The sequence below is a fragment of the Filicampus tigris genome, chromosome 7 (assembly GCF_054856515.1).
Source record: "Filicampus tigris isolate MCC_2025a chromosome 7, RoL_Ftig_1.0, whole genome shotgun sequence".
Taxonomy (NCBI): Eukaryota; Metazoa; Chordata; class Actinopteri; order Syngnathiformes; family Syngnathidae; genus Filicampus; species Filicampus tigris.
The window spans coordinates 8897797-9011326 of NC_141223.1; the positions used below are offsets into that span (position 1 = coordinate 8897797).

General features: G+C 40.6%; 5 protein-coding genes across 10 annotated transcripts; 2 read left to right on the forward strand and 3 right to left on the reverse strand.

The window, feature by feature from the left end:
• Positions 1–1633: 1633 nt before the first annotated feature.
• On the reverse strand, positions 1634–41454 carry a2m1 (alpha-2-macroglobulin 1). The gene is made up of 37 exons (XM_086036469.1): positions 41293–41454; positions 38520–39117; positions 21777–21957; positions 21371–21527; positions 20792–20844; positions 20520–20540; positions 19863–20031; positions 19696–19780; positions 19336–19453; positions 19134–19248; positions 18937–19046; positions 18577–18732; positions 17789–18025; positions 17594–17657; positions 17141–17286; positions 16595–16744; positions 15413–15601; positions 14241–14322; positions 13687–13840; positions 13326–13551; positions 13060–13186; positions 12510–12631; positions 12180–12231; positions 11643–11726; positions 11374–11550; positions 10023–10104; positions 8136–8292; positions 7877–7951; positions 7057–7219; positions 6576–6772; positions 6277–6492; positions 6024–6142; positions 4890–4980; positions 4724–4792; positions 3176–3281; positions 2938–2979; positions 1634–2151 (listed from the first exon to the last, which is right to left on the reverse strand). Exons 4-37 carry the CDS (start codon positions 21459–21461, stop codon positions 2129–2131), a joined length of 4068 nt encoding a protein of 1355 aa, XP_085892595.1. The 5' UTR covers positions 21462–21527; positions 21777–21957; positions 38520–39117; positions 41293–41454; the 3' UTR covers positions 1634–2128.
• Positions 41455–44531: 3077 nt separating this feature from the next.
• Positions 44532–76280, forward strand: LOC147144681 (alpha-2-macroglobulin-like protein 1). 2 transcript variants are annotated; one of them, XM_086036467.1, is made up of 36 exons: positions 44532–44721; positions 45484–45664; positions 47979–48135; positions 50372–50424; positions 52435–52455; positions 52832–53000; positions 53082–53166; positions 53371–53488; positions 53570–53684; positions 53748–53857; positions 54543–54698; positions 55608–55844; positions 55988–56051; positions 56584–56729; positions 56880–57029; positions 57423–57620; positions 58344–58428; positions 58822–58963; positions 59099–59324; positions 59757–59883; positions 61117–61238; positions 61644–61695; positions 62136–62219; positions 62308–62484; positions 64930–65011; positions 67264–67420; positions 68533–68607; positions 70451–70613; positions 70897–71093; positions 71177–71392; positions 72253–72371; positions 73198–73288; positions 73381–73449; positions 74841–74946; positions 75149–75190; positions 75777–76280. In XM_086036467.1, the coding sequence occupies exons 1-36, from the start codon at positions 44630–44632 to the stop codon at positions 75797–75799; spliced, it is 4407 nt and encodes a 1468-aa protein (XP_085892593.1). In that variant the 5' UTR covers positions 44532–44629; the 3' UTR covers positions 75800–76280. The 2 variants fall into 2 exon arrangements, with proteins under 2 accessions (XP_085892593.1, XP_085892594.1); XM_086036468.1 differs by having other exon boundaries at positions 58825–58963.
• Positions 76281–76722: 442 nt separating this feature from the next.
• LOC147144682 (pleckstrin homology-like domain family B member 1) lies at positions 76723–82333 on the reverse strand. Its single transcript, XM_086036043.1, has 6 exons — positions 82330–82333; positions 82206–82250; positions 81321–81654; positions 80212–80302; positions 79726–79872; positions 76723–76808 (listed from the first exon to the last, which is right to left on the reverse strand). The coding sequence occupies exons 1-6, from the start codon at positions 82331–82333 to the stop codon at positions 76788–76790; spliced, it is 642 nt and encodes a 213-aa protein (XP_085892169.1). The 3' UTR covers positions 76723–76787.
• An 8432-nt stretch (positions 82334–90765) lies between these two features.
• On the forward strand, positions 90766–94862 carry atf5b (activating transcription factor 5b). 4 transcript variants are annotated; one of them, XM_086036850.1, is made up of 5 exons: positions 90766–91004; positions 91555–91776; positions 92128–92385; positions 92473–93307; positions 93582–94862. In XM_086036850.1, exons 2-5 carry the CDS (start codon positions 91638–91640, stop codon positions 93766–93768), a joined length of 1419 nt encoding a protein of 472 aa, XP_085892976.1. In that variant the 5' UTR covers positions 90766–91004; positions 91555–91637; the 3' UTR covers positions 93769–94862. The 4 variants fall into 4 exon arrangements, with proteins under 4 accessions (XP_085892976.1, XP_085892977.1, XP_085892975.1 ...); XM_086036851.1 differs by having other exon boundaries at positions 90767–91004; positions 92128–92370; XM_086036849.1 differs by having other exon boundaries at positions 90767–91004; positions 92128–93307.
• A 5515-nt stretch (positions 94863–100377) lies between these two features.
• Positions 100378–113194, reverse strand: LOC147144684 (uncharacterized). 2 transcript variants are annotated; one of them, XM_086035886.1, is made up of 11 exons: positions 112929–113194; positions 112648–112769; positions 111723–111747; positions 111579–111625; positions 111330–111480; positions 110954–111221; positions 110340–110445; positions 109740–109886; positions 107838–107898; positions 105118–105281; positions 100378–102780 (listed from the first exon to the last, which is right to left on the reverse strand). In XM_086035886.1, exons 1-11 carry the CDS (start codon positions 113092–113094, stop codon positions 102757–102759), a joined length of 1281 nt encoding a protein of 426 aa, XP_085892012.1. In that variant the 5' UTR covers positions 113095–113194; the 3' UTR covers positions 100378–102756. The 2 variants fall into 2 exon arrangements, with proteins under 2 accessions (XP_085892012.1, XP_085892011.1); XM_086035885.1 differs by having other exon boundaries at positions 110954–111227.
• Positions 113195–113530: the final 336 nt, after the last annotated feature.

Sequence of the window (113530 nt, forward strand, 5' to 3'; positions counted from 1 at the left end):
CTGTCATTCGACTCTCGCACTAGTAATGAAAGTATTTTGATGTATTTAGATGAGTGTTTCACAATGCCAAGGTGATGACATCATTTTGAAATTTAAGGTACGCGTATTTTGTTTCTGGATTCTTGTAGGTTGGTTAGCTTAGCATTATTGACGCATAAAAGAGGGACCTAGTAGCACTTCTAAAGATCGCTAGCTATTAAGTTCATATAGTGTATCAACTTCAACCCAAAGACACCTTTCAGTCCCAGCAGGTAGTCACTGAAAGTGTTTTGCCAACATTTACCTACTTCCTGAATGCTTAACCTGACAAAGCTAATAGCATTAGCATCACACATAACAGCTTTAGTTTAATTTCACTGTGATAATATTAAAACGAGTAGTGGCCTGTTTCACTTAAAATGAAGTCTGCTTAATTATTTATTACACCTCCCCCTCTCAGGGGCATGTGCTTGCGGTAAATAAAATGTGTTTTCAGATACAAGCACGTCTCAGATCAGCTTTGGTCAAACAGTACAACCCCGAGTGGACTCATGAATAGGAATGTGCAGCTGTACAGTTTCATCATGTTGCCATCAAGTTTTCATTTTTTAAATTTTCTATTTTTTTTTAAATATTTCCTTGCAAAACTTTAGCTAACTTAACACCAGTTCTGGTAAGCTATCAGTCTCACTAGGCCTAAAGCAAAGCATGTCACAGATCCCAGAGATAGGTAATACCAAACAAATCAAATCAACAAAAAAATGTTATTTCTATCAATATTTTTTCTTAGAAAATGTAAACTATGAATACATTACTAAAATTGTTTTAAAAAAAAGAAAACACTGGACAAAAATAAATTGCCAGTGTGCTCATTTTAATTCTATCAATACTGTACTGACACCAATTGAGTAACGTCCACGGGTATGCTACCTAAGTCTACTATACTATACTGACATATAATTCAAGAGTGTGCTTTTGTCAAACAACCACATCAGTATGAACATACACTATATAGGCACAAGTGAAAATAAATGAAGTTATAATAGTTTACTACACTTAATGGTCTCCACTTTGACAAACTTTGTTTCACGGCAGGCTTTCATGTAGTGTAAATGACAAATATATAATACTCTCCTAAAGCTATAGGTCGATGTACTCTTAACCAACCCAACCCTCAAATTAAATGAGCTATATTTTTGAATTATAATTGAACACATCCGTCATCTCCCACTCAGCAGCACAATGCATTGCAATATTATTGCGACTGTAAAATTCTCACTGTGATTGTGAGGCTGTGTGTCGTCAGATCTGTCATGAATGTTGCGGTTTGTAACAAGCATGGGAGGAGGATCTGGAACTGTGTAGTTCGAGTAGGTTGGTCATAATTTAAGGATGTTGTGCCTCAGATATATAGTGACGTTTACCTCCTACAAATATTCTAAAGACCTTAATATATTATGTCTTCCTTGCCTTTACTCTTCCTGCACACTTGGTGTGTGCAAAGCAAATTTGACGATGGCAAGGCTGTGAAATTCTGTCTGTTGATATATGCTGATGTTATCTATATTGAAAAGAAAGTTAAAATATACTGTATAAAAGAAGGTGCCTGATGGACGAATACTGTTAAAATGAAACACTACAATACCATTTTTTTTTTTGATTTTTGACCATTTTATTTCATTTCATTTCTGTTACATTTCAAATTGTATGGTACTACAGTGATAAAATGTTATCTTTAGAAAAGGTACACACACACCCCTACCCCCACACACATAGCACTCTTTTTTTTTCCAACAAGTTGTGTTTTTACACGGTTATTGGTATCTTGTATGTATCATCCTCCACTTGGAGTTAAAATCATGGATTTCTCAACCATATTAAAACTGTTACAGAGCACAGTTTGATTTTCTTTGTTCCAGTGGGTTAGAAATGTAAAAAGAATGCCAGCGTTTAGGCGAGCCAGCAATAAGTAGTAATTTGAATTCACATTTTTAAAAGAATGCAACGCAGAGAGAGAAAGAACGTCATTGCAATCACAGGGATTCCCTTAAAATCAAAACACCAAAAGGAAAGAAAAAGACACGTCAACAAGTCGGATGAACATCTGGTCTTCCGGATATGAATCTTGAGTAGTCTCCACTCTGTTCATTTAAAACTCGTTGATAACGTCACCTGCAAAGCAAACACCATTTTTTTTATTTCTACATCTGAATATATACTGTGTGGTCACCCAGTACGTAAGCATAAACAAAATCACAGATCCCCCTTTTAACCCATATTACTGTGTGTTGTTTGATTGGTTTGAAATTCAATTTTAAATTAAAGTGGAACCTTTGAGGTCAACCAGATCTTCACCATGGCACTCGAACATTTCCAATTTCTTCAGCTTTTCGAATGGTATTTCCTAGAACAGTGTTTTTCAAACTGTGTGAGATATTGTCAGGTGTGCCGTGGGAAATTATCAAATTTGTGTTCCTGTGCGGTCTAGCGCCTGGCACGTAATCATGTAGTTACTACATTGTAGTACTCTTTCATACCAGCAGGTGGCAGCAGCAGGTAGCCAATTGTCTTTGTTTAGAGACAAGCAAATTAGTGACGCATATTTATCCAAACAGGCCCATGTTTCACACTGAGTAAGTATCAATATGAAACACTATAAAATACGTTTTTCTTTGTGTTTATTCAATTCCTATTCAAGACGTTATAATATTACGTCGTTCTTCATTGTTAAAAAATGTTTATATAAACAATATAACACTTATCTTGTTAAAATAAGCTTTTTTTTCACAATTTCAGCTGCTGGTGTGCTGCGAGATTTTTTTCAATGAAATAAATGTGCCTTGACTCAAAAAAAGTTTGAAAAACATTGTCCTAGAAGACGCAATACAGATTAATGTTAATCGGTTAAACTGTCGCCATAAAAATGGATTAACTGTACAGATTATTTAGGTGACTTACTCTTTGCACAGGGGGATGTGTACTCTGTCACGGCCACATCGCCTGCAAATAAGATAAGATCATTCTCAAGTGATCCCAAGAGGGGAAATTCAAGTTTTACAGCAGAACAAGGTGAAGCCGCACACACAAAATAAAAGGAATAAAAATGTGTACTATAAACTGTGGTACTCAAGGACGGTCGAGTTACATTAGAAAATATGGCAGACATGGACATGATTGCAAGCGATGAGGAGCTTACTTGTCTGGTAGTAGTCGTACACTTTGACCACAGCGGCTTTCAGGTTCGAGACAGGCATGTCCTGCTCCAGTGTCATGCCGTAAACCATCGTCTCATCTTTCTTCAGCTGCAAAAACAAACCACACGCCACTGAAGGGGCTTGCACTTCTATTGAGGGGTGTGTGACATGAATAGTGTGGCATCATAGCCCTGCGCAGTAAATTGAAGAAAATCATGGAGGACAGCCACCATTTTGTATTACTTCTTCAGATTTCTGAAATAGTGGCCTTCACTTTAATAGTAACCCAGGGTGAATCTCATTTAATTATTTGCAAGCTCCTCAGTCGATGATCAAGGATATCCATTAATAACTTGGGGAGGGAGAACGGTCCGCTGAAATAAGACGTTTTCTCTTCGATACAATTTCACGGACCTTCATAGACTTGTCTTTATTAAACTCAAAGATTAACAGCGTTGTGTTTCTGTTAAATCTGATCAATAAAACACAGTTACTCTGCATACAATAACTTTACATGTTTCCGGCAACGTTATTATAGTTAACGATGAATAACGAAATAACTACAACTAAAAAAACATTTTCGTTAATGAAACACTGCAAAATAAAAACGACAGTGCTTTTGAAAAAATGAAAACGAATTGAAACTACATTTTACGTTTATAAAATGAACAAAGTTCTTGCGAAATGTCCTTCCTTTTCATCTTATTGGGCATTATGCCCTGCAGTGTGAACGTAGTTTAAAAACAAATTGAAACTAACTTCATTCAAAAATAAAAATAATGAAATTAAAAAAAACAACGATAATAAAAAAAATCTAAAAGTATTATAACTTGGTTACCGGTTAGAGCAAAGAGGATCATTACTAGGCTTTTAACAGAAGTAATTTTAGAATACATAAATTCAAAAATACTGCCAAAAACACTACTTAGCAAAACTTATGGAAATCTGGTAACATTTCTGTATGAACCTAAAATGCGCTATAACCTTTACAGGTGAACTTAATTTGACCCATTTTTAACTTTTGAATGCGCATGTCTGACAGTTCAATCGCAAAATTCATGTGATCCATAAATAGACCAATGCATTTCCTGGTTCAATTAAAATTAAACAAATAGTATTGAAATATTTGACGTGTATTTCACAAGTTCCCTCATTGGAATTTAAATGGAAATAAAATGGAATAAAATTGAGTTTTCCTAAAATTTCACCCGCATGCCCCAAGATTTGTGAGGTCTCAAGGCTCAAAATAACTTTTTTTTTTTTTTTTTTTTTTTTTTTTTTTGAGGTCCAGTTTTGATAATCAGTGACCTCATTTGTGGAGCAACTTTCTAATTTTGGAATACTTTAGTATTCGAATATCCGACTAAAAAATTCTATCGAATAAATGAGTGTGCTGACAAAGTATGATATATTTTAGCTTGATTAAAAAGCCATTTATACATATACATCAAGCAACAACAACCAAAGAAGTCATATTTAATTTGCGAAGTCCCACTCTGCTTTCAATCCGGTACATTTTAATCGATGGAGAAGAATAATAAAGTTCATACCCCGTCCAAGTAGATGTTGATATAACCTTCATCCACTTCCACGCGCTTGACTGAGCGGTCCTTCCTTAACTAGAGGAACACATAGTAAACTGTGATCAGCGTAGTTCAATGTGTACAATTTGTGATAACCGGTGACAAAATATTTGAGGGTAGAATACGAAATTACCGCTTCCAGAGAGCTTTTAGTCAAAATGTGTCCAGACAGGAGTTTGATGTTAACGATGACCATGTTGGTCTCCTCTCTCCTGCCCTGGTACCTGCAAACACAAAAAGGTTTCTTTGTGACTCCTGTCAATAAACATATTCATGTTAACGCATGTACGTTGACATGACGCCAAGTGGCAAAGTTCCACAAATTTCCCTGGACGCTAAGAGACGGAAAGTATGGGCAGTCCGTCGCCAGGATGGTTGGAAACCTACCTACCTCCTTTCTTTGTGATGTAACTTTATTCTGCCTTATTCTCTTTGATGTCGGTAAGAAAAAATAAATAGAAATCAATTGACAAGGCATAGGGGTTTGTTTAGCTACGACATTTGTTCGATTGTCCCTCGGGCACCACATAAACCCCTCGTGGGATGCTTTGCAGCAGTCTTTTTATGGTCGTCCACCTATCAAGGAAGCGACTATTACTTCGGCCATTTCATAAAGGATGTGTTATGATTCTTATAGGCTCAAGTTTTGTGCCATTCTTGAATGCTCATTTTATGCGAGAGCCCTTCGCACTGGAAAAAAAGTATCTGGTTATTTTGTTGTTTGTTTCAACCCCTTTGTTGTTGGGTTATCGTAGTGGATCTTTTATACATGCAATGAAAAATGTATTATCAAAAAAAGAACTATATTAGGCAGTATGCATGTATTTTGTCCTCATTTAAAATAGCATTTCTGTCACACGTTTGGTTAGGAAGTGTGTGGTCAAGTGCCCCCCCCAAAGAAAAATTGTGGCTTCCTCCAGCATGAATTTACCCATCCTTGATCTTGGTCTGTTGGCCCGCATGCGCAACTACACTCTGATCAAGAATAAGATCCTCGTTCAACTAATTAAAAAAAAAAAAAAGAAAACACAAGTATTTCTGATTATTTAAACTCAAAAGTATATTTTTTTAAACAGTATTATTATACATTAAAGCGATTGTATTATGATAGTACGAAATGGGACTCGGCATAAATTAGTTACAGATAACTGGGCTGAAAATTCTTTCAAGGATATTTTATGTACGCAAATCATATGATTATAAGGCAAAATGTTCAATGAGTAATCTGTGGAGGTTGAGACAGAGACACACACACACACACACTCACTTGACATGGACAGAGAGGATGATCTGTGTCTTGCTGGGGTTGCACTTGGAAATGGTGTTGGCGGAGATTTCGAAGGCAGAAAAGTCGGGAGGAGGGGGGATATTGTAATCCATGGCGATCTGGAAGGGGACAGGAACAAGACGTGCTCTTACGCTATACTTTCATCTCAATAATGCATGATGTTTAAACTCAACAATCAAAATCAGTTTATGTCCTGTCAAAAACGCTGATATGTTGCCAAGTAAGATAGTACCTGTGTCAGAACACAGCTCTGTCCCTCGGCTTTAATGGTGTATTCTCCAGGGATCTCGCTCAGCTTCTCCTCCTGGTACAGGAGCCGATTGCTCTGGTCCACTATGAACTCCTTTTTCAGACCTCCTAATGACGTCACTGTCACGACAGTCCTGCCCCCGGGATTATAAATGGCAGCACCGTATTTCGTCAGCGCCTGGAGGGCCACCACCGTGTCCTGAGGAGCACAAGAGCACACAGTCATTTCGTCTGCCCGGATGGTAGACCCTTCCCCAAACTCCTGCTCGCAGCTTTGCCTACCTGGGTGGAAGAGAAGCCTCCGTACTGATTTTGTTGCTGCGTGAGCCAGCGCACGATGCCGGCGCTATAGCCCAGGCCAAAATCTGGCAGGGCGGGTCCGGAGAGCAGTGCCAGCAGCACATAGGAGGTGATCTCCACCTCCAGAGAATCCACCCCTTTCTCGGAGGAGCCATCTCGGGTCCAGTGGCGGGTTCCCCCTGCCACGGGAACATCAGCAATCAAAATGACACTGTTCAACATTGAGGTAAAGTAATGAAGCTACACGACAGAAAAGAGTAGCGCAAAAAATTGTGATACTATAAAACTCTGCCTTGCTTGATACTGTCAGAGCTAAATTCAAGTTTGCAATTATTGTGCTCGTAGATTTCAAGCGGAGTATGGCTTGCACTGCGCATACTCACAGCTGTTTCCATTCAACAAAAACGAAATGAGACTTGATAGTGATTCCACTTTGTGCGTTGTGACTAATGTTGTGATGTACCCATCGTAGTGGACTGCTGGTGCAAGTAGGCGATGAGTTTCTTCCTCATCACTTCGTCCCTAGCCAGGGTGAAGGTGTAGGACATCAGCGCTACGGTGTACAAGTTGTCCCGCTGGCCGGCTGCCTCTTTCAGACAACCCAGACACCTCTGGATCACAGGGTCCTGCCACAAAAGAAACATAAAAATAGAAGGGATCCAATAGTCTCGACGGTGAACGACCAAAGTTTGAACGGTTTGCTTCCAAACATTTTCAGACATGGGCAGCTCACAAAAGAGAAATACATGACACACATTTGAGACAAAAGGCTGATTTTTTTCCAATAAGAATAATGCAGGCGTTCCTGTATAAGCTTTTGCTGTCTTTCTGGGGAGTGTGGACACGGGGGTTCACTTGCGCTTGACAGTTCCCTCCCACTTTTTTTACACCGTGGGCTCAACAAGTCATCGTAGCAAAAGACGACATGGAATTGCCCCCGTGATAGAAAGGGCGTGGTGAGCAGTGGCTTATTTGCATGAGAAAGCGCTACCGCATTAGAAGAGAGTGATTTTAACCAGCTTGGCAAATCTGCTGTTAAGTGAGCTTTAAAATTTGACACCGACTACCATAAGCATCTTGTGTTATTCAGTATAAATAAAATCTGAAGAAGAGCGTTGACAATGGCGGCCAGAAGGGTGTAAACAACGAGCAGCTAAAAACACAGCAGGCAAGGTGGCAACAATTTCCACATATAGTCACACTTTGAAAATGAAGATCCAGCAAAACATTACACTCGAGGGGGTCGGCGGTCAAATGCAACATGGGAGTGACGTCTGACTCACCTTGATGTCGGAGTCCAGTTCCAACAGGGCGGCAACGACATAAGCCGTCAGGGACACGTCGTCGCTCACTCCTCCCTGATGGGACATAAAAGCATGCAATTCATATGTCATTCCATACTTTTTATTTTGGTCCTGTAACACTAAAGTAGCAGACAGGACCAATCTAATCGAAGTAAACGCGCACATGCTAATACTCCAATAGATCTTAGATTGTACGAGTGGTGTGCAAGCAGGTCAACGACCGTATTGGAGTCATCACCTTCATGCCATTGTGGAAGAGTTTCCCCACGGATCTGATGCAGCCGTCACGCCCCTGCTTTGAGTACAACCACTTCTTGGCATCCATAATGTGCTTGGGATCTACAAAGATGTAAGGCTTCGCTCCACCAAATGACTTCATCACAAAGGTGGTCAGCCTAGAGCGAGAGAGACACACGCACACACTTTTGAAAACAAATCAAAACACAGAGCGCCTCTGTCGGTAACCCCAAAATGAACCCAGCCATAGAATATTATTACATAACGATCTTGTGTGTGATATGAAGCCTCTGGGCTACAAGAGAGTTCAGCTGAATCTGACAGAGGGGCAGCAACGTTTTGGAGCGCAAACTCAAATATTCACAAAATCAATGAAATATCATAATGTGACACTCCAGGATGTCACTGCAATATTGTTATGATTGCAAATATTCAACCAGAATTGAACAGTCAGAAATGCTAAACTCGGTTTTGGGTTTAAGGGTACAAGCGTTTTTGCACACAGCAAATCAAATTGCACAGCAAATTGTCTATAATTGTAGAGGGAAGCCAAGAGACAAAAAATAAATATTAAATCCTCCTCCCTCTTCCTGTGACTTTAAGTTTTAAGCATCCTTGGGTCCCTTGAAAGGTGTTGTATTAAAACTGAACTATTATTGTTATTACTTGTTCACATATCCGCCCTTGTTTCCATAAAAAGCCACCCCCCATACATGCTCACCAAGTGCCAAACTGCCCAACATCCTTTCAGGAACAAAAATAAATAAATAAGCGTTTGTTCAATCCCCCCCCCCCAGGCGATGTGCTTTAAGCCCATTAAACGCAAATATTAATATTTTCTGGCAGCAGCCTCATAAAGTAAATGTCTAGCATATTTTCTGGTGCCAAAAACAGAAAGATGTGTACGCCTGCCTCGGCTGCCATTTTCAGTCTCGTATCAAATTAAGTGTGAACTTCAAGCTGAATAAAGTCACCGTATAACAAAGCACTTCTTCAAAATGTTCTTTAACAACTGATGCAACTGCACTATATTGTGTGTTACGTCATTTATTCTGCTATTTTTTGGTCATTTCAGATCATCATCAAGGTTTAATGTGACATCAGTGCTAGCCTTAAATACAATATAAATGTTTTTGTGCCAGTAAATTAAAAGTGTAATACTGGCAGATGAATTAATCCAAATTTTCCAGATAGCCATAACGTAACAACAGTGATCTCTTGACACTTTGAATTAAAAATAAGTCTACGGCCATTTCGTAGAGACATTCAGCAAGTGCACTTAACTGCCGGGGTGTACACAAACCTTCAGACACGGTGGAATCGCAAAAGTGGAACGTGATGTCTAAGTCGCAATAAAACTCTGCCGTGATATCACTCATAGCTTCACGTGAGACATTCGTAGGTCTTGCGACACTCATTTGAGTGAAAGGGATGCTGTATGGTTGTGCTTCTTTTTCTTTGAATGATAGCACCACAAGGGCGATGGCAGAGAGGAAAAATGTTGGTATTATTGGTGTTTTCCTGATGATGTTGATGTTTTTTACCTTTCCCCAAAATATCCATCTACATGATCTTGTGTATGAATCATGCTTATTTGGTTGATTCTAACAATGGTTAATTTCTTTTTCCACTTGTATGACAGTTTCGTCTGTTCAATTGCTCAACACTTTCTCTACAGTTTTAAGATGGCGACAGATTGACCCTGGAATGGATTTTTCATCATTTTCTAGGTCAATGGGCTTTCGCTGTATTGCGTTTTATAGCTTCAAGGTACTCAAAATTCTTTCCACAACAGAGCAATGTTTGATATTTTTCCCTACCCAAATGCCAATCATTTAATTTTTTTTTTATACAAAGCACCATCATTGATGAACTCTTTCCTACTGACCAGGTGTTGCCAGACTCGTCGCTCTTGCCAAATGCGCTGTAGGAGCCATCGTCATGCTTGTAGGTCAGCTCCCTTTGGTAGCCTATAGAACACACACACACACGCACAAATACACCCGTCACGTTCTCTATTGCGACCACAAGCACATGTAGGAAATATGCCCTCATGGTGCCTCCTTCACTAATTGTGCGTTCGCACAAATTTGTATAGTGAAATAGGGGCGGGGTTTGGGTAAATTGGAGCAAATTGGCGGGTGCGCACGTGTTATGAATCCGATGGAGATTTTGAGTATATGTTCAACTTTTGTTCAGCGAAAGAACATTTGTACGTGTTTATTAGTGAATGAGACCCGTTGTGTTTCACTCGCACAAAATACTACCTCTCGTGTGGATTGAAAATAATAGTTGCCCTTGTTAAAAATGCCTACAATTGTACAGTATGTCAATTGAGTGGTGCTCCATCTTTTTGAAGAGTTCATCAAAAATAAGAAAGAGGTATTCACTGTTATTGTAAGCTATCCTGACGCGGTCACATATATATTGTAGTTTGCACATTAAAATTGCATAGAAATATTGGTGACATTTTAACTTAAGTGTTGGTTCGATTAAAATGAGAGTCAAATAAAATCTTACTCAAGACCAAATTCAAAGCTATTGTATGCAAAAGTTGTGATTAATGAATTGTGCAGTGATTCTTTTGGTTACCACTACAGTGAGCAGACATTGAGAATCGCTGCCATATTGTATGCAGGTCATCGTGTGTCGTAATGAATTATGCCACATGTATTCGTAATTACTGGAGCTACTAAGTGGTAAGCAAAAACAATATTTACACACATTTATTATCAGGTAGGTTTTAAAGTGTAAGTCAACCCAAGCATATTTTTTTTTTCAAGAATATTTTCCCAGCAGGCCTACTAGTTGAAACACGGCATTGTGATTAATTTTGCGTTTGTGGAATATAAGATAAGCAGAAAAATGCACACGTTTTTAGCCATCTCCGGGGGCAGCCATTTTGTCTTCTGTCGACTGAAAATGACATCACAACTGCTCACAACGACCAATCACGGCTGAGCTGTTTTTTGAATCTGAGCCGTGATTGGTTGTTGTGAGCAGTTGATGTCATTTTCAGTCGACAGAAGACAAAATGGCCGCCCCCGAAGATGGCTAAAAACGAGTGGATTAACACTTACTCCACAAGCGCAATATTAATCAGAATGCCCTGTTTCAACTACTGGGCTTGCATAAACATATTCTTGAAAAAAGTTTGCATTTTACTATCCCATATGTTGATCCATTTTTGATCGTGTTGTTTTGTGAGCCTTTCTTCCATGTTGGGAATGATGACTCACCGCTCTCGAGGAAGCGTGTTGCCCTGTCCAGAATCTCAGCAGTCAGCTGACCTGTGCTTTTCAGGTAGATGAGAATGAAGATGTTGGGAGCAAAGAGCAACATGTTCTGCTCGCCACAGCCATATGGCATTGCCAAGAGTTGGTCCAGGTTCTTAATGGCTCGGCCCATCAGGTCACCTTCAGGAAAAAAAAAATCATTAGGGGGGGGTTCTATTTAGAGGAGTTATATGAAAACGCGGTCCGAAAACATAAACACGAGGCATTTTTACCAAGTACAGAGACAGTGGCTCTGGCAGATCCCACAACAAACAGTTCTGGCAACACAAGAGAGACTTGCTTTTCCACTGGTCCTTCTGTCGACAAAAAGTAGGGAAAAAGAGTGAGTGAATAATACCTACAATTTTGTCTCATAGGACCTGAAACAATGTCAGAACTCGGAGCATTTAACATTTCCACTTTCAAAATACTACATTGGTTCTGTTTCTTTGCATTGTGCATGACACAAAAAACAATGTTCAGCGGAGTAAAAGTGATTTCAATTACAAGGGTAAAGAATAATGATGACTTTAAAAAAGACGTTCTACAATCCAAGTTTTGGATAGGACGTAAAGTTATATCAGGATCTAAAATTTCCTCTGGATCCAAAAAGACTGGATGAAAAATTACAAAATGTTCAGACAAACTTTCTTTTTTGGGATTTTGTGGGGGAAATAAATGACAGCAAGAAAACGTATCCATCAAACTCTCGTGTGAGTAAAAGAGCTCCAGCAAGACTTTCCGAACGCGTTCTAGTTGTAAAAACATACCTGCAGGACAGAGGAGCGCGTTGTGACTGACTGACTGAGGCGTTCCTTCAGCCTACAAGAGAAACCAACACGGAAACTCTTTAACTGGAATGAATTACACAACACAACAAGAGAGCCCCCCCAATTCACATTAGACACGGTTATGGTGCATGGTTCTTCAAAAGGCTGATAAACCTCCTGTGACCTTGTTTGGAGTCCATCTGTGTTTAATAGAAATAGAAAATGCTATCTTCTTACAGTGTTTGAAAAGACAATCACATCTGCTGATGTTCTGTCAACATCAACATCCAGCTGCCATGTACAGTCATGTTGCATGTGACAGGTACTGACCTCCACCAGCAGGCTGCGGACCACAGTGTCGATACGGCCCACGTCAGGGACGGAAGCCACCTCATTGCCACACCGCACCCTTGTCCTCACTGCCTCGGCGCTCACCTTCAGATCCACCTTGCCTGTGTGCAAACAAACAGTCTTAATCAGAGGTCGCATGCAGTCAGGCGTCTTCAGTCCAGCCTTCAACAATTTTAGAGTCAACAGCTTTTCGGACTCATTTATTTTTAGGGTTAATCCCCGCCCACCTCCTCTGGATTTTGCTTTGTCGCCCAGATTCCAGTCTTACTCACTGTCATTAATTTAAGATGTGATCACTCTTATATAGCAGAGTGTTAATGGAATTTCCGCTCGAGGGATTACCACACACATAACTTAACATTAAAAAAAAAAAAATCTATTTGGAATGCCAAAATACTCAGTCAAGATCAAGACGCGAAATAATATACCTGTACGTTTGAATAGCAAATGACTGATTTACTGGAAAATCACAGTATTGAAAATGAGGAGCGGAAGGCACGATAATTTGAAGTGATGTAGTCATTCTTACCAAGTGCAGTTGGTGTGACAATCCAAGTGAAGGTTCTGCTCTCCTCACTGCACAGACACATGCTGTACTGGCAGCCGTCACAATTTCTGAAGGTATACGTGTCAGACGGAGCCAGTGTAACTTTCACCTGAAGACACAGACATATTTGCCAGGATCAATAAGAAAATTATGACAGTAGGATGTGATCTCTCCTTGCATGCGGGAGGGGAAAAGAAGAACATTTTAGATGAATGATTATTTTTAACATTCGAGTCATTGATATTTACCATGATGCATTTGGAGAGATAGTTGAAGACCGTGGCTTTTAGAGTAAACACTTCCCCGCGGATGACAGAGTAGGGCAGCGTCAGACTGACGAAGAAGGGCTGGAAGACAGTCAGCGCAGTGGTGGGCGCCACACCGAAGCCCACAGAGGAGACGCAGAAAGCGCCAGCGGCCCACTTGGTGATGGTGTCCGGGACCATCTTCTCCACATTCGCTGTCCCCGTGTCTCTATACACACGCACGCATGCAGGCACGCCAGGCGAATGAATAACAGGCTGCTTTGAGCTCAAACAACGCAAAGGAAATGAATATTGCAAAATATTTCAATAAAGTTTTGACGAACTGCCTTCTGAACATATTTACCCAACAGAAACTAGGTCCCAGATCCATGTTTCTGGGAAGAATGTCCGAATGGTCTCCGTCTTCTCCTCCTCATCGTCATCTTCCTGTCCATTAGCAGATGGCGGCACATCATTTAAGATCACGGAAACCGGAACACCTGCACCACCTTCGACCCCTAAAGAAAAAAAAAAAAATCACTTTAATAGGAGTCAACTTTAATCAGCTGCCAGAACACAGTCACTGCTACTACATTTGGATCAACAGATGACAATATCAGTGATACATCTAAAGATTGTCATGCTTCATTATCTGCAGGGGACAATTTGCACTTTTTCTCCTGGAAAATGGTGGCTGTTCATTTCCGCAGTTGAAGGTATAGAATTTTGTGCCCTTGCACGGAAAAGCAACGCATTTCCAGTTCTTCACAATAATACAAATCATGAAAAACAATACATGCTACAGTGGTGGAATTTGTGAACAAAACTCAACGTGTTCAAATGAGAAATCAGCAAGCAGCGAGTGCTGCAAAGTCACAATACAATGAGGGATTAAAGAATACACGGTGGCAAACCTACCTTCCCTGAAATACGCATATTTATATAGGCAGTCGTAGGGTTTCTTCACATCAGAATTTGTCACAAGCTTGACTCCAATCTCCTGAAATAGAGAATGACATTTATCTCATCAAAACACGCCTTTATGGAAATGGTGCGATAGGAGAGCGTCATGCGGGAACACAAATGCACACTTGTGCGCATTTATGCACAGCTCGAGCCACGCGTACACACAAAACTTTGCGGTAGAGCAGTGAAAGTACATTTGAACGGCGAGACATCGTAGCCACAGATCAATCCAACCGCCTTTATTGAAAGCACCATCTCACAACAAATTCTGAGAACACGAAATGATTTCATTCGAGCAATGCACAAGCAAATCTGTGATCTACATAACCTGGCGGAATTAACGCACAATTCATTTTTCGTTGCCGGTTCCTCTCTTTGGAATGTCCTCTCACCAAACGGTAGACAAGCCCCCCTCTCTGTCCATTTTTAAATCTCGTCTTAAAACACATTTGTATTCTGTGACTTTTGAGTTAGTATGAGACTCTTTTTTTTTTTTTTAGTTGAATTCAGTGAGGTCACATGTCCCATCTTGCAATACGGGTTTCTTCCTGCTTGTCCTACTTCCCCCACTTAATTACGGATCATTCTCACCTGTTGGCTGTGACTTGTTTTGCCATGTTTTTGGATGTCTTAAATTGATTGCTGCTACTACATATGGTCAATTGGAGGCGTGTCACAAGGCAAATATAGGCCAGCTGTGCGCGAGTGTGGCAGTTTAGAAAAGGCGGGATTTATTTATTAACATTCATTACTGGTGATAAATACAGATTTTACTTTTTTTTTTTTTTTTTTACAGTAGATCTTCCATCAATGAGAATAAGAATGATGCGAACAAAAGTGAACAAGTTGTCGCTTTTGGACACACTGGTTTGCTCATGCTCACTTGAACCACTCAAACAAACACACATGCCAATACAGAAACGCAAAGGCACCATAGCATTCATTACAGCTAAGGCTCACACATTGTTGACATTTTGTTTTGACTTTATAATTGGCTTGCGATGGCAAGTATAGAGTCTATACTATAATGCCATACTCGATAGGCACAGGCCCTCAAAAATGAAGCAGGTCAGTGTCAGTCGTTCTTAGTGTAGCCAACTTAATAGTCAAGTCCAAAGCCTTACTTTAAAGATGCTGAAAACATCATCCTTCTGAGTGATGGGTCCAGGGTAAAGCGAGCGCTTGCCCCGCCGTCCCGGCAACATCTCATCTTCAAGGAATGGTATGGGCCCGGGAAAACAGGGATACGGCTCAAAGTCTTCAATTTCATACGAGTATCCCGTCAGCCTCTGCAGAGGCAGCTGACTGTAAACCTGCACAGAGTTAAACACAATATTCAATCAAGACTCAGATTTATTTATTTTTTTTTTCTTTGTGGAGTAGTTTCGCAAATCAGCAACTTCATATGGGGAGCAATTTTCTAGCTTTGAGGAGCATTTTTTTTTGCAGGTTAATCCCAGGGAGGGCAGCACGGTGGGTGACTGGTTAGCACATCTGCCTCCGGTTTGGTCCCCCATTCCAAAAATATGCATGGCATGTTGATTTAACACTCGAAATTGTGACTGTGAGTGTAAATGGTAGTTCGTCTATGTGTCTTGTGATTGGCTGGCGACCAGTTCAGGGTCAGTGCAACAAACAAACAAACAACAAACAAATCTTTTCAACAGGGCAATTTCAAACAAAAATATACATTTCAGTTTAAATGTTTTTTTTCTGAATGGATCGTATGGCTAAATTGTTTTTAAAAACATAATGTAGAGTCATTTTGACATTTATTGTGCAGACCTCAAAAGTCCAAATCAAAACTCAAAACTCTCTTGTGAAAAGAATATTTGTTATACTATATTCATGTACTTTTAAGCTTATAGGCCACGCCTCTTGGCTGACGTGCATCGTAGCAGACTTGATTCATTTCACCTTCATTCCAAAATGCCTAACAGTAATTTGTCTAGTATTTTCTCTCGGCTTCATCACAGTGGGGGGAAAGTAGGTGTTTTTAAAAATGAGGGGGAGAGAGCCTTGATTTGCGACAAAGTTTTCATCACTACGGTGGCTGTGAAACCTGAGTATGTTGTATTTTGATAAATTGCTTTTTGGACAGCCCAACAAGACCCTCCAAAGGCAAAGCAAAGCATGCAAATGTCATACAGAACGTCCGCAGTGAACAGATTCCAACCCTGAACCTTCTTTTTTTTGAGGCAACTTGTTCAACTGCGCCACCTTGAATAAAATCCAAGTGTTTTACTCGTATTTTAAGAAATGACCCGGTTGATGCACGTTTTGGTATAAAGTTGAAGTTATCTTACGTAGTCAACATTGAGTTCCTCCTCTGCCTGCAGCAATAGGATGCTCTGGTCAATGGCTCTAACAGAGCACAAAGAGCCAGGCTGAGCCTGCAGTTTCAATGTGGTTTTCTCTGCTGGAAGCTCCTGGAGGGACGAGAACTTGAGAGAAACCTGCACAGAAGACAACAAGGGATCAATGCAGTTTTCAAATGGTCTTTTCTTTTACACCACTGACCACATTAATTCCATGAAAACACAAGTATATATAATTTGTGTATTGTGTATTATACAATACAATACAATTTTATGTAAATAGCGCATTTCATAACAGCTAGTGCTGTAACAAAGCACTTTACAAACAATTACAATACATAGAACAAAAACAATAAAAGGATGTGATACATGTATCAATAAATATAGACATAATTAATATATAAATATAAATAAAATATAAATAATGAAGCCAATAAATTGACATAAAAGACTACATACAATTGACACCGGGAAAGAGCCGAAAATTTCAGGTCTGATCAAAAGACTTTTTATTAGAAAATCACCAGGTCTAACCTTGTTTTTGAGACAGAGCTCGATGGGGAAGTCCTGGCTGTCTGCCACAGCCTCGCCACCAGGCAACACAGTGTAAACCACAACCTGTGCAAAGGGTGCCAGGTCGATCACTTGACGGAGGGAGATGGACAACTCCCCTTTGTTCACTGACAAAGGTAAGAACAAGATGTCACATGTTATCGGATGAAACTATGTGTCAAGCAGGAAATACCCTTAATGGTTTTGACTTCATGAAATTACATTAGAAAGTATGTTTGACTGACAATTAAACATATCAAGCAGTCAAAAAAAACAACAAAGAACAATATAGGTATCAATGTTTAAAAATGTAATATTTGGACACTGTAGATTGAATCTTTGATCAAACTACCACACGTCTTTTGGATGTAGCAGGAAACCAGCGTGACAACCCACGCAAGCATAATCGAACAAATTCAAATGAAATTACATTACCTGTACCCACTCTAACAGAAACCGGGAGACGGCCATGCTGCACAATTACTCCTTTGGACATCACCTAAGAAGTACACATTGAATCAAAGTCAAATGTGACGTTACCCACAAAGACATTTCAAATGTGTGCTATTTACAGTGTTAGAATTTCTAGTACAGACTGAAGTTGGCAATATTGAGAACAACTGGACTCACCAAGTAGAAAAAGTCTAAGGTCCTCTGTCTGATGTTGAGCTCCTCTCCCTGGATGATGTACTGAGCTCGTACCGTGGCATCTTTATCACAGGAAATCTTCCCGCTGACCTGCATGAGCTTCAAAAAACTACTACTCTTGGAGTAGAAGGCAGAAACACCATGGTAGGCTGCCCTGTACTCCGGTTTCCGTATATCTGGAATGTACACCTCATTTTTATCCTCCAGTTTGGACATGGCCTGTTAAAGCAAAAACAAGACAACGGTTACATCCGAGGCCAGTGAATTTAGGATCAATAGAGTCTTGTTGGCAGTTGTGCGATGTGGCAACGTCGTAAATTATAGCCAATCAAAATGCACAGAAGTTTTCACAAAGACAAAAAAAAATCAATTTCCAGTTTTTACAGTTTGAATTAGAATGGGCATTTTTTGGTGCCTGTCCAATATGTAATCTTAAGGTATACAAGTCACACCTGAGTATACGTCAGAGGAGCCGAACTATGAAAAAAAAGTAACTTATAGACCGAAAAATACGGTAATTGCAGGGCTACATTGGTGGTCTCTGGACAAGCCTTTTGTGCTGTTAGCAACTAACATCTGCTAATGTGATTAGCTTCAGAAACTATTTCTGCTTACATAGTGAATATTTCAATACTTTTGATGATAATAAAAGTGATTTTGTTAGTGTTTATCATGGCATATTTAGACTCTGACCATGTAGGTTAAAAAAAGGGACTTTATTCCTCTAGTATGCACCACAGTGGCCCAAAAACAACACACGAGTCACAAACCTTAAGGTTCACATAGTCCTTCCAGTTGCTGGTGTCCAATGAAAACGAGGCCACGCCTTCTTTGTTTGTGATGAGTTTTAAAGTGAATGAGTCCGGAGCAAATAGGTACACGGGCTCATTGGCAACAGGTTTATTGTCTGGACCAATCAATTTGACCTGCAAACAAAATGAAATGTGAAAATAGTCGCTTAAATAGCCTATAAAATGAAACATGTCCACATCAAATATTATTGGTACGGTCCACATATCTCTCTGCATTTGACTGTACTTCAACGGCTTTTGAGTGCAATTTGTCCTTTGGCTCATTGGTTGGACAAGGTTTAATATTGGCTTTTACAACACTTAAAAAAGAAGGAGTACCTTTCCCTGAAATGCGATGCCAGGCTTGTACGCCGAAGGTACATTTTCAAAAGTGATTCTCCTGATGACGGCACTGAAGGTTGCCCGCCCTGTGCCTTCCAGGATCACCCCTCAATGGGAAATATGATGATTAATCACAACCAGTTATCAAGTTGTATATGTATAGTGATGGTGAGTCAAACATTTCACCAGCTTACCTGTGCCATGCTCTTCCAGTTCGGCGTTCACCACAAAACTATCGTCATACCTATAGTTGTTGAGGGCAAACTCTGCCATGCTCACCGTTTGTGTAGCACAGCCGCTGCGATCGGTCTGCAAGAGTGGCACTTTTAGACTCAAGCCGTTCATGGAGTTACACGAAGGGACTGACAATAGTAGTTGATAGTGTCAGCTACTCACTCTCAGTTTGAATGTCCGGCAGATGTTTGTCTCCAGCGGAGAACGCCAGAAAAAGCGAAAAGCATTCCTACAAAACACCGCCTTGACTGAGCCAACAACTGGTTTTCCATAAGTATATCTGCATGGAGAAGCAAAAGTTTAGTTCGTTAAAGTTCTTTATTTTTTCTAACTAGCATCAAATGGTGATTGCCAGTCAGAAATTACGGGTATTACATTGAATTAGCATGAGTTGCAGACTATTTACAAGACATTTTATGTAAAACATTATTTTTCATTGCTTGAGTTTAAAGATCTTTGTGTACTTTTTTTTTTCTTTTTATAAAAAAGGAGGAAGTGGAAATGAAGTCCGACTGCACTTACTTTCCACAAACTTTAAATGTGACCTGCTTGTCCAAGATTGAAATCACACTCGGGAGTTGAACAGTTACCTCAAATTTGGGCAAAACTAAATAAAGAAAAACAAATACTCATTAAGAAACAAGGATAGGTTAAGCAAGCGCAACAATTGCGTAGCAACTATAGCCGACCATATTCCTTGATGTCAAAGCTGTGCGAGATTTTCTCTCCTTTGTCCGTGGTGGCGGTAATTATGTAGGTTCCTTCTGCTGCCTCTGGGATCATGTGATGGGAAAGATCGAGGATTCCAGCGGTAACAAATTTATCCAACCACTGAGCAATTCGATTGGAATTGGGATCCTACAATAACAGACAGACAGAAGACAGAAGTGTGCTTGTTGACTCTGTGGTAGTGTCGTTGCAAGTGACCATCACCGACGACTTGAACAGGGACAACACTACTTTTTACTTTCTGGGGCACATGATCAGTGAGAATTACAGCTTTGACCATTGAGTAATTTAAACTGTAAAAAAACACAACTTGTATTTTTTGGGGCTAAAACAATAAATTAGGTTGGAATCATTTTAATATATGAATTATTGACATTTCTGGCAATAATGTTAGTAACACAAAGCAAGAAGGTTTTTGCTCCAAAACTGTTTGCTGAGTTCTTTTTACTTCTATCCTCAATTTGGGTGACAATACAAGGTACAATTACTTTTGTAAACTAATATTTCCTTATAGTATATCAAATAAATATGACAGAGGGATGGATGCACGCTGTTATCATATTTATGAATAAGATGATATCCACTACACACATCAGCAGAAAAAATGGGATTCTTACCTCAAGCTCCACTACTGTGTACTGAAAAAGAACAAATAGACAAGTCAAACTCATGTCCGGTAGTTGCATGTCAATATTTCATGTGTCAATAATTTATCAGCATAACAATAGCAGTTAAAAACCACGAAAAAGTATGGTGGTAATGACATCAGAGCAATCTTATTGGACACTTACATTACATTGGTCCTGCTCATTCTGTCTCACTTGCTTTCTTGCTTTTTTCTTTCAGTTTGGGACAAACATTGTATCATCAAAACTAAATGAAAACTTACCAGTCGGTCCACAGGGATGAAACCGGAATCCATGGAAACAATTCGGAACTGCACTGTAAAGGAATGTAGGCAATTAATGAAAAGCAGTTTTGAGCACAGCTTTAAATTAGTAGTGGTGTGTTTAATATCAAAGATAAAAGTTAATGGGGCAAAAAGTACATCATTTGGTTTGCTTTATAGTACAGTGATTCACTTATTTGCACACTTGCATGAGCACTCAGGTTTAAAAAAAACAAAACAATTTAAGAGGTTGATTTGCTTTGCCAAACCTGTTAGTTTGCTGTGCCTGTTACACGTCAACGGGTAAGTTATGTTTTGCTTTATTTAGTCTTCTCATAAAGCTGATGCTTAAAGGGTGAGTTTGCAATTATAATTTTTTCCCAAAAGTTTTGTTTTGTTATATTTAAAATTGTCAGAATGCCCTGACATGCCTAGTAGTGAGTAAAATCATCTGAGAAAAAAAATCTGCATTCTCTGGCCCCATCTTGTGCTTCAATAGTTTGATTTGCAAGGGGCCCCAAAGCAGTCTCACAACTCTCAATACAGTATTCAGATTGTGTTATGTGTGGTGATACTTACCGGTCTGTCCAGGTTTGTAGACAGGTTTATCAGTCTGGACGATGTGGATGAAATCATGGGGCACAATGAGGATTTTGGTCTTTTTGTACATGGTTTCACTCTCCCCTTTCACAGTGACATTTATGGTTGCCACAGTACGAGTGCGCACTGCGGGGACCTTCGGTGCCGGTAAACACAACACACAAAGAAGACAACAGATTGGAAATGGTGAGAAACAGATGACGGGCTCCTTGAACAAATATGATGATCGCCTTAGTTGCAATAGCAAGGGACCATGTGCATGTGTGTGTGTGTTGATGGACTAAAGGTCAGGGGTAGAGAATGTTTTTCCAGAGGAATGGCCTTTATTAAGCTACAAGGTCAAGAAATAGACTGATGGTTATACTTAGGTCGATGACAAACGAACCTGGAAGTTCAGGCACTGGTAAAAGTCCTGTTTGACATCCTTCTTCAGGATGAGGGTGCTGCGAGATTTCGTGTTCAGGGTGATACTCAACACAACGGGCTCAGTGGACTCCTGGATGAGGGCACACAGCGTTTCCTGCGACCCTCCTCTCAACTGAGAGCTCACGGTCACGGCAAAGATGCTGCACGCATGGAGAGAACACAAACATTGATGTAATGCCCAATCTCTATCCTAAATTCCACAACCGATGATAATAATAATAATAATAATAATAATAATATGAAGTATGCATCAAAATTAAAATTAACCAATGAAACCGTTTCAACCGTCATCTGTCTTTCCATTTTGTTTGCAATAAGCTTGATATTTTATAGATTTTTTTTCAAACCATTGTACATTCAATGATCTGTGTCTCAGTTTAAACTCCCAAAACACACCTAAAACACCAAGAATGGCTCAGAGCGTCTTATAGGGCTATTCTAAAGAGGCCTTTAATGAGCCCTGAGCTAAATCCTATTGAACATTTGTGGAAGGAGCTGAAAAATGCCGTCTGGAGAAAGCATTCTTCAAACCTGAGACAACTGGTTTGCTCACGAAGAGTGGGCTAACATACCTGATAAGAGGTGCAGAAGTCTCACTGAAAGTTACTCAAAATGCTTTGCAGTAATTTCCACCAAAGTTTGTGCAATAAAATAGGAAGTTTAGGGTACCATTAATTTTGTCCAGGCCTGTCTCATCAGTTTGTTATTTCAGATAATTCGGTTGAACCACAATTCGAAACCATTGACTATAGGCTATGTCTAATGGTTAATTTTCATTCAAGTTGTAATCGTTCTTCTTCTTATGATGATTATTTCACTAAGATAACACATAAAGCCTCAAAATTACTTGTGCCCTCTGAGCTATTTCTTCTACCATGCTTTCCGACAGTTGGCATGTGTAATGACGGCATAAGTAGGCGTCACGCTCTCGCCATCTTCTGGTCAGTATAAAAAATACAGTCAGTGACAACTGCAAAACCAAAAAATATGGACCATTTTTTTTCTTCATTCTATTTTCATTTTAGAAATAAAAATGGAAAATTAACCAGTTTTAGTTTTAAATCCTTATTAATTCAAGTAAAGAAACAGTAAAATCAGGCTGTATTCCAATTATGGCGTTAACATTTCAAAACGAAAATCAAATAACCAGTTGTGTGTCTATTTTTAACATCTGTTTCTAAAAGTACTATCCATTGACCAAATGAGGATTAAATCTCTAGATTTAGGGAGACTTAGTCTCTCAAGCATCTCCTGGGTCATCCCAGGGCCTCCTCTCAGTGGGATGTGCCCGGAACACCTCACCAGGGAGGCATAAAGGAGGCAATTTGATCAGATGCCCGAGCCACCTCGTCTGACTCCTCTCAATGTGGAGGATCAGCGCTTCTACTCTGAGGCCCTCCCGGATGACAGAGCTTCTCACCCTATCTCTAAGGGAGAGGCAGAGGAAAACTAATTTCGGCCGCTTTTATTTCACGGTTGGAACATCAATCAACCAGTAAATCAAGAACCCCATTTCACGCTGCACCGATCTACCTGTCAATCTCCTGCTTCCATTCTTCAGTAGCTCCTGAACAAGACCCTGTCTTACTTGAATTCCTTCACTCTCAACCAAAATTTCATCGAAGCCGTCCGGAAGTCGTTTTCCGTGGCCTCAACCAATGCCAAACACAGACACTCTCATATTACACAACTAAATGGAGGTTGAAGAGGCCACGATAGAAAGATGAACATTGTTACCAAATTTGGAATCCTAATACAGCAGGACCTGTCCTGAGTTACTGCAAACATCATATGCGGACAGCAACCTTGTCATATATGACTCTCGATCAATCAGGTCAAGATTGGCTCTACTTACGTGTCATTAAGGTGAGCCGATGACGCACTTGGCAGAATGACAGATGCGAGTATGACCGCCACGGTGTAGAGAGCACGTGCCATCTTTGCGCAGCACACACGGCGCATAGAATCTACGGGACTGTGACTTTCTGCACCAGTGCACTCGGACACTGATGCAAACCTTTTGGACTTTGCGTTTTTTATACTCTACCGATCCACCGCAACCCCCAGCTTTCACGAACACTCCCCCCTTTTTTCTTTACAGTCTCCACCCTGCTACCAAACAAGTTTTTCTCCCCAAAAATTCAAACCGGACCATCCTGCTGCCAGTGGTCGACGAATTATGAGGAATTTGAGAGATGTGTGTGTGTGTGGGAGGGGGGGAGGCCAAGATGGGCCTTAGATCAGAGCTGTGCCTGTCAGCTTGCACTCAGAATGACAACTACGTCTTCATTCTATTTGATGTTTTCATGAAACTTGATTGTTTTTATTGTGTTTGATTGTGTCTGGGATTGGCTGGCAACCAATTCAGGGTGTCCCCCGCCTACTGCCCGAAGACAGCTGGGATAGGCTCCAGCACGCCCGCGACCCTTGTGAGGATAAGTGGTATGGATAATGGATGGATGGATGTTTGATTGTGTCACATTGTTGCATAACAAATTACCCGCTGTGGACAATAAAGATCTTTTTCTTCCTCTTCATTATTAATTTGGCTGCGGACAAAATTTGGAGCATGTTTTCGAAAAGTTGAAAATGAAAGATCATGTACGTCGTTATCATTACTGAGGTATTTAATTATAAATTAGAAATTGTTATTCACTACTGACTTTGCTCAGTATGTTAGCGCAAACATCTTCATAGGAATGCTGACCAACTTGTGAACCACCCCGCTTAAGCAGTGCTGGTTCTTCATGGGGAGTGGGTGGCTGAGGGTTAACAGGGGCTGATGCCGAGTCTTCCTCTAAACAAATATTATACCCAAATAAGATGATACAAGTTATGTATACTACTACTGTGTACTATCACATTAAAATTGTGATAAAGTGCTGACGCTAAGAGCGGAACTTTGTGTTGCTCACCTTCTTGCAGGATTTGTCTGATTTTGTACAAAGGGTTTAATTGACTGCTAAACTTGTCATCAGGAATTAAAAAGAAAAAAAGTACCCCCCAAAAAGTATTTTTTTGGACGGTAGACGTCACATAGTTATCATACCAAAATTAATGTGGGCGTGGGCGTATGTGTGCGTTTATGTGAGACGGGGCCTAGAAAAAAATGTTTTGAAAAACTATCTATCTATCTATCTATCTATCTATCTATCTATCTATCTATCTATCTATCTATCTATCTATCTATCTATCTATCTATCTATCTAGCTAGATATCTAGTGATTTATCTAGCTATCTAGCTATCTATCTAGCTATCTAGCCAAGCGCAAGTGGTTAGCATGCCTGCCTGTCCATGTTTTTGTGCTTTGGATTTGAGTTGTGGGTGCTCAGGCTTCCTCCAGCTTTCCAAAACCCTTCATATTAATAATCCATATGACAGAAAAGACCAGACAAATATATTTAAATATACAGTATAACTTATTGAGTTGTTACCGGTATTTTTTAAAATTTGATTTTTACTTTTTTTTTTTTTTTTTTTAAATATTTGGTATTTTTCCAAATGAAATAGCAGCAGAACTCCTCTGATAAATGCAATGAATTGGCTTATTTCCTTCCTTGCCTCGGGTAAGGGTTATTGAACCCTGCTCACCTTCATTATTCATGGGATAGCTATACTTGTGTGTTGCGTCATTTGCTCTGTTTTCATTTTTTTATTATTGTTTTGATAGTCTTCATTTCGCTGGGGGTTTCACAAGTTACGGTGTTGTACTGTACTTTTATGTAATGCATGTTCGAAATAAATTAACCCCGAAAATGTCATTTTGTTGTCATTAATTGTTGCTGTAATAGTAAAGTGATTCTGATCAGCCTGTCCATCACAAGGTATCATTCCTTTCACATTGCTTAGAACGAGATCATTCAGGCCTGAATTTTCTGATACTGATTCATGTGTGGACTCCTGGTTTTGGGCTCACGTCAGCCTCAGTCCAGCTTGCTTGTGTCCACAAGTCAGTCCATTCTCTCTTTTCTGTTGGATGAATCCGTCTGTTTCCCCAGTTGGTTCCTTTTATATCCACTAACTCACAAACTATGACCGTGTGCTACTGTGAACATTTATTGATTGTAAGCACATAAAATAAGGGCCACAACGGCGTCTTCCCGAGCTGAGTAAACCGGATAGACTTTAGCCTTTTGTGGGTTACTCTGCCACAGGCCAAGCATTGACCTTTTTAATGTCAGGAATATGGTCCTTGAACTAATCCGGGAAATACCTTGGTCGCACAGGCTCAGCTGGTTCCTGCAGTCGCCTGAGGCGTTCAGGTCATGCCTAGGTGTTTTCCCAGTCCCAGCCCAAATTGTTTGCAGCCCCTGTAAATGAGGAAGGCCGGCAATGTCATCCATTGGCCAGACCAGCTTGTGTGACCGGCTGGGTCAGTCAGTATCAACCCAGTCTGACACTGCGTTTTTGATTTCACAAAAACCCTACAAAATACAGCCACATACACTTGCCGTATGCCACACAGCGCCAGGCGCTGGCACTGAGCGAAATCGACATGATTCCGATCATCACATATTTACAACACAACAACATACAACAAGGATGACTGCCGACCTGCAGCAGAAGTGGCCTGTGTAATTTGTTCAGTTTATTACACAAAAATGAAAATGGAATGAAAAAAATGAAAGTTATTGCAACATATAATCAATTTGCAATGCAATTTTGTGGGGCCACTGCCAGTAACAAGGAGTCATGACATACCCCTGATGACAAAACCCCTGTTAACTCTGCATTTCTTGCATCTCAGTCATTTCAGCGCATTATGGCGAATTAGTGCTGGGCTTTCCCAGAGCAATTTTTCAAGTGTGTTGTCTCAAGTTTTAATTGCGGTGGTATGCGGGGTGGGCAGTAAAATACAATCATCATAACATCGTTGCTAGTTAAAAACAAACAAAAACCACTCCGCTGGTTTCGTCAAGCCCAGCTTCCCCTGTCACACCAAGCCCCGCTTCTCCCGTCACGTCCAGCCCGGTCGGCTTCTCCAGTCACGTTGAGCCATGCATCAACTGTCATTAAACTGCCCATTAAATTTACCTGAACCCTCCTTCTGTCTCTCAGTCCTATTTTTATGTTTCCCTCGCTCGCCACTTCCTGAGACCCGATCATGACATTTACCGTTACATCTGTCAACAATGCATCGTGTTGTTCTTTCTGCTTGGGCATCGTTTGATTTTGGACGATTCCAGTTCCAGTTCTTTGATTTGATTCCGGTTCCTAATGATTCTCGATTCTGATTCTTAACAAAAAAAAACAAACAAAAAAAAATGGCAAAAGGGAATTATTTTTGGACAAATCACATGAACTTCTCTGTTGTTTGATTTCATGAACCTTTTACTGTTTGTGAACTTTACTATGAATTACTCAAAAGGGTCATTTTTAAGCACTATATATATATATATATATATATATATATATATATATATATATATATATATATATATATATATATTTTTTTTTGGTATTATTTTTCACAAGAGCTTACTTTTGGGAAACTCAAGACAATACAATAATGCAGCTTTTATTGAGTTGTTTTGGCAGCCTGTAGAAAAATGAGTAAAGCCCACAGTTTATCTAAGGGCCCAGCATGTGGGAGCAGAAGATACATTTGAGCATTTCTCTCAACATCCATTTGACTTAAGCAGGGTGGACACATCGATTTTAAAGATTCCAACCAAATTTAAAAATGTGACCGACCCCATTCCGTCCCATTCCTGGTCTGGGGCGTACCCCGCCTCTCACACAAAAATGATGTGAGACTTGGTCCAGGGGACTGGTTAGCACGTCGGCCTCTCCAGTGGATCTACAGCTTCCTGAGAGGCAAGGCATACCCGAAGTAGACAACATCATCCACATGCAAACTCCCCATATTTGTAGATGACATTACAGTCTGGCGACCTCTTCAACGATAGTAATGAGCAGAGGTGGCCATTTTACAAAAACATCGAGTGTCCGTTATTGTCATCCGTCTGCAGCATGGGTACCCTTCCGTCGTCCGTCATCGGCCTTTTTGTCGGGCGTAAAACAATAGTACTCGCCTAAAGGCCGGTCCGCCTCTGATTTTAAACACCCGGATTCAATACTTAAGCCGAACCATATTTCAACATTGATTCACCCCTATTTTACTATCTGGGTAGTCACATAGCCTTGTGGGGCCTAAGACGGGCCTGAGCCGGACGGTACCCTGGTTGCACAGGCTCTGCTGGTTCTTGCACTTGCCTGACCGGGGTTTCAGGTTACTCATTGTGGAAAGTCCCAGTCACTGCCCAGGGGGTCCAAACTGGTTGTGTCTAAATTAACACAGCATCAGCGTCTAGAACCCAGCACTGGATTTTATGGTTGATTTCAATGATCGAGTAGAGGATATTAGATTAAAAATACCCAAGTCTCACTCATGGGGGTTTAGTATATCTTGCCAACATGCCTACGCTAAAGAGTATTTGTGATACTTTGTGTTTAAGTGAGGGGATATTAAATATTGTCTTATAAGTTTTTTTTCTGATATGTTTTAATAACATTCATGTCATAGTGGGTGGTACATTAACCTACTGTATGTTGGGAACAGTGCCAAAGATGGCTTCATTTTGACACGGAACAGTCTGTAAATGATAAATGTTAAATAACGTTTTATTCTCCTTAGACCATAACAAAATATAAATATGCAGAACACGTCATTGACCTGCACATGTGTGTACAGTGCACCTGAAATGTTTTGACAAAAGCTATCAAACTAAATACAATTAAATTAAAACTGGTAAAACAGCTTAAAGAGCTTCATGGTTGCTTTAAACATAAACAAATCGATTAAACAAAAATAACAAACTCTGAAAGCAGTAGTAGTATATCAATTTCACTTCGGCCACTCAGGCTTCTAAACAGGTAAATTAGTATTGAGAAATACAAGTGCTCTCCCTTTTTGAGGCTTGAGGCAATTTCTCCTTACAGAGATTATTTGTCCTGTTTTTGAGAAAACTCTCTCCGAAGGCATTGATGTTACAGTGCACAGATTTTTCACCATGAGCTCGCTAAGACCTGTGGGCCTGTGCACACCCAGGCCCACCCATGGCTCCGCCCCTTGTTTCAAAATAATTCACCTTGCTCCTCTTCACTTATTTAATTGTTTGGATTTATTTCAATTTACTCCTCTTTCTTTTTTTTTTTTTTACTTCAAATGAAGAGTTAATAGTATAAGCAGTTTGGATAATGGATGGATGCACAGTAATAATTTCTTTGAATATAATTACAGTATATTGAAGGGGAATTGATAAGCGGTTTAGATAATGGATGGATGGGTGATTTTCACCCGAGTTACGGTGCCCCTGGGAGTCCACGGTGCAACATCTGCTTATATCAGACATGTACAGCTCAGGTCCTCATGGGCAGCTTGCTGATCATTTGAATCAGGTGTGTGGCAGCAGGGACAGATGGAAAACAGGCAGGACACCGGCCCTCGAACCGAGTTTGGACACCACTGGTCTAAATCGTTCATGGGTGAGCTGACCCAGCAAACATACTTGGTCAAGTGAGGAGGAGGTGATGAGGGCACCAGGAGGTCATCATCACAGATGATTTATTTTTGTTTTACAGCAATTTGGCACACCCTCCAGCAGATGGCGCCCTAGGCAAGCGCTTTGTTTGCCTGCCCTGGCTGTTGTTTACTCCTCCTTTCTTCACCACTCCATCCCTCCATCACTTGGTGTGTTCTAAGTTACGGCATGGCACCAAAGCAGGCATGTACTGCGACTATTGCACTCCAGTGTTTTTTTTCTTGTTTTTTGCACTTGCTTCAAAGCCAAAGACCCACTTACAGCACTGTGATGCAAATATGCTAAGATGACGCTCCCTCCAGAAATGATATAGGGGTGGGGTCGGGGGGTAGAAGAACGGCTCTCTACAAAGACTCGATTCCCATCGTTCACTTTGAAGACCCGTTCAAAAGATTCGATTCGTTTGTGAACTTCACATCACTAATTGTGAAAAGCCCACCAACAGAGAGGTGTTTAATTTCGTGCTCCATCCCTTTCAAGTTAAAAAGGAAGTCAACCCCAAAATTCTTTTTCCAGAATATGTCCTATCCTCAGGTAACGACCACGGCTCACCTGTTTTCTGAAGCTGAGCCATGATTGGCCGTTACCTGAGCCCTGAGCAGTTGTGATGTCATTTTCAGTCGACAGAAGAGACAAAATGGCCGCCCCCTAAAATGGCTAAAAAGGGGTGGATTTTGCTACTTAACTCATATTCCACAAACACAATATTAATCAGAATGCCGTGTTTCAACTAGTAGGCCTTCTGGGAACATATTCTTGAAAAAAATATGTTTGGGTTGATTTAGCTTTAATGTACACTCAGCACCCCATCTTGACCATTGGTCCATTTAGTGCCAATCCGTTTTTTTGCCATTAGTGAGCTAATGTATCTTATAATACATTAATTAACCAATATATAGCAATAGGCTGCGCATCACTTTCTCATTTATGGAGACCTATTTTTATTATATTTTATGTTTTGTATGTATATATTCTATTTTATTCTATTCTATTGTATTCTATTATATTATATTATATCATATTATATTATATTGTATTGCCATATAAATGATAGTATATCACAATATATTTTCGTGTCAAAAGGTATCTGCTTGTCCTGTCAAAACAGAAACTAGGTCTTCTTACAGACAATGGCAGCACTCGTCAAGGTAATTGGATGCATTGCTCTTATGATTTTTGCATTGTAATTGGATTTGAAATTATTGGCACAATCTCATACAGACGCTAGCAGGGTTGCAAAAAAATACATTTCCCAATTGAATGTTTTTGTTTTTATTGCTCACAACGCTCATAAAAATGTCGCAATGCATTGCACGTGCTTCATTCTTCCTTCCCAGTCTGGTACTATTACCCACCATGGACCATGTTTTTTTTTTATGTCGGTGGCAGGTACACAATGTCCTTTCAAGCTACACGTAGTGTTTCATGATGCCTAATTATGTATCGTTATTAGTATGGAGTTTCTTGATACAAATCCGTATTTGAGCTTCAGAGTTTGGGAGCAGTGTGTAATTGTCAAATGTGACAGCAGCGTTTCTTTGGTACTTTAATTGGGCTGTCAAACTAACTAAACACTCAATCTAAACTCTTCTTCTAGTCACCATTAGTGGACTTCATTAGCATCTGCTTCCAAAGTGTGGATATGAATATTTAATCTTATAATTTCATGTTTACAGCAAATTGTTTAACTTGCAAGCTGATGCAACTGAATGCCCATCTTACAAACTAGCAACTGGAGCCCCGGAACAATAATCAAGCAGTAAGGCTGCATATTTCCAAAGAAGTGTTTTGGGAATGGAAAAAAAAAAAAATACAACTCCAGTATAGCCTTTAATCATTGTCTTTGATCCTTCCTGCAATCTAATGTGTGTGACATGGTGACTGGAAGCAAGATTCCATTTGAGGACTTGTATCTCAGTCGAACGGTAGGTTTCAGCTGTTTTAATGGCAGCCACCCCCACTGGGAGCAACAGCTACATGGTTTTATCTTGACATCAGTGCCAGTGACATCTTTAAGGAGGGCCAGCAGCTTAATATCCAGAGGGGTTGACTGCCACTAGAGAGGTTGCCTGTCTGACGAGATGCATGCGTGCTCTCCCAAAAGGGAGAGCGTGTGGGGGATGGGATGGTGGAAGCATTGTTATTATAAGATGAATTAAAATGTCTCGTCGGGATCATCTGGTTGTTCCTCCACTGGGAACTCAACATGTCGATGCCCCCCAAGCACCAGGGGCCCGATCACAAGTGGGGTTTGTTTTGTAGATGGCAAGAGAGTAAATGTAAATCTGCCTGCAGATATATGGAAAAACAAGACTTTGGTGAACATACTCTGTCTGCACGTGAAATTGCAGAGCGTTTCACAGAAGTGTTCAGCTGTACATTTACAAAGTGCTGTAACCGGTCTGATGAAAGCTACACAGATGGGGAATTGCCGTGAGTGCTCGGGGGGGAGAGGAGAAGGGCGAAACATGAGAGGGTACAAGACAAAACAGGAGACTCACTCTCAGGGGAGACAAGGCACTAAGAGAAGCAGATTCTAACTGTTGCGAATATGAAAATAAAAATGACAAAATTGAGGACACCGCTCTGAAATTACAGAGTGGATTGAGAATGTCATTATGAAGAACTCCTGACAAATTAGAGCGAATTATTTGACCATTGTTGCAGTTTGAATGTAAATTCTGATGTTCAATACAACTTGCTTCTGTGTTATGTGATTCTGGTCAGCCTCAAGGTGGTACATATTAAAATTTTAAAAATCCATAAGAAATAATTCCTTAGTCAAATTGTCCGAATCTGAATACAATAAGATTTTAAGTAACATAATAATTTTAACAGACACACAAGTGTAAAAATTATACCACCTTTCCTAACAGTTAACAATCAATGATGGCGCATTACTGTAAAATGGCAGCCATTTTGATTAACTAGTATATAGTGATGTGACGTTCACAAATGAATCAATTCTTTTGAACAGCTCTTCAAAGCGAATGATGAGAATCGAGTCTTTGTAGAGAGCTGTTCTTCTGTGCCATGGCGTAACTTAAAATACAACAAGTCAGCGGTTTGAGGTTCCAGTTGTGCCAAAAATATGTGGTCATGCGCACTATGTCTACTGTGCACGTGACATGACATTTGGCTATGTCTAGTGAACGTCGAACGTGTCGTCATGACGTGGGATTTGACAAAGTGTTGTTAAGATGTGTTGTTTGGTTGATGGTCTTGATGGTTGTTATGGTGTGTTGTCTTGTTGTGAAACGACTAATCGAAAATTGAGCGATGCGCCCCGATTAATCGAGTTGATTAAATTCATCTAGAAAATGGTGTCTTGAAAGTTTTTTTTCATTCCAGATGCATAGCACATTTTGAATGTGTAGATTAAATTATGCGCTTGCGCCAAACATCAATCGAACATCAGGAACTGGAAATCGAATAGAATCGTGGCTTGAGTGGATCGTTACATCCCTTGTAGTTTGCCATTGTAATTACAACATGTCATTTCACAACGTCGTTGCTACATGTCGTTGCTACGTGTCGTTTCACGTCGCTGCTACTTGTAGTTAAGCGTCGTTGCTATGTGTCGTTAGGCGGTGTCGTTGCTAAGCGTCGTTGCTAAGTGCTATAACACAATGTCGTTGCTAAGCATCGGTCTCCTACATCATCACCTTTTGTAATCTGGATGTGCCATTTGACAACGTCGTTATGCTTTTCGGACGCCGGACGCCATGTCCAGGCTTACCCTTTGCGATCGGTAGAGCTGTACCACTTCAGCTGTACCACTAATCAAATCGGTCCAGATAATGGATGGATGGATTTTTTTTATCCGTTGGACCTTTTTCTTTTTTCCCGGATTGACGAATGAAGGTCTGGCCTACCCTTGACGTTTACTGACGGTAGCATGATAAAATAACATGACGGACTGAACGACAGACAATTACGGTACTTATAGTTCGGCTTGAAAAAAATGACGGATTGGCAAGTGACGGACGGTTATCCAGGCTGCTGATGGATGATGAATGACGAATGACCGGTAAACTTCAGTAAAATGCCCACGTCAGGTAATGTGTCAATTGCTTCACATTGTCGGACGTCAGTTAAACAATCGGCGATGACCAAGCAATACATTTTTTATAAATTCTATTACGGACTCACAGCAGTGTTTAAAAAAAAAAAAGTTGGTCAGTTGTCACCTATTTTGCATAATTCGTTTAATTGTATGAAGGTTATGGAACTCATTCCTTTTGATAGGGTTGGGCGCTCTTTTTTAAGTTTGGTTTTGGGTCTTCTTTTACACACTGGATAAAACGTATTCATGCAAATGTCTCCAGTAGGATTAAAGTTAACGGGCTGCTGACGGGACCTGTGAGACTGGGGAGGTCGGTGAGGCAGGGGGTGTCCCCTGTCCCCGCTGCTCTTCAGCCTTGTTGCGGAAACATAGGCGGCCCTGCTTAGCCGGAATAGTGACATACCAGGTATCCAGACACCGGGAGGGTGCGAAGTTAAGATTTTGCAGCATGCAGACGATTGCCAACCTGTTTGTCAAGGATATGGAGAGTCTTGGAGTGCCTCTCAATGTTTTTGGTCAGGCATCTTGCGCAAAAATTAAAATGGGTAAGTCCACCATGGCCGTCTTTGGTTCCGTCAGTGTTGTGCCGACGGCCTGGGGCTTTGAGGTGGCTGGGGACAGCACAAAAATGTTGCTTTGGTAGGCAAGAATGCTGTTCATTGCGATGAGTCCATACTCATAACCAGAGCTGGGCATTTTACTCAAAATTCAGCGTATGTCCAGCTCTGGCTGATTGCAGTAATGTTAAGGGATGAAGGGATGCTATAAATCTGGTAGGAATACATATTTCAATGCACTTTATTCATCTGGCCTGTGGAATACATTATGGGATCACTTTATAATAGTTGTCTTTGTCGTATTGGAGAAGGAGAGGCTCTCGGCGTTGGAACAGAGGTACGGCGGTTTAATTGGAGGAAAGAGCTTTCCAAATTCCCCCACAGCCATGAGAGAAGTAAGATTTAATACTGTTGTTATCCAATGAAAAGATACGCTCATGCCCATAAACACAAGGCACCTTTGCTTTGGTGACTAATGACTGACTCTTGCATTGTTTGCTTTTCAGTGCAGTTTAACTTTTCATTGCTTGAAGATTTTGCTCATCATTTATACTTCAATTCATCACCGTATTTATTTCACTCCGCAAAGCCATAACAGAACTTTTTAAGTAAGTTTTATTTATTTAAACTTTTTTTTTTTTTTTCATGACTTTTACATTTGACTGTCAAAAAACGAGTTGCACAGTAGCTGACGTTTTACAAGAGGGTGGTCTCGCCTCCTAAAATTCCCTATGCAGAGCACCTCTTATATAAAGTACCGGTACATATACCCCCTCCCCTCTCTGCCGGTTGCACTTCAGCAACTCAACAAAGGTAAACCATCCCTGTGTGACACTTCTGCTCTTCTCATCACACTGCGCATCATTAATGTCCTGTTCACAGTACCATTCCCATTATGTCTGTCTGGTTTGCAGCCAAACATAAACAATGAAAACAACTCCCCTGCCTGTCCACTAAAAACTCACTCTTTATTGCCTTTATCTCTAACTATGGCACATATTTCTGTTGCTTGGATAAGCTTATACGGAGCCTCAGCATGACCACCGATTCCATTGATTCCCTCATCTGCTCTAGCTACGACAAAAATAATATTTCATGCCTAGTGCAAAGTGCAGTCTAATGTCCGCATGCATGCAGCTATCTTTCCTTTGGTATTTTTGTAGATAAGCGCGGGTAGAAAGAGGCATTTGTACCCTTATGGAAGTGAACGCAGCTGACTGACTTCGTAATCAATGGGAGCAGCTCCCTGCAGTCAGATATGGCTAGTGTTACGTTTACACACATATTTAAAACGTTCATGCTACGTGTTCCCGTAAAGAATCAATGAAATGGCGCGAGGTGGTACATACAAAGCAGCAACAGTCGACACAGGGAAGACGAGCGTGATGAGAGATGAATCAGATACACAAGTCAAAACGCCAGACATTGTAGTATTTGCACGACATGATTACCCGGTTCATATAAAGTCATACTAGAAAAAACAAAAATACAGTGTTAACTATGTATTGTGCATAGTTATAGTATAAATAATCCTGAGTATGATAGTAAAAACAATTCTAACGTGGAAATAGGCGCATCTATGCGCCGGACTTGGGATGAGATGCGCTTGGCTTGAGCCAACAGGCAATATCTGTCTCGCCTCTTTGTCTCTGAAGTTGTACAAAATAGAACCAACGTGACAAAATCGCGTGACAGCTGTGTTGTCAAAGACAATCAAGAGTCCAGCGTATGCTATTCAGCAATGGAAGGACAAGCTGAACATCTGTGTGTTGCCTGAGCTTTTCAATCCATCCGGCACGAGACCCAAGAAGGACCAGCGAAGCAGTTTGTTTATCTCGTAAGTATATTTGCCTGACTTCGCCCAGACGTCGGCGAAAGTTGATGTGGCGTCACTGATGTGTGTCACAAATGTGCCGTCTGTGTATCTCAATTATTTCTATCACCACAAATGTCCACTTTATGTTTCAAGTGGGATCCATTTAAAATGAAACATCAACACTGTTACTCTTTGCGAATGCAAAGACTATCATGAGACCGGTTGTTGGGACCCCTGATTTAAACTAATGTTCAAGTAATCTGGAATCACCTCAATAAAACATTGATTTTCACTATTACCTGATCTGAATCAAATGAATAATTTCAGCATCCTGCTTTGTTTTTTCTTTACGTGGTGAAATCTAACAATGTTAAACTTCTGAATATAAGCAACGATCCACACTCACCGTCTTTCGCAGGAAGTTGTCTTCTGACATGGCTTCTGACTGGCTTGAGAAACAGTACAGTACAGCTGTGCTACCTTGAAAGCAACAAGCCCATTTCAAACAGCCATTCGTTTGGCATAAATGCTGCTTTATGCAGATATTGATTTTGCATCATGGTTCATCAGGATTCGTTCAAGGTCGCAAAGACGTTCGGCAGACGTTCGCCAACGGTTTCGAAGGTCGCCGAGAATTTTTTTTGTCACAAAAAAAAAAACACATTAAAACTATTGGCAAACGTCTGGCAAACGTTTGCAACCTTGAAAGAACCCTGACGAGAAATCAACATTGACTACCTTCGTAAACACTTGCAAACATTCACCCCTCAATGGGATACAGGCTTTAGCTAGTGTTGTGTATGAGCGCATTTCAGTTGTGTGTATGAGGGAAAAAAAACATTTCAGCGGTATGGATAAGAGCTTTTGAGTTAGTAAATGTGAGAGTTAATCCTAAATTATGTCCCCAATGGCCCCCTCATTTTAGCTGGTGCGCCTCTAAGGTACCATTACTTCCCCTGTCTCTTCTGCCACCTACTGTTCTTCCATTTCCCCTTTAATTTTCATTGAATGTTGCGCCCTCTGCTGGTCAGCTTCTAATCAAGCTATACTGCCGGATTTGAGACACCAGTCATTGCCTGTTTTGTTTCTATTTGATACATTTAATTAAAACCTTTTGCGAAGTTGAAAATGAGGTGAACGTAATAGTTACTAATATGTGCTGTTTGTGAGTGAGGTGAGTAAAACACCAACGCTATTAATAAAAACAACTATGGATTTAAAATGTTTCCTGTAATTTGGTCATATTTTGCTATTTCTTATCAATTTAGTTTAGTTATCTGATAATGACTTCAATCTTAAACTATTGCTGGCCTTTGTCATGTCCGTACTATATGAGGTGATAGTTTTGCCTATAAGTTTACCAATGGGCTTGTTAAATCAACATGTCTGAGTCTTTTTATACCTGTTTTTTTTATTTTCTACAATCCCAATAGAGAGTAGATTGAACTAAATCTCAATCCGACAATTTCAGGGATTGACATGGAGTCTAACAGATCCTAAAGCAGGCTCACTGTTAAAGAGGCAGTCAACTCAAAAATGTTTTTGACAAAATGTTCTATGCGCCCCTCCTGGTCTGAACACGTCATTTTGATGACAATTGTGTTTGTGGAATATGAAACAAACCTAAACCTAACCCTAAGAAACAAGGCATTCTGATTAATAATCTTCAATCAATCACAGCTCACCTGTATTCTGAAGATGAGCCGCGATTGGTTGTTACCTGAGCCCCGAGCAACTGTAATGTCAGTTTCAGTCGACGGTAAGTGACAAAATGGCCGCCCCCTGAGATGGATAAAAACTGGTGGATCGTATGGATGGTCTGATATCCCAAAATTCAGTTATATACCAATTTGACTTTGCTGCTTTGAATGTGGCTATAACTGGAGCATGTTAGGAGCTAGTTACACCAGGCAAATCAAATAAGTTACCTTAAGTTAATATGGTTCAACATCTTCAACTTTGTGCATTTTTGGGAGGCTTAAGAAACAAAGTATTCTGCTGAACATTGTAAGAAAATCCGCCACTCCAACAAGTGAGTGTGTCTGCAGTGATTTGTAATTCTGATCAAGGGGGGGATGTCACTTCTAAATTCAAACTGCAGGGAAGCTACATTAAAGGAAAAGATTAAGTAAAACAGAACAGGACGAACATGTTAATGCTACTGCGAGAAACTGGGCCATTGCAGTAGACACGTAGAATTAGTATACAGAAATGTAAAACAGGGATACAGCTGGAGGGTATCAAGCATACTGCAGTTGATAGGAACAATGTGCTGGAGATACTCAAGAACACATTTCAAAGTATAAGAAAAACGTTTCATCTTTTCTCCTCACTGTTGAAATGCTTTCTAATCTCTGCGTTGTTTTCTCATCATTTTATCTGTCTTTTCCATGTTCCACCTCCCTCTCTCTGCTGCTGCTGTTCAGTGGGCTCTGCAGTTCTACCCATGTCACTCTCTGGCTACCCCCGCACCGAGGGGACATTTTTGATAATTGTCTTACACCGGCACGAAAATAAAGAGTGGCCAGTTTCTATGCCCGAGCAAACGTGCCGTTCAATAAAATATTAACCCTAAGTGTCCGGTAGTGCGCAGTACTGATAAACAACAATAATGCACATAATACATAATACCTTTGTTGTGGTCGAAATAAACTAGTCCGTGATGGATGAACAAAGGACTGATTCAATGACATCTGTATAGAACTGCTGCAACAGTACCTGAGGCAGGTCGGGCTTCCTCAGCATCCGCAGGAAGTCATCTGCTGGACATTTCTCAGGGTGGCGTTGATGTTGGTCCCACACTTCAGGTCCTGAGATGCAGTAATTGATAAGGAACGTGAAGGTCTCGTCCGTTGACAGCGTGAGGGGCAGCGCTGATGGGTGATGTCCACAATCGTCTCCACGGTCTTGAGCATGTTCATCTCCAGGTCGTGTTGGCCGCACCAGAGCATCAGACGCTCCACTTCCTGTCGATATGCAGACTCGTCGCTGCCCTCGATGAGGCCGATGACTGTGGTGTCATCTGCAAACTTCAGGGGTTTGACAGCTCAGGGCGTTGAGCTGCCGTCGCTGGCGTATAGGGAGAAGAGCTGATGGTGCGTGTGGATGATGTTGTTTCCCGCGTGAAGACTGGAGCCAGCGTGGTCAGTGCAGACTTTCAGGCAGGAGGGAGACTTCAATGCCTTCCTGATCATTTGTTGCACGAAAAGCCATCTCGCGTTCGGTTTCTTGAATGGCCAAGGCAGGAGAGGGAGAGAAGTGGGATGGAGGTCGTTGGTGGTGCGGCCTGCACATGTGCAGGATGTCCTTTTCAAATCTGCAGTAGAACATATTCAAAAACAGTCAGCTAGTCCCTTATTATGCTCTGCTTGGGGGAGGAGGGGGGGCTGTTGTATTTAGTGATTGATTGCAGACCTTTCCACAGTGACGCAGAGTCGTTAGAAGTAAACTGTTTTTTTCTGCTTTTCTGCATAGCTTCTCTTGGCAATGTTAATTTCTTTTGCCAGCTGGTTTCTGTCTCTACTCTGATAGGCAACCTCCTTAGCTTTACGGAGTTGTTGACGTTTGGAAGTGAACCACGACTTGTAGTGAATTTGAGCCATGCGGGATGTTGTTTGGTATCTTACTGTGAGCGTATTGTGATTGCAAAGAAATTGCTTCAAATTGCTTCTGATGCACTGGAAGTAGAAGCACACGCCATCTGTATGACACTGGCTTCAGATCCTCAGGAACACACTTCATCGAGTAAGGATAAGAGTCATTCTCTCTGATAAACTTTCAGCATTTAATAAAACCACTCTCTGATTACCTTCACCCGTGAACATATGATGGGAGGTTTAGGTGTGTTTTTTTTCCTTTTTCATTTTGTATTAAGTTAACATAAGTGAGTAGATGTGTATTAATAATCAGTTCAAAGTGGTAGAGTCAGTGTACTCTGATGCGACCAAGCTGGTGAGGATCAGCCCTACAGACAGGGCCAGCCAGGGTGGAGACCAGCCCACATTATGTTTAGATTTTGAAGACAATATAAATGTGAGGGCTGCATGTTACACGTTGCCCCTTTTCTGCCCTCGCCCATCTGAGAGCATTCGCGAGGATGGAAAAGCTGCCCGGATCTGATCATTGTATGATTCCTGAACTTCAGAGATGGAAAAGAAAACAGACGAGAAAATTCAATCGACTTGTGTGAGTCTTTATTTACATAAGATACCTTCTTGAAATATAAAATGAACACGCATTGAGTAAGTAGTTGTTTTCTAAAATGCTAATTGGGTTTATGGCCTCGAGACCACAAAACATTTCAACAGAGGGCCCACCAACCTTTTTGAAACTAAGCTACTTCTTGGCTTCTGATTTCTGAAATAAAAAATGTCATTATTCTGTTTATATTTTCACACAATCACTTCTAGAACATTGCTAGACAATTACAATGCCCCATTACTGGTGAGCCTATTCTTGGAACAGGCCCATGTGCTACTAATCTGATTTTTGGGGGCAACCTGGTGCCTGCGGGCACCATGTTGGTGACCTCTGCAGTCCAGGATGGCATGACAACAGTTGAGAACCACTGCTCTACTGTAGTGCGTCAAATGAACTCAGAATTTGTACAATACATTAAAAACAAAATTTAATTCAGTTATACCTCCAAGCTCTCAGCAGTCAGGAGAAATGTCACAGTAAGAATTGTAGTTGAGATAGATTAAAAGCAAAAAAAAAAAAAATACTGGGTTCCTTCACATAGTTGATTGAACTCAGTAGCAGATGGGATCAAAGCCCAGAGAAGACAAAAGTTAAAAGAAGTCCACTGGTGATAATCTTGCTCCCTTACAAACCCGAATAAATGGAAATTTCTGTCCCACAAGATTAATTTGTCATAGAGATTTTGATAAATGGTTCACAGGATGGAAAAGTCAGACCACATTGATGTCACACTGAGGAAAACCTTTCCACTTCTTGACAAGAATGTAGAAAGACTATTGCTATACTGAATGTTTTAAAAAGTGTAATCTTAGACCATAGATTTGACTTTCTATTGTTCCACATTATTTTTGAATGATGAAACACAATGCCCCGAAATAAATATCAAGGATCTGTAACACGAGCCGTATCAATTACAGTAGTAAGTACAGATCATGTCACCTGTTGGGAAAACTGAATCTGAAGGAAAGAATTCTGAAGTCTCGTCTCTTAAACAGGAGAACACAGTTACGAACCACAAAGGGCAAAATCTTCCGCCCCTGATCCAATCAAACGCCCGTGCCTTGTCCTCTTTTTTGTCCCCAGCACCATAGTGACTACCTTTGCATGCAGTCAAAATTCGGGTTAAAGTCAAAATTACGATTTTTGATACATTCTGAATATCCCGTTCACATGATTGAGCGGACAAAGTCGCTCCGGCATTTCAATAACCCACACGCCGTCATGACTCAAATGACGCCATTTCCGCTTGTTACTTTCAACTGTCAAAACATTTGATATTCGTGTCACTCACCACAAAAATGAAGCAGCGGTTTCCTCCTCGCTCCTTGGGCTTATGGCCTCGAGACCACAAAACACTCCTCGCTCCTGAACCTTTGCACACATGCAGTGTCTGCAAATTAGGGCTGGGAAGTCACTTTCATCTTCATCGCAGGACTGTAAGATGCTGTCTTTAAAAAAAATAAAATAATAATAAATCATTTTTTGGGGTAAGATTTCATATTACATTAATTTATAAATGGCGACATCGGTCTCTTTAGTGTGTGTGCGCGTCCCGAAAGTGACCCACTTGCGCAGAAGAAGAGACGACTCACTCACAACGTTATCAATCACATTTTATTTATATAGCACTTTTCATACATAAAAATGCAACTCAAAGTGCTTTAAAACATTCAAAGCAAAACATAGAATTATCTTCAATCAAAAGAAAAGATAAATTATTTAAAAGTTGTTGAAAGCCAAACTAAAAAGGTGTGTCTTGAGCTTCCTCTTAAAAATATCAACAGTCTCTGCAGACCTGACATCCTCTGGCAGGCTATTCCAAAGGTGAGGACCAAAATGGCTGAATGCAGCCTCGCCATGCATTTTGGTCCTCACCCTTGGAATAAATAAAAGGCCGGCGCCAGAGGACCTCAGGATCCGCGAGGGCTGGTATGATAAAAGCAAATCAGATAAATAAGATGGCCCAAGACCATTAACACATTTATAAACTAATAAAAGTACTTTAAAATCGATCCTGAAACACACAGGGAGCCAATGCAGCAATTTCAAAACTGGCGTAATGTGCTCCCGCCCTCTGGTTCTCGTCAGCACCCGAGCGGCTGAATTCTGCAGTAGTTGCAGTGGTGAAATGCTCTTTTTCGGGAGGCCAGAGAGCAGGGCATTACAGTAATCTAAACGACAGGAAATAAAGGCATGCATCAGCACTTCCGTGTTAGCCTGAGAGAGAAACGGGCGGACTCTGGCGATATTCTTAAGGTGATAAAAACCAATCTTGGTTACATTTTTAATATGAGGAATAAAACTGAGCTCAGAGTCAAAAATGACGCCAAGGTTCTTCACACAGTGTGAGGGATTAAAAATGTGTAGTTTTGGTAAAAGCTTCTCTCTCTGACCTTCGGGACCGATAACTAAAACCTCAGTCTTGTCCTCATTGAGCTGTAGGAAATTATCTGCCATCCATGACTTGATATCTAAAATGCAATTTAAAAGGGTATCAATGGGTCCTGTGTCATCAGGAGACACGGCAATATACAGCTGCGTGTCATCAGCATAGCTGTGAAAGCTGATGCCGTGTCCCCTGATGACATCTCCGAGGGGAAGCATATAAAGATTAAAAAGTAAGGGGCCTAAAATCGAACCTTGAGGAACCCCACATTTAATTTCATGAGTTTTAGAGGAACAAGTATCCATACTTACAAAGAAATATCGGTCTGTGAGATAGGAATAAAACCAGTCAAAAACAGTACCAGAGATGCCCACTAGATTTTTAAGTCTATTTAATAAAATTTGGTGATCTACTGTATCAAAAGCAGCGCTTAGATCCAGTAGCACCAAGACTGTGAGTTTTCTCACGTCTGCAGTGCACCTAATATCATTTAAGATCCTTAAAAGAGCAGTCTCCGTACTGTGGTTCATCCTAAAACCAGATTGATATTTCTCCAAAATATTATTTGTATTTAAAAAATGATTCAACTGGATGAAAACCAGTTTTTCTAAAATCTTACTTAAAAACGGTAAGTTGGATACGGGTCTGTAGTTATTAAAAACGCTCGGGTCAGAACCGCTCTTCTTCAGAAGGGGCTTCACCACCGCCGTTTTAAAGGCAGCGGGGAAGACGCCTGTCTGAAGAGAGCAATTGACTATATTTAAAATTTGTTCTTCAAAAAATCCATAAAATGTCTTAAAAAGAAATGTGGGAATTGGATCCAAAAGGCAGGTTGTTGGGTTTACCTGGGAGAAAACTCGAACAAGTGTCCTTGCATCAACCAGGGCAAAACTTTCCAGTGTTTCCTCATGTAAATATGATTGTCCGGGTTTATTAAAACTTGTGTTTGCGGAAGTAAATGTGGTGCAGTGCTTCGGGGCATTTCTGCAGGGGAGATCGACTCTGCAAAAGCGAGCCTTTTTTTTAATCTCATTTCATGGAGATGTCAATAAAGATGAGGTCACATCATAACAGGGCATAAAAAATAAGACGATCTGAGCCATGGCTGAATTACTATCACCATAATGTCCACTTTGTGCTTCGTGTTTGAAGTGGGATTAAAGTCAAATATAAAGTCAATACTATTACTCGAAACCAGTGGTGCTACCAGGATGCCAGGTGTTGGTGGCACGTTTTGTTTTCTCCTCAATTGATCTAACTGTTGTTGTGATTTGGGCTAAACAAATAAAAGTTGATTTGACTTAATTTGACTTAGAAGACATCCAAAACTGAACAGTATGGACATGCAGGTGACAATGTTTTTTTTTGTTTTGGGATCTGCCATCAGAACTACATCCAGCCACCCCCCCTAATGCCCCTGCTCAAAACAAATTTGCAGAGTCGATCTTCCCGGCTGCCAGCACTTTAGTCCCTCTGCCCGCGCGCACGCATTTTGGGCTTCGGATGACCACATATGAAAGTGGCCAAAAACCTTGACTTAATGAAAAGACGCGATACACGTTTTTGAGACAAATAACATGCACTTCAATCGGACACTTAGAATTGATTTTCCCCAAGCCACGCAGAGCCGCAACATAAGGATGAAAGAGCCACATGCGACTCCGGAGCCGCGGGTTGCCGACCGCTGCTTTAGCCTAATGTGTTTGTGAACATTTGTGTCACAACAGTGATTTGCAGTAACAATGTGAATGCTTCATATTAACATTTTTTTTCACTGTGACATTTAGCCCAGACCTGAAAATGTGTGTCACATTGTGAGGAGAGCCGATAGTGAATAATAATCTGTAATATTGACTTCCACAGGAGTTAAAATGACATATGTGATTGTTCATTTTCAACTATTAGAAACTAAGCTCAATATTGTGGCTGGGGGGGGGGGGGGGGGGGGGAGAAGGAAAAAAAGCTCATCTTGGCCTTTCCCTCACCCACATCTCTCAAATTCCTCATAATTTGTGGACCACTGGCAGCAGGCCAGTCCGGCTTGAACTTTTGGGAAGTGAGACTTTTGGCTGCGTTGTAGAGACTGGTGGGAGTGTTCCTGAAGGCGGGGGGTTGCCGTGGGTCGGTGGAGTATAAAAAAGCAAAGTCCAAAAAGTTTGCACTCAGTTCATCAGTGTCCTGGTGCTCCGCCGCAGAAAGCCACAGTCCGGTCGGAACAACGCGCTGTGTACGTTGCGCAAACATGACACGATTGGCACCTGTCCTCCACACCTTGGCGGTCATACTCGCATCTGTTTTTCTGCAAAGTGCGTCATCGGCAAATCTCAATGACACGTAAGTACAGCCAACTAATCTAGAGAATCATAACAAATTTGCTGTCCGCCGCGCGCTATGTTTGCATTCACTCAACCCAGGTCCTGCTTTGTTTGGATTATCTTTGATCGATCGTGACCGCTATTCGCTGCTGTTGGCATCAGCTGCAAGTATTTGAGGCTACAAGTAGTTGGAGAAGGAAAATGTGACAAATAACGTTGACTCACCAATACTGCTGCGTTCACTTTTCATGGCTAGTTGGTGACTCACTTCTCTCATCTTTTGCACATTGCAAGTAAACACTTAATGACATTACATTAATTGATAAGTGATAGTAAGTGAATTTGGAACAGGGCTGGAATGTATGCTTTTATCTGACGTTGACCAATAAGATGCAGCCTTTCATGTGCATTGCCATCGAAAAAGAACAGTATCCAGGGATTACAAACACCAAATAATTTATAATATCACAAATTGCAGGTTCTTCCAATCTCGAGCAGTATTGGATTGGATTTAAAGAAGAAATGATATACATATATATATGTATATATATATATATATATATATATATATATATGTATATATATATATATATATATATGTATATATGTGTATGTATGTCTGATTCAAGATGTTTCTGGCAGCAATATTGTTCCTACAGAGGACTTACGATAATTAATGTTCATATAAAAGGGGTGCTTGATGTTACTTGTACACAACAAACGGATGTCTGACTTTTCACTATTCAATATTTAGCTATTTTTGCTGTCTCTATCCGTGCAGCATCTTTGCCGTGACCGTGAGCTCTCAGGTGAGAGGAGGGTCACCGGAAACGCTTTGTGCCCTCATCCAGGGGCCCACAGAGCCCGTCGCATTGAGTATCACCCTGGACACAGACACTGACAGCACTGTCATCCTGGAGGAGGATGTCAAACAGGACTTTTACCGGTGCCTGAACTTTCAGGTCTGTTTGTCATCAACTATCTCTCTTTCCATTCGTTCATCTCGGGCTGGGCAATAATTCAATATCAATATCGATCCTGATAGGCACATGATTAATATCAATATGAAAAAACTTGGATAAATTGTTAGATATTAAAAAAATCAGCAAGCAAAGCCCTGGCCGACTAAAGACATGAAGAAGAAGCTGAACAAATAAAGTGTGCACGCGCATGTGAGTGCATGTGGCATTAGGAAAGCAGTATAGCATAACTTCGTTCAAATGACCAGTCAAGTCTGTGCATGGTAACCCAATTAAACACCTCCTGATGGAGTTCCCTGTCTTTAACGTGCTATAGTTTCGGTGTCAGCCAGCTCCGTCCCTCAGCATCACACTCAAGTCACAATCAGGAAAGTTCAACAAAAATGGACTGTCACTCCTGGCAATAATGAGGTCTCTTAAAAAGCTGACGTAGTCTTAAAAGTGTTGGTTAACTGTAATGCACGCCCTCCAAGAGAGTATTAGTTTGCTGCACTTACAATGCATGAATGTGACTGTAAGATACTGCTTTAGGGTAGCGTCTTCCACAAATAAGCATTAACGTAGGGCTGGAAAATTATTATGGAAAATTAGTTCATAATCACATTTATTTTGATTGAGATTGTAATCCCGATTATTAAAACAATTATTCATTGAATTCAAAAATGTGTATTTATTTAACTACTAAAACTAAACCACTCAAAACTATCATAATAGCCTCATGCCAATTCATCCCTGCACGTTGAACACTTTATTCTTCAGCACTCTAGTCTTTTTGTCATGTACAAAATGACCCTGTAAATATCATGTGAAATCCAAGCCTCTTGCATTTTCATTCTGCTACATCCAAACCTTGGATGCCTTGCATCTTTGCACACATTGGAGTCTTGAATAAGCATTACCCTTATCTCTTTATCGTATTTATTTTATCTTGTGTTATTTTCACATATTTGGGGATTTACTGGGCTAACCATGGATTGTCTGGTATTGTATTTCATGCCATGTAATGTGGAAATGTGTGTTGGTATGACAAAAAAAAGTCCTTGGATCTTTGTATCCTTGAATTTTGAAGAAAGGAAAATTCCTCGAATCCTTGAAACCTCAACTTTAAATATAACTTGAAAGGACTACAAGAAAATAAATCAGTAAATGGTAAATAAGAGTATACTACCATAATAGCAATTGGGAAAAAAAACAAAAACAAATACTGGCTGTTCCTGTGCGTTTTATAGACTCGTAGGAGCAGTGTGGTGCAGTGCATGGACACAGAACAAGTTGCAAATGAACTCTATTAATATAACTTATTTTTCACAGACTGGAAATAATTTGTGCCTTTGAGTAGTCTTATCTTACCTGTGTGTATGTGTTTCCACAGCGTTTGTGTGCTATTTGAAGGAATATCACTCCTGAAGTCGATGCTAACTTGCCATTAGCATGTGAATAGGATCCTACATTGACTTTTGCATTAGCACTAGCAATGTTTTAAAAACGAAGCCAGCGATATGTTAAAACGAGCTACAGTCCTTATTTTGAATTGTAAAAAAAAAAAAAAAAAATATCAATAATTATCGATATTGATCAATCTGAAATACTAATAGTGATACACTTTTCAGCCATATCGCCCAGCCCTTATGTTCATCTATCATTATGTACCAAATTATCTTCATCTCTCTCTATAGCTGGCACCATTGCTGAAGCTATCAGCACGGCTCTTTAGCAAATAACTGCTCTGGACTGTCCCACCACAGTGAGTTGTTATGCAACCAAATAGGCCTTGCTCCTTTTCAATGACCGCCTGAGTGACCCCAATCAGTCCGTGGTAATAGCTTTTAATTTCATTCAGTTCCCCCCACCCGAGTTAATCCCTAGCCGTGTCGGAACTGGTCTGGCATTTCTTGACCTGCAGCTCAACAAAGGCTGCTTTCTACTGGAGGCCAGTAATGTACCTGCATTCCTCTGGAAAACATTCCCGCCCCGCGACCCCTAGTCCCTCGCCACACACACATATACACATGGACCAAAACCGCCCCTTACAAATTTTGGAAGCAGTTGCTGCCCCTTGTTATGTAACAACAGCTCTATTTGCACTGTAAAAACAAGTGAAAACACAGGCTTGCAATTGTGGAGTTATTTCATAGTTGACCTTGCAAAGTGGTGTGCTGTTGCAACACAGGGCCTCTTGCAACTAGAATGCTAATTGATTTGTCATGTTTGTACAAGTAGCCCTTCATCTGTTTCTCATTCCTCTTCTCCCTTTTTACAATCTATCTGTTTTCGTCTGTGTTTCTTGGCACCGTAGGTCCCAGCAGTGCGCACTCGTACTGTGGCAACCATAAATGTCACTGTGAAAGGGGAGAGTGACACCATGAACAAAAAGACCAAAATCCTCATTGTGCCCCCTGCTTTCATCCACATTGTCCAGACTGATAAACCTGTCTACAAACCTGGACAGACTGGTAAGTATCACCACAATGGAAATATTGACAGTTGAGAGACTATTTTGAGGTGGAAAATCTGGTTGCTTTATAACCAGGCTATCTTTGCATGGCAAAACAATACATTTACAATAGTGAGTATTTCTTAGCCAGAAGAGCTGATTGTAGCCTCACTTGACTAATCCCCCCCCCCCCCCCCCCGAGTCTCAGACTAGGGCCAAGACCGTCACTATAGCGCACTAGTGTGCTATTCACACATGGCCTTTCATAATGGAATGCGATTATCAGTGCGTAGTCATGATAAAGTCACAGAGAATGCCGCTTCAACAAAATGGCGGCGCTGCCAATACTAACAAAGCATTAGTAAAGTAACAAGTAGTAAACACGCTGAAATTAGCCACAGCTGCTATATTGGTAGCATGATTTACATGCACTAGCATGATGATCCATAATGGAGTGTGAATGATTCACAAATTGTTATTAGTTTGAAGTGTTTAGGATTGTTGGATCAATTAAAAATCAAAAACTGGTAATAAACATAGCTGTCAAGCAGCAGTGTTGCTAGTTCCGCATTGCATCTGAATCCTCCTAGCTGCTAAGGTCAATTCACTCTGTTTCTCTTTGCTAGTCTTATGTCCAGTTGTTGGCAAGTGAAGGATGGGCCTTTTAGTATTTTCTGGTGGTGGATGTGCCACTGTAAGGTGCCTGAAAACCAAGGTAATAGGTCAGTTCACAGGGTTCTAGACCAGTGTTTTCCAACCTTTACTAAGCTCTAGACCAGTGTTTCCCCACACTTTATTGAGGAATGGCACATATTTCACATCGGTAAAAATTTGTGTTGTGTGAAAATGTTTTTCCGCTTAGCAAAACAATTCTCAAAAACTGGATACACAGGTTAAACCTTCTGTCATCTAGTGGAAGATTATTTCTTTGTTTTGCCTGTTACCAGACATGGTTGGCATAGATATACAAAACATTTTGAATTTGAAAATTAACACATTTTTTTTGTCAAAATCACTGACATTGGATAATTTTCCACAGTAAACAAATGTCCCATGGCACACTGATTGAGGATCACTGCTCTAAACTAACTTTTTGCACTGGACTTACTGGTGCGCCCAACTTTTTTTCTTGGTTGCATCAGCGCTGAAGTTGCATCAAATTTTGGGACCGCATCGCATTCACGGCAGGGTTCGCTTGACACGTTTACCGATATACTAGCAAATGCGTCCAACTTTTGTGTTGGTAAAAATTGCATCCAGTCGCACTAGCACAAGTGCCAGTTTTGATGTCCTTACTGTTACTCAGGGGAAAAAATTACAGCAAAGACGCTCCAACTGCGTCGGTCTGTGACATACGTCAGGTGAAATCGTACCTTTTTCATCCCAAGTTTCAATATTTGTAAAATATGTTTTTTAAAGTCGAATAGATTTCGGCTGGTGGTACGTGCACAACCTATCATTTTTTCAGTCGCCACATTGTGAAATTTGGAAGCAGCCTCGAGCTCTGGCTCATGAGCGTGTGTGTGAGTGCACGGCAAATTATAACCACCTCGTCAGTCACATCTTCTGTCTGTGATTGGTTGTTTATCCTTAGGCACGGTTGCTTCTTGCAAATCAAATTTGACGCACAAAATGGGTCCAGAGAGGGCGGATTTTTTTCCCACAGATCATTTGTATGTTCTACTGTCTTTTAACAAATATAGCTAACATTTACTTTTCTTGCGTCTTAACAACATCCTTTTTTTCTCCCGGGTTGTTTTGATGATAAAAGTAATGTCGACCCCCCCCCCCCCCCCCCCTACCCAAAAGCACATTTGGTAAATTCTTACCAGTCTTATCGGTTGGGCCAGCGTCTGAAGCTGGGAAGTGGCCTTACACAGCAGCGCACTGCCTACGAGCCATCCGGCCACCATTAACGTCTAAACCTGTGTAGACTGTATTTTTATTTTTTACACTCACTGCATGATAAATATCCATTCACCCATTATCCAAACCACTTATCAAATATTGCAAAATGTTCTTTGTAAGACACTGGTCCATGTGTTACTCGTTTGGCTCCTTTGTATTGTCACCCTTTATTGTGCTCTTTGTCTTTCAAATGTATTGTCCATATTATTTTTCTACCTCGAGAACCATGTTTTGAGGCCTAACACAGAAAACGTCCTCTTTCCTGTTTGTTTTATTCTGATATTTTACCTGCATATAATGTATATAATGCAATGCATGAAGACTGTTTGTTTTAATTGCCTTTACAGTGCAGTTCCGAATTGTTTCCATGGATTTGAATTTCATCTCTGTGGACCGGCTGGTAAGTTTTTAAGACGTTTTTGTCTTTCGAGAGATTGTCACACTGGATGCAATGGTGAACTTTATCTGCTGTGATTTCTGGTAAATGTTAAGTACAAGCTTCTATTTTTGTTCGAGGGAGTGGGAGGTGAACGGAGGGCTGTTTGTTGATTTTTGAAGCCAGCGTGGGTGTGATGCACTGTATGGAGTAGTGTGATAAACATGCTGTCAGAGTTCATTTGCCTCACACTGCATTTGACCCAAACATCTGAATCAATACAGGCTCAAGGCCTGTTCCATTAGTGGGGAGACAATCTGCCGTGCATGATGAACATTTGACAAAAGGAATTAGGAGTACTGTATCAAGGTTTTTTTTTCTTTACCTGTTTACCCCATGCTAATTATGCCGACCGGATCAGTACTTGTTTTTCTTCTATCTGAATGAAAAACAGCCAGCTAACAGCGTGGGTGATGTTTTGTTTTAGTAGTAACGGTAGCTCAATCATTAACCTTCCAAGGCCAAAAGTAGAAATTGGACATATTTGATGGGGGGGAATGTAATGTTTTAAATTCTGAAGTTGATAAAACCAAGATTGCTCATTAAATTTGAAGTCAATCTCAGAACAAAATGTGCAGTGCACCATGCTCTGTAACAGCCTTGATGCTTATCTGAAATACAATATTGTACTTTTTGTTTTACAAGAAGATGAAAGGTCATATCCTGGGCATTCAAGTAAACAATTTTCCACTGAAGTATACGCCAGAAAATTGTCTGAGCCCAGGTGTGACATTTCTATGTCACACTTGCACTCTCCACAACCCCTAGGGAGAACATTTCCATGTTATCTGAAATTTCCCATGATATTTTGTACTGTATTCTGAGTTCTTTCTTCTTTTTCTGGCATTTTGGCTGATTATAATTTTCACACAAAATTTGTGAGGTGAAATGAGAACGTAGTGGTAAATCTGCTAATACCTACCAATAAAAACTCTGTTCCAATTTATTAGGCAATTGTTGTTTTCCCTCATTCTATTTAAAAAAAATGCTCTTTCGACAAAAAATGTCCTTGCCAATCAAGGGTATGTTTTAAGACCTTATTTGATATCGCCTTAACAACTCCCTCATCCACCAAAATTGTAAACCCAGAAACACTAAAGCAGCTTCAAATACCTGCTTGCTGCCCAGAGGTGTTTTTGAGCAGCCGTTTTCTTAATATAATGTATTGCCCTAACAAAAACTTAATAGGGATAAACCCCTTCACTCTCTGAATCATGCACACATTTAACAGTATGGTGTTTTTCTTGAAATGTCTAGTGTTTTCAGTGCCTTGCTAAAGCAAGAAAGGCATTGTAATATTAATATTCTTCTGGATAAAGAGCCCTCATTATAAAATAAAGACAGGCTCAACAATGTATCCAACAATATGCCCAGAAAAACGTCAAATTCAAATGTTTATTTAACTTAAATCATACATACAAATGACAGCATAAAAAAAGCCAAATTGGGCCACACCAATTCAATGCTGTAAACTGCAAATACTACAGTGTCTTCAACCAGACTTGTTAGTCCTCATCACTTCTCTCCCCCTTACGGCACCCCAGCTAACCAATCCAAATACCATCAGAGGGCTTTTGCTCAACTAAACTTCACATCCATTCATGTCTTGACAGCTTGTTGGCTTATAAAACTCATTGACAAATTGACTGAAAAACAAACATTGCTGAGTATATATGACTACAGGAAAGTGGTGACGGAAATTTGTAGAATGGCCACTCACAAGTGCAGTCAAAGAGCACCACTGCTCACGTGTCATGAATTGGAAAAAGTGCGCTCCAACACACATCAATGTTGCTGGTGCTCCAACTAAGCAACTACTGCAAGCAGAGCTAAGCAGCTAAGTAATATGGCAAGCATTTCTTCATACACGATTTATACATTCCTGGCTAAGGGTACACATATGATATCTTATATGGGCTTAATGTGATGTATTTACCAGCACCTAATGATTTTGACTTGTTTGCTCTTTTTCAGTACACAGTGGTGGAGCTCCAGGTAAGAATCCCATTTTGAGCCACGCTGACACATTATGTTCCCTTAAGTGGCTAAGAGCCATAGTGAAAATGGTTGAATCATAACATAGAAGGTGTGTTGCTTCAAGAGGGACATAACTGGATCATTGGTATGAATCACAAGAGGATTGTGCATGCGTATGTTGTAAGCGTTTTGACACAACACACAGTGAGAATAGAATATAAGCATTTAGTTTAAATTACACATTCATCACAGCTATAATTCTCATTAATTATATGCTACAGAAAGTAAAAAAATAGTGTTGTCCCTCGTCAGGTTGTCGGTGATGGTCACTTGCAACGGCACTACTACAGGGTCAATAAGCACACTTCTGTCTTCTGTCTGTCTGTTATTGTAGGATCCCAATTCCAATCGAATTGCTCAGTGGTTGGATAAAATTGTTACCACTGGAATTCTTGATCTTTCCCATCCCATGATTCCAGAGGCTGCACAAGGAACCTACGTAATTACTGCCACCACGGACAAAGGAGAGAAAATCTCCCACAGCTTTGACATCAAGGAATATGGTCGGCTATAGTTGCTACGCAATTGTTGTGCTTGCTGAACTTTCCTTGTTTCTTAATGAGTATTTGTTTTTATTCATTTAGTTTTGCCCAAATTTGAGGTAACTGTTCACCTCCCGAGTGTGATTTCAATCTTGGACCAGCAGGTCACGCTTAAGATATGTGGAAAGTAAGTGTTTTAGTCTGACTCCGTCTCCTCATCCTCATTTTTGATTAAGAGGAAGAAAGCTGCACATAGATATTCAAACTTAAGCAATTAAAATGATGTTTTGCATGTAAATAGTCTGCAACTCATTCTAGTTTAATTTCTAAACTGCAATCACCATTTGCTGCAAGTTAGAATAAAGAAATTAACTTTTGCTTCTCCGTGCAGATACACTTATGGAAAACCAGTTGTTGGCTCAGTCAAGGCGGTGTTTTGTAGGAATGCTATTCACTTTTACTGGCATGTCCCGTCGGAGACAAACATATGCAAAACATATAAAGTGACAGTGAGTAGCTGATATAGAACTACTATTGGCTGTTCATGTAACTCCATGAACTGCTTTTGTCTAAAAGTGCCACTCTTGCAGACCGATCGCAGTGGCTGTGCCACAGAGACCGTGAGCATGGCAGGTTTTGCCCTCAACAAGAATACGTATGATAATAGTTTTGTGGTGGATGCTGAACTGGAGGAGCATGGCACAGGTAAGCTGGAGAAATGTTTTACTCGCTATCATGTTCTAATTAATAATCATGTTTCTAATTTAGGGGTGATCCTGAAAGGCACAGGGCGGACAAATTTTAGTGTCCGTATGAGAACAGTAACCTTTGAAGCCGTATCTCAAGCGTACAAGCCTGGCATCCCATTTGAGGGAAAGGTACTCTCTCTTTTATAAGTGTTGTGAAAGCTAACGTCAAACCTTGTCCAACCAATGAGCCAAAGGACAAACTGAACTTTCAAACAGTTAAACGAGTGGATTTTGGTGGGCGTGGCCAAGGTTCACTCTCCCGATTCCACATATGCTTCTGTTTACAAAAATAAGTTGGTGGTGGCCAAGTATCGCCTGTTCCACGTGCTTGTTTACACACTGAGTTTTTCACGTAAATTCTTGTACACGTAGAAAAGCCGCTATGAATGACTACACACAAATAACGATAGCAGGATGAGATCATGAAATACATTTGCAAAGAAGCATTAACGCTAAATTACAAATAGCATTCGTTTATACAATACAATACAATACAATACAATTTTATTTATGTAGCGCATTTCACAACAGCTAAAGCTGTAACAAAGCACTTTATATACAACACCAACTGTAAACTGCACAACACGTGCTACTTACTCACATGCTTTGAGCTAGCATTGATGTTACATCAACTGAGATGCTAGCTGCGAAGCTAATGACTCAAAGAAGGCCACCATATATCACATACTGAAGGTATGACTTACTTGAACAATGTTGCTGTTCCCAAAGAGAGTTGGTATCAATCCCGGAGTAAGTGAAAGATCTGAAAATCTTAAATGGCTAAAAATGTTGTCCCATTCATTCTTGTTTGCAGGTCAAAATGACAGGTCCAGACAAAAATCCCGTCGCCAATGAGCCTGTGTACTTATTTGCCCCGGACTCAGTCAACTTAACACTCACCACCAACACAAAAGGCATGGCCTCATTTTCACTGGACACCAGCAACTGGAGGGACCACGTGAATCTTAAGGTTTGAGACTCATGTTATTTTTAGGAGGGCCCGAGGACGACCCAGGACACGCTGGGTAGACTACGGTTTGTCTCCCGGCTGGCCTGGGAACGCCTGGGGATCCCTCCGGAAGAGCTGGAAGATGTGGCTGGGGAAAGGGAAGTCTGCGCAGCTGCTGCTTTCGTGACGCGACTTGGGATAAGTGGCACATAATGAATGGATGGATGTTATTTCTGAGAATGACAAAAAACATGACATAGCAAAGTTTCACTCAGTTTTTATTTCGCCCCCAACTCCTCTTTCCCTCTCCGGACACACACACGTGAGTCTCACAGGTCCTTCCAATATCACATAACATCGTGCAGGATGTCAATAATTTTATGATGCAATTAATACTTATTGGAGTTTTCAATGCAAACATTAGATGAAGCAGAACCTATACCATGGGAATAACGTTACTGTCCTCTCTGATGTGCCTGTTTCTTGAAAAAAAAAAAATATATATAAATATCAGCTATCATGTAATTAATTGTTTATTCATTAAGAAATCTTGCAACTGAAATATATTTTGTAACTATGTAGCCGACACAGCAGTTGCGCAGATTTTTTTTTTTTTCTGGATCCTGATCACTCATTGCTAGGTAGAATTCATGGCTCACAATCATATTGCAACAAAGCCCAACAAAAAAGAGGCAGGAGGAACAGGAAGTCATACCAGAGAAACAACACCAACAATAACATAAGGAAAATAAGATGTTAATGTATGCACATTAATTTGCCATTGGATCATTGCTATGTTTTGAGGGAAAACTATTTTAGAAAAAAATCTTATCATCTTATTAGAAGCTATCTAAGTTGACTCGGCTGACCCTAAATTCTAAGTCGTGAGTGGCTTAGAATTTCACCATTGTCTTATTTTTGTGTTAACAGGCCAAGTCCAAACTGGTCGATGATGATGAGACATATTTTGAAGATATACGGAAACCGGAGTACAGGACAGCCTATCATGATGTTTCTGCCTTCTACTCCAAGAGTAGTAGTTTTCTCAAGCTCATGCAGGTCAGCGGGAAGATCTCCTGTGATAAAGATGCCACGGTACGAGCTCAGTACATCATCCAGGGACAGGAGCTCAAAAAGGGACAGGAGAACTTGGACTTTTTCTTCTTGGTGAGTACAGTTGTTCTCAGTATTGGCAACGCCAGTCTCTACTAGAAATTCTACCACTGTGTAAGAAGCACACTGAATATACAAGTTTCAATGTCTGTGTGGGTAAAGTCACACTTGACTTTGATTCTACGTGTACTTCTTAGGTGATGTCCAAAGGAGCAATTGTGCAGCATGGCCGTCTCCCGGTGGCTGTTAGAGCGGGTACAGGTAATCAAATTCAATTCGTCGCGAATGTCGTAATTTGAGGACTATCTGTATATTCATATGTATATATATATATGTATATATATGTGTATATATATGTGTATATATATATATATGTATATATATATGTATATATGTGTATGTATATATGTATATATATATGTATGTATATATGTGTATGTATATATGTATATATATATATGTATGTATATATATGTATGTATATATATATGTATGTATGTATGTATGTATATATATGTATGTATGTATGTATGTATATATATATATATATATATATGTATGTATGTATGTATGTGTATGTATATATATATGTGTGTATATATATGTATGTATATATGTATATATATGTATGTATGTATATATGTATATGTATGTGTATATGTATATATGTATATATGTATATATGCTTGGTTTATTCTATTGCTTGTATGTTTTTAATTGTCAGTGAATCATACTTTTTTATGTAATTAAGACAAAACCATTAAGAGAAACCTCTTATTCCTACCTTTGTCAGTGAACAAAGGGGAGCTGTCCATCTCCCTCCGTCAAGTGATCGACCTGGCACCCTTTGCACAGGTTGTGGTTTACACTGTGTTGCCTGGTGGCGAGGCTGTGGCAGACAGCCAAGACTTCCCCATCCAGCTGTGTCTCAAAAACAAGGTTGTACCTGGCGATTTTAATATACACAATGAACAAATGATATACTGCACACTGATGTTTTGATGAAATTACTGTAGTAAATGGTGTAAAAGAAAAGACCATTTGAAAACGGCATTTATCGCCACTGACCCCTTGTTGTCTTCTGCGCAGGTTTCTCTTAAGTTCTCGTCCCTCCAGGAGCTTCCAGCAGAGAAAACCACATTGAAACTGCAGGCTCAGCCTGGCTCTTTGTGCTCTGTTAGAGCCATTGACCAGAGCATCCTATTGCTGCAGGCAGAGAGGGAACTCAATGTTGGCTATGTAAGATAACTTTAACTTTATGCCAAAACATGCATCAACCCAGTCATTTCTAAAAATACGAATAAAACACTTTGATTTTATTTAAGGTGGCACAGTAGAACAAGTTGCCTCACAACAAGGTTCAGAGTTGGAATCTGTTCACTGCAGCCGTTCTGTATGAAATTTGCATGTTTCGCTCTGCCTTCTTGTTCTTGTTGGGCACTCCCACTGTCCAAAAACCGATTGACTGATATAAAACATATTCAAGTTACGTCTCCGCTGTAGTAACAGAACTCTCTCACAAACAAAGGCTTGCTTCGTCCCGTCTAGTTTCAATAATATCTCTGAGACAACTTCTTTCGTCTTTTGCTACTGTTGAGAGTATTGTATAATATTGTGTTTAACTTTGTGTAGGTGTACAATCAGCTGCCTCTGCAGAAGCTGTCGGGATATTCGCATGAGATTGAAGACTATGAGCCATATCCCTGCTTTCCTGAGCCCATGCCACAGCCTGAACCTGAGATGTTGGTGGATGTAGAGGAAGGGCGGAGCAAGCGCTCCTTTTATGTTGGACAACCCCCTCAGAAGAATGATGTTTACAACATCTTTAAAGTAAGGTTTTGGACTTGACTGTTAAGTTGGCTACACTAAATACTACTGACACTGACCTGCTTTATTTTTAGGGCATGTGCCTATCGAGCATGGCTTTATAGTATAGAGCTTGTGGTCCATATGTGGCATTCTCACAATCTCCATGCCCTAGAAAAAAAACAAAAATCGATAAATAGGGGGGGGGGACAGATTTGTCTCAAAATTATTCCCACGAATACATCCATGATTTTCACGTTTTCATATCCCTAAATATATCTGTGATTTAAATATTTTTTTTTTGTGCATATACATTGCCATCATCATGACTTATTACTTTTAAGTATTTAATTTGACTTGTGAATTGTTAAATGTCCGTTTGTGGATCAGCGGGCATTTATTTTTGAGACAAACGACATGCAGTTTCAAGATATTCACACACACAGGTTCCAAACATTCAGGAGTAATCTCCCATTTTTTTGTTTAAAAATTGGGAATTGAAATAAAGACAACCAGTCTTTATATGATCTTCTCTTATGTGTGTGTGTCTGCTTTTGTGGCTTCCCGCCTGAAATAACGACGACATGCTGAATGACGGACGCTGGTAATTTATTTCCCTCGAGATTGCTTTGCCTTTACACAGAAGACATTTATTTTCTGCAGCGGAGTAGAAGAAGAATTAGTCGAAGTGTTAGTTTTGTTGTTGCTAATGTTTTGTGACTTGACAAATCTGTCTCTCCATTTCAGGATATTGGAGTCAAGCTTGTGACAAATTCTGATGTGAAGAAACCCCATAACTGCATAGAACATAAAGTTGAACTTTACTATGATGGTATGTTTACTAAAATACCTGTAGATACTTTAATCCCCACTATATCATGAGTTTGCAGCACTAACTACTTGCAGATTTCTCATAGAAAGACTATCTATTTTTGTTCACAAATTCCACCGCTATAGCATAGCATCTGAAGTCTACCATGTACAGTATTGTTTTTAATGACTTTTATACTTCTGAAGAGCTGGAATTGCTATGCTTTACTGTGCATGGGCACAAAGTTCCACTTCCTCGATTGTGAAAATGCAACGCGAATGAGTCCTCGCGAAAAGCGAGTGATCACTGAATTAAAATATACCCCTGGATACTGTCCAATAATGACAGTGAGTGTGTTCCGGAAGCTGATTGAGATTGATTCCTATTAAATGTACCGTAAATGTTTACATCTAGCAGATGTCGTAGATTCTCCGGTTTCCATGGCTTTCAATGTGATGCGGTTCTCTGGCAGTGGAGAGAAAAAGAAGGAGGAGAAGAAAGAGACTATTCGGACATTCTTCCCAGAAACATGGATCTGGGACCTAATCTCTGTTGGGTAAATATGTTCAGAAGGCAGTTCGTCAAAACTTTATTGAAATATTTTGCAATATTAAGTTTCTTTGCGTTGTTTGAGCTCAAAGCAGCCTGTTATTCATTCGCCTGGCGTGCCTGCATGCGTGCGTGTGTATAGCGACACGGGGACAGCGAATGTGGAGAAGATGGTCCCGGACACCATCACCAAGTGGGCCGCTGGCGCTTTCTGCGTCTCCTCTGTGGGCTTCGGTGCGGCGCCCACCACTGCGTTGACTGTCTTCCAGCCCTTCTTCGTCAGTCTGACGCTGCCCTACTCTGTCATCCGGGGGGAAGTGTTGTCTCTAAAAGCCACGGTCTTCAACTATCTCTCCAAATGCATCATGGTAAATATCAATTACTTGTTAAAAAATATATCATGTGACATCTGGTTGTAATGGGACCTTTTGAATAGTATTTGAAATGATTTAATTTTTGTTGTTTTATGGAAACTGGCATCCCCGTCCTGGATCAACTACTTTTGTAGTCTTCAATAGCATTGGGAGAGCAGCCCAGACACCCTTTGTAGTTTGTCCATTGCACATACAAACTCTCTTTATTTGTGGCAAACATAATGGCTATTCATATGAACACATGCATGTTAAAAATAACCATTAATCTAAAATGTTCTTCCACATTAAATGGTGGTAATGGCATGTATTTGTGCCATGTGTGACTTTTTGAATTGTAGCTGCTTCCCCCCCGCATGCCAGGAGATTTCACATCCTAATGTAATTGTTTTCTTACTGATCCTGGCAAATATGTCTGTGTGTCTGCAGGTGAAAGTTACACTGGCTCCGTCTGACACGTATACCTTCAGAAATTGTGACGACTGCCAGTACAGCGTGTGTCTGTGCAGTGAGGAGAGCAGAACCTTCACTTGGATTGTCACACCAACTGCACTTGGTAAGAATGACTACATCACTTCAAATTATTGTGCCTTCCGCTTCTCATTTTCAATACTGTGCTCATCAGTAAATCAGTCATTTGGTGTAGAGTATTACTATTTGAACATACAAGCTATTATTTCATTCTATCCGTACTCAATATTTTGTCATTTACCAGTAATTTTAAGTAATTTTAAGTGTAAACTCAATTAACACTCTGCTGTATGAATTTTTTGTTGCATACAAAAGACAGACACACAAAGAACCAGATCATACAAGAGTCACCATACTTGAAATCCACACAATTATCTGATCATTTTAAGACTGAATAACAATATGAAAACAAGAAAGGATATGAAAAAATGGATTGGATGTGATATTTGAGAAAGAAGCTCAAGAAGCTTTGGACAGTCTCTAAACAGTACAACTACGTAAAAGTACATTATTGGAGGCAGCAGGCACTGTGACTAGTCCAAATTATACCAAAGTGGCTGACTCCGGTATTTATTTGGTTAAATGTAAAAATAATCACAATCATTAAAAAAAAAAAAATCTAATTTAAAAACACACTTTTGGTTAATAAAAAACAAACAAACAATATGTTGTGTTGAAAAATTTTCACCTTGAGTTGATCCATAAAAAAAAAAAAAAAAAACATTGACGTGTACAGTTTACACTAGGAAGACAAAAATAACAGAGTAAAATGTCTTTCAAACTTAGTAAATTGAAAGGGAATGTCAATGTGAAACAAAAAAAAGATGGATTACGCTGTATTTGGAGCACTCGTTGGCATGAAAGCTGAGGAGTTTTAATCGCTTCCATCAAGCGCTGATGAGGACGAGGCTTTGCTAAGTGTCAAATCGTGCTGCTCCATCTCCTCTTAGAGGCGTGCTGACAATCACTTGTACTAACACGTCAGGTAGCATCACTGATGAAACACTTGGAAACGTCTCCCTCAGGGGCTGATCTGTATTTGGCCTCAGTGAGAACAATTTTGGGCTGTGAAAAACAGGGAGGGGGTGGGAGATCATTTGGTATGGGGAGAGGGTGTATTATAAGGAAACAAACGGGGATTAAAGACAGTGAATAAGACTGCAATCTGGGCAACAAAGCAAAATTCAGAGGAGGTGGCGGGGATAAACCCTAAAAATAAATGAGTCCGAAAAGCTGTTCACGGTAAATTTGTTGAAGGCTGGACTGAAGACGCCTGCCTGCATGCGACCTCTGAATAAGACTGTTTGTTTGCACACAGGCAAGGTGGATCTGAAGGTGAGCGCCGAGGCCCTGAAGACCAGCGTGCTGTGTGGCAATGAGGTGGCTTCCGTCCCTGACGTGGGCCGTATCGACACTGTGGTCCGCAGCCTGCTGGTGGAGGTCAGTACCTGTCACATGCAACATGACTGTACATGGCAGCTGGATGTTGACAGAAGATCAGCAGATGTGATTGTCTTTTCAAATTCTGTAAGTTGGTGGCGATTGTCAGGCTGCGTGACTGGCAGATAGCATTTTCTATTGGCAGCAGTGAAGTGAGCTTACACTTGTAAATCCCTCACAGCACCGCTGAACATTGGCTTTGGTTGTCTCAGCTTTGAGGCCGTAGAACTGCCCTGCATAATTGAATTTAAACACAGATGGACTCCAAACAAGGTCGCAGGAGGTTTATCAGCCTTTTGAAGAACCATGCACCATAACCGTGTCTAATGTGAATTGGGGGGGCTCTCTTGTTGTGTTGTGTAATTCATTCCAGTTGAAGAGTTTCCGTGTTGGTTTCTCTTGTAGGCTGAAGGAACGCCTCAGTCAGTCAGTCACAACGCGCTCCTCTGTCCTGCAGGTATGTTTTTACAACTAGAACGCGTTCGGAAAGTCTTGCTGGACCCCAATTTGGAGCTGTTTTACGCACACAAGAGTTTGATGGATTAGTTTTCTTGCTGTCATTTTTTTCCCCACAAAATACAAAAAATAAGTTTTGTCATGATCTGATCAGATTGTAATTTTTCATCCTGTCTTTTTGTATCCATAGGAAATTTTAGATCCGAATGAAACTTTACGTCCTATCCAAAACTTGGATTGTAGAACTTCTTTTTTAAATTCATCATTATCATTTACCTTAGTACTTGAATTTAGTACGTTTTTGTGTGTGATGCCGCAATACAAACAGAACCACCACATGAATGTAGTATTTTGAAAGTGGAAATGTTGACATTGGAGATGTATTCTTTCAGGTGCTATGAGATGAAATTCACTCACTTTTTCCATATTTTTTGTTGACAGAGGGACCAGTGGAAAAGCAAATATCTCTTCTGATGCCAGAAATGTTTGTTGCTGGGTCTGCCAGAGCCACTGCGTCTGTACTTGGTAAAAATCCCTCTTGTTTATGTTCTTGGACCGCGTTTTCATAGAACTCCTCTAAATAGAAGCCCCTAATGATTTTTTTTTCCTGAAGGTGACCTAATGGGCCGAGCCATTAAGAACCTGGACCAACTCCTGGCAATGCCATATGGCTGTGGCGAGCAGAACATGTTGCTCTTTGCTCCCAACATCTTCATTCTCAACTACCTGAAAAGCACACGTCAGCTGACTGAAGAGATTTTGGACAAGACAACACACTTCCTCGAGAGCGGTGAGTCATTATTCCCAACATGGAAGAAAGGATCCAGGGCGCACCACGGAACTCTTTTATTTTCCACGGGCGAATTATGTCATCAAGCACCTCATAAGATCATTATTTGATTTATTTCGACTATCCGGCATGATTATCACAGCCTCAGACTCGTCAATATTTTGAAGCGGATGTAATGCCTTCTCTACTCTAAGATTTTTTTTTATTGTCATGGTGACGAGCAGAGCTTTTCAATGCAGCCGGGGATTGCTATAGAAACCCGGCGGCGCCGTCCCAGTGCAACGTGCGTAAGATTAAGTAGAGCCGTCAAATTGATTGGCATGCCGTGGTTAAAGGAGTAATGGCTTGTAACTATTTCAATTGTTTAATACCATAAAATTGCACCATGGGAATGAAATATATACAGTACAGAATTAGTAAAAGTCAAGCGGCCAGGAGCATCATATATATCTACGGTATATGCAGAGTAATAACAGATCAAAGTTTGAAAGCAGTAAAAATGACTGCTCACGTAGTCCTAGTGTTAAAATCCAATCCAATGAAATGGCATTCCATTGCGTTTATTTGGCTTTATCTTTAATAAGTATATGTTTATTTACGGGCGGCACGGTGGTCGACTGTGCGGACCCTGTATCGGTCTGTCGTGGTGAAGAAGGAGCTTAGCCGAAAGGCGAAGCTCTCAATTTACCGGTCGATCTACGTTCCTACTCTCACCTATGGTCATGAGCTGTGGGTCATGACCGAAAGAACAAGATCTCGGATACAAGCGGCCGAAATGGGTTTCCTTCGCAGGGTGTCTGGGCTCTCCCTTAGAGATAGGGTGAGAAGTTCGGCCATCCGGGAGGGACTCAGAGTCGAGCCGCTGCTCCTCCGCGTCGAGAGGAGCCAGTTGAGGTGGCTCGGGCATCTGATTAGGATGCCTCCTGGACGCCTCCCTGGTGAGGTGTTCCGGGCATGTCCCACCGGCAGGAGACCCCGAGGACGACCCAGAACACGCTGGAGAGACTATGTCTCCCGGCTTGCCTGGGAACGCCTTGGGATCCTTCCGGAAGAGCTGGAGGATGTTGCTGGGGAGAGGGAAGTCTGGGCTTCCCTGCTGAAGCTGCTGCCTCCGCGACCCGACTTCGGATAAGCGGGAGATAATGGATGGATGGATGGACGGTGGTCGACTGGTTAGCACGTCCGCCTCACAGTTCAGAGGTCGTGGGTTCGATCCCGGCTCCGGCTTCCCTGTGTGGAGTTTGCATGTTCTCCCCGTGCCTACGTGGGTTTTCTCCGGGCACTCCGGTTTCCTCCCACATTCCAAAAACATGCATGGTAAGTTGATTGGATACTCTAAAATTGCCCCTAGGTGTGATTGTGAGTGCGGATGTTTGTCTCTGTGTGCCCTGCGATTGGCTGGCAACCAGTTCAGGGTGTCCCCCGCCTACTGCCCAAAGACAGCTGGGATAGGCTCCAGCACGCCCCGCGACCCTTGTGAGGAGAAGCGGTACAGATAATGGATGGATGGATGTTTATTTACGGAAAAGACATTGTTACTGTATTGAAATATTGTGTCAAAACGGCCTTTATCGTATCGAATTGCATCGTTCCAAAATAAGCGATATATCGCTCTGTGTGGACTCATTAGGCCTTGGATCGATACATATCGGTCAAAAAACGTAACGTTATGATACCCCTGGTATTGAGGTGTTAAAATAGAAAGTAAGTCATAAATATAGATGAAATTACATGAAATTATTATTGGAAGCAAAGGAAAATATATAAGCCATGCCGGTCGCAGTTACGTCACAAGCGAGACAGCGGCGGTCAGCACATTTGATTACATTTTTTACAGTTGTTTTTCTGGAAAGGTTGTTTGAGATCAGTAGCGTGCATGTGTACTTGATCGAGCCTTGGATTAATGCGAGTGGTTCGAAGGCTCTTCAGGTTGAATAGCAAGAACTCACGCGATGTGCTCGTTGAGTCACAACTGTCAACATACAGACAGTGGCGGATACACATATAGTACATACAGCACTTACACAAGGGTAAAAATAATGAGAAATGACCTTTTCACTGTCATTTAGGACATAAGTCAACTGATTAGCAAATTCCCGTTTCAAGTCATTATCATCGTTAAATTAATGTTTTTATGAATCACTCATTTCACTACAATGTGCTTCTTGGGTAAATTATGTGTGTCTTACCTTTTTTTTCATGATTTGTGCGTACGCATATTCTACAAAGTACATTTGCTTGCAGAATATGCACATAGTCAGGTACAAACAAATTGATGAGTCTGAGATTTGTTTTTAAACATGCGTTTGCATGAATTCAGCACAAATTTGTGCGAAGGCACAATTAGTAAAGGAGGCACCATGAGGGCATATTTCCTACATGTGCTTGTGGTCGCAATAGAGAATGTGACGGGTGTATTTGTGCGTGTGTGTGTGTGTTCTATAGGCTACCAAAGGGAGCTGACCTACAAGCATGACGATGGCTCCTACAGCGCATTTGGCAAGAGCGACGCGTCTGGCAACACCTGGTCAGTAGGAAAGCGGGGACGTTCATCAGTGATGGTGCTTTGTATATACAATTTACCAGAGGTGGGCATTTTACTAAATGTTGCTGGTCCATCATTCGTCAGCGGCCAGGGTACCGTCCGTCATTTTTCATGACGAACTGAATTGTAATCGTTAGTCAGTCTGTCAGTTAAGTCCGTCAGAAGTCCGTTGGTTGGTCAGTTGATCCCCCCAAAAAAACGTCAGAATAATGAAAACTGACCGATGAAAACCCACTTCTGTCATTCATCAGTCTGTCATTTGAGTGTCCTGTCATTTGGTAATTGTCAGCAAAGCGACAGTTTGACAGACCTGTCCGTCAGTCTGACGGAATGCCCACCTCTGCAATTTAAAATGATAGGCACTTGGGTAGAAAAAAAATCAAACATTACTCGGTTGCGGAAACAGTTTTGAGAGCCTTGAAGGTAAAAAGCCCATTGATCTAGAAAATGATGAAAAATCCATTCCAGGGTCAATCTGTCGCCATTTTAAAACTGTAGAGAAAGTGTTGAGCAATTGTACAGACGAAATTGTCATACAAGTGGAAAAAGAAATTAACCATTGTTAGAATCAACCAAATAAGCATGATTCATACACAAGATCATGTAGATGGATATTTTGGGGAAAGGTAAAAAACATCAACATCATCAGGAAAACACCAATAATACCAACATTTTTCCTCTCTGCCATCGCCCTTGTGGTGCTATCATTCAAAGAAAAAGAAGCACAACCATACAGCATCCCTTTCACTCAACTGAGTGTTGCAAGACCTACGACTATCTCACGTGAAGCTATGGATGATATCACGGCAGAGTTTTATTGCGACTTAGACATCACGTTCCACTTTTGCGATTCCACCGTGTCAGAAGGTTTGTGTACACCCCGGCAGTTAAGTGCACTTGCTGAATGTCTCTACGAAATGATCATAGACTTATTTTTAATTCAAAGTGTCAAGAGATCACTGTTGTTACGTTATGGCTATCTGGAAAATTTGGATTAATTCATCTGCCAGTATTACACTTTTAATTTACTGGCACAAAAACATTTATATTGTATTTAAGGCTAGCACTGATGTCACATTAAACCTTGATGATGATCTGAAATGACCAAAAAATAGCAGAATAAATGACGTAACACACAATATAGTGCAGTTGCATCAGTTGTTAAAGAACATTTTGAAGAAGTGCTTTGTTATACGGTGACTTTATTCAGCTTGAAGTTCACACTTAATTTGATACGAGACTGAAAATGGCAGCCGAGGCAGGCGTACACATCTTTCTGTTTTTGGCACCAGAAAATATGCTAGACATTTACTTTATGAGGCTGCTGCCAGAAAATATTAATATTTGCGTTTAATGGGCTTAAAGCACATCGCCTGGGGGGGGGATTGAACAAACGCTTATTTATTTTTTTTGTTCCTGAAAGGATGCTGGGCAGTTTGGCACTTGGTGAGCATGTATGGGGGTGGCGTGTTGTGGAAACAAGGACTCAAGTGTCCAATCACATTAACACTTGCTAAGAAAGATTGGACAAAAGAGCTAGAATGTGTTGTGTTCACATTCTATAATGGGGAAAAACAAGTTTGACTGCACCCATCACATCAGGCAGCTTTGCAAGGCTTTGGGGGCTTTTATGTTAAAAAAAATAATAAAAATAATAATCTTATTTTTTTTATATAGCACCTTTCAAGGGGCCCAAGGATGCTTAAACCATAAAGTCACAGGAAGAGGGATGAGGATGTATTTATTTATTTATTTATTTATTGCGTCTTGGCCCGCGACCCTTGTGAGGATAAGCGGTAAAGATAATGGATGGATGGATGGATCCCTCTTGGCTTCCCTCTACAATTCTAGACAAGGGGTCTTATTTGCCAAAGATTTACGTGTGCAAAAACGCATGTACCCTTAAACCCAGAACCGAGTTTAGCATTTCTGGCGGTCCATTTCTGGTTGAATAATTGCAATCATAACAATATTGCAGTGACATCCTGGTGTGTCACATTGTTATGATATTTAAATGATTTTGTGAATATTTGAGTTTGCACTCCAAAACGTTGCTGCCCCTCTGTCAGATTCAGCTGAACTCTCTTGTAGCCCAGAGGCTTCATATCACACACAAGATCGTTATGTAATTGTTCTATGGCTGGGTTCATTTCGGGGTTACCGCCACAGGCGCTCTGTGCTTTAATTTGTTTTCAAAAGTGTGTGCGTGTGTGTGTGTCTCTCTCTCTCTCTAGGCTGACCTCCTTTGTGATGAAGTCATTTGGTGGAGCGAAGCCTTACATCTTTGTAGATCCCAAGCACATTATGGATGCCAAGAAGTGGTTGTACTCAAAGCAGGGGCGTGACGGCTGCATCAGATCCGTGGGGAAACTCTTCCACAATGGCATGAAGGTGATGACGCCAGTATGGTCCTTGACATGCTTGCACATGATGAACCCAAACTGTAAGCCACATTGTGAGCACTCGGACAATCTAAAATCCAATCTATTGGAGTGTTAGGATGTACAGATGAGTGTGTGTGCGCTTGTTTTCCCTCGGCTTCCTCCGTGTGGATTTCTTGAGGTTGGGAGTAGGGTTGGGTGATGTTCAAATTTTGACACCGTCTTACCATCTCCTCATTACAGAGGTGTACGGTAATACCGTCACTAATTTAGACTTACTTTGTAGCTTGCGTGGACCACCACAAGTATGTCTTGTTAAAGGTCACCGAGTTCACTGTGTGTTCCGGTTGTGTTGTTAATCATCTTTTGCGACTAGATTCTTTCCTCATATCATGACACAAACAGAATATCAGGTATTGCCTGGACATGCCAAATGCCAAATTGTCCACTCGCCATTAATCTTAACGTCAGCGAATGTCACCGGACTCGATTCTTATCTTGTACTTTTCCAGGAGAAAAAAAGCATACAGTGCATACCATGTATACTCAAAGAGCTTTAAGCCGCACATTCACTTACTTGCATGCTTAATCTACGAGAAGACGGCCCCCCACCCCACGCAAAGGCTAACGAGAGAGTCTTGATACACTGCCGTGGTTGGGTTTATTGAAATCGTACTGCTGAACAATTGATTTAACGGTCATTATAGCTGGCAAACTAGCTCACCTCGGCTATTCACATTAGAGGCTGATATTTTTTGGGGAATCCCACAGGATGGGAGTCAATTTGCGATTGAGACGGTACAGGATAAAAAGTTCACGGGAAGAGACTGGAGTGGGGGAGTCAATCCTTTTTTTTCCTTTTTTTTTTTTTATGATGGTGTTTAAAGTGACACAATTGCTATTTTTAGACACCGTGCGTTACTGTGCTGTATTGACTTAATACCTCTCAACCCTACCTCTCACATTAATTCCTGCGGCTACAAAAGGCCTCTCTCTCTCTCTCGATATATATATATGTATATGTATATGTGTGTATATATATGTATATGTGCTTTGTTACAGCTGTAGCTGTTGTGAAAACTATAAAATGTTATATGAATGCATCTTTTAATGTCCTATCAGGGAGGAGTGAGTGACGACGTGTCCTTGACAGCATACATCGTTGCCGCCCTGTTAGAACTGGACTCCGACATTAAAGTGAGTCAGACGTCCCTCCCATTTTGCATTTGACCGCCAACCTCATCGAATGGATCTTTTCAATGTGTGAATATAGGTGGATATTGTTGCCACATTGCCTCCTGTGTTTTTAGCTGTTTGTTGTTTACACCCTCCTGGCAGCAATTGTCAACACTCCTCTTCAGAATTTATTTACACTCTATAACACAAGATCCTTATGGTAGTAGGTGTCAAATGTCATTCCAGTGGTTGGTTTATTTTTTTTTTTTTGCAATTATTGCAAGACGGATGGGCATTGACAAAATATTGCTGTGGGGAAAAAAAATCATATTTTTGTTTTTTAATTACCACAGTGCCTCTGCTGGTTGCATCCAACTAAGCAATTTCCTCAATTTGTATGAAATTTATCAATGTACTTTCTTGGGCAAATATTCCACTGCTCACCCTCTATAACGGGGGCAATTCCAAGTCGACTTTAACTATGATGGTGACTAGATTTGTTGAGCCCACAGTAGAAAGAAGCAGGTGGGATCTGTGAAGCGCATGCAAGAAATACAGCATAGATGTTTTCCTTACTGGAGCAGCACTTTATCACCAAGCCACCAAATTACACTTGTATACACACTATTAGTCAATCCACCGTGTCCCCACACTGACATCACTGAACATGAGAATGTGTTGCTCGTCCGGAGCTAAGACTAATACTACTCTGTCCATTCAACTGAACTGCTTTGCTTACTTTTTGGCTTTGACTTGTTTCAATGTAGTGCATTGCTTGACAGCGGCTTTGGATCTTCACCCGGCTTAGCTGCCAATTTGTGGAAGGAGGAACTTGTGTTGTCGATGTTATTCCAACAAGTGGATGAGAGATTTACTTAATTGTGTCATTTGAAATTTGATTGGTGCAACCATTTTCATACAATCTACCAAATTCTTAACAGTCATTCCAGTCAATTATTATGCCCTTCCCTCTTTGCAAGTTTGAAGTGGTTGTTCTCACTTGTCATATGGTATAACTTGGACAAACATAATCGCTGGGACAGGGAAAGGAATGAAAAATACTGTGTGCCTAATGGCTACCTACATCTGTGTTCAAAAGTGAAGGGGACAAGTAAAATCATTGGCTTTTCAAATGCAATACCATCTGAAAAAAATCCTTCACTCAGTTATCAGAGGAGGATAATTTCTGTATTATTCTTATTGAAACAACCAGCCCACTTGGTCTCGATTGTGTGCCATTTCACTGCTGTTCCAAGTTAAAATGAAATCTTATTGAAAGAGGACGTATGAGGGAAAGCTTACTTTTTTTATGGAGAGGCTGCCCATCAAGTTTACAACCATTTTTGATGAGGTGCCCATGCCTGAAAATGTTTGGAAGTGAAAAAATTCTGTTGGGAACCTTCGCCCCGGTCCCTTTGCTCGCAATTTTATGCTAACACCAGAACACTGCATATTCTCAGTTTGAACTATTTAAAGGATGCCAGGAAGATCAGAGCCGTGGAGCGCTTTTCTGCAAGATGTGGAAGAAAGACTAATCCCTCCAAAATGGTTCCTATTCTTTATACTCCCTTGAGCTGCCAACACACAGGAGGGCAGCTCTGCCTAGTCCACGTGACAATGTGTGACTTTATGGTTTTAACTGGTCCCAACTAGATATGCCTGCAAGGGAGCTGGTAGATAGGAAGATGCTGAGTCAAGAGTAAAGGTCATGGCGACACAACGGACTAGCTCAAGTCACCAATCTAACTGACGAAAGCCGTTCCAGTTTTGGTGGTGTCACCCAGAAAGATCCGCACGACGGTCATTCATCGTCGAGACTATTAGATCCCTTCTATTTTGGGGTTTGTTTTATGTTTTATGACAGGATCCTGTGATCCAGAGGTGTCTGGGTTGTCTGAAAGAGGCAGCCGGCCAGCTGGACAACTTGTACACCACAGCGCTGATGTCCTACAGCTTCACCCTGGCTAGGGACGAGGAGATGAGGAAGAAACTCATCACCTACTTGCACCAGCAGTCCACTACAATGGGTACATCAGAACATTAGTCACAACGCACAAAGTGGAATCACTTTCAAGTCTCATTTCATTTTTGTTGAATGGAAACAGCTGTGAGTATGCGCAGTGCAAGCCATACTCCGCTTGAAATCTACGAGCACAATAATTGCAAACTTGAATTTAGCTCTGACAGTATCAAGCAAGGCAGAGTTTTATAGTATCACAATTTTTGCGCTACTCTTTTCTGTCGTGTAGCTTCATTACTTTACCTCAATGTTGAACAGTGTCATTTTGATTGCTAATGTTCTCATGGCAGGGGGAACCCGCCACTGGACCCGAGCGGGGGCCTCCGAGAAAGGGGTGGATTCTCTGGAGGTGGAGATCACCTCCTATGTGCTGCTGGCATTGCTCTCCGGGCCCACCCTGCCGGATTTTGGCCTGGACTATAGCAGCGGCATCGTGCGCTGGCTCACACAGCAACAAAATCCGTACGGAGGCTTCTCTTCCACACAGGTAGGCAAAGCTGCGAGCAGGAGTTTGGAGAAGAGTCTACCATCCGGGCAGTCTAAAAGACTCAGTGCTCTTGTGCGCCTCAGGACACGGTGGTGGCCCTCCAGGCACTGGCGAAATACGGCGCTGCCACTTATAGCGTTGGGGGCAGGACTACAGTGACGGTGACGTCATTAGGAGGCCTGAAAAAGGAGTTCATAGTGGACCAGAGCAATCGGCTCCTGTACCAGGAGGAGAAGCTGAGCGACGTCCCTGGAGAATACACCATTAAAGCCGAGGGACAGAGCTGTGTTCTGGCACAGGTACTATCTTACATGGCAACACATCAGCGTTTTTTGACAGGACAACCTGTCAAAAATCGTATCCCAACAGGTGAGTCATTGGGTTAATTGTTGTAGGGGAAATTAAATTATGAGCATTTTATACCACGAGGGTGGCACGGTGATCGACTGGTTAGCACGTCCGCCTCACAGTTCAGAGGTCGTGGGTTCGATCCCGGCTTTGGCCTCCCTGTGTGGAGTTTGAATGTTCTCCCCGTGCCTGCGTGGGCTTTCTCCGGGTACTCCGGTTTCCTCCCACATTCCAAAAACATGCATGGTAAGTTGACTGGACTCTCTAAATTGCCCCTAGGTGTGATTGTGAGTGTGGATGTTTGTCTCTGTGTGCCCTGCGATTGGCTGGCAACCAATTCAGGGTGTCCCCCGCCTACTGCCCGAAGACAGCTGGGATAGGCTCCAGCACGCCCCACGGCCCTTGTGACGATAAGCAGTATCAATAATGGATGGATGGATGGATAGGTGTGCTTGTGGATATCTGTCTTTATGTATATTGCAAGGGAGGGAGGGAAGGATGGAGCCGCTCTTTCTTCTATGTTGTATTTTGATGTTTTTATTGTACAGCACTTTGAGTTGCATTTTAATGTGTGAAAAGTGCTATATAACTAAAATTTGACTTGATTGGATTAAAGATACAAATGAGTAACTTAAGGTCTAATAAGTAGCCCTAGTGTCTTATAATTAGTGTTATTTCATACAGATTGACCATTGAGGCACCTGCAGTAATTTGATTCCTACTACACCTCTGATTTTGATTGTCTAGTTTAAACATCATACATTTGTGAGATAAAAGTTTAAGAGCACATTTTGTTCCTGTCCCGTTCCAGATCTCCATGCATTACAATATCCCCCCTCCTCCTGACTTTTCCGCCTTCAACATCTCTACTACCACCATGTCAAAATGCAACCACAGCAGGCCGCAGCTCATCCTCTTTGTCCATGCCAGGTAAGTGTGTGCCTGTGTCTGCCTCTGCCTGTACAAATTAGCCATTAAACATTTTGTATAACTAAGAAATAAAAAAATGCTTTGCATACATAAAATGTCCTCCAAAGCGTTTTGAATCCAGTTATCTGCAATTAATGTATGCTGTGTCCCACGTGATACAGTATAATTAATCTAAAGTAATATTGTAAAAAAAAAATGCTTTTGAGTTTGATTACACACAAATTATTAGTGAATTTGTATTAGATAAATGGGTATCTTCTGGACAAAATGGTGACAAAAAATAGGTTGTATATCAGAAATGTTAATTAAAAAATTTTCTCAGCATTCATTATTTTTAAATGACTGAATTGTATGACAGTTTTGAGGAAACAATATTTTACACCATTCGAAAAGACTTGTAACTTATAGAATTATATGGTTATGGGCCGGGCTGATTATCGGAGTCTTTTTTTTCTTCCTACATAAATATGTGGGACAAAAAACGTTCTCATTCCCACCAAATGTGTGGGTATTTATTTGAGTCCTTGTGAGATTTGTGCACCTGCCGTGCAGTACTCGCAATCCTTCATCATTTAAACAGGGGCATGTAGACTTTATGTATCCATATAGCTTCCATTCACCTCCTTTATACATAGGTGTATTGAGTGTGTTGATTGTGTTACCAGAAATAAATAAGTTACATATATCTACTATGACGGGTGGCTTTTTTTTTTTTTTTTTTTTTTTGCCTTGAGCACCTACCCGTAATAATGTCTATGCACGCGCTAAATCTTGAATTTGTTTGTTTACTTACAATAGTTAGAGAGAAACCATTTTGGGTTTGCAGGTACCAGGGCCGGAGAGAGGAGACGAACATGGTCATCATTAACATCAAACTCCTGTCCGGACATATTTTGACTAAAAGCTCTCTGGAGTCGGTGAGTTCATATTTTTCTGCTACCCTCAAATATTTGTGTTACCTCTTATCATTTGTCCTATACTGATGGCAGTTTATTGTGTGATGCTCTAGTTAAAGAATGACCGCTCAGTGAAGCGTGTGGACCTGGATGAAGGTTATATCAACATCTACTTGGATGGGGTATGTTTTTTTTTTTTTTTTTTAAATCCATAAAATGTACTGTATTGAAAGCAGGGACTTCACAAATTATATAGTGCTTCTTTTGTTGTTTGGATTTTTGGTTGTAAAATATGTCCACACTACCAAAGCTTGTAATAAGCGGATTCCCACCGCAAATTGTGAGATTGGCACCTGTAACAAAAGCCGTGACCAAGTGGTTACAGTCGTCACTTCCCACCGTGTGTACTCTGGTTCAAGAGTCAAGATCACTCCTGAACACACGGCTACTGTGTTCTTGAGCACTTTTTCTTGCTAATATACCTTACTAACATAACATAAGCCCTGCGGAGGGAGAGGTTCCTGTTAATGAAGACTACTGTGGCATTTGTGCCCTCTTTATTATCAAGGTGATCAGTACAGTATATGCACGCTTGTATGTTATTTGCACTGTAGGCTCTAGGCACTGTGTGACATGGGGCCATTTTCGTACTGGAAGTGGCTACATTTTGAGTCATGTGGGCGAAAAAATGGCAGAGGTGGTCAGAGAGGATTTAAGAGTAAAATGTTGACGCTCGGAAGCAATCGTTATGGCAGATGACTCGGATTGAGGCTGGTCTGACCTTCCCTGCAGGGCACAAAAGCGTGATGCCAGACATGGACTGGAGTACAATACAGTGGTATGGGGTTTTGTAACGCGTTTTGTAACTAGGATACATATCTTTTGTTTTGATTTGTATTAGACAGACAAATGAGAAAGCACTCACTAGTGATAGCGTGAAAAACGCAGTAAAAAAACCATTTTGTAGCAAATTCATCTTTTAAATGAGAATGTGAGATCACACTTTATGATTGTTTTTATTTACAGAAAAAGACGTTTTCCCTCTGGTAAATTTAATGTGCAGTAAATAGTTATCGGGTTTGTTTTAAGTGTTTTATTTCTTTATTTTATTTCACACTATGGTGTGTTTTCACTTACCTGTACATTGTTATATATTTATTTTTAACCACACACTGGTAAAAAATATAAGTACAAATTAATCTGGGGGCTGGAATGGATTCAATGCATTTCCATTCATTTCAATGGGAAGTTTTACCTCGATTTATGAACGTTTCAAGTCACACATGGGCTTTCGGAACCAATTCAATCGGTAACAAAAGGTTCCACTGTATATGCCTCATATGGGCCAAAAATTGACCTGCAGTGTGAACATATACTTAGAGTGGGTTTGTTAGTTTTGATGATAATTTATTTTTTACTGTTGGCTGTCCTCCATTATTTTCTTCAATTTACTGTGCAGTGCTCCTCTGATGCCACACTATTCATGTCGTGAATCCAGCTATCACCCTCTCAACTAGGTACCCCCACAATAGAAGCGGAAGCCCCTTCAGTGGCGTGTGTTTTTTGTTTGCAGCTGAAGAAAGGTGAGATGGTAGTTTACAGCATGACACTGGAGCAGGACATGCCTGTCAGGAACCTGAAAGCAGCTGTGGTCAAAGTGTATGACTACTACCAGACAAGTAAGATCCTCATTGCTTACAATCATGTCAATGTCTGTCATATTTTCCAATGTAACTGACTTGTAACTTGACCGTACTTGAATACAGCAGTTTATAGTAAATATTTTTATTTATATTATTTTATGTGTGCGGCTTTACCTTGTTCTGCTGTAAAACTTGAATTTCCCCTCTTGGGATGAGAATGATCTTATCTTATTTGCAGGTGATGAGGCCGTGACAGAATACACATCTCCCTGTGCAGAGAGTAAGTCACATGGATCTGGAAACATTTAAGTACAATAATTCGGAATTTGACACATTTTGAGAAAATATATGCTAAGCCGCCAAGATGCATTTAATTCAGAATAACCTCAGGCTCTGTGTTTTGCTTTTCCTGTAGCTTTTTGCAACAACAATAGAAAGAAAAGAAGGGCTAGCCTCAACAAGAGATGTTAAGAGACAAAGAATGTGAGAAAAGATGTGAAAAGCCCCCAACTTAACATAAACCATACTTAGTTAGACAGTGGTTAACATGTTACATTTTTATCATGAAGTTTGATAAAAGTTTAATCAATTAACATATATTTTTACTGTGGCCTGTATCAAATATTGTTACGAATGTTGATTGGAATTCTACGAGTGCCGTAGAAAAATTATGTTTGACCTCAAAGGTTCCACTCTAATTAAAAAAAAAAAACATAAATTCAGTTAATTTAACTGGTATTGATCAATTTAAATGGTAATACTAGTTAAAATGGGAATCATTCATTTGGTTAGCCTTATGCAATACATACTGGATGACCATATAGAGTAATATGTAAAAACAATAAAAAATTGTGTTTGCTTTGCAGGTGACGTTATCAACGAGCTTTAAATGAACAAAAAGAGGAGGCTACACAGATTCATATTTGGGAGACCAGATGTTCATCCAACGTAGACGTCTTTTTCTTTCCTGTGTTTGGATTTTAAGGGAATCCCTGTGATTGCAAATGATGTTCTTTCCCTCTCTGTGTTCCTTTATTTTGAAAATATGAATTCATTTATTAGTTATTGCTGGCTCGCCTCAACACTGGAAGTCTTTTAACATTTTTAACCTGCACTGGAACCAAGAAAATCAGACTGCTCTGGAACAGTTTTACTAGTATTGACAAATCCATGTTTTTAACTCAAAGTGGAGGATGATACATACAAGGTACAAATAACTGTGTAAAAACACAATCTTTAGGAAAAAGTAAAATAGTGCTATGTGTATGGGTGTACCTTTTTTAAAGTAGCTACAATTCATAACCACAATACCATACAATTTGAAATGTAACATTCATGAAATAAAATGGACAACAATTTAAAAAATCGTATTTTATTGTTTCATTTCAATAGTATACATCCATCCAGGCACCTTCTTTTATACAGTATTTTTCTTTTCTTTTAAATATAGAAAACATCAGCACATCTTATTTTTTTCCCCCAAAAAATAAAATCCCAAAATTTACATTTTTCATTTCCCCCCCCTCTAAATTCCATACATTTTAACTTATTCAAACGGTTTCACCTTTAAACTGTTCAGATCACCCATGGGGACGAGTACGATTAGACAGGTGAACAGGCAGTATGGCGGATGCATACACTTGTCCGATTCAAGTTGAAAAAGCTCCTCTAGTCGTGAGAGCAGCCGACCAAAGCAAATGTGCCAAAATAGAGGAAAAGAAAGCAAAGAACGATGTGTGCAAGACCAAGTTGAACTGAAATAATTACAAAGATAAATGAGGGGATGACACTGGACTTTAGGTAACAGCCTACCTTTGTGGCACTGCGGAGGTGATCGTAATAAACCTCTTCGATGGCCTGGAAGTATATCACGCCCTTCAGCTTGGTCTCATGTTTGTCTAAAGGAGGAAAATGGCATTATGCTTTGATCATAAGCTAAAAAAAATAAAAAAATCACATTTCAGTGTAGTCATTGCACCTTATCTTCTCTCATGATACATTTCACGTGTTAAAAACAACAAGTCCAACTTTGATGACAAGCATGTTTGCGGTGATGGATAAAAAATGACAAGCACAGCACTTTTGGCCTTCTCTTTTCCAAGCAAAGCTGCTCTTATTGTATGTTGAGATTTGACTGGCTTGTTACGCTACCCTGGTACATCATTGCACTTTGTTTCATCAGCCACTGCAGAACTGCAGTAAGGAACCGGTGGGGAACTCAACACCCCGTTTCTACCTCCAGGCACAAACACTCCACAAGCCAACTTAAAGAGTAGTAGGTAGAGATGCAGTACTTCATTTCGAGGAATAGTTTAACGCCGCTATTATCTGCTAATGACCTGTTTAGCATTCAAATAGCCTCGCGTTTGCATCTCATTTGATTGAGACCAAAATGCTACGTTGATTTGCTTGATTAGCGCGAATGAACAGCCCCGGCGACGCGAGTGTGTCACTTCTGCTTACTTCTCGTTCAAGGTCAAGAGATACGGGCACCTGACGCATCTCAATCAGCCTCCTCCGAGAGCGCCGCCGCGACGCGCATTTTAACGACAGCGCGAGTAATCTCTGTGCCTCCTCACTTGCAACAAGGTGCGCTTTAAGAGGCTTTAAGCGGAACCTTCAGAGGACTTCAAAGGGCTGAAAGTGAACAAGGGTCCCATAGCTCACGCCGGCACACCAATGACAGCACCGCGCACTGAAGCTCTGGATGGAGCATACATGTTCAGACATCATTCTTGGGGGAAATAGTCTGACATGTACATGTCTGACATACATTGAGACGCTTAATGTACATATTTGAAGGCCTTTTATGCCCTGTGATGCACAAAACAAAGTCTTCAATTGGAAAGCTACACTATATGCTATAGCATGAGGCTTGTTTTTTTTTTTTTTGTGTAATGTTGCAGTTGTTGCCTGACTTACAGTTGTGTGTACAGTGTGCATTATTGTATTCATTCATTTAATCAGACCTTTATTTCTTCAGTTAGATTCAGCACTAGGGGAACATAATTACACAGACTTTATTATCATTTCACGAATGTTTGTTTTGGGAAAACATTGGAAATTCCATCTACACTAACCGACCACATTATATCCTCTGGTACAACCACAGTCATGAGTGACTCCTTTTTTTCCTTCTTCTTCTTTTAGCACTATGTTACCAAATCTAGATAGAAATAGAATAACTGGCACCTTCCTGGGTAACAGACTCACAAAAAAAAAGAGTCTTGTTCCACTGCTAAAAAAATCAACATATACAGTCAATATTACTTAAAACAACAACAATAAAAACAACAAACTGTATAACAAAGCACTTTAAATGCGGATCTGCATGATAGCTTATACCATAGAAAAATGTGTCTGCAATCTATTTGGGGTTATGGCCATGTGTTAGAAACACTCATCTAATTAGATTAAAAAATTCACAATAATGCTCAATTTGAATAGTTTTGTGGTTGATATTAACAGGCGGAAAAAACAGCAGCAGCCCCTTATGATATTATCTTTAAAAAAATACATAGTATATACATTTGGGCAAAATGGTCAGTACCTTTCCATTAAAGAAAGAAAAACCCACAGTGTTTACTAAAATATCTGACAAATAAGATGACTAAAATAATCAAAAAAAAAAAAATGTGCAACTGGTCAACAGGTGCTAAAGTCTTATCGAGAGTTGAAAGAATTGTAAGATTGTGATTTGCTCAAAAGCTTTTGCAACAAAATATGAGGGTACCAATTATTTTAATTCTTTTAGTGCTGTATAAAAAATGTCAGATCAATAATTAATGTTTAGATAGTTTTTTTTGTTTAAACATAATGTTAATTTTGTCGGTTTGAAGTTATTTCATTGTTTTTGTTGTTGTTATGTTTTCTTTTAAACAGTGGGCAGCCCAAATCTTTTTGAATGGTTACATTAGCTAAGTCAAGAAAGACATAAAAATGAGATGATGTGAACGGAATGAAGAAGACATTGTTGGGGGCGAGGCACATTTACATCCATATTTTAGCCTGTCATAGATTAGCCTTAATTTAAAAACATTTATATATACTGTGTTTTACACCGTGTTTGTGATATAATATATACTTTTCAGTGGTGAGACTACTGCTGCTGATGCTTGGCCTGAAAAAAACGAGTCGGAAGTGAATCTGAACAATACAGAGCGACTCAAACGAACTCGTCTTACCGACGTAGTACGAGAAGGTCCTTTTGAGGCGGTCAAAGACAAACCAGCGTTTCTTCCTCATCGGCTCATCAATTGCTGGGCTTGTGTTTGAAAGTAAATAAATACATGATTAATATTTTCATGTTTGCATTACTAGTGTATTAGAAACATTTTATAAAACCCACAACAGAGAAGGGGCAATACAACATATTTGTCCTTACAGGGAGCTATTCATGATATTCATCACAGCTAAAAACAGTCAACTGATAAGAACGATGAAGACAAATATTCATTGGTTCTTGAGATCGTTCATTGCAGTCTGATTTGATGGATCGGATGCAGTTTGAGGCAGTTTTTAATTAGTGCTCAATAGATGTTTGAAACGGTGTTAATTTTGAATTGTCTGGTTTTGCCCCAAAAAATGTTTTTTTATATATTACCGCTGTGGGTTTAAATTAGGGATACTCTTATCTTACAAACATGCACCAATGCGGAAAAGGTCATATGCTGTTTTTTTAAGTGACCCAATCTCAAGCGGCCGAGACTTCATTGCAGACACCTTCAGAAGCCCATGTCTGTAAAAGTCAGCTATCACTTTGGAGGAGAGGTCATTTCACGCTACACGTCTCCAATTATGTCTCCTTTGACTGACCTGAGAGAAGTTCTTGGCCCTCAACTTCACTTCCTTCTCCACCAGCTGCTGTCGGTGCAGAGTTTCATCTTGCAGTCTTTTCTCTGCTTCTTCCCTCCTTTTCCGCTCTTCCTCCAACATCTGATGGCGAGCGTAGCTCTTCTGTTCCTGGAAGAGAGCAAGATTCATTCAAGATTTTTCACAAGAGTACATGTTAATCTTTCACCCTGCTGTCTTTGTTCTCGTCACAACACTATATCTGAATACTAGCTGACCATTCGGATGAGAATTGTAACACTGTAAAGAAAATTCGTAAGGCACAGAGTGACAAAAATCAACTGATTAAAAAGGCCAATAAAAAATGAATGAAAGGACTTATTTACAGTGTTCAATCGTTGTCCCTGATTGATCCCGTCACTGCAAAAAGTCATCAATCACCCAAATCTGATTCCAAACAATCACATATGTGATTTCATAATGCGGGGCCCCGATTGTAATGACACTTACCCGAAACTCAATAAGTCTGGCTTTCTCCATCTGTGCCTCCTTCAGCATTTTCTCCATCTCTTCCATCTTCAGCGAGTCCATTCCTCCAACACTTGTGGTGGAAACAAAAACACAGCATCGTCTGCATTCAAATTGATTCTCACATATTTATGATTTTACACAGTGACGAGCAACTCTGTTACAGTGTCCTCATCAGTTTGCCTTTTCCCTTTTAAATCAGAGTAAAGGTGGCTGTGTGTGAATATGTTGATGTTTGTACACAAGAAATTGCATCTTCACTAGGATCACTTTGATTTTACAGTGATGCAACATGGGGTTGGAAATATGCACATTTTAATAACAGCACATGCTGTAGTGAAACATTTAACATGAACCTTTGGAATGTGATGAACTGAATTAATTCATGCACACTTTTCTTCCTATCGTGTATGAAACGATCGATGTGTCAGAAACTGGATTAGAATAAGGGCTGATACTGACTGAGCAGAAACACACAGGTTTTTCCTCTCTTGATCTTGTCCCTTGGTCTCCAGTGTGCACTTTTAATTAGTGCACGAATGCCATTAAAATTGTGTAAAATATTTTACCAATAGAGTTTTGTCTCTTGTGAGCTACAACAAAGCTGCCAACAGTGGCTTCAGCGGAGAGCTTCCTGCGGTGAACACTTTTGTAACTCAGCACACAACCTGGTTCCAACAGATGGTCCCCAAATTAAAACGTGCAGAGAAAGTCTTTAACTGGTGGGGAGCAGTCTGGGAAACGGCGCCTGTGGGTGCTTTTGTTTGTGTGCCTGACTGAAGTCGTCGTAAAATGGCTAAATGGGATTATTCCCAATCTTAGGCCCGTCTCTCGTTATTAAGAAATGAGTTGCTATAGCACTGCCCGCGAGTGAGTTATACTGTATATTGATGGCATTCACGGTTCACTACTCAAATCCACCTATTTGCAGATATTTTGTCTTTTATTTACTGAAAACCTGGCCCACTTGCCGTTTTGTGCGCGTTCTGACCTTTCATGCCTTAATTAAATACCCTGTCTAATCAAGAAATACTTCTATTTTGGATGACCATAACCAAGCAGTGATGTGTGGGTCAAGTTGTCATGGCTACCTGGTGAAATGCTCTGGCGAGCAGGCGGAGTTGTTGCCTGTGGACACGCTGGTGTCCATACTGTCAGAGCTCTCCAGGCTCAGCGTGTCGTAGGGCTGCTCTCCGGCTGACGCTGGATGGTGGTGTAGGATGGAGTGCTGGACCAGGGGCGGGGGGCCTGCAGACTTGTGACTCAATGTGGGACTGTAGGTCACGACCGGCGAGTAGGAGGGCGCGGAGGTGATGAGGTGAGGCTGCAAGCCATGGAGCGCCTCCCACTGGCACTGAGCCTCTGCTGCCGCTCTCTGCTTGAGCTCGGCCAGACGACGTCGCTGCTCCTCAATTACTTGCTGACCTGAAAAATGGGACATCTAAATCGCGTGCTTTTTGTTGTTGTCGAGCAGTGTTAATATACGATGATTAGCATAACAATAAGTCAGCAGGCGCCCACGAAAGGTCAAAGGCGGCTGACTACGTTGAATTAGTTCAATACTGGCAAAATACAAGCAGCAGAAACACCAGACCAGACTAGAACCACTGCTATAAATCATGCAGCACACACCACATCTGTCTAAATTCCGTCAGGTTTGATCACATATTTGATATCATGTTGCTGTGTATTCATTGTTAGGCACATCTGAAATCAAGAGGCATCTTGGCCCATAACCCCAAAATATTCTAAACATGCATGATTTATCACCCACCAAAGAAAGGCAGGGCAGTCAAGAGAGAAGATGCAAAAAAATACATCTTTGGGAGTTAATGACACACCAGGCATGGAAGAGATTGAAGGTCAGAGGCATAAATTAACACCCACCAACAGACTCGGTATGGTTAACATTGCCGGATAAGACTGTAAACGTAACAACCATGGTAGTTTTGAGGTCACACTGTTTCAAAGGCTACCTGCTGCTCTTCCCTCTATGGGTGGCTGACTGGAGGCCTGAGGTTCTAAAGTCCGCAGACAAGACAGACAGATGTCAAGAATCTGTTCATGCTGCTCTACAGTGCATACAAAATGTATGCACACCCATATTCAAATTCCATTTTTTTTATGATGAAAATGGGACCAACAAAAATCATTTCAAACTTTTTCCACCATTAATGTGATTTATGATCCGTACACCTCATTTGATTGTTTTTAGTCTTTGAGAGGTAAGTAAAAATGAACAATTCAGCAGTAAATAAAATAGTTGCACAGCGGATGTGACTGCAAACCCATAACATTCAAATAAGGAAATGAGGAAAAGACTACTAGAAGAGCTGAAATTTAGGTGGGGTTAATCAGACTCCCACTTGAGCTACCGTCTTCAGACTAGTGGCTGCACATAGATCAGATTATTATCGAGAACATTTTTGACTTGATTTAAGCTTTAAACTGCAGCCATTTACTTTCGTCCCTGTCTACACCTCACCCACATTCATTCACCTCTGTTCTCTCTCTCATTCTGTCTCTCTCTCTCTCTCTCTTTCTTCTCTCTCTCTCTCAGTCACACACCCACTGGCAGGCAGTAGCTCCCTCTACTGTATACCACAGGGCTCTAAGAAGGTGCTGAGGGAGCAGAGAGAACATTGTTTGAACTGCAGCAAAACACAGCTCCCATCAGCTCCAAGATCAAACGAACACAATTACCAACAATCGGCTGTAATGAGACCACCATGACTTGAAAATGCTGGGACAGCTCTGTTCCCTCAAATTGCAATGTTGTTATGAGATGGAGGAAAAGACAACAGTAATCGAGTAATATGGGTTTTTTTCCAGAAGTAAACTCATTGACTCTTCAGGCTTCTCTACGTAATCCTGCTTGAATTTTACACAGGGCCTCACATAATATCGCAGGCCGCCTTCCAGTCAGCATGACGGAATCTCATGAATATCAGTCATGTTTATTGAAGGACATCTCAGATCAGTCACAGTCGAGCAAACCCTTGCACTTTTTTTTTCCCTGCAGCAATGTTTGAAGCCACTCCATAAAAATATGATAGTTCTATTTTTTCTCTCTTTCAGACAACTACCGTACGTGTTTTTATAATAATTTAGTCACAGTTTTTGGGCACTACGCATTAATTTAAACAATTTTCGCATTTTTTTTAAATTTACTGGTACTGTTGCACTATTAATGCCTCTTCTCTCACACACCTAACCAATCGCATACCTCACGTCTAGCTCTTTACAATTGTCGTACTTGACATTGTTGTGGAATTGTTCAATTGTTTTTTTGTAGTACTGTATTGTTATTTTGTTGCCTTGCCTCGATACAAGGACACAATGTAAAATATAAATACAAGTGTTTCTGAGGGGCATTACAATGTATTACTCTGTCACAAAAATGTAGTCTTGAGTCTCTTTTGTGCGAATTCATATTTATTGTTTAGGAAGTGGTGGATGGCAAATGTGGTTCACATCCAAATCAGTGATCTGCATTGTGATAAGTGTTGAACCTTTTCAAAGAACATAATGGGAACCAAATAAAATGACTGGTAACTGAAAATAATTCTTCAGGCTTCACATGATGCAGAGACAGTAAAAAAAAAAAATCATCATGTAAAAATTCCCAAAATAAGAATTTTGTATACTCACTTAAATATAAGCTAAAGCTGAAACAACAATGAATGCAAAGGCTGAATTTCTATGTGATATTACGTATATTTGAGAGGTTCTTTATGCAAAATGCGTTCCATCGAATGAAAAGTATTAATACTGATTTAGTTTCATGATACCGTACAAGTATTTAATCAGTCTACAGATCAGACTTAAATTGATCCTTAATTCATGTGTTTATTTGCAATTCAAATTTATGCTAATTGTTTTTCCACTTTAATAACAAATATGTAAATTTACACTGTATTTAACATTATACTTTATCGCTCTCAACCATCTCATGCAGTCAATGATAATATCACGGGAAGAAGATGTGAAGTGTCTATCAACGGGATCAGACTCTATTTGATATTCTTCCACACTCCCTTAAGTGCTAGTGTATAATCATCACCATGTCAGGGTCTAACATGCTCATTTGGCTTCGTGTTTAAGCTAATTAATTTGAATTTAGTTTCTGTGTTTGCGTGGGTGTGCTCCTGCGTGAGTGTGAGCCGGCCTGCCGCCCTGCAGAATTTCAGAATGAACGATTTAATTATTACGATGACTTGTTTTGACGGTCTCTCGGTGCCAAGTTCCCCATCACAAAGATGCGAGGGGAGAGCGGCTGACTCTCCTTCGGGAACACTTATCAAAACAATATGCCAGTCATCATTCAAACACAGCCCTGCACACTTAAACAATCTTACATGTCCCCATCCTCTTGTTTTTTTTTTAAATCCCTATTGTTTTTTTTCTCTCTCATCCTGCTCTAACTGGAGGGATTTTGTTCAATTCATTTCATTCAACAAATACAGCGCTTCAGAAACAAATAATATGTTGAAACAAACTCTTGACTATCGGAGGCAAAAAATGGGTCCAAGTGCTGGCACCGCTGTGCACCCCTGCCTTTGTGTTGCCAATCCTTGTAAAAAGTTAATGTAAAGCAGGATTCACAAGGAGCAGCTGGTGATGAAATTATGGTGTAACTGATGCCAACCTGCCAGAGTAGAGGAGTGAGTGCATGGCCATCTGCGGCTTTGAAGGAGGCTTTTCCCTTCTCACGATGCACCACTGGAGAGGGCTCCTGTACACTTGTACAGTACAACCCAGAAGGCGGAGGGCAAAACTGCACAAAAAGTAGGCGAACATACTGAAAATGAAATCGAAATTAGAATGAAAGAAAATGCTTTTTAAAAAGTGTTGACTTTGGTTAACAGCTCATTTTTAGATAGGTAGAGTCATACTTTTCTGAATTCTTTTTCAATTTCATTCCTTTAAATACCTTTAATAAAGACAACAAACATTTAATTTTGAAAAAAAAAAAGTGTGTGTTTGATTTTTCTGAAAACATCAATTGAGCAAATACATTTCTCAGTGATGGGCTTGATTTTATACATAGCTTCATAAATAAGGCGTTAAAGTTTATAGAACAGATGGGATGCAAATTTCTTGCAGGGGTATTGCACATAGCGCCCCATTCTTTTTCTCCGAGACCCGGTATGATTACGAATTAATGCGAGACTAAAGAGGCGCATCATGCATAATAAAAAAAGTGCACTGTCGGCAAAAATAGCAAGACACACACTGTAAACAATGGGGGTGTAAGAGCTCGGAGCGGGAGGCCGCAAATTCTATGGCGGTAGGAATGCCAAAAACATGTTTTTGAGAGGGGTGAGCCAGTGTTGCCTATTACTATAGCAACAGGAAGACTTGGCTGCTTCAATCAGCTTTTGGTTTGCGGGGGAAGCTGAGGATAGGCAGAGAAACTGAAGCTAGGGAGCATGCAGCGCTATCTTGGTTTTACTAATGAGCCGAGTGAGGCTTGTTTGGCCTCAGCCATTCTGTCCGACATCAACATGTCGGTCCTGTCACACTGCTCCCAATGCCCTTGAGCCGCCCGAGGGTCACAAGATGCAGAGACACAGTTAACAACCAGCAGCTCTTTGGGGGCTGGAAGAGTAAGCATGCATTTCTATAAGCTTGTGTTCACTTACATGTGTTTTTTTCCCGTTTTGCTTTTGAATATATTAATCAAAATTCACAACGGATACCATACACGGATAGATCAAGAATAAGTTGAACAATGAACATTTTTACAATTTTCGTTTGGATTTGAAGGAAAACCTTCAAGATGTGAGTGAAGCTCTATCCGTCTTAATTGACAGTAGCATTGCTTCTTGCTTTGAAACCTATCAGTACTAATACTGTTATATAGTAAATATAAAGTCTACACGCCTGCGTTCAAATGCCCGTTTTTTGCGATGAAACAAAAATGGAGATAAATCATTTCACATCGTTTTCCACTCTTCTCTCCTATAAGCTGTACAACTCTTTCTGAATGTTTTAAAATACGCCGAAAACAGAATTCAGAATTAACCAATCACATTCAAATATTAAATGGGAGTCAGCACACACCTTCCACCGTTTAAAGTGCCTCTGATTAGCCCCAAAATAAATCTCTGATTTTGTAGTCTGCTTTTCCTGACATAATTATTTATTTGGCTTACAGCAGCCCCGAAGGTTTCGTGCAGACACTGACTGGGATTTGGAACTGTTCATAATTCCCTCCACCTTGACCAAGGCCTCAGTTCCACCTGAGGAAAAACAGCCCCAAAGCATAACGCTGCCACCAACATGCGTAACTGTAGTTATGGTGGGGGTTTTTTTTGTGTGATAAGCAAGGCTTGTGTTTGTGCAAAACATAACTTTGGAATTATGGCTGAAACATGTATACGTCGTTTTCTTGGACGCATAATAAAATCTCCCAAGATGTCATCTGTTCTTTCATTATATTGTAAATGAGTTAAAATGAAAAACCATGATGGACTCTAACTAGGTGCGTGTGTGTGTGAATGTGTCTGTGTGTGTGTGTGTGGACAAGCCAGTAGATGTGTCTGCTGCTCTTCAGTGGTATGCAAGGAGAAGTCTGACGTGGCCCGGGGATCCAATTTAGGGGGATATCCAAAGGAGAGGAAAAGGGGGGCGAGGCATTGAAAAAGTGTGCGAACGAAGATGTTCACACACTCATATTGACGCATATTTGCCATTTAAAAAAACATCTACTCCCTCCGCCCCCGTTCCTCTGTTGACACATAAAATATTCTTCCTTTTGAGCAAACAGGAAAAAAAAGAGCAAAAACAACACTGCCTAGGATCCTGTGGTGGAAAAAGCAACGTCTCAGATCGGTGGAGCTTTTTGTTGTCATGACCACCTTCAGGTGCATTGGCGTATGGGGCGGTAGAATTGGCACCAGGTGCAATAGTCTATTGGAGTTAAGTACACTTCTTCTGTTATGATCAATTAAAATCTTTCTGTCTCTATAGTGATTGTCTTTGTTTTTATTCCTTTTTTTTCTTTCCTTCTCAATTGATTAAATTCAACTGGCGACCGATGACTTCACCAGAGTGTCTGCCCGTTGTTGGGAGACAAACAAAAAACAACTAACAGCCAAAAGGATGACCTGCACCCTCCTGCTTGGCCAAAGCTGAGGACTTGCTTTGTTTACAGTTTTTCACAATTGCTAAAACAATGAATCAAATGTTTTGAACAAAATGCTTAGTGGCCTAAGCCCATTTTCAAGTCAAACACTCTTTTGGTCAAATATTAAACATTGGTCGAGTACCAAACTCAATTCACAAAACCTTTAGGCTCCATTTTGATTACCTTAAACACATTCTCAGTCACTACACACATTTGAAAGAAGACCAAATGAGCCTGGAAGCAGTGATCTTTTCTCCCATTGTTCTTCCAGTCTTTCAAAATACAGTTATGCCTGCCTACTCTGTGAAATCCAGCATAAAGTGACTGAAAAGTGTGCCTGTAGTGTGGATGAAGTTCTTTGGCCAGACCATACACATTGTGCTTTGCAGTTTATTCCCCCCACTAAAATAATAGCTATACCCCTGGCTGAGAATGGCACAATCAAGTAAGATTAATTAGATTTGTCGCCAGTATCTTTTTAAAAAATATTTCTTTTGAGAAGTATAGTCCCCAAAGGGGTGAAAATAAGATGTCAATTCAATATTTTTTATGATTTAAAGACAAAGTCAACCCAAACATAGGTTTTATAAGAATATATTCTTTGCAAGCCCACTATTTGAAACAAGGCATTCTGATAAATATTGCGTTTGTGCAATAAGAGTTAATCCACCATTTTGTCACTTTTGTCGACTGAAAATTACATCACAACTGCTCATGGCTCATTTAACGACCAATGACGGCTGACCTGTTTTCTGAAGCTGAGCCGTGATTGGTCGATACCTGAGCCCTGAGCAGTTGTGAAGTCAACAATCCAGGAGTTATGCAAATTGAGTGGGACGTTTGGTTAATTGTGAGAATATTTTGAAAAAGGAGCCCTGTTTTCAAAATTGCGTATAAACAAATGAAAAAAAAAAGTTAGGTTGTAAACATTTCATAAGCACTCTCGTTATCACTGGGGGGGGATTTCCTGATGGCTTAAGCCAGTTTTATTTATTTATTTATTTTTTAACTATTGGCTATTTTAGCAGACGTCGTCACACAAATAAACAAACCTTTCACCAAATTGGCAAAACATCATAGTTCTCTTGCAAAAGCAAATACGTCTTGATGAACTCTTCAAACCTTCCAAAAAATAGTATTTTTGTCCCTTTAGGTCATTCCATGGTTGATTACATGGTCCAATATTGTAGCTCTGATGTCATCAGTAATTCTATTTCTTACTCGTCTTCCTCCTTCACCTCTCCCTCTTGCTTCTTCACCTCCACGTCTTTGCCCCCGGCCTCCTCTAATTCTTACTCTTCTCACGTCCCCGTCCATTGTACTCCACACCTAGTGAACTAATCACCTAAAACAGCTTTCTCCTGTGACAGTGTGGCCAGAACAACAATTTCTTTGTTGGATGTTGGACACATCAACGCACAACGCCTTGGCCAACTGGATGGCACTAAACTCAGAGTGGATCAGATGGAAGCTCCAGAGGAGACTTCTCTTTCTTGAGAACTGGGAAAAGCGGTGGTGAGACCACAAATGTTGTCCCATCCATCGAACCTACAGAACCGCTTTCTGCCAAGCCTGAAGTGTGTGATGCTCTTGTAGTAAATGTCTGACATTTATGCCTTGCAAGAAAGAGGTGTTAGTAACATTTTTGATCTTTTCGTTATTCCAGCACCAACAAAACGAAGTGCTGTGAAGTCTGTGGACCAAAGATGGAGGCCCACTGTAAACAGACAAAGAATTCAAGGGGCTGATGTGTTGGGACTAATATTGTTTACTGTATGTCAGGGGTGCCCTGGTCTGGCCCCCGAGAGCCTGTATCCAGCCTTTTTTAGATCTCTCCATCCTCCAACCCACCTGATTCAAATGATCAGGATCATTGTCAGGCTTCTGCAAAGCTTGCTGGTGAGCTGATCATTGAATCAGGTGGGTTGGAGGAGGGTGACATCTAAAACAGGCCGGATAGGGTATCCGGTTCTTCAACTTGTGTTATATAAAATGACCTGAATAAGTTAGATGTCTGATGAAGTTCAAATGAATAAAAAATCTGTAGATGTGTTGCTTCATTTGTGTTTTTTTTTCCCAATCACCGCTCTTGATCATAACTGATTTACATTTTATTTTTAAAAAAAAACAACAACAAGTAGCTCATTAATTAATAAATGTGATGTTTGCTGTTCATACTTGTGTTGAGTATTTGAACAGAAAATTACTTGATTGTGTTGTTTTGAAAACCCAAAACTCTAGCGGGTCCACCAGACCCATCAACACTGGCTGGGTAGCAAAAATACGAAAATCACACAAGCGTTAAGGCATTCAGGGAAAAAGCTGTAAGGGGTACAAAAAAATTCTAATCCAACCATTAACCTCTTTAACGTTCTAACCAAATCTTTACTTATTATTTTATTTATTTATTTTTTGCTACATTCTGCTGTATTATATATTTCATGCAATGATGTCTAATTCATTGCAAGAACCACATTGTTGAACCAAGAAAGGTAATGACAATAATGGAAAAAATAATATTCAATTCAATTGAAATACATGAATATTTTAAAAAGGAAATAGATTTTGGTATTGCTGGGAAAAATCTGCGCAGCAATCGTTTTATGTATCTAACATTTTGAAATTCAAAGTGTCTTACAAGTAGTGTCCTATTCCACAATTGCTTGCTTATTAATTTAACTCTGATCATTAAATAGAAATGGACCCGTAAAAATGAATAGACTTTTAATACGCTTAAGTGCAACGGCAGTTTAATTAAATTATGATCTGAATAGGATATTAATTATAACACCATTTCTGGAGCTCAGAAACACACTTCTCCCTAGCTGGTGATAGTGTGAAATGATTAGCAATCAGTGTAAGAATGATGGGAGGCCTATAGAAACAAAACAAAAAAAGTTGCCAGTATAAGCCAATGGTAAGACCTCGGTGTTGAGTCCCCCTGCGCATCTGATGCAACAGGGCTGCAACTAAAGTTACACCTTCACGCTGCAATACTGTGTCCCTCCGCCGAGACGCACTGAAAACTAGTACCGCTGTCTGAGGCACATACATTGAACCCCTCCGCACTCTTCATTGAAACGTGCGTTAGAAGCCAACTTTTAACTCAACATTTAAAACAAACAATTACATACATTGGAGATTTGTTCATTTAAGGAAACAATTTAGTGCTTTGTTTTTTTTTTTTGTAGTGTGTGTGTGCGTGCGTTGATGCTCTCCCGCTGTGAACGCATTTTCTTTGCCGCTATTTATTGATTGCTGAGTAAATAATGATCTTAAACGCGAAGCAGTGAAGAGCTAAATGCAAAAGAAAACAAGTAAGGCAAAGTGGATATGAGTGGAAGTCTCTTGGTAGCGGGAAAGTCCCGTCGAGTTGATGACGTAACAGGCGTCTGAACTCTGGAAAGTGCGGAGTGATTTCTTGAAATGTGATCCGGTCGGGGTGTCTGGAGTTGTAGAAGTAAGCGATTTCAAAACTTTGTGTCTTCAAGTGTTCTTGCTGCTAATATCGCTTCATGAACAATTGCTGATTTCCTAAAAGGGAAGATATGGCTTTTTAAAGCGTGGTTTCGTCTCCGTCGTCGTTCTAAAGCTTCGTGTGCTTTGCTTTCGCAACGCACTTGACACCACACAGAACTATGGGGTAAGTACAACTTTTTTTGGGTGACTTAGTAGGGGAACATCATTGTCTACTTTTTGTTCTTAAACCTCACTGACCCAGTCTAAATTATTAATTATCATTATTATTATTAAGTCATTCATTTGGAATTGTTTTAACTCAAGAATAACCATTTAAAGTTGCTTTTTATTAAAATGTATCTTGTTGCTTAAGGTAAGTAGCAGTGGATTTTATGCAACATCATGTTAATAAACGTTTGAATCAATTTTGTAATTATTTTTTATGTTTTTTTATGGAATGTAAACATCTTTTTTGTTCACTTTTTCCAGAATGTCATTATTTTTCAAACTGTTATTGTTAATTAACTTTTTTCAGTGATATGATGATAAGTGACAACTTTTAAAAGTAGTGTTTTTTTTTTACAGTAGATTTAAAAACGGTTCTTCTCAATAATCAATTTTTGCTGGAATTCTATGTTTGTCTTTGTTTGTATGTGTAATTGAATTATTTGACCCATAGCATCTGAAGGGGGAAATAATTAAGTGTTACTCATGATTTATTTTTCTTTCTCCAGGTCTTCAGGTGTTTTTACGACCATTTCATCCGTCTATTGCACTATTTGTGCCATTTCACAATTTAATCGCAGCAGACGATACAATGGCGACATCGATCCTTCGCAAGAAAATTCACCCCATTTCCACAGGCGGGCTCCGCGTTCTCCCTCTCCGACAGGCTAGCCCCAGCCAATCGCGGCCCACGACGGGGGCGGAGCCAGTGGAAAGGCAGCACTTAATTGGTGAGTTTTTCCAAGATGCTTTTTTATTTTTCCACATCCCGAGGTCGGAGCCGCAGTGCAGCACGGGACTAATGTCGTACAGTGAGTACAGCTAAGTGGATTTTTATCGAATGCAGACGATGCTGTTCAATCATTTTCAGATGATCGGTTAGTTGTTGGATTTTATTGGGAGTTGTTTTTCATTGTTTATTTTTTTTGCTTGATTTTAACATAATTGTCTATTTTTCCTACATGATTTATTTCAACATTTTGTGATTTAAGATTTTCAGCCTTTGAGGGTTTTTCTTCAATCATTTTTAAAATTCTAAACAAAAGAGATTTTATTCATCTTAATGCTTATTACTTTTGCAGGTGATGGTCACTCAGATTGGATGACGGAAAAAGTTGATTTGTCTTCATTCGTGTCAACCACCGAGTCGTCTCCCAGCTCATCCCTTCCACCCTCACCGTTAGAACAAGATGTCAAGGTGCCCTCAGACCTGGAGGTCATGACCTCTCTATTGCAGGAGGAGCTAGCTCAGCTGGAGGACTACTTCCGTTCCGAGTCCACAGCCACGGCGAGCAAGTTGGAGAAATCCTCGAAATGTGACAAAGGTGCCCAAGCTATGGGTTCGCAGTCTTATTACCAGTTACCCTATGGCTCGTATGGGACCGGCCAATCAGACACCAGCCCTGTGGTTGTTACCTTGGCAACAGGGGAACTGGACCTGGCCAGCTTCTGTGGCAGTCCTATGGGCAGATCCAAAATCGCGCGACCTGCTCCGTACAACTACCATCACCGTTACCACCACAACAGTGGGCGAAGAATCATCAGCGAGGCGGTGAAAGTCGGGGAGGACGTCGGGCTCGATACGTGGGGCCCCAGGGGAAGTTACTCAGGAAGCACAGAGTTTTCTGTGAACCACTACTCCACATTGAAGACGGTGAGCAAGAACAGCCTCGGCGGCATCAAGAAGGTGAGAGAATGTGCTTTATCGTTGAAGGAAGAGGAGAGCTATTGTTTTTCCGAAGGAATGTTTTGCAGCGAAGAGATTGCGCGAAGTTTTTGCCTCGGTGGCTCCTACGACCACCACAAGCGAGAGGGACAGCTGATGCACAACGTGAAGGTTAACGTAAGTTACGACAGCGCTGGGCTCGAGGTCCTGCACTGCAGCAAAGACGGAGGACTGTCTGGAAGTATTCCCCAAGAGACTATGATGGCTGCCGACAGCTACTTCCATCAATCCATGGCCAGCACGGAGCCGTACCATAGCTTTATCGGTGAACTAGACCAGCCGTCGCAAGCCGTAGAGCCCCAACACGGCCACTACCTCTATCCAGAATGCCTTGCGGACCAAAGTTACGAATGTCTGTCCAGAGGAGAGGGCGAAGGGCCGCTGCTGGGTGCCCCGATCCACCGCCCGACCCAGAGGCTAAAGGACGAGCCGTGCTCCATTAAGTCGGCGCTTGTGGTCGGTACCGCTTCTTTGGATTTGAACACCGGGGAGAGAAAGCAGAAGAAGAGAGACCAGAACAAAACTGCTGCTCACAGGTACAACTTTTTTTCCCCACTCGCTCTTCAACTGTTATCCTGGTGCGGTGTAGTCCTTTGGAGTCAGTTTTGGATGTTGAAGTTGCGCTACTGTATGTGAAATGTTGACGTGGAGTTTGTTCGCTGCCAAAGCGAAGTAGCCTAATTTTCACCTGTATGTCAAGTAAATTGGTGTCAAGTCAGCATGGTTAGGTTGCGTGCTCATTTTATCTCGTTAGTCAAGATGCGAGGCGACCAACCAAAAGTAACTCCAACAAAAACATTTCCTCTGCAGGTACAGGCTGCGGAAAAGGGCAGAGTTGGACTCTCTGGAAGAGGAGCTTCATGGACTGGAAGGGCAGAACAGGGAACTTCGCGACAAGGCGGAATCGGTGGAACGAGAGATTCAGTATGTGAAAGATTTACTCATCGAGGTCTACAAGGCTCGCAGTCAGCGACTCAAACAAGATGGCAGTGCCTAATAAGCGCCCACGCTGACCCCCCCCCCCCCCCCCAACTAACCAAGAGCACAGACAGTTTTCAAGTCTTGTTCAGATGAACCGGTAGTTGCATGGTTTTGGTAGTGGTTTTATATAAAAATATATTTACCCATACTTTAACTCTCATGAGGAGAGTAGAAAAAAAAAAAAACATAGCTTCCATCAAGACAAAGAGGTTTCCTTAAAAAAGAAAAAAAAAAAAAAAAAAAAGGTGATGAACTCCACCAAGCCTTAGTGATGCGGCTTCCAGAGGAGATGCTGAACTTGTCCGTGACCACTGTGATCCCAACTGAACTCACAAGCCTTTGTGACCGCTTTGAGTTTTGCGCTTGCAGCGGGGAAAAAAAAAAAAAAAAGATCCTTGAATTGGTGATAGTGATTGAATTGCGTGTGTTTTTTGTGACACACACATTGGTGGCATGAAGGCAGAGCCACACGAAAAAATATATATACATATATATATATATTTAAATACATATATTTATTTTATATTTTATTTTTACTTAATAATGTTCATTTACCATTTGCGTTAACGATGAATAAAAGGATTGCTGAAAATGTGTGTAAACATGCGCTACAATTCTTCATGATCAGAATCATTAAGGGAATTCTTCTTGCTCAACGACTGTGTATTTACGCTTCTTAACCCCACTGAAATAACCAATGCATGTTTGATTTTTGGAAAAGCATGTGTGAGTGTTATTTGAAGGCATTGTTCTGTTTACTGCATGACTTCCAGCTCTCCACCTCATCTGGTCAAGATTTTGTTCTCTTCGCCAGTGTGATTCATACTCAGGTTTTGGTTTTGGCCTCAGAGAGGCGCTGAATAATTCATTGTCCCAACTAAATTACTCACTTTCTTCTTCCGCCTTTTGTTTTCTGGCTGTATTTTGCGAAAAAACAATCACACAAGAATAAGCGTTAACTCACAATGAGTGCGACTCTACAGAATTGTTCTTATTGACCAACCAATTTGATGCTTTTGAGAATTCAGGTCCTTTTATTGATCAATGCCAATGTCAGGAAATTATGCATCAGGTGAATTACAGCCAAATAAAGCAGTCATGTATCATTCATATCTGCCTCAGGGTCTTTTCTTTTTTTCCTCTCCTTGTCCGCAAGTGTGAATGTGAGCGTGAATGCTTATTTGATATGTGCGCTCGCCTAAAGTCAGCCGGGTTAGACGCCAGCTTAGCCGCAACTCGGATGGAAAATCCCTGCAAACAATGTATGCAAACATGGAGACGGAAGGAATCCAAACGTGTCCTTCCTTTTTGCAGTATGACCATGTCTTGCTCTAGGTGGTTGTGTTGTCATTTGTGCCTTGCCACTAGGCCACCACGGGCAGTATTGAAAGCAACTTTTATTGTGCAACAAAAGAAACAGTTTTTTTTTTTTTTTTTCTGCTGAAGTTGTCTATCTCATCTTCCAGCTAAGGGGTGTGTGTGCCCGTGAGTGTGTGTGTGTGAGCGAAGTCTCTTGGTATCTCTCGCTGCAGTTGAAGGCCTTTCAAGTGCATGAGGCAATATCGCACAACACTTTCATGAAGGCGCAAGAGATGCAAGTTGAACCGTCAGAAAGAAGAACTGGGCTGACAGCGAATGACATTAAATGTGTTGATTGACTCGACTGTTCTTTTGATTCCGATGTATTTTTTTAAAGAGCGTCTACATATTGTGCAAGTGGTCATAATGTGACGGATTAGTGTAGGCAACCTATTTAATTTTAGAAATTGAAATCAATATTGTAAATGGTTTATTGTCACTGAATGAAATTCTACACTATGGTAAAAGGTAATTAAAGATCTAGTGTAAATATTGAAAAAGTAATAATGAGATGAGACTGAGTCATGCCAACATCCGTAGCCTACTGTGTGTAATGTACACACTTGCACACACATCGAACTAAATGCAAGTACAATTGGGGGCTACAAAGCACCTGGCAATCAAAAATGAGATATACAATAGGTAGCCTTTTCATTTAAAAATGTGTTTATGAATCTTCAGTGTGAGTGCTGGCTGCGGTGGTGCAGATGGCGTAAAGCTACAAATGGTAAGTGTATGTGTGCCAATTAAAAAAAAAGAAGAACAAAAAACAAGAGTAATACTGTTCAAATGACATCGCGAATATCACATGAGTATGAAAGTAATAATGTAGGGATGCATAAAGCGTCAGGATGACACAGTTTAAGGAATCCACATTTATACGCGGGAGTATATTAAAAAGGGGAAAGTGATGACCAGGGCACATGATGATTCACAGGGACTCTAGAACACAGCATTTTCAATTTAAAGCAGTTCAGTAACGGGGACTCTAATCCCTGGTGACGCCCCCTGATTGGCACGTGCAATTGTACTGGGAGCCATGGACACATCTGTGGGAGTAAACAGATTAGAGAAGGCAATTCCTTCCAAAGCGGATCCTCCACCACCAGGTGTCCCTCTAAGCACAGAAACCAATTTGCTTGTTTGACAAACTGCATTCACTAAATATCTAGTGAATAAAGCATAATGTAAACATATATATATATATATATATATATATATATATATATATATATATATATATATATATATATATATACTGTAAAACATGTTTGTAAAAATAAATATATACTGTAAAACATGTTTGTAAAATAATTAACATGCTGTAAAATCATGACATCAAAAATCTGTAATATGGATAACAAGGAGGGCGGCATGGTGGTCGACTGGTTAGAACGTCCGCCTCACAGTTCAGAGGTCCTGGGTTCAATCCTGGCCCCGGCCTCCCTGTGTGGAGTTTGCATGTTGTCCCCGTGCCAGCGTGGGTTTTCTCCGGGTGCTCCGGTTTCCTCCCACATTCCAAAAACGTGCGTGGTAAGTTGATTGGACACTCTAAATTGCCCCTAGGTGAGTGTGAGTGTGGATGTTTGTTTGTCTCTGTGTGCCCTGCGATTGGCTGGCAACCAATTCAGGTTGTCCCCCACCTACTGCCCGAAGACAGCTGTGATAAGCTCCAGCACGCTTGTGAGGAGACGCGGAAAACCCACGCAGGCACGGGTAGAACATGCAAACTCCACACAGAAAGGCCGGAGCCGGGATCGAACCCACGACCTCTGAACTGTGAGGCAGACGTGCTAACCGGAGCAAAATTGAGCAAAATTCTATGCATTCTACTTTATGAAACCATGACTGAGGACCGCACAACAAACAATGACCTCCCTGCCAAGGTTACATAACCTTTTTGGTGTAAAGGCAAAGCTGTTGTCTTTCTTTGCGGATTTAAGATTTACGGACGAAGCGGAACTTTAAGTCATTAATAATCGTAAAGGCGTTACATCGTTACGAGACATCCCCGTCAATCTAAAGTTAACGTTGTCAGTTAACGCCGTTTACTTAAATGCTGTTAATGCGAACATGGATAAGGAGGGTTATTTTATTGAATTTCTTTCATCTGATGTTATTCAGTGAAACTGAATGGGATTTGATGTAAAACAAGCAACTGCTGTGTGTACATTTTACAGGAAAAAAATTGTTTAATAATGTCATTGTTGTACTTCGACTGAAAATTGATGTTGAATTTCCAATTTTAGCATGTCATTTTTTAAAAATGATTCCAGTTTTAAACTGTAAAATTTACAGGTTGTTTTGTAATGTGTCTTACACTCTGCTGTCATTTTTACAATATTATTCTGGCACCCACAGCTGCCGTTTTTTTTCCGTAAAAAAACAACAGTGTTTTTCTTACAGTGTATACCGGTATATATAGGGAGTAGCAAGAAGCGACATGAGGATGGAAGCGTATGGCACTGGGACGTGATGCAAGAAATGAAAACAAGAGCAAGGGGGTTTATGTGGGCTGGGAAGGATTTAGAGAGCACATCCAGTGGTGGTGGAGAGCACAACAGTGGATGATTATTGTTACAATGGCCTGCAGCGCTCGGAAGCTATGTTTGCACCAGCGAGAAGGGTTTTGTTTCATTATGAGCAGCTATATGGATGGGGGTGCATGGTATTGGGATGCTGGGTGAATGCTTGTTGATGTCGGTGGATTTAATGAAACAAAGGAGTCTGGGTATGTCTGTAGATAAGAAATAAAGGACATATGTGACATTTCTATTGTGAGGGATGCAATCTCAACCATTTGTGAGAGTATGAACATAATAGTTCATAACGTTCCTTATTTAATTGTTAAGGTAGAGTCAGTGTAGGTCGCCCTCAGACACACAGCCTCGCCGGGGTTTTAACGTCTCCAATTAGCACCTTCCAGAGATGACACATGTTTTTCAAATTGCCGCAACTCATGAACCGTTGAAACTAGCAACGTAATTCCAATGGATTGTGAAAGCAGAGAAATTCAGCTTTCTGTCATTACCATATACATTATGGTATGGAAGCCATGCGTCATAGTGGAAAGTGACGAAGATGACATGCTTTTCATATCACCGTAACTCATGAACCGTTTGTGCTAACAATGTCATCCCAACGGATTCTGGAAGCAGAGAAGAGGAGTTTTGCATCAAGTATAAGGGAGGGGCGCGAAAAGAGACGATTGCATGGACGATTGCATGGACGGGAAAAAATAGGCTTCCGACTATGTCTGAATATGCTTAGTGCGACTAATTTTTTAAAGTTTACTGTCTATCGTTTATCACCTACAAAATGGGCGTCCGTCATACACGGAACGGTCCGTCACATAGGCGGAATGCCCAGCTCTGGATTTTAGTGCAACGCTCAAAAAATTCAAGGCTTTAACAACTGAGCAAGAGTTGTTCCTTTTGGGTCTGTGTACATTTACATAGAACAGTATTAGAAGAAAACTAGGATGACAAAAGGGAGACAGGAACCGGTTTAACTTGTATGTACAATTACTACTTCATTTGTTACGCTTTCAACATTCCCAGAGGTGTGTTGTGATCATAATTGTCTTTATGTTGAATTTTTCCTGTTGTCTTTGTTATTGATATAGATATACCATGGTATCTGCCAGTCACAATGAAATGGGTAACAAGCTGTTGTGCATGGCTACAACTTTTTCATTTTCTTGGTGGCTGCCTCTGTCGGATCACACATTTAGTTGCAAGTACCCAAGAACATCAACTGCCTACACCGGTAGAACAACTCTGAAAAAGCCCTGTAGGAGACTAACACCTCAGACATGAACAATGCAGTTGAACTTGATTTAGTTTGCACTAAAAGTAATTAGAAATATCATAATGAAAAATGTGCTTGCTTTAAGTTCAGTATTGAACCTTTGATAATGGCATTTTCTTTTTCGGAATTCAGGCTGGATGGAAGAGCATCCCTCCATCTGTGATCACTTCTCAAGGTTTCTTCCTTTCCCTTATCTTTCCTAAAGGGATTATCAAGAATTTTTCCATACCCATGGATCTCTGTCGACTGTGGGCCTGCAAAGCCTTTTGACACTCCTTTGTGATTAAGGGCCACACAAATAAACAACTTAAATTGTTCTTCATTTGTGACGTACAAGTTAAAAACCTACCTCAATTGGGTGCCCGAAACAGGACACTAAAACGACAAAAAGACTCCTGAGATTGTAAATAGCCCTACATCTGAATAAAACAGGCTTGTCACTGTAGCTAGCACACAGCATTTGTTTTCTCACATGGCTGGGCTATAAATTGTCAGTTTTTTTATGGGCACGACATTAAAGGGTTTTCTAATTTTAGTCCCTTAGTTTAACAAAAACCATAAACTGCTCCAAACCAAAACCATGACTGGCATTTGAATCATCATAATGATCAGTCGTAAACATGTTTGCCATTGATCATTAGTGTACCAAGCATTGTGCATTTCATTTTCTTCTTCTCTTTGGAGGGGGCAGGAGAAAGGGCTAGAATCTGGGTGGTCCTTTGCACACCCAGGCCCACCCACGGCTCCGCCCCTGCCGCGACCTTACATTTTAGTGGCTTAAATAGAAAATAAAGGCGCTCATGACTCACAAATTGACTTGTAAATGAAACATCCACACTTCCATCCATGTTCACTATATGGCTGCCATAAAGGAATAATGTATGTAGAATGTAATGTATCTCCAAACCTTTCGTAAAGGTTGGTAAGAAGTCATTTTTGCTAAAGATGGTTTAAAGGTTGCACCCAGGCACCTTTTCTAAGCATTTTTGGCACCTAGGAGCAGTCTAGAGACCTGATACTCCTGTTATCATTTTCAAGAATTTTCTGAGACGGCTACTGTGGATTCAGGAGGGGAAACAAATCAAATCTTTGGTATAATGAACCATTCAATTTATTTCTCATGTGTTCTCATGTGTTTTGAAATTATAGAACGTAGGCTGCAGTTGGCTACTAGTGTGTAGCCAGTATTTTGTGGGTAACAATAAGGTGGCAGCACCACAATGTATTGGGAACCCGCCCTCCCCGAGTGGTTGGTGGGTTGCGAAAAAATTAGCATCAAACATCAACCTCTGGTGCTCGTTTGGGAACCAAACCAAAATTATGTGCACCCCTGAACATGATTTACTGAATTTATTGAAACTCATTTGGTACAGCCTTTCTCACATTAACTTTTGACCCATGATGTGAACTGTTAAAACACTATCAAAAGCTAGCAATAACCTCCAAAACAAAAGACTTGGACAATCTGTTGCCTTTATTTCAATCTCAAACATTCTTTGTTAGAAGAAAGCGCATCATTAACGCATAACACCATGCTGTATTTTCACACCTGACACAATAAATGCCTAGATATCAGCCAGGCCAACTTAGCTCTGCCATCTAATAACACAGTCATCAGTTATTTGTAAATCCCCTTTTATAAAAAGGTTCTTTGTATGCTTCTTAGCAATTACAAAACAGACTTTACATACATGACTTCCTTGAGTATTTCATTTGGCTGAAAATCATTAAAATAATGCTTAGTATATCGTTAGTTGTAGTTATAGCACTTATAATTTTGCACAAATACCGATAAAATTTAATCCATGACAAAAGATCGGAAAGGTACACTGGGCAGTTGTATTAAAGGCCAGCAAACTAAATGACTCTAATAATAGAACTGGAAATGTCACTAACATATCTGATTGGATACATTAAATGTAATATGAAACCATTACAATGGGTTGTTGGTCATGATCCAAAAATAATGATATAACTGTTTGACGGTTGTAAATGAGCAAAAAATGTACAATTCCTGATTAAAAAGTACAGGGTGACAGACATTAATGAAGAGCAACGAACTCAGGGCCATGTTCTCCCGTTGACTTTTTTTATTTTTATTTTTTTTAAACGTGCCCGGCGTGTGCATTCTTCCATCCAGAGGTCTGACACACCCACTGTGCATAACATTGGAAATTGTAAGCAACCACTAAAGGAGCGTGACTCAGTGCAGTCTGAGGTTGGCTGTAAATCAAGGCGCATGAAATTTTTGGCCAGTGGGAGATGCGTATCGCTCCGTCTGACACACTACTACTAGGAGAGCATGTGTTTTTATTCTGCATGAAATTAATTTATTAGTTATTTAATCACATTTAGTCACCTCAACATATTTGGCGACCGACATAGACGGAAATAAAAAAAAAAAGGTTTCATTATGTACCTCACCATTGTGCCATTACAATGACTGTAGTTGTTATAAGAGTAGCAGCCCTGCGCTCTCATAAAAAAAAAAAAAAAAAATCAAGACCTGCCAGCAGCATGTTTAACGTGGTAAGGCGGCAGGAAAAAAAAAAAAATCCCCTTCCGCCAATATTTTTCGATAATTAAGTTTCCAGACATTCAATCCCTGCTATGTATTTTTATGTCTTTTGTTTTTTCACCTGGGAGGCTAAAGGAGGATTTGAAAATTGCTCGTATTGAATGAGTTAAATGAATATGATGTGATGACATTCGGCCATCAAAGTAATTTTGTATGGACAGATAAAGGCCATCAGCAGTCGATGAATGTAGGTTAGCAGTTTTGGACAGATGCGTCCCACACTGTCAGCATGAGGCAGCTGTCGATGGGTCGTTAACTGCATAAAAATGTGCAAAATGATGTTTCACCTTCATGAGGCGCTGGACATAATACATCCTCTGAAGTGGGTAAGAAGAAAAGCACTTAAGTCCACGTGAGAATGTATGCAGCTAGAAAAGCGTGCACCTTTTAAGACTCATTCACACAAGACAATGTGACCCCAATTGCCTGCATGAAACATGCAATTTAAAAACAAATGTAAAACAAAAATAACCGCCCAATACAAATTTTCAACACACACAAAATATAATGCCCTTTCATATACAAGTATGATCTTGATCCAGTATTATGATTATAAATCTACTAGCTCTACTGTATATCAAGATGGAGATGCTGGAAATAGACACAAACAGACATTGACAATGGACTGTGCTATATACAGTATAGAGTATAGAGTTGCACAATCACATTATCCTCATGTCAGCTCATAGTACTATTGCAAAAGGTCCAGAACTGTACTCGCTGGTATCATAAGATCAAATATGGATATTAAGGTAAGCAAGTTAATTGTTTGATGATGACAAACAAATAGTTGTATGTGATATAGTTCATCCATTCATGTAGGAGTTTGTTTGTCTAGTTGGTACATGCATGCAGTAGCATTAGTGTTTAAATAAACTAAACGGAGCCTTTAGGTGAAGTTGGTGGGATTCAAATCAGGGATTGCAACCGCAGCCTAATACAGCACAGTACACCAACACATACCATCAAGCTAGACAGTATAGTAAAAGCAACCTTCCATAGGACTATAAAACTGGACCACACACTGAAGGCAAGTTGTTACTCGAACGTAACAAACATTGGAGTTTCACAGAAACCGCCTAATGGGCACCTAAACTTTGTGAAGATCTTAAAAAAAATAAGATACACAACCTTAGATGCTTTACGTAACAGTACTGGATTCATGAGAGAAGACACTTAATGGTCTTCATCACAAACCAAGCCTGTTCATACTCAGAACATTACTGTCGGGTCTCTACTGAGCTGACACGCTGCAGCTTAGGCATTCATACCACAGGTCCCCTATGGAAAGAAAAGAAGGAAAAGGAATTTGAGTTTAAACACTTGCAGTACAAAGAGATGAAAAACCTGATCTAGCTGTTGAATAACTAGCATGCCTGTTAACATTAGTGTGCTGTACTTCAATAAGTACTTAAGCACAAATACAAATCATTGTGTATCCTCCGGGTGTCCGTAAAGTTTAGACTTTTCAATTTAGGAAAAATATTCTTAATTGAAGAACAAGCAAACAAAGGTACATGTTTTGGGAACCGTAGTACCCAGAGAACAACCATGACTAGGTTTATATGCAGTCACCCGAACATTGAGCCATATAAATGCGATCGTGTTACCTCCTTTGAACTGGGCATTGGTTTGTGTTCTGCGCATGCTCTATTTCGCAAGGAATCGTAGTCTTTGTAGCACAGGAATTACGATCAGCGGCGATGCTACTCATGAAGCGGCATTTTCACATTATTTTCTGTCTCTATGTCAAAAATGACACAGTGTGTATATACATACACATTTCCGTGTGTATAATCTATATGTCTTGCGCACAAGCAAAGGCAAACAATCATGGCTAAACTGTGAAACTACAGTGAAATGCAGAGTCGAGAATACTTTACTTGAACCATTTTTAATAACTTGAAAAAGGACTGCCTCCTTCACAAAACCTCTTTAGTGTCCTTGCAATATTAGAGTAATCGCTTTTAACGTTTCTGATGGTATAATGGCATTTTATAATGGCAAATCTGTGGGAAACCCTGTAAAGAATGCTTGTTTGTTTGTTAGCCAGTTAGACCTAAGTTACCAGCTGTCTGCCAGCACATCTGTAGGAATCACAATGACAGAAAATGTAAACTCAAACACAACGAAGCACATAACTTATTTTCAGCTGTCTTGTCTCTCAATCAGAAGAATTACATTTTTGCAGAGAAATCGGGGAGCCTCTTATTGCTACGCCAAGTCACTTCCGCCAAGTCAAAGAAACCGGGGGCGTCAATTCAACTCATGCTAATATTGACAAGGATGAAAGTAGATATAAGCTTCCCAAGCATAAAGTAAACTCAGAGAGACACTCCAAGCCCCAACCCCAATGACTCCCAACTCCTCACTCAGAGGCATTGTTTGAATGACCTTTTGGAAATGAAGCCCCTCCCCACGCACACTAAAACAATTGAAAGTCAAAACATGGCTAGGTTGTCACAAGTGAACGAGTTACTTAAAGTAGAGACAATAATATTAATCCATCCATTATCCTATCCGCTTATCCTCACAAGGGTTGCGGGCGTGTTGGATCCTATCACAGCTGAGTTCGGGCAGTAAGCGGGTGACACCCTGAACTGGTTGCCAGCCAATCGCAAGGCACACAGAGACAAACAGTCACACTCACACTCACACCTAGGGGAAATTTAAGAGTGTCCAATTAACCTACCATGCATGTTTTTGGAATGTGGGAGGAAACCGGAGTACCCGGAGAAAAACCACACAGGCACGGGGGGAACATGCAAACTCCACACAGGAAGGCCGGAATCAAACCCACGACCTCTGAACTGCGAGGTGGACGTGCTAACCAGTCGACCACTGTGCCGCCCCAATAAAGTTAATCTAAATCTGAAAATGAGTTTTGATGAAATAAGAAAAGACCATTTAACACTTCAGCCATGACTTGTCATAAACAGTACACAGACCAGCTACAACATTAGGTGTCCGTTTCACAAAGCAACACACTCTCAGTCTAATACTGAAGTCTGTTTTGATCTATTTTGAGACAGGAAACTCTTGAGTTTCTGGTTCCAGAACAGCTATTTCTATTACTAGATCTTTTGAAACTGGATGATGTAACAGAAATATTAGAAATGGCTAGAGCAGTGGTGGCCAGTTCCGGCCCTCGAGGGCCTGCATGTTTTCTTTGTCACCCTGCTGCAACCCACCTGATTCAAATGATCAGGATTGTTATCTAGCTTCTGGCGATTATAAAATCAGGTGTGTTGCAGTGTGTGTCTTGGTAAACAGGCAGGATACTGGCACTCAAGGACCGGAATTTTCCACCCCTGAGCTAGAATGTATAAGTGTACCTAATATTGTAGTCAGACATTGTAAGTTACTTTTGCAGTGGTGATGTGAGCATTGATTTGTTTTGTGGCTGTTTGTGATGGGTTGAACAGTTTTGGCTCTTTATGCTCTTGTGCTGTATGCATCACCCATTGAGTTAACAGACTTCTGTTCCAGTTTTCAGATGTGGGACAGTGAAATAATATACATACACACTGGAATCATACTACAGTTTGACAAAATGTGTTTATGGACATACAAAGTACCATATTCTATCCTTTGTACAGAACTTGGACTGGTACTAACCATGACATGAGAGTAGCTGGCCATTTGCAGCAAACACTCCAGGGTCTCTAGGAGCTGCTCCTTGCGGAGCATGTGGATTCTAGTGTGATTGAGGCTTTTGCTCAATTCCAACTGCTGGAACGTGGCCTTGAGGGCCACTGAAGCACACTGAAGAACACTCATTCCTGTGAACACGTATATAAATGACTAGGCATGCAACGGTTGTTAAAGTTCTATTGATCATCGGAGAAACAAAAGACCAGTACAAACAAAGAAATAACACACAGATCTACAGTAATTTTATATTCTTCAAAACAGAAGCAAGCCTATCAATACAATGCTTTTGTGTTGTCATTTTACCTCTATGAGCCGTCACCTTATTGTGGTGGAGGGTTTGTGTGTCCCAAAGCGTTACCCATGGTAAATTATGTCCTTGGTGAGGGACCATATTAAGGACGGCTCAGAGACCCTCTATGATGATTGACAAAAATGTACATTGTTTTCTCTTGCCTGGAAGCAGGTCACCGGGGCCCGCCTCTGGAGCTAGGCCTGGAGGTGGGGCTCATTGGCGAGTTCCTGGTGGCTGGACCAGCACCCATGGGGCTCAGCCAGAAAGGACAACATGGGTCCCCTTTTCCTATGGTCGGCCAAAGGCAGGGATGTTGGCGGACCGATCCCTGGCTTCAGAAGCTGCTTTAGGAATGTGGTATGTTACCTCTCTGGCAGGAAAGGAGCCTGAGCTGGTTCTCCGACACCAAGTTCCGACCAGACATAGTAGGGCTCAACTCCACACACAGCTTAGCCTCTGGTACCAGTCCTCTGGAGACGAGCTGGACTCTCTTCCACTCTGGATTTGCCCATGGTAAGAGGCACCAAACAGGAGTGGGCATGGTTATTGCCTCCCAGCTTGGTACATGTACATTGTGGTACATTGGGGCTCACCCCAATGGATAACAGAGCAGCCTCCCTCCACCTTCAGGTCCTGACTGTTGTTTGTTTCTATGCACCAAAGAGTACCCCCCCTTTTTGGAGTCCTTGGAAGGGGTTAAAAAGAACGCTCCCACTGGGAACTCCATTGTTCATCTGGGGTACTTCAATATTCATGTGGGCAATGACAGTAAGACCTGAAATGGCGTGATTGGGAAAAACGGAACCAGAAGTCAAGTGGTGTTCTATTACTGGACTTGTACTTCTGTGCTCGTCATGGATTGTCAATGATGAACACCATGTTCATGCATAAGGGCATCCGAATGTGCACTTGGCACCAGGACATCCTTGGCAGTAGTTTGATCTTTGACTTTGTGGTCATGTCATCTGACTTGCGGCAGCATGTCTTGAACACTCGGGTGAAGAGAGGGGCCGAGCTGTCAACCAATAAGTGTGTTGGCTTCGATGGTGGGGGAAGATGCAGGTCCGACCTGGCAGACCCAAAGGTGTTGTAATACTGTGGTCTGCTGGAAACTTTCCATGACCTTTATGGAGATGCAGCCGAGGCGTTGAGGGGGTCCGGTTTTCAGGCCTCAGTGCATTTCTGCTTCTTGCAGATGACGTGGTACTGTTAGCTTCATCAAGCCACGATCATCGGTTCTCAGAGGAGTGTCTGAGACCATGATCCTCAGTCGGAAAAGTGTGGAGTGCCCTCTCCAGGTCAGGGACGAGCTCCTGCTCCAATCGGATAAGTTCAAGTTTCTTGGGGTCTTGTTCACGAGTGAGGGAAGAATGTAACGGGAGATCAACAGATGGATCGATGTAGTGTCTGCAATGATGCAGACAATAGCGATCATCCGGGAGGGGCTCAGAGTCGAGCCGCTGCTCCTCCATATTGAGAGGAGCCAGATGAGGTGGCCCAGGTGTCTGATTAGGATGCATCCTGTACGCCTCTCTGGTGAGGTGTTCCAGGCACGACCCACCGGGATGAGACCCCGGGCAAGACCCAGGACACGCTGGAGGGACTATGTCTGACGGCTGGCCTGGGAACGACTGAGCATCTTCCCGGAAGAATTGGATGAAATGACTCGGGGCAGGGAAGTCTGGGCTTCTCGGCTGAAGCTGCTGCTCCCACAACCCGACCCTGGATAAGCTGAAGTAAATGAATGGATGGATTTCAACTGTTTTTTTTTTACTTGTTAAAGGCTTAAGTATGAGGTAAGCAGCAAAATCCACCCATTTTTGTCCATCTCAGGGGGTGGCCATTTTGCCACTTGCTGTCGACTGAAAATGACATCACAGTTGCTCAGGGCTCAGATAACGACCAATCATGGCTCAGCTTCAAAAAACTGGTGAGCCGCGACAACATGAGCCGTGAGGGTGACAACAGTTGGGAACCACGTATTTGGTGTATTGCAACAAATTGGAGGTGTAGTATGACTATATATAAATGTATGAAAATATAAACATTGTATTAACAACCGAACATATTTTGTAACTGCGCAAGATTGTATGAATTGACTTATGACTTACTTAACCCAAGTGATAATTTCACTCAATTTCAAATGTAGCTGAGACTAGACTTACTTGATTTTTGCCACACCAACTTGTTACTTGCGTAAAGCTTGAAGGTTAAGACTTGTGTCGTACTTATTACATGCTCTCACAGTATGTGACCTACTTCCACCTTTGCTAAAAATAAATGTAGTTGCACACAAACGATCAAAGACAGCAGTGCTCATGACAACATACTTTTTCCAGGATTCCAAGACATTAAAGCACTTAAGTGAAGGAATTTCTGAAACAGGACTTACCATCCTTATCGGCGGCTTCAACATCAATGTACACACCGTCCAGCATAACGCGTTTCAGAACCTAAAAAAAAGTGTACACGTGAGAAAGCTATGCATCACCTGTGTTGCTAGCTTTCAAAAACACATTCAAGTGGCAGGACTAAGTTTAAAATATAAAGTACACACCCTGGACTGCAAACTATTAGGGATAGGTAGATAATGACAGGAATTTAATACCAACAACAGTTTCATGATAATTTAGAGTTTATACCGGCGGCATGAACACAAAGAAAAAATATGTTTTACAGTGTGTAGTATGTAAGTAGTAGGTCATTGCCTTGGTAAATATTGAATCATTTCTTGTGTAACATTTGTTAATTAAAAAATAAAATAAAATAAAATAAAATAAAATAGTGCCCTTCGAACACGCTCTGTTACACTCCAGACGGTTTGGAAATTGATATTTGTAGTTGGAATGTAACGGAACACTTGCACTCTCAGAGTAGAGTTAGGACGTGTTTGAATTTCCAAGTGCTCCCTTGTGTTAATTTACATTTTCCACAGTGACTTCAAGTAATTTGTACTTTACAAATGTAGGGCCATCTAGTAGCAAATAATGTTGTAGGTTATTACTATTCCAATTGTACTGCTACTTTAAAGAGTTCCCAGCAGGCCCACTATTAACTGATAAATATTGTGTTTGTGGAATATGAGTTAAGCAGCAAAATCCACCCCTTTTTAGCCATTTCAGGGGGCGGACATTTTGTCACTTCTGTCGACTGAAAATGACATCATAACTCCGCAGGTAACGACCAATCACGACTCAGCTTCAGGAAACAGGTCAGCCATGATTGGTCTCAATTATAATACAAAAAAAATGAAAAATAGTACTGAACTGGAATTTAATATTTAACTAGCTGGATTTGCGTGACGGGAAGTTTGGCAACAAGCATTTGTAAAGATACATTAGCATGTTAGCCACCATAATCTCTCCGGCCACGATCCATCAGCCATATTTCAACATGGAAAATGATGTATTGTTGAGAGCAATATTAACCAACCTTTATTGAGCAAAGGCACCCATTTTACATAAGAAAAATCTTATGGCAAACCACCGAAAATAATGTCACAAAAAGCATGAATGCTGTAATAATGACGATGTGAAATCCGGGCCTTTTTTAATTGAACACAAAGCTGACATAGTCACAGAAAGCCTCGACTTAAGTTGTATGAAAGGCAACAACTGTGGATACAAAGGTTTACCTTCTGCCATTTTTTATTCATCCTTCTTTCATCCATTGTGTGATGATATGCGAGGAAGGGTGTCTTTATGTCTCAGTTGACTGATTGTGGTGACTAACAAGCTAACACATCTTTAATAGCGCTGGTTAGCAAACTTCCTGGTTTCGCAAACCCGGCCAATTAAATACTGAAATCAAATTCTGTTCAAATTCATATAGTTTGATCCAGCCGATCTTGAACATTGAATTATGGAAAAACTGTATTCTATTTTTTATGTGTAAAAGTAATAAGTAAAATTATGAGTCACTTGACACTGAGACTAAATGGTACACCTATTGAAGTACATCAATGGGAATGGGACAAAGTCTATAATTTGAGAATATTAAAATGTACTTGGTCAGATCACATATGCAAAGTAATTGCATCTTTGACTCATTCCTTCCCCCAAATAATTGACTGCATGTATAAATCTAACGCTTCTAATTTGGTTTTGCATACATCAGTACCTATAGCACTCATTCCTGATATTTCCACTTTAATTCTCAAATTCAGTCAATACAATTATTTGTTACGTTCCAACAAATACTTAAATTCGGTCACATGTAATTGTGTGAAGGAAAAATGTATATGGGCAAATGATGAACCACACACGTGGTGTTTTAATAAAAGCAAGTTTCAAACCTCAAGCACTCGGATGAAGCCTTTCTCAGCGCTGAGGTGAAGGCAGGATTTTCCTGAGTTGTTTCTTTCACTGACACAAGCACCTAAATTGATTAGATCCTCGACTATCAGGTGATGGTTGTGCTTGGCTGCGAGGAGGAGGGCAGTCTGAAAACATGAAAGACAGCTCACAAACAAATCAACATTTTCTTATTGTGTGTAATTATTCTGATTTGAAAGCTGTTGGCTCCAACAGAGCCAATAATGGGACCAGCAAATTACAACAGCAACTCTAAGGGCCCTATTTTCGTTCCCAGCTCGAGTCTAGCGCAAAGTTCAATGTCACTTTGTGCGTGGGTGCAGTTTTTTTTTTTCTTTTGGCATTTTGCTTGACGCCAACCTATCAAAAGGGTCCGATGAATTCTTTACATCTTTAACAACATCTTTAGCAGAGGTTGTATCGAACTTTAAACAAGGACATGGCAAATAAATAAGGCATTTCTAATTCCGCTTTTGCAGTCAATAAAAATCTTAGCATTTTGTTGGCAAACCTTGATTTTTTTTTTTTCTTCAAAATATGGGACTTTAGTTTTCAGTTTGGATTTCAAAATTGTACTGTACCATTCCATCCGAGTCTTTCAGGTCTAATCTGTTGAGTGTAGCCATCCTTTTCGCGATTGCGTAGGCCAGTGCCCTCCTGCCGTCACACACCACACTATGGAGAGATCTGTAGAGAGAGGGGGAGAAACAAAGCCATTAAAATGCTCTATGCAGAAAGAATTAGCTTTTAATATTCTAAGTTATAGAAACTGTACTACTATATAACATATTTATTGTTAAAGCCATAAGAAAATGTTGGTTGGTTAAATATTCAACTGTTCCATTTGAATAATTTTAATGACCAATTACAAATCGCTGTAATTTGATGTTTTATTTTATTGTTATTTTACTTAAAGTAAAATTAATAAGAATATTTAAGTACCTAGGCTCCATTAGTTGTCGTACTTTTTGGCTGTCGTAAATCAAAGGTAGCTACATTTATTTATATTGAAAAGAAGATGATTATAATGACTCTAGTTTAGTATAATGAAAAACGGAACATCTTATTTATCACTATATTTGTATAGTATGTCCAAGCCTAAACCTGACTTTTAACCTGCTTAACAAGAAGTCATAGAATTTATAATTGAACTTCTTTTTACACTTGTATGTCCATTTAAGACTGTTAAACTTACGTTCGGCCATGTCGATCAGTGACCAGCAGTTCTTCATCAGAGATGCCCCTCAGCTGGATCTCCTCCTTCTGCAGCTGCGCCCAAAAGAACTCGGAAGTGGTCATTGCGCAGTTAGCGTACCAACTGCCTCCTGTCCACGTGGGCTGAAAGTTTGCGGTCATGACGCTGGAAGGGCGTGAGCTTTGGTGGTAATCTGCTGTCCCGGGTGAGTAAATCTTATGGGAAGTGGGGCTGGGGATGATTTCATCCAAATCATCACTAATGTAACCTGTGCCTTGTAATGAGGTAAAGGTGGAAATCGAGGTTATGCAATTGAGAGATAAAGGATTTTTTTTTTTTTTTTTTTTTTAAGAAATACATAGCACTAGTTAATTACCATTTGGCTCAAAAGTGTACTCAGGTGATACTGGTGAGCTAGGAGAGGACATTCGGATAGCGGAACTGTTTGTGGTGCCGGTCCTCAGATCCTCCTCCAGCACCTCAACGATGATTGCCAGCTCCTCCAGGCTACTAGTGGGGCGTTTTCTCTGTGAGTGAAAGACAGCCAAGGTATTTGCGGTCCTTTGAATGTTTCCTAATTTTATGGCAACTCGCAGACATGTGAGGCGCGATCACGTTCACTGACCTTGCTTGTTCGATTTCCTGAGCGAAGTTTAAATCGCTTCTTGTCCCCTGAAAAAGACACATTGATTGTGATCTCAGCAGTTGACATAAAACAGGACTCAACAAAAACAATTCACGAAAGAAGGGACACAAAATTGGTCTTTACCTTGGACTCTTTCTCTGTGCAGGATCTGGATAAAAAGCAAAAAAACTAAATGAAGATTTTTTTGGGGGGTGGGGATTCTTTTACACATGACTAGGATACGACAAGTGGCTTCTCAAAGAACTAAGAAATATTTCATCAGTTCTAATAAGAAAAACAAAAGTATTCTTGCGCATTTAGTGTAGAAAATACTTTTTTTATGATTCTTATTTTGGCCCGTTTGAGTTCTTCTTTTTGCTTCCAGCAGATAATCACAATAAAAATAATATGCCTTCTCTACGAGAACTATGTTTAAGAAATAATTAAATAAGAGTGTAAAATAAAACTAATGTACTGGGTTAAAAATAACGCCGAGTGGTTTTATTAAGGGAGTAGATTCAAGTACACAGTGTTTAGGGCAGGGGTCCTCAATACGTCAATCGCGATCTACCAGTCGATCCCAATTGGTAGCATTGGTAGACACGTGACATTAAAAAAAACTAGATGTTCATAGTTAATTGTGTTGTGCAATATTGGCTGATGCGGTTATGCAAGGTACATATCGTCGCTGTCATGTGAAAAACAATTATCTCCATTTTTTTTTTCATTTTCTTATTTTTACATGAATGGTGTTTCCGCGTTACAGACATCGCATTAATGTGAAAATTAAAAACGTTTCCAAAATTGGAGATAAGTGTTTTTCACAGGACAACGACGATATATTGTACAGTACAAAAAATCTGCAATATATTTGAAAATAAATGTTCTGCATTTCTAAATTCTAAACATACACTACCTAGTAGGTAGATCATTTTCACTTGGTCATTTTATAAGTTGCTCGCATGCTGAAAAAGTGTGAGCACCCTTGGTTTAGGTGTTGTGAAAAAGCAAGTTGGGGAGGATCCTCTCATATCAAAAGCCATAAATAAGAGTTAGTGATAAAGGTTACCTGAGGACCTTGGGGGTCCCTTCCCTGGGCTATGCGGATGTTCCGAAGCAGATCCTTGACAGGCATCTTAACACGTACTCCAAGGTAGACCTTCTTGCCATCTTCACCACAATTATTTGGAGCTAAGATGATTAGCAGTATGGTACATGAAAACACACACACACACACACACACACACACACACGTGAAAAGAAGAAATTAAGTTTTTGCCAGATAGCTAGTAATTTGTTGGCATGTGTAACACTTTAGTTGAATTCTGTCTGGAGCCGCGGACCCTGTACCTGTTTCCCAGTCGCCCGCCTCCAGGACAGTCGCGCCGGAGGCAGGTGCACCCAAGGCGGTTGTGTTTGCGGCAGCTCCCCGTGGCTCTGAAACAGGATGAGCGCCGCTGTGGGCTCTTCCGTGCACTCGCTCTTTGCCCTCTAGTCTTTTATAATGTCCTTTCATCTTGTCCGACTATTGAACAAGGACTCTGTATGCTATAAAAAACTAACTGTGAGACTTAATGAAACCAACACAAAGCCCAGGTCTCAACGTATTGGTGCAGCTTGTCTTGACACGAGTTTTTGGACAAGTACTGCACCTACCTGGTAATATGACACTAACCACGCCCACCAATTGCATACCTTGCACATGCTTTTACGTAAACCAACCACATATTCCTTGTATTCCAATACCTAAATTCGGTCACATATAAGTATGTGAAGACTTAGGCCTTCACACATTTTATTAAAATAAACAGCATTAATTGTATTCCTCTGCTTCTATTCTATTCCTCACACTATTTTTGATTACTCCTTCCACATTTTTTGATGAAATCTCATTGTTCCATCTTCAATCGAATCCAAAAATTCATGATAGGTGTGCTTGCATTTTTTTTATT

What these genes read in the sequence shown, in the direction of transcription:
- a2m1 (XM_086036469.1), bottom strand. Translation starts at nt 21,461, where the DNA reads ATGTACAAAAAGACCAAAATCCTCATTGTGCCCCATGATTTCATCCAC. An exon ending in ACACAGTAGTGGAGCTTGAG is followed by an intron (nt 20,032 to 20,519) that starts GTAAGAATCCCA and finishes CTGTTATTGTAG; the next exon opens with GATCCCAATTCCAATCGAAT. An exon ending in AACACGCTTCCTCGAGAGCG is followed by an intron (nt 10,105 to 11,373) that starts GTGAGTCATCAT and finishes TGTGTTCTATAG; the next exon opens with GCTACCAAAGGGAGCTGACC.
- LOC147144681 (XM_086036467.1), top strand. Translation starts at nt 44,630, where the DNA reads ATGACACGATTGGCACCTGTCCTCCACACCTTGGCGGTCATACTCGCA. An exon ending in TCGGCAAATCTCAATGACAC is followed by an intron (nt 44,722 to 45,483) that starts GTAAGTACAGCC and finishes CTATCCGTGCAG; the next exon opens with CATCTTTGCCGTGACCGTGA. An exon ending in TCCGCAGCCTGCTGGTGGAG is followed by an intron (nt 61,239 to 61,643) that starts GTCAGTACCTGT and finishes TTTCTCTTGTAG; the next exon opens with GCTGAAGGAACGCCTCAGTC.
- LOC147144682 (XM_086036043.1), bottom strand. An exon ending in TCGCCAGAGCATTTCACCAG is followed by an intron (nt 80,303 to 81,320) that starts GTAGCCATGACA and finishes TTCCACCACAAG; the next exon opens with TGTTGGAGGAATGGACTCGC. An exon ending in CCAGACTTATTGAGTTTCGG is followed by an intron (nt 79,873 to 80,211) that starts GTAAGTGTCATT and finishes GCTCTCTTCCAG; the next exon opens with GAACAGAAGAGCTACGCTCG.
- atf5b (XM_086036849.1), top strand. Translation starts at nt 91,638, where the DNA reads ATGGCGACATCGATCCTTCGCAAGAAAATTCACCCCATTTCCACAGGC. An exon ending in GGAAAGGCAGCACTTAATTG is followed by an intron (nt 91,777 to 92,127) that starts GTGAGTTTTTCC and finishes TTACTTTTGCAG; the next exon opens with GTGATGGTCACTCAGATTGG. An exon ending in AACAAAACTGCTGCTCACAG is followed by an intron (nt 93,308 to 93,581) that starts GTACAACTTTTT and finishes TTTCCTCTGCAG; the next exon opens with GTACAGGCTGCGGAAAAGGG.
- LOC147144684 (XM_086035885.1), bottom strand. Translation starts at nt 113,094, where the DNA reads ATGAAAGGACATTATAAAAGACTAGAGGGCAAAGAGCGAGTGCACGGA. An exon ending in GGCGGGCGACTGGGAAACAG is followed by an intron (nt 112,770 to 112,928) that starts GTACAGGGTCCG and finishes TAATCATCTTAG; the next exon opens with CTCCAAATAATTGTGGTGAA. An exon ending in TGAAGCCGCCGATAAGGATG is followed by an intron (nt 105,282 to 107,837) that starts GTAAGTCCTGTT and finishes ACGTGTTCACAG; the next exon opens with GAATGAGTGTTCTTCAGTGT.